The 144179-nt window shown below is 38.3% G+C and overlaps 6 protein-coding genes and 2 pseudogenes across 13 annotated transcripts in view; 5 read left to right on the forward strand and 3 right to left on the reverse strand.

Annotated features, from left to right (window-relative positions):
- Nucleotides 1–27184: 27184 nt before the first annotated feature.
- Nucleotides 27185–62871, reverse strand: LOC103696553 (QWRF motif-containing protein 2). The gene is made up of 7 exons (XM_039134041.3): nucleotides 62694–62871; nucleotides 45271–46799; nucleotides 42814–42933; nucleotides 31958–32074; nucleotides 31774–31863; nucleotides 27974–28081; nucleotides 27185–27602 (listed from the first exon to the last, which is right to left on the reverse strand). Exons 2-7 carry the CDS (start codon nucleotides 46633–46635, stop codon nucleotides 27546–27548), a joined length of 1857 nt encoding a protein of 618 aa, XP_038989969.3. The 5' UTR covers nucleotides 46636–46799; nucleotides 62694–62871; the 3' UTR covers nucleotides 27185–27545.
- Nucleotides 50919–54864, forward strand: LOC149751244 (uncharacterized; annotated as a pseudogene).
- A 13591-nt stretch (nucleotides 62872–76462) lies between the features above and the next one.
- LOC113461140 (5S ribosomal RNA) lies at nucleotides 76463–76581 on the forward strand (annotated as a pseudogene).
- A 6470-nt stretch (nucleotides 76582–83051) lies between these two features.
- On the forward strand, nucleotides 83052–88010 carry LOC120113228 (GRAS family transcription factor). Of its 3 annotated transcripts, XR_015973557.2 has the most exons (3): nucleotides 83052–84789; nucleotides 86654–86786; nucleotides 87393–88008. XR_015973557.2 is itself a non-coding variant. In XM_089927507.1 (2 exons), exon 1 carries the CDS (start codon nucleotides 83389–83391, stop codon nucleotides 84757–84759), a length of 1371 nt encoding a protein of 456 aa, XP_089783633.1. In that variant the 5' UTR covers nucleotides 83052–83388; the 3' UTR covers nucleotides 84760–84789; nucleotides 87393–88010. The 3 variants fall into 3 exon arrangements, 2 of the variants coding, with proteins under 2 accessions (XP_089783633.1, XP_038989954.2); XM_089927507.1 differs by lacking the exon at nucleotides 86654–86786 and having other exon boundaries at nucleotides 87393–88010; XM_039134026.3 differs by having other exon boundaries at nucleotides 86654–88009.
- A 3362-nt stretch (nucleotides 88011–91372) lies between these two features.
- LOC108511943 (small ribosomal subunit protein uS14) lies at nucleotides 91373–96089 on the reverse strand. Of its 3 annotated transcripts, none has more exons than XM_088711574.2 (3): nucleotides 95935–96089; nucleotides 95024–95123; nucleotides 91373–91647 (listed from the first exon to the last, which is right to left on the reverse strand). In XM_088711574.2, exons 1-3 carry the CDS (start codon nucleotides 95994–95996, stop codon nucleotides 91636–91638), a joined length of 174 nt encoding a protein of 57 aa, XP_088567700.1. In that variant the 5' UTR covers nucleotides 95997–96089; the 3' UTR covers nucleotides 91373–91635. The 3 variants fall into 3 exon arrangements, with proteins under 3 accessions (XP_088567700.1, XP_017702532.4, XP_017702531.1); XM_017847043.5 differs by having other exon boundaries at nucleotides 91373–91709; XM_017847042.5 differs by lacking the exon at nucleotides 91373–91647 and adding an exon at nucleotides 92056–92334.
- A 7940-nt stretch (nucleotides 96090–104029) lies between these two features.
- Nucleotides 104030–111063, forward strand: LOC120113229 (histone deacetylase-like protein). 4 transcript variants are annotated; one of them, XM_088711616.2, is made up of 5 exons: nucleotides 104030–104304; nucleotides 105100–105209; nucleotides 105303–105430; nucleotides 110333–110458; nucleotides 110538–111063. In XM_088711616.2, exons 2-5 carry the CDS (start codon nucleotides 105177–105179, stop codon nucleotides 110713–110715), a joined length of 465 nt encoding a protein of 154 aa, XP_088567742.2. In that variant the 5' UTR covers nucleotides 104030–104304; nucleotides 105100–105176; the 3' UTR covers nucleotides 110716–111063. The 4 variants fall into 4 exon arrangements, with proteins under 4 accessions (XP_088567742.2, XP_038989956.3, XP_088567743.2 ...); XM_039134028.3 differs by having other exon boundaries at nucleotides 104035–104134; XM_088711617.2 differs by having other exon boundaries at nucleotides 104036–104134; nucleotides 105127–105209.
- Nucleotides 111064–127727: 16664 nt separating this feature from the next.
- Nucleotides 127728–128807, reverse strand: LOC148699886 (uncharacterized). The gene has a single exon (XM_088711412.2). The coding sequence runs from the start codon at nucleotides 128805–128807 to the stop codon at nucleotides 127728–127730; it is 1080 nt and encodes a 359-aa protein (XP_088567538.2).
- Nucleotides 128808–138348: 9541 nt separating this feature from the next.
- The window catches only part of LOC103719785 (protein Dr1 homolog), an 8296-nt gene continuing 2465 nt past the window's right edge, over nucleotides 138349–144179 (forward strand). Inside the window, exons 1-3 of the mRNA XM_008809179.6 lie at nucleotides 138349–138638; nucleotides 140489–140578; nucleotides 144105–144179. The exon at nucleotides 144105–144179 is cut by the window's right edge and continues 20 nt beyond it. Coding sequence (XP_008807401.1) covers nucleotides 138584–138638; nucleotides 140489–140578; nucleotides 144105–144179 — 220 coding nt within the window. The 5' untranslated portion in view covers nucleotides 138349–138583. The remainder of the gene's footprint in view (nucleotides 138639–140488; nucleotides 140579–144104) is intronic.

Below are 144179 nucleotides of genomic sequence, written 5' to 3' on the forward strand. Positions count from 1 at the left end.
TGAACTCAATAAAGTATCAGCATATTTGTGCCACACCAATCAATACAGTTGTCACGCCTCGGTTCCGGATCCGTGACATGGCTGTGCTATTGCCGACTACCGCCCACAATAGCACGAAGCCTTATACAAGGGTAACAGGTAGCCAAAAAAAATAGTCAAACTTTCATATATTAGATATTTGTGGTACAACTTGCTGATTGTTACAAAATACAGAGTTCCTATACAGTTTATGTACACAAAAGTATATATGTTTCACCCCAAAGATAAAGAAGCCTTGTTGCAAAAGAAAAGTGCCTCTGACGGCTATCACTGGTGGTGATCTGAAAGAAAATATAAATGAATGGGTATGAGCTACACGGCTCAATAAGTAATCCTGCATAATCTTATTGGATCATTTATAATGATAAACATGTTTAAACAGGGTTTGAGAAGCTGACATGTACACTATCTAACAAATCATCATGATAAACATTTATACTGAATAAATAAATCAGTGTTTTATATCAACAAGAATTTTTCATAAAATATGTACACATATAACGTAAAAACCGTAACCTCGACATGCCGTGGTTCATACTCTCGGATGCTACTGCGAAGTCGTTATCGGCCACTGGCAGGGCCAGCTCAGTTTTTTATCAGCCACTGGCAAAGCCAGCTTAGTCATTCTCGGGCACTGGCAAGGCCGGCTCAGTTGCATTTAGCCCGTAGCATCAAGAGCCCATAGTACTTTTGCAAACAGTACACTTAACTAGATGCAATTGTTATATCAACTTGCATGCATGATACTTTAAAATCAGCATAAATGTGATGCATGTATAGCCATAAATTATGAGATCAAGCATGTTACTTATTTTTCAATGTATGCTATACATGAAGTATGTATATGAACAATACTTGGAAAACCTTAATAAACATGACGCTCATATGATCTTTATTAAGATTAAAGAACATTCTACTTGCATACAAATAACTTATCATAACATGATCCATAAAAGATTAGGATAGGTTACTTACAGTAGTTCGCAATCCAAATTTCTTAAGTCCAGATGACAGATCTTTAATCACCTAAAACCACATCATAAGAATCATGTTATTCTCTATTTATTTATTATAGAATTTGATGACCCAAAGATTGATTTAAAGATTGATTTTGATGATCACAAAATCTTGAAGTATAAATACTAATGTTTGTATTGCAAGAAGAAAGATAATTTGTTTTGCAAGGAACATAGCAAGTTGGAAAAATACAAGAAGGCCTCAAAAGCTCTCAAGAAAAGTTGGAAGAAAGCTACACTTTATTGGCCCAAGTTTCAAGTTCAAAGGATTCAAGTTGGAGGAGCAAATTCAAAGAAAGATTCAAAAGAATAGTCCTCGAGTCGACTCTGGCACTCTGGAGTTTCAAGGAACAGTACTCGAGTCGACTCCGAAACTTTACGAGTCGACTCCGACTGAGAACAGACAAAAAAACAAAGAATTGATTTTCAGTGCTACAGTGCTCAAGTCGACTCCGAGATCGACTCCGAGACTGCAGGTCGACTCCAGGACTGCAAATAGACAAAAAATAGAGAGTTGATTTTCAGTGCTACAGTGCTCGAGTCGACTCCGAGATCGACTCCGAGACTGCAGGTCGACTCCAGGACTGCAAACAGACAAAAAACAGAGAGTTGATTTTCAGTGCTACAGTGCTCGAGTCGACTCCTACTTCAGCCGAGTCGACTCCAGCACGCTGGGAGGCATAACGGCTAGTTTTTTTCTTAACTCCAACGGCTCTATTTTTGTCTCTAACGGCTAGATTTTTGTTCCCAAGCCATCCAAAGCTATAAAATTAAGAGGAGAGCTAGGGAAGAAGTTATGGAAGTGGGAGAGAACACTTAGGAAAGAGATCTCAAAGAAAAATCTTTCAAAAGCACAAAAGGGCCATTCAAAGCAAAATAGAGAGAAGAAGAGCATCCGAGTGAATCCCAAAGTTTTCTCTCCAACTGTGTGCTGCCTCAGTGATCCTCTACCTCGTGCCAAATCAGAAGAAGGTCAAGTAAAGAAGAAGCCGAGTTCCTTCATCTTCAAAACTTGTTTGAGGGCTTCTCTTTACTCTACTTGTTTACATTGCTATATTTGCTTGTTTAAGAAGCTTGTATTTGTTTTAAATTCTTTGTCTAATATCTTGTAACTTGATTCAATCAAGGGATTGAATCAAGGGGTTAAGGTTTGTTGGTGAGCCAAAGGAAAAACCAACGGTGTTAAGGTTTGTTGGTGAGCCAAAGGAAAAACCAACGGTGTTAAGGTTTGTTGGTGAGCCAAAGGAAAAACCAACGGTGTTAAGGTTTGTTGGTGAGCCAAAGGGAAAACCAACGGTGTAAGGTTATGGTTGGTGAACCGGAGAAAACCAACTGGGTTGGATTGTGAGCCCGTGAAAACAATCGGATTGGTTCTAGTCGGTGAGCCTGTGAAAACCGACCGAGTTCGTTGTGATCTCGCGAAAACAACAAGTTGGGTTGTGAGCTTGTAAAACAACCGGCTGTAATCTAAGGGATTATAGTAAAATTCCCAAGAGGTCTTGGGGAGTGGATGTAGGTGCTGGGGTGCACCGAACCACTATACATCTTTGTGTTTGTGATGCCTTATTTCTTGCGTTTCATGCCTTACATACATACTACACTGTGTAATATCTCTAGCATTATTTCCTAATTGATTATAAGAGATTGTTTAGAACTTGCTTAGCTTTCACTCTATTCTTACCATTCACATAGATTAAACTGATCATACAACTATAAGTTAATTTAGGATCAATTGCGCCCTAAAGCCATAGTATAATTGCTCTAGCTTAATTTATCACTACATAACTTGTAATTGCCTAGAGCTTAAGTAAGTAACATCTTATCATTCCGCTGCATTCAATTTAAAGTAAAATTTTAGGAAACATAATTTTTAGAAAACCCAATTCACCCCCCTCTTGAGTTGTCATCTTGGGCAACAAGTGGTATCAGAGCAGGTGCTCTTCTATTAATTATAGTCTTAACCGACTAGAGCTAAAGATTATGACAACCCCACAACATATTATTTGCCGAGGGACTTTCCATAAACAGACCTCCACTGTTTGATGGAACTTACTATATTCAATGGAAAGCTAGAATGAAAATTTTTGTTCAATCACAAAACTATAAAATATGGAATATCATTATAAATGGCCCTCACACACTCTCTCAAGTTGTCAATGAAAAAGACTTAGCACAATTGAATGCTAATGCTATGAACATTCTATATTGTGCTATCCATGAATCTATATTTCATAAGATTTCTGCATGCTTATCTGCTAAAGAAATCTGGAATACTTTAAGAAATATTTATGATAAATCTCAGATTAGCTCACATGTGCTTCAATTGCATACTAACAATGAGACTGCAGAATCTTCCACATTAGCCGAGTCGACTCCAAGTATTTCAGAGTCGACTCCCAAGTTAGCCGAGTCGACTCCAACAAGGCCCGAGTCGACTCCGAGGCAGAACAGTTCAAAAGACAGAGAATCATCTTTTAGGCCTCTGAGAACGAGACGTCTCTCGAAGATCTCGAGTCGACTCTCAAGTCAGTCGAGTCGACTCCAAGTAAACCCGAGTCGACTCGAGGAAGAAAGAACAACAAAAAAATTCAAAAGCTTCCTAAAGACAAAAAAGAAGAGGAAGCAAGAAGAAAGAAAGAAAGAGATAAAAAGGAAGAAAGCCTTGACCAAGGAAGAGTCAAGCAAAAAAATGAAAGCTAGGAGCAACAATGATGATATTAGCTCCAAAGAACTACAAGAGGTAACTAACTTTTGCTTTATGGCATAAGAAGATAAGGTAAAATCTGAATCTACTTTTACATCAAATGATTTTCAAGAGAAATTTTCTTATGATGAACTTTTAAATGCTTTTCATGATTTGTATGGTGAATGTAGAAAATTAGCTATGAAAAATAAAAATCTTAAAAAGCTAAATTTGGAAATTTCAAAAGAAAGAAATTCTATTGCTGAAATACAAGACAAACTAAATTCTGAAAATAAAAGCTTAAGGTTAAATTCAGAAGAATTGATTCAGAAAAATCATAGCTTAATCAAAACAAACCAAAACTTGGGTGAAGAAGTTGACCAACTGAAATCTCTTGTTAACAAGTTCACTGTAAGTTCAGGAAGATTAAAAATGATGTTTGAAAATCAACATGCTGTTTTTGATAAATCCAAACTTGCGTTAACTCCTTTGGTTAACAATAAATCTCTAGAGAAAAAGGTTATCAATGCATCAAGCAAACCATTAAATAAGATAACTTATTTCAAACATGAAAAGAATGGGCATAACAACTTTACCTATCATTCTAACACAATTAAATCAAACGGTAAAGTTATTACTATTAAACAGATTTGGGTTCCAAAAGAAACCATATGTCCTAACTCTCAAGGACCCAAGCAAACTTGGGTACCCAAAATGAAAATATGAGGATGTAGATGTTGGTGTGCCAAGATACCCATGGAACAAATAGAACTTTCATACAAATGGGTGTTCTAGACACACGTCAAAAAAAATGAAACTTAAAATATACTTATGAAAAGTAATTAAAAAATAATAATAATGAAATCAGTAACCCTTGCATCTCATCATTATTTTTGCTTTAGTATTTGATTAAAATATGAATTGCAAGTATTGATCAATTTTGTGATATAGAAAATACTTTTGGAAATATAATCAAATCACTTCATTTTATAGTATGCTTTACTCACTATTGGATAAGTTGCTAAATGATTAATCAATTTATTAAGAATAACTCTATGAATTCTCTATATGCTTGATTGAGAGTTTTTATCCATGGCATTATTGTTTATTGATCATAGATATGAAAATGTGTACTTGGTATGCCTTTGAATATATGCACTATGAATACCAAGATTAAAGAAACCATCTTTGGCATATAAAATCAACTCATGCTAGTAAGTACTTAATCTCAAAAGATCTTGCCATTGGCTTACTTAGATTATCTTCTGAAAAGTCAAAGTTTGCTATGCATGTTAACTAAGGAAATAAACAAAAATCAATTTCTAAATCTAAAGATGTTGTTTCCATCACTAAGTTTTCAAAAGCTTACATTAGTTTTGTTCTTGGCACTCAAATTGAAATATTTTGGCACAAACTCACAAAAAGGGTTCAAATGAAAAAGGTTTGCAAACTATGAAAACAAAGAAGTATCATGGCATAGTTTTGAAAACCAATTTTATATTAAGTTGTGCACAGAAAATAATATTGAATACAATTGTTTCTGTACCAAGAACACCATAAGTAAAATAAGATTAATAGAATCCTTGAAGAAATGAAAAAGGCAATGTTGTATGATAGTCATCTACTTAAATGATTTTTTGTTAAAAGCTATCATCATTGCTTATCATACATATGGTTTCTATTAAATCTATTTTTGATGAAAACTACTTTTGATCTTCTGAAAAATAGAAAATGAACTATTGCATATCTTTCATATTTTTCAGTCGTACATATTATGCTTGATATGTTCTTATGAAAATAATGCCAAATCTGATAAAGATATTTCTATCCTTGGATATCATTCATCAAGCAATGCATATAGAATATTCAATAAAAAGATTTTAGTTGTAGAAATATCAATTCATTTTATTCTTTATGAGATTAATGATTTTTCATCAAGACACTAAAATTAGATTATTTGATATGTATATGATGAATCTTTTTGCTTAAATATAACAATCTGAAACTAAAATACTTAAGAATGAACAAGATTATAATTGGTCAAGTTAAACTAAATCATTTTTTTTTAAAAAAAAGATAGAATTTGAAATCTTGCCGATGAAATCTGAAAATTTGTTAATAATTAGAACTAAATTGAGTTCTTCAGAAATGCACTTAATGAAGAAAAATTGGTGACTACTAAAAGATTCAATCAAAAAAAGATGAATTAGATCTTGATGAAATTCTAGCATGATTAAAAGTAAAGATCACCATTATCATTGTTTGCTTTATGAGCTTTATATTCTGTCAAATAAATGTGTAGAATGCACTCCTATGCGGTTATTTCATTAAAAAAGGAGATATATGTAAAATAACCACCTTATTTGAAAACACTCATTACAAATATGATAAAGCAATATGTGATTTGGAACAAGCACCAAAAGTATGATATAAAAGCTTGAGTAACTTTTTGATAGAAAATAATAGTGATAAATCTATGCATCAAAAAGAAGAATTTGTGATATCTTATTTGCTCAAAGTATACATTGATGATATCATTTTTTGGTTCTACTAATGAAGATTTATATGGAGATTTTACTAAGCTCATGCAAAGTGAGTTTGAAATATGTATAATGAATGAATTAACATTTTCTTTCGAACTCCAAATTAAGACAAACAAGAAAGGGGATCTTCATTGACCAAAGTTAGTCTACAAGAAAACTCTTATAGAGGTTTGGCATGAAGAAGGTATATCTATGACCCCATCTTGTTGAATTTGAAAAGGATGAGCAAAGTAGATCTATTGTTTTAAAGCTGTATTGAAGCATGATAGAATAATTATTTCATCATACAGCTAGTAGACCAGATTGTATGCTCATTATGTGTCCTTATGCAAGCCTTCAATCTAACTCTAATGAATCATATTCTATTGATAACAAATGAATCATAATCTGAATTTTGATAGAAACAACTGTTTAAGATAAATTGATTAAAACTTAGCTAGCATATCTTATTGATAATTATCTTAAGCAAATAGAATCTAAGCTAAATTGATTCTGAAAATAAGAAATTGATTTGACCTTGATGAATCTTCCTATTGCTTCACATGCTTGTCTTTGAACCATCTTGGCTAATAAAACTATCTCTTTAGTTCAAGTGACATGTGTTTGCTTATATTTAGGGAATCTCTTGAGTAAAGTGACTCAACATTCAATTATTGTCATCTCTTATGTTGAGTCATCTAGTTAAAAAAAATATGTTGTATGAATGTTTTGTATCTTGAAGAAACTAATGATTTTCCTTCACATAAGATACAATAAACATTCACATGCAAACAAGAAAGGGGACTTTCTTCAGCCAAAAATTTGCACATAAGAAATCTAGTAGGTATTTGACTTGAAGAATATAAAATAAATTGGTAATTCTAAATACCTCTCTTGTAAATTAGCTAAGCAAAGTCAATGACTTAGATCTTATTGTAGCATGATTAAAATCCTTGATTACTAACTTCTTGATATCATGTCTATATATGTATTAATTGACTTATGATTTTAGAAATTGTTTCATGGTTTGCTCAAACTAAAATATTTCTTTGCCTATATCATAACCATGAAATGCACAAGTATATGCTTAAAATTTTGATTTAAAATGACTTGTGAGAAGCTATAAATTCTTGAGCATAATGAAAATGTTGTTTGCATGATATACCTCTATATGATACATTTGATTATTTCTTTATTCTGCTCTTTAATGTAAATTACTTGAGAATAACAAAAAGAAAGAGAGATAAAGAAAAGAAAATGAACATTATTCAAGGGAAGTAAAAATCTAAGTAAAGGCAAATACTCCAATCTTAAGAAAAAGCAAAATAAGCATAATATATTCGGTACATTTGTGAGACTTGTGTGAGCATTTTTTTTAAAGAGATAAAATTCATAATCAATTACATTTAAATAGGAGGAGTTTGAAGTAAATCTTTTAACCTTTCTATATTGCTCATCATAGGGATGGTGCCAATGGGGAGGCTAGTGGTAGTACCCGGCACTATTTGACCCAACTATTCGGTGTAGGGTATATTAGGGACGACACAAGAGGGAGGCTAGTGGTAGTACCTCGTGCCCCTTCCAACTCCACCGGATAGGGAGCAAATAGAGTATAGAGCATAAGAAAGTAAAAATGAAAAACAATATCAAAATGTTCCTTAATTGGTTAAGAAAAGAAATTCAAAAAGGAGGAAATGAATGACAAAGTAAATGAAAGTATATAAGAAGAATCAAGTCAAGTTTTAATCACTTGGAAACACACCTTAAGGATGAAATCAGTGCAAGATTATATTTAAATAGGGGAAGTTTATTTGAGAAGAATTAATTTTGATCCTTGACATGCTTATTCTTAATATTTTTACATGACTCAACTCATAATATATTTTGCATTATGGATTCTCAATATTTTGTAATGCTCCATGCTTGGATAATTTGATTGAATATTTGAAATACTACATAAACTTCTTTTTGTATTATTAAAAAAAAATTCAGATTTATCGTTCACTATCATCTTTGAAATCTGAAAGTTGAATAAATTTGTAAAAAAAAAAAGGAAGAAGAGAAGGATATCTCTATTTAAGAAAAAAATAAATTGACTTTGTTTTATCCTTCGACTTGCCTAACTTTGATACACAATGTTCTAATTCGTACTAAAATTCAACATTAAATACAAAGATTCTGAAAATACTCTAATATGTTTGAAATATGTATTTTCAATCATAATGATTTAAGATGAGCTACAATGTAGAAGATACACATCTCAAATTACAACTTTGAAAGTCTTCTTGAAAATCTTTATGAAGTTCAGAACTGATTTTGTATAAAAGCTTAAACTCAATATGATTTCTCGATAAAAACTACAGTTTAAGAAAAATAGAATAATTTTGATGCCTTGTTTATTTGCCTCGATACGCATATGAAACATATCATTTCTTATCTTTAAAGTGTACTAATATTGGTCTAAATGATGTGTCTTTCGATGATCTTGATTGCAAACAAATATTTTTAAAAATATGATTTTATTTTAATATTGAAAAGATTTATTGTGCTTCATGTATACATTGCTGAAAAACTATGATTAAGAAATTGAGTTCTATAAATATACATACTTCAATGATCATCTATATGTTTTTTCTCTCCTACATTCTTAAAGACTTCCATCAAAATATATATATTTTTTAAAAAAAAGTGAATGATCTTAAGTCTCGAAACATTTCAGCTCACTCAAATGATTCCTAAAAGAAAGAAAATATAAATATTTTTTAAAAAAATTGAGCTTCAAATGAATCATTTTCTGATTAATATTTCTATATATTTTTCAAATATTTAGAGGAAGCATAACTTGTTCTTGAAGGATTAAAAAGAGTGATTGCTATAAATTTTGAATAAATCTAGATCACTCTACATTCTTGATATCATAGAATTTCTGTTTTTATTTACGCTTATCATTAAAATCTGAAATTCAACAAAAAGAAAAAAATGATTAAAGAAGAATGCATCTTTTGAGGGAAAGCTTAGACATATCAAGATTTTACATCTTATTCAAAAGCCACCATCATATGATGCATATCTTTTATATTTTATGGATTGATTTTGATGAACCTCCTTATATTGCATAACTTACTTTAGTTATATAACAAGCTTATACCTTGAGATGAGTTCTATAAAGGTTATCTTATCTCAAACCTTGAGTCTTATGAAAATATGCTGAAACTTATAGAACATATACTTTTCAGATTGACGACTTGAATGTTTTATTGAACATTATCTTCAAATTCTAAACTCTTAAGTGGAATGATCAATTAAGGGGAAGAAAGAAAATTTCAGAATGAGAGATCATATGGAACTTAATCGCATAAATCCATAACTAAAGAAGAGAGAAAGAATACTAAATGAGAAGTGATCCTAATATCCTCCAATAGGTATCATCTGAAATTTAAATATAAAAATCTTTATGATACACCTTGAGGCTTGTTATTTGGTTAATATATCTAATGCATAAATCATGAACCAAATTGCAATTCAAACAGTTGATCTTAAGAGCCTCTAGCTTAATGAAAAAGGGGAAGAATAATGTGTTGAATTTTCTTGAGTATCTCTCAGAAAATCTATTTTGGAATTCACTAATGAGTCCTAATTGGCTTGCTCTTTAGAACTTCAATTTTGTGTCAATTCATATTTTTATGTATCAAATTGTACTTATTTTTTAAGGAATAAAAGAAAGTCTTTAAAAGAACTCTAAAAGAACTTTCAAAGCTTTGCATTTTATGTATGCTCTAAGATATATCATAAATTTCATGAATTCATATTTTGATATGTATGCCACAATATTTTTTTTTAATGAAAGAACTTTGAAGCCATTAAAAATTAATGATCCAACATGATGTTATATATATATTTTTTAAAAAAGTTTTGTTCTTATACTCTGAAAATTAGTTCAATTGCTCTCATGTTGCGAAAATACTTAATATATTGGGCAAAAGATCTTAAATGAACAAACTTTCATACTTATTATTAAAGAAGGGTTAGATTTTCATTCGTGCTTTCTTTGAATATCATTCTTGGTACTTCTTGAATTAACTTGAGAAAGATTTCACCTACACTTGATTTGAAAACTATCTTTGGAACCACATTCGATGTGTTTGATCTATGCTCATTAATCTTTTTCTAACATTATTGCCTTGAGTTATATGATTCATATTCTTGCAATAATTTGACATGCAAATCAGAGTACAATAAGGAAAAGAAATATTTGAGTACCATTATCTTTGTGCTTAATGTTTCATTATCTTGCAACCTTTTTGATGTTGTCAAAAAGGGGGAGAAATATCTGAGTATATGTTCATGATGCTTTATGTGTTGATTATATTAAGATTAAATCTAAAGCATTATCATGAAGTATATTTTAAAGATATATATTTTTCTACTTCATGCAACTTAGCTATGCATTACTTCCAGGCAATATATTTTATATTGCATATACTCCAAGTTTTGTCATCATCAAAAAGGGGGAGACTGATGACCCAAAGATTGATTTAAAGATTGATTTTGATGATCACAAAATCTTGAAGTATAAATACTAATGTTTGTGTTGCAAGAAGAAAGATAATTTGTTTTGCAAGGAACATAGCAACTTGGAAAAATACAAGAAGGCCTCAAAAGCTCTCAAGAAAAGTTGGAAGAAAGCTACACTTTATTGGCCCAAGTTTCAAGTTCAAAGGATTCAAGTTGGAGGAGCAAATTCAAAGAAAGATTCAAAAGAATAGTCCTCGAGTCGACTCCTGGAAGTTCAGAGTCGACTCTGGCACTCTGGAGTTTCAAGGAACAGTGCTCGAGTCGACTCCGAAACTTTACGAGTCGACTCCGACTGAGAACAGACAAAAAAACAGAGAGTTGATTTTCAGTGCTACAGTGCTCGAGTCGACTCCGAGATCGACTCCGAGACTGCAGGTCGACTCCAGGACTGCAAACAGACAAAAAACAGAGAGTTGATTTTCAGTGCTACAGTGCTCGAGTCGACTCCGAGATCGACTCTGAGACTGCAGGTCGACTCCAGGACTACAAACAGACAAAAAACAGAGAGTTGATTTTCAGTGCTACAGTGCTCGAGTCGACTCCTACTTCAGCCGAGTCGACTCCAGCACGCTGGGAGGCGTAACAGCTAGTTTTTTTCTTGACTCCAACGGCTCTATTTTTGTCTCTAACGGCTAGATTTTTGTTCCCAAGCCATCCAAAGCTATAAAATCAAGAGGAGAGCTAGGGAAGAAGTTATGGAAGTGGTAGAGAACACTTAGGAAAGAGATCTCAAAGAAAAATCTCCCAAAAGCACAAAAGGACCATTCAAAGCAAAATAGAGAGAAGAAGAGCATCCGAGTGAATCCCAAAGCTTCCTCTCCAACTGTGTGCTGCCTCAGTGATCCTCTACCTCGTGCCAAATCAGAAGAAGGTCAAGTAAAGAAGAAGCCGAGTTCCTTCATCTTCAAAACTTGTTTGAGGGCTTCTCTTTACTCTACTTGTTTACAGTGCTATATTTGCTTGTTTAAGAAGCTTGTATTTGTTTTAAATTCTTTGTCTAATATCTTGTAACTTGATTCAATCAAGGGATTGAATCAAGGGGTTAAGGTTTGTTGGTGAGCCAAAGAAAAAACCAACGGTGTTAAGGTTTGTTGGTGAGCCAAAAGAAAAACCAACAGTGTTAAGGTTTGTTGGTGAGCCAAAGGGAAAACCAACGGTGTAAGGTTGTGGTTGGTGAACCGGAAAAAACCAACTGGGTTGGATTGTGAGCCTGTGAAAACAATCGGATTGGTTCTAGTCGGTGAGCCTGTGAAAACCGACCGAGTTCGTTGTGATCTCGCGAAAACAACAAGTTGGATTGTGAGCTTGTAAAACAACCGGCTGTAATCTAAGGAATTATAGTGAAATTCCCAAGAGGTCTTGGGGAGTGGATGTAGGTGCTGGGGTGCACCGAACCACTATACATCTTTGTGTTTGTGATGCCTTATTTCTTGCGTTTCATGCCTTACATACATACTAGACTGTGTAATATCTCTAGCGTTATTTCCTAATTGATTATAAGAGATTGTTTAGAACTTGCTTAGCTTTCACTCTATTCTTACCATTCACATAGATTAAATTGATCATACAACTATAAGTTAATTTAGGATCAATTGTGCCCTAAAGCCATAGTATAATTGCTCTAGCTTAATTTATCACTACATAACTTGTAATTGCCTAGAGCTTAAGTAAGTAACATCTTATCATTCCGCTGCATTCAATTTAAAGTAAAAATTTAGGGAACATAATTTTTAGAAAACCCAATTCACCCCCCTCTTGGGTTGTCATCTTGGGCAACAGAATTTAGTTCATCTTACTATGGACTTGCGTAGATCCCATCCAAGGATCTTAGCCCCATCTAATTTACCCAATTTGAAGCCTTAAGGTTCAATTAAAGCCAAATTGGGTCCACATGGATTAGTTGGGCTATTAATAAAAGGGTTGGGCCTGATTTATGATTAAGTCCAGCCTTTTCTAGCTAATTTGGCTTTTTGATTTGGTCAATAGACTTAGTCCCAAGCTTAATTGGGCTTAAATTTTGGTTTAGGGTCAATGTGGCTCATTTGGACCACGGCAAGATCAATTTGGCCTTCTGTCAGTTTAATTGGACTTAAACTGGACCTGATTTAAAATTAATTGGGTCCGCTGAGACCAACGTAACATGAAGAGGATTCAGACCTAGCTCAATTGGATTTAATTGGGTTCGGATTTAACCCAATTTGCTCAATTGGATTCGTTCATACTAAGTTAGGTTCAGACCCGACGTCATTTGGGCTTGAATTTAACCCATTTTATTCAATTGGGTTAGGCTCAATTCTTATTGGGTTTACTAAACCCATTTTCTATTATTTGGGCCTAACGGATTTCGGACCCGAACCCGGATCCAACCCGTTAGGCAGACCCGCTTAAGGGGTCTTTCTCGGGTCTTCCAGAGGCTTTGCCTCTTCATCTCCTACTCCCCTCTCTCTCTTTCGGTCTCTCCCACTCTCTTTGCCACTCTCTTTCTCTCCTTCGTCTCCACCGAAACCCTAGCCACTCCGGCCGAAACCCCCGACCTTCTCCTCCTCCAGCCTCTTTCCCCGTAGCCCTCCGGCTCCTCCCCTTCCTCTTGCTGGCAACCGGGGGAGGGGTGAGACTCCGTCGACCCAACGGCCGAGGCAGTGCTTCCACCCCGGAGCAGCAGCGGACGGAAAGCCGACCCTTCCTCTTCTCCAAAGTGATGCCGGAGAAGAGGAGGGTCGGGAGGTGGGGCCGAAGCCCAGTCTCCTCCGGGAGATCCTCACCTACTCCGACGACGGCGAGGTAAAGTCGCCATCCGAGGATGAAGCCTCAAGCATCCGGTAAGCCCCTTCTCTCTTTTTCTCTCTATTTTTTTATTTACCTTCTTCTGTTTTCTTTTCCCCTTTTTCTTCTCTTTTTTTTATAGCGGCGCCACCACCTCTTCATCGGAGAAGAGGTGGGGGCTCAGCTGGGGTTGGCGGCCCTATGGCCCTATCTGTTGCTGGCTCAGCCAGACTTGGCGGCCCGTGGCCGCCCCTGTGCCCTGTTCACCAGCCGGCCGAGTCCGGTTGGGCTCGGCCCGGATGAACACCGAGCCTGGGCCTAGGCCGGACCTGGGCCATTCTCAGGCCGGCCTGCGGCCTGTGAGTCCGGCCCGCGGCCTGTAAGTCTGGCCCGTGTTGAAGTCCAGCGGCCTTCCTCCCATCTCCTCCGTGCCGGTCTTCTTCTCTCTGATTCACTGTTGAAACAGAGAGGAGAACACTCCACAGAGGAGTTTTCACCTTTTTTTTTTGTTTAAACCCTATTTACTTAAGTACAGCAGCTCTTACCTTGCTTCGATTGGTTGCAGCCGAGCAGTATAACCCTCTCGAAATCCCTCCTTCCTCTCCTAGGGCTTCAGAGCTCCTTTATCCTCCAGCTCCAGGGGTTCAGCTTCTCTGGTGCAGTCCTCTAGAGGGCTAGGAATTAAGAGGATAGAGTAAATCGTGGGTTAGCAAACTAAAGATTTTTATAATATAGCCTAAGAAATGACCCCTTGGAGAGGTGGCATCCTCTCCTTCCCCCTTGCTCTGGGAGCCTCCAACTTCCCCCCTTCCTCAGGCCAGCTAAGTCCTCCATTAACCGAGGATGAGAGGTGGCGGGCTCCTAATTTGCATGGTTAAGTGCCAATAGCTGGCCTTCCCTTTACTGGCCAGCTGGGGTCCTGTCATTTCTACCCTCAAGCGTGAGGTGGCAACCCTCCTTAGGCTGCCATCCATGGGTCCAATACGACCCACAATACCTGGCCCAAATACCCTCAAACTGGGCCTCAAAAGTATTGGGCCCAGTTAGTATTGAGCCCGGACATTACATTCTTTCCTCCTTAAATAAATTTCGTTCTTGAAATTATACATACCTCAATTCTCGAAGAGCTGGGGGTAACTTTGACGCATCTCTTCTTCCAGTTCCCAGGTAGCTTCTCTTTCAGTGTGATTGGTCCACTGGACTTTAACGTAGGGAACCTCTTCATATGGCAAATCTTCATTTATTTGCAGAGGTTCATATGCACCACATGACTAGGATCCGGAATATACCTTCGTAGTAGAGAGACATGAAGGACATTGTGTATGCCTGATAGCTCTGGAGGCAAGGCCAACTTGTAGGCAACCTTGCCTACTCTAGCAAGAACCTCGAATGGACCGATGTAGCGAAGACTTAACTTGTCGTGTCTCCCAAATCGGGTAACACCCTTCGAAGAAACTTTTAGGAAGATAAAGTTCCTCTCCGAAAATTTCAATGCCCTTCTCCCTCTGTCAGCCCATCTTTTATGTCTGTCCTGGGTAGCCTGAAGCCTTCACTTAATTAGAAGCACTTTATCTCTGGTATGCTGAACTAGTTCAAGGCTCAGTAACTTCCGCTCCCCGACATCATCCCAATGTAGAGGAGATCGACATTTTCTTCCATAGAAAGCTTCATATGAGGTCATCTGAATGCTGGAATGGTAACTATTGTTGTAAGCAAACTCTACCAGAGGTATATGACTAGCCCAGTTCCACCTAGATCCATAGTACAAGCTCTCAACATGTCCTCCAGAGTTTGGATTGTCCGCTCTAACTGATCATTAGTCTGGGGGTGATATGCTGTACTGAGTCTCAATTCGGTACCCATAGTGATGTAGCACAACTGCAGAGAAAGAAGAGGAGGAGGAAATAGAAGGGAGGGAGAAGGAAGAAGAGATTATAGAGACACAGGAAGAAGAGATTATAGAGACACAGGAAGAAGAAGAAGAAGAACAAGAAGGAGGCTAGAATTTTTTCATTCAATCATCAATCGCCTCATACATGAGAGGGGTGGTCTTTATATAGACTTTACACATTGATCCAATTACATAAACCCAATTGACTAGTCTAATAATAAAATAATTGACCAAATTGACTTGACTAAGACAAAAGCAAATAATGCAATAAAAGAAAATAACTTGAACTCAAATGGACCCAATCCAGGTCTGACTCAATCCGGAGACTCAGGATCATCTAAATGAAGGGCTCTGATGTCCCCATCAATTCCTTCCGGATGGAAAAAACTCGATCCCGTCGAGTACAGGTCTGGCTGGCTGTCGTACTGCCTCAGGAGATCAGGGTCAAGGCGCTGCAACTGAGCTCTAGAAATCCACGTCATGTCAGACTTTGGTCAACCTTTCCACCGAACAAGGTAACGTTGGTAACCACCGTTCCTAGTTGAAATAGCCTGCTTATCTAATATATGTTCTATTTATTCTCTGCGTGCATGAAATTTGGGAGGTGGTGGCTCAACAGCAGGTAATAGTTCAGGGTGTTCAACATGGGCAGGTATATCAATAAAGAGATCAGAAGGCATGAATATTGTTTTTTTGTATGGGACTAAATCTTTAATATTAAATGTTGCACTAATCCCATAATCGTCAGAAAGATCCACAACATATGTATTCAAACTGATTTTCTTTAAGACTTTGAACGGTTCCGCACTACAAGCTTGCAATTTCTTGAACGTTTCTGAAAAAAGTCGTTCAAGCCTAATTCTTATCATAACGTAACCACTTTCACTTAACTCTTTATAACATCTGTGTAAATCAGCAAGAAATTTATATTTTAAGTTAATAAAATGACTACAATTGCTAATTTCTTGATGCAATGAATGTAGATGTGATACAAATAATTGTGCAGACTCAAAGACTCTATACTGATGAGACATGAAAAATAAATCTATGGGTTGCCTAGGTTTGTAATCATGCACCACTTCGAATGAACTCATGCCTATGGACTTATTAACCAAACTATTATATGCAAACTCAACTGTCGGTAACATTAAATTTTAGGTCCTAGCATATGCATTCGATCTAAGCCTATGATATGGAAGGTTGGACAGAGATGCTCCGAAAACTAGATCAATTGTGCGTTGGATATCACGCATTGGAAAAAGTGCATCCGGAAGATCATCAGGAACTACAACATGAAACTCCTCTATAAGAAAAACTATTATAGGGAAATGTTCAAGGTTGGACTCTGCATGGGTATCTTTAGCTACAAGTGCCAACTCAGATGGCTGGCTCTTAATATCTTTCACTACCTCTTCCACAGTAGTGATGTAAAGTGGCTTGGTTGTACTTAGATCAATAGTCTCCCTTTAGGAATCATTTTGGATAAAGTCTAATTTTCTGGGTTCGTCTTCATAGTCTTCTATATTTAGTTCATAGACTTCTTCGACATATTCGACCTCTTGGCTCCTAACTTCTAGTTTAGTAATCAGGTTGGTCTTAATGGAACATTGGGATGCCATGTGGCCGAATTGTTGACACCTAGAGCATTGGGTTTGGTGCCTAAGAAATGGGGAACGATTATAGGTGGTGCGACCAAACCGATTTTAGGTTGGGCTACAATAGGGGTTGGCGGTTTAGGTGTCCTAGAATTTCGCATGAGCTTACGGATCTCTTGTTTGAATTCCTTATGTACAGCCCGCATGGCATCGAGCTGTTCTATGAGAGATCTATAAACGTCGGAATTCATGGTAGCTACAGAGGTTTTAGATTGATTAAAATAGTACTTCCTATCACTATGGGTTGGCATGCAATGACGACACTAGGTGATGATGTGAAATGCAGTGTCACTATTGAGATCCTAATAAATATGATGTGAAATGCAGGACAACCTACTAATGCAATCCATTATGATTTCAGAGATCAACAAGTTTTCATAAGAATAACTTAAAGTTTAAATGTTGCTAATTTTTACTTCGGTTATTCAGAATTAAGAAATTAGATTGCAATCAAGTAGTACAGTTTTTCTAATCCTAAAGTAATCTGATCGAAGAATGTTAAAAAACGTCCAGTTGCTAGGGTGTGCTAATTTAATATCTAGATTTTAAAAGGCGAATAAGATGGGTTTGAAAGTAGGGGTTCTATATTCTGAATTTTGACAGCAAAAGTAAATTTCAAGAATATAGCTATTATGCAAGAGAACTAAAACATAATTAAATGAACAAGCCTAAGAAAATGGAAACCTATCACCTGTCGTGAAGCAGACGAGCAGAGTACGGCACAGCAAGTAGGCTCGGCAAATGACTTCAACCAGACCTGATTCAACAACTTGGCGGGGAGACAAGCAGCGGCACGAGACATGACTGATCTGTGGGCCTGCAGCTATGGGCCTGTAAAATAATGGGCTAATGGATCTTGAGAGAAGGGCTGGGGAAATTGGACCCGAAGGCCTTGGTGGACTGCGGCTTAGATAGGGGGCTGATGGGACTCGGGTGAGGTTTTTGGTGGGGTGTTGGGCTCGAGTGAGTTGCAGTGGCCGAAGAAAAAAGGGTTGAGGGAAAAGAGGGGAGGCGGAAGGTGATGGGGGTTCGGGATGGAGACGGCCGGCAGCGGAGCAGAGGCAGGGGGGTGGATCTCGGCGCCGAGAAGGAAGCACAGGGGTGGGGAGCTCTATAGTTCGGTGGCAGCGTGCTCAGAGGACACGAAGAAGCACTGCGGGCGGTCTGCTCAGGGAAGGCGGCGTTCGGAGGGAAAGCTCGGTGGAGGGCTCGGAGGAGGCGGTGCTAAAGCAGTGGAGCGGCGCTGCGGTCGGCCGCGGAGAAGGAGGCGCACGGCTTAGCAGCGCTGCAGCGACGGAGGGGTGGCAGGGATGGCTGACCGGTGCGGCGACGCTGCTCGTCGAGTGGGCAACGATTGGGCAGCTGCGGCGCGGTGATGACGTGGCTCGGCAACGGTGGCGGCGTGGTTCACGGCGCACGCGGAGGTTCAAGATGAATAGTTACAGAGGTAAGGCTTTTTTTTTCTTTTTTTTTTTGTCTTTTTTTTTCCACATGCAAAGCACGTGCTGCTCTTTTCTTTTCTTTTTTTTTTTTTTGGTTGGAGCCGGACTCGGGCTAGCGGGTAACAGGCTAATGGGTTTGGCTCTTACCCGTTAACGCCGGTCTTCTTCAACCTCCCGATGGATTCGGGAGGGCATGCCGCTCTCCGCAGCGGTGCTTGCAGGCAGAGCGAAGATCCCGGCCGCGACTCTGCGGCGACGGGGGCGGCCGACCACAGGTAGGCGGTCACGGGCACGAACGACATCCGGTCACAGGCACAGGCGGTGATCTCCTCTGAATATCAGCCATGTTGGAGTTTTCGGCGGTTGTGGCGACGGCTCGGGTGCAGTCAATGGCGGTGTGGCGTGCGGCGGAGGGAGTCGTCGTATGGGAGCCGATTAGCCGAACCTTTTTGGGTTCGTGACAGAGAGGGGAAGCGATAGTAGGATGCGGTGGAGGAGGACCTTGGAGGAGGTGCTCGGAGGTCGAGGGCGTACGGTGGCAGCATGAGGAGGAGGCAGGGGTGGGTGAGAGCACAGCGACAAGGAAAGGCAAACCACGAAGGGGCTATTCCTTTTTCTTTTTTTCTTTTTTTTTTTGTCTTGGCGTTCCTGTGAGGTCTGAAACCCCACAACACAGGGAGTAGGGGTGCAAATGGGTCGGATCGAGTCGGGTCCTGGGTGACCCCGATCCGATCCGGTTTTTTGTTTGGGTCCTAATTTTGGACCCACCCGACCCGATTCAACCGGATCGGGTCCGGGTCGGGTTCGGATCCGAATTGGGTTTAATTTTTTTTATGCTTTTGACTTGAAAGGTGCTGGGTGACCCATGACTTGAAAGACTTGCAATTGACCTCCAGTCAGAACAAATGACCCCTGACTTACTAAGTAAGTCGGTCTACAAGCCAAATTTCATATCACATTATTTTTTGTCCATATGACTGATTGGACGGAACTTGGTGTCTCCTAGCTCCCCTCTCAGAGGACAAAAAAAATCCCAGACCTTCTTCCAAAATCCAATTCCATTGCAGAAAACTGGCACATGACCCATATTCAGTTCAGCGTTCCCTCACTTAAAAAAAATAGAAACAAAAAAACAGAATGAAAAAAAAAGGCAGCTACCGAGACACCAGCGGTATCAACAGTGTAATAGATCGAGAGATGATCTTGATGGACCAATAGTGCCACGACCCACACAAAAAAAAAACTCTCTTTTGCTCTCTTTTTTTCCCTCTCTCTTTCTCTCTGCGGGTCCATTCGGATCGGATCGGGTCCGTTCGGTAAACCCAGACCCGACCCAAAAAATGATTCGGATCCAATTTTACGACCCGACCCGGACCCGCGGGTCCTAAAATTCAGGTTGGGTCGGATCTACGCGGGTCGGGTCTCGGGTCGACCCGACCCATTTGCAGCTTAATAGGGAGGGGAAGAAAAGGGTTTCTTTCCGTAGCCTGACTCATGGCAGCCTAGAAAAGAAAAAGATTTTGGCAACAGAGGCAAAACCAGAAGCTCTGATACCAAGCTGATGTAGCACAACTGCAGAGAAAGAAGAGAAGGAGGAAGAAGAAGGGAGGGAGAAGGAAGAAGAGGTTATAGAGACATAGGAAGAAGAAGAAGAACAAGAAGGAGGCTAGGGTTTTTCCATTCAATCATCAATCGCCTCATACATGAGAGGGGTGGTTTTTATATAAACCTTACACATTGACCCAATTACATAAACTCAATTGACTAGTCTAATAACAAAATAATTGACCAAATTGACTTGACTCAGACAAAAACAAATAATGCAATAAAAGTAAATGACTCGGACTCAAATAGACCCAATCCGGGTCTGACTCAATCCAGAGACTTAGGATCATCTGAATGAAGGGCTCTGATGACCCCATCACATAGCCCTCTGAAAACTTCCCCAGAATCTGGATACGAATCGGGGGTCGCGATCAGAAATAATGCTCACTGGCACTCCATGCAGGCAATATATATTTGAGCCAGTTTGTCCAATGGGGTACCAATCCTGAAAGGTAGGAAGTGAGCCGATTTTGTGAGGCGATCAACAATCCCCCATACTGCATCATTCTTTCTCACTGTTCTAGGGAGCCCAGTAACAATGTCCATAGTAATATGCTCCCATTTTCACTCTGGGATTTCTATTGGTTCCAGTAATCCAGCCGGCCTCTGATGTTCTACTTTTACCAGCTGACAGGTTAAACATCGGGCCACAAACTCAGCTATCTCTCTCTTCATACCCTTCCACCAGTAATGTTCTCGAAGATCCCTGTACATCTTGGTACTGCCAGGGTAGATAGAGAAACGAGACTGGTGGGCCTCTTCCAAGATTTCCTTCTTCAGGTCAGCATCAGCTGGAACATACAACCGGTGACCAAATCTTAGGGTGCCATCTAGGTGGATCTGGAGTTCGAGTCGCAACCCTTTCTCCACTTCGTCCTTGAGCTGACAGGTGTGCACATCAGACTGTTGAGCGACTTTTATTCTGTCGATCAGTGTTGGTTGTATTCTCAAAGTGGTCAGCAAACTTCTTGCAGTTTGTGTAACCACCTTAACTTGCAACTTGTCAAGATCCCTCTGAATCTGCGGTTGAGTGGTGAGTAATGTAGCGGAGCCTACTGCCAACTTTATGCTCAGAGCATCAGCCACCATATTGGCCTTTCCTGAATGGTACTTAATGCTCAAATCATAATCCTTCAAGAGCTCCAACCACCTTCTTTGCCTCATATTCAATTCTTTCTGGGAGAATATATATTTTAGACTCTTGTGGTCAGTATATACTTCACAGTGTTCGTCGTATAGATAGTGTCTCCAAAGTTTCAAGGTGAAAACCACTGCAGCTAACTCTAGGTCATGAGTCGGGTAATTCTGCTCATAAGGTTTTAGCTGTCTTAAGGCATAGGCTAATACCTTACCATTTTGCATTAGTATGCAGCCTAACCCATTCTTGGAGGCATCACTATAAATAGTAAATTCTCCAGTTGAGGACGGCAAAATTAAAATTGGAGCAGATACTAACCTCTGTTTAAGCTCCTGAAAGAATTTCTCACAATTGTCGTCCCAGATAAACTTGGCCCGTTTCTTAGTCAAACGGGTCAAGGGAGTGGCTATTTTGGAGAATCCTTCCACAAATTGTCGGTAATACCCGGCCAGTCCCAAGAAATTTTCTTTGACGTTGGTGGGACGAGGCCAATCCACCACCACTTCTATCTTCTTAGGGTCTACCGATATTCCATCCTTGGAGATCACATGACCGATAAATGCCACACTGTTCAACCAAAATTTACATTTGCTCAGCTTGGCATATAACCTTTTCTCTCGAAGAGTCTGTAGCATTGCTCTCAAATGATCTTCGTATTCTTCCCTGCTCCTTGAGTAGATTAGTATAGTCAATGAAGACTATCACGACATGATCCAAATGCTGCCTAAAGACTCTGTTCATTAAGTCCATAAACGTAGCCGGAGCATTGGTCAGTCCAAAAGGCATAACCAGAAATTCATAATGCCTGTACCTGGTTCGAAATGCAGTCTTTGGCACATCATTAGCTTTGATCTTTAACTGATGGTAACCGGATCGCAAATCTATCTTGGAGAAGATTTGGGCACCTTGCAGTTGATCAAACAGATCATCGATCCTGGGCAGAGGATATTTGTTCTTTATTGTTATCTTGTTCAATTTTCGGTAATCGATACATAGCCGCATACTCCCATCTTTCTTTTTCATAAACAAGACAGAAGCTCCTCATGGAGACACACTGGGCTGAATAAACATTTTATTTAAGAGTTCTTGTAATTGTATCTTCAATTCCCTTAGCTCAGCAGGAGCCATCCGATAAGGAGCCTTGGAGACGGTTCCCACTCCTGGTGCGAGATCGATAGTAAATTCGATCTCTCGATCAAGGGGTAATCTCGATAATTCATCCGAAAAAACATCCGGGTATTCCCCGACAACTGAAATATCTTCCAATTTGATCTCTTCTCGGGTATCCGTTACACAGGCCAGATAAGCCGTACACCCCTTTCTTAGCGCCTTTCCGGCTTTCAAAGCGAAAATAAAATGCAGTGTTGAATTACCTTGAAGGGGTGTGTCGCCCTAAAACAAGAACTCTTGTTCTCCAGGCATCCGGAATACTACTCTTTTATTGTAACAATTAATATGGGCGTGGTACTGAGACATCCAGTCCATTCCCAAAATGATGTCGAAATCCTGCATGTCAAGTCGTAGAAGATTTGTTTCTAATTCTTTTTTCCTTATCTGAATTATGCAGTTTTTGTATTTAATGTCAAGAACTACTGTTTTCTGAAGGGGTGTAGCAATATGCCATTGTTCTTCTAATTTCTCAAATGTGCAGTGTAATTGTCTGAAAAAACTAACTGATATGAAAGAATGCATAGAATCAGAATTGAATAGAATAGAGGCATGAACCGAGTTGACTGGTAAAGTACCTGTCACCACTCAATCGCAAGTACTAGCATCCTGACGAGTCAGTACAAAAACTTGAGAGTTACTCCTCGGCCTCTGGTCCTCTGGTGCAGAACGTCTGGGCTTATCCCTCTTCCAGCTCGGGCAGTCGCGCGTAATATGTCATGTCTGCCCGCAAGCAAAACAAGCCCCAATTTTCTTCAAGCAGGTCCCACTGTGGTATTTTCTGCAGCTAGGGTAACCTCGATTTTGTCTCTTTTTAGTCGTAGGCCCCTTGCTGCCTCCGGACCCACTGCTCTGCCCTCCAGTCGACCTGGTCCTCTACAGGTCATTTCTCTCTCTATCAGACCTTATCAAATCAGCCTCAACCTTTAAGGCTCGATCCAACACATCTCTGTAGCTTGTGAATAGGTGGGAGAATATTCGGGACCGAATCTCGTATCTCAATCCTTGCTCAAACCGGTTTACCTTGCTTCTTTCCTCCTCCATGAACTAGGGACAAAATCGTCCCAGCTCATTAAATCTATTGGCATACTGCAGAACATACATCTGATCCCACTGGGTCAGCGCCAAAAATTCATTTTGCTTCATCTTGCTGACTGAGTCCGAAAAATACTGAGTATGGAATAACCTCTTAAAGTCCTCCAGGTTATTCTATTGGCAGTATAAGCCGTCCCCATGACCGTTCACCAATATTCGGCATTCCCTTTTAGCATAGGGATTGCCAGTCTGACCATCACTTCATCGAGAAAATGGAGTGCTCCGAACATTTTCTCCATTTTCCTAATCCATGCTTCTGCTGCCATGGAATCGGGTTCACTATCAAATGTTGGTGGGTTCAGTCTGCGAAATCTCTCGTAGTAGGAATCTGCCAATTGTATAGCAACCAACTGCATCTGCTGCTGTTGTTGGAGCAGTTGTGCCATCAACTGATATACCCCGGCTAGATCTGCTTGACCTTCTACAGAACGTGGAGAATCCTGAAAAACCACTGATAGCTAGGCTCGGGGGAGGGTGCTCTCGTATCATCATCCATGTCTCTTAATGGTCACCTAGAAGTCAAAAATTTTAGAGTAAGATTACAATAAACTAACATATTATGACAATTTCTATAAGCTATAATATTCTTAACTACCCATTACTCCAGATTTTTACGGTTATTTTCTTGTTTAACCTAGAGCTCTGATACCACAAGATGTCACGCCCCAGACCTGGATCCGTGACACGGCCGTGCTATTGCCGACTACCGCCAACAATAGCACGAAGTCTCATACAAGGGTAACAGGTAGCCAAAAAAAAATCAAACTTTCATATATTAGAGTATTTACGGTACAACTTGCTAGTTGTTACAAAATACAGAGCTCCTATACAGTTCATGTACATAAAAGTATATATGTTTCACCCCAAAAATAAAGAGGCCCTGTTGCAAAAGAAAAGTGCCTCTGACGGCTATCACTGGTGGTGATCTGAAAGAAAATATAAATGAACGGGTATGAGCTACACGGCTCAGTAAGTAATCCTGCATAATCTTATTGGATTATTTATAATGCTAAACATATTTAAACAGGATTTGAAAAACTGACATGTACATTATCTAATAATTCATTATGATAAAACATTTATACTGAATAAATAAATCAGTATTTTATGTCAACAAGAATTTTTCATAAAATATATACACATATAATGTAAAAACCATACCTCCGATATGCCGTGGTTCATACTCTCGGATGCTACTGCAAAGTCGTTATCGGCCACTGGCAGGGCCAGCTCAGTTTTTTATCAGCCACTGGCGAGGCCGGCTCAGTCATTCTCGGCCACTGGCAAGGCCGATTAAGTTGCATTCAACTCGTAGCATCAAGAGCCTATAGTACCTCTTGCAAGCAATACACTTAGCTAGATGAAATTGCTATATCAACTTGCATGCATGATACTTTAAAATCAGCATAAACGTGATGCATGCATAGCCATAAATTATGAGATAAGGCATGTTACTTACCTTTCATAGTATGCTATACATAAAGTATGTATATGAACAATACTTAGAAAATCTTAATAAACATGATGCTCACATGATCTTTATTAAGATTAAAGAACAGGCTACTTGCATACAAATAACTTATACATTGATAATTCATGTAACATAACATGATCCATAAAAGATTAGGACATGTTACTTACAGTAGTTCGTTATCCAAATTTCTTAAGTCCAGATGACAGATCTTTAATCACCTAAAACCACATCATAAGAATCACGTTATTCTCTATTTATTTATTTTAGAATTTAGTTCATCTTACTATGGACTTGCTTAGATCCCATCCAAGGATCTTAGCCCAATCCAATTTACCCACTTTGAAGCCTTTAGGGTTCAATTAAAGCCTCTCTCTCTCTATCTCTCTCTTTCTCTCCTTCGTCTCCACCGAAACCCTAATCGCTCCGGCCGAAACCCCCGGCCTTCTCCTCCTCCAGCCACTTCTTCTTCCCCTGCAACCCTCCGGCTCCTCCCCTTCCTCTTGCTGGCAATCGGGGAAGGGGTGAGACTCCCTCGACCCACCGGCCGAGGTGGTGCTTCCACCCCGGAGCAGCAGCGGATGGGAGGCCGGCCCTTCCTCTTCTCTGAAGTGATGTCGGAGAAGAGATGGAGGGTCGGGAGGTGGGGCCGAAGCCCGGTCTCCTCTGCGAGGTCCTCACATACTTCGACCACAGCGAGGTAAAGCCGTCGTCCGAGGATGAAGCCTCAAGGGTCCGGTAAGCCCCTTCTCTCTTTTTCTCTTTTTTTTTATTTACCTTCTTTTGTTTCCTTTTCCCTGTTTTCTTCTCTCTTTTTTTTTATATATATAGCGGTGCCACCACCTCTTCACCAGAGAAAATGTGGGGGCTCAGCTGGAGATGGCGGCCCTGTGGCCGCGTCTGTTGCCGGTTCGGCTAGACCTGGCGGCTCGTGGCCGCCCCTGTGCCCTAAGGCAGCCACAGCTGAGGCTGCGGTGCCCTGTTCACCAGCAGGCCGAGTCCGGTTGGGCTCGGCCCGGATAAACACCGAGCTTGGGCCTGGGTCGGACCTTGGTCATTCTCAGGCCGGCCCGCGGCCTGCGAGTCCAGCCCACTGCCTGTAAGTCCGACCCGTGGTGAAGTCCGGCAGCCTTCCTCCCATCTCCTCAGTACCGGTCTTCTCCTCTCTCATGCATTGTTGAAACCGAAAGGAGAACACTGCACAGAGGAGTTTCCACCCATTTTTCTTTTTTTAAACCTTATTTACTTAAGTACAGCAACTCTTACCTTGCTTCGGTTGGTTGCAGCCGAGCAGTATAACCCTCTCGAAATCCCTCCTTCCTCTCCTAGGGCTTCAGAGCTCCTTTATCCTCCAGCTCCAGGGGTCCGGCTTCTCTGGTGCAGTCCTCCAGAGGGCTAGGAATTAAGAGGATAGAGTAAATCGTGGGTTAGCAAACTAAAGATTTTTATAATATAGCCTAAGAAATGACCCCTTGGAGAGGTGGCATCCTCTCCTTCCCCCTTGCTCCGGGAGCCTCCAGCTTCCCCCCTTCCTCAGGCCAGCTAAGTTCTTCATTAACCGAGGATGAGAGGTGGCGGGCTCCTAATTTGCATGGCCAAGGGCCAATAGCTGGCCTTCCCTTTACTGGCCAGCTAGGGCCCTGTCATTTCTACCCTCAGGCATGAGGTGGCAACCCTCCTTAGGCTGCCATCTATGGGTCCAATATGGCCCACAATACCTGGCCCAAATACCCTCAAACTGGGCCTCAAAAGTATTGACCCAGTTAGTATTGAGCCCAGAAATTACACAGTGATCACTGGAAGATAAAATAAGATACCTCAAAAAGGACATGCATCACATACAAGCTACACAAAAATGTTTACATACACTGCATCATTGAAATAGTGGTGGCCTAATAGGGGTACATATAGGAGAAACAAATACGAAAGTAGGTTCAACGAAAAATGAACTCCTTTGTGAATTTTGATTAATTTTGCCACTCATATCGTGACAGAAAGAGGTATCGTTCTTGACAAGTGCAATGCCCACAGTGGAATACCACCAAAGCAACACAAACAATGTTCGCATTTTTTCTGTCTAGGTCTTCGAACAACCATACTATATACCAACGGAGGGATAAGATACAAAAGACATTTTGATAAAGAAAATGTTGATATTTCTTCTTCCTAAACAAAAAAAGATACAAGAAAGCATTACATACATACAAAAGCTTTCCTTTGATCAGCATAAGAGAAAAGTATTCTGTATACAGCTAATGTATATCCTGCAAGGGAAAAGGCCATTCCTGTGGTAATATGCATACAAGAATACATGAATCAACCACCCTAAGTGAGATCAACAGCAGATTTACAGCACTCGCTTCGCACCCAACAAACCACCATGCCTTATTATTATTGGCACAATCTCCAGTTAGAAAAAGAAGAGGGAGCAGTGATGTTAGTGATCACAAAGGCAGAAACAGAATCGGGCTCTACAATTTCATCTAGTTGGGTTTCCGTTTTAGTTGCAATATGTGTCCTTGCAGGCTGCATTGTCTCACCTGTTTTCCAAGCATTTCATATTAACAAATAATATGTGACAGTTGTCAGTTGTTAAGGAAGTAAGGAACTGTTTTAGCTTGCTCTGATGAGACTGCATCAGGAGGCAGATGGGGTTGCATAGGAACTTGAGTTGGCATCCAACAGAACCCCTACCCACCCACTCACCAAGGGAAAAAACAAGAAAAGGAAAAGAAAACCAACCCGATGAATCGTGCCATTGCCCATAATCACATGCAGGGAGGGGCACAATTCATGGGAATGTTGGATTACACTTCCGTTCCTGTGGCTTCCATTTGCCTCCTAAAGTGATCACATCGAGGAACCAGTTAAACTGTTTCCAGAAAATAATAAATCCGGCAGTGTGACTTACGTGCGTAGCTGCAACCATGGACAAGAAATCTCTGGATTGATCCAGTAATGCTTGCTCTTGAGCTGCCATTTTAGCAAGTTCCGATACCAAGGAACTCATCCCTTCTACCTGTACACAATGCTTTAAATTTACATCATGAGAGAGAGAGAGAGGATCATTCACATACTGCAAGCCTGACCATACTCGAAGAAATATAATCAGATCAAATAAAGATTGAAAATAAAGGAGAGAAGCTTTTACCCTTATTTTTTAAAAAGATGCATTACCAATCAAAATTTTAACTTTTGCAGAATGCTACAATGACCATTAAACTTTCCATATCATATGGAAATCTCATTGGGTGTGGTGTCATTGAATTTTTGATGAAAAGTATGCTTTTGGAGAGTAGCTCCAAATTTTCAATTCAGAATGAATTGATCCACATATGTCAATAAATAGGTAACAATGCAATTCTCATATAGCTTCAAACTCTACAATTCCAAATATTGGTTATTAGTTGTTAGACATATTGAGTACCATAAAAAAATGGCTATATTGCAACTTTGGCTGTGATTGACCAAAAGAAACACAAAAAAGTGATATCAACGACATTTTAAGAGTTAGTGCAGGAATCTACAGAAAGAATCTCACCAACATTAGGTAGTCTAGGTTTGCATCTATATGCAGCCAAAATACCAAAGCATAATTTTCAACCATTTTGTGCTTCCTGAAACCATTATCTTTTATTGTATTTTTTTTAATGATAGTCTCATGTTTTCTAGAATTAACTAGATTATCAATTCATCATAAATCTTATTAGATCTGTTAGTAGTTTCTTTGATGACAAGTGTGCCCTGTATCACTATGTCACTTGTTACACAAGGTCACTGAATATATGTGACATTATTTTTATGATACTGCATCATTATATTAATTTAGCGAAGCATAACTTTCCATTGATTACCTATCAGCTCACCTGAACTGCAGGTATAGCCATCTAGAACTTCATGTAAAAGTCATTGTAGGCATCCCTAACTGATCTTTTTTAAGGATTGCATCTTAAAGTTACCCATAAATTACATATCAGCTCAAAGTCCTAGTTAGGCATGTCTGCAATTGCTTACGACAAGAAAGCCTTAGAATATTACAACTGTACTTACTATTTCGCTTATCACCATTCATTTGCTACTTAACATATTTGACTACCTTAACAAAGGGACTGACCCTCTCTCATTAGACCATTGAGGACTAATTCTGGACCCATTTCCTAGGTTAGTCCCTTGGATTAGAAATCTTGGTGGCTAACCCTAGTGATTCGGCAGCACTGAGTTGTCTACAGCTATTCATTTCCACATTCACTTACAAATAAATTTCTACTCAAAAAAAAAAAAATCATCACTAATGCCATTCCACAGGAAAATATGCTTGATATATGCATGCACCAAGTTGTCTATAAATATCAGTTTCGACATATTCTTCCAAATTAATTTCTACTTCTTTGAAAAATTTCCATCCGGGAAGCCATTTGACAAGAAAAATTTTTATCTATGTCTACATATTTGGCAATAAGGATGGATGTTTGTTTAAAAACTAGTTGAGATATTATAAAAACATTTGGCTACCACCAAAGTTTAGATGGAATTCTTAGAGTAAATCTATATTATACATGCAATCAGGCATATTCTGGTTGTGGAAGCATATCTAGGCCTTGGTTCCTTCCAATATCTAATAAGTTCGCAGAATATTACCCAAATACCATACCAATACCCAATTATAAGCATTGGATGTCGGCGTTATGGTTGAACAAGCATTTAGGACAAGGGCATACCACACTTACTGCTAGATGCCAAGCCTATTGAGCTTTACCATTTCCTAAGCATTTTAACTTTTGACTGAGCCATCCATAATCTACTAATGTATGAAACCAAATAAAGGTATAGAAAAGTCTAAAGCCCTGTTTGGGGAGCTGTTAGTAGTAGAGCTTTTGGAAGTAGAGCTGCCTGAAGCAGAACGTTTATAAAAAAGCTGTTTGCTGTTTGGTAACTATATTTCTAAAGTGCTGTGGCACTTTAACATGTGTTTGGTAAACAAACTGAGAAACTACTTTTGTGTGACAAAATGACCATAAAGGATATTACCAGTATTATACAACAAAGCATAATAAAATATAATATTAATACATAAATATATGATATAGTATAATATTATATAATATAATATAATATAGTACTATAACATTATGTATTATAGAATAATAATTTAATATAATATTAAATTATTTAACATAACATATTAATGTATTATGATATAATGTAATATAATACTATATTTGTAGTATAATATAATAATAAATATATAAAATATTATAATTATTAGTATAAATTAATTTTTCATCCTTTTAATGACCATTTATCTCTCTAACAAATTTTCTAGCTAGATGATAAAATTGGTTAACAATTACTAATATTTATTTTTATTTATTTATTTATTTAGATCAGATTATTTGCCACTCACTCATTATTTTTTTATTTATTTATTTATTTTATTTATTTATTTATTTATTATTTTATTTCATTGAAATATAGAGGGGTCGTCGGCCATGGGTGGTGGCCGGCATGGTGGTTGCCACCGTGGGCAGCCACGAGCTCCCAAAACAAAAAAGAAAAAAGAAAAAAGAAGAAGAAGAAGAAACAGAGGCAGCGGCGTTAAGAGGAAGAAGAAGATAGAGAGGGGAAGGGAGAGGATGGGGAGAGAGGAAGAGGCAGGATGAGGGTTTTGGAAAAAAAATATAATTTAAATGGAGATATTTTGGTCCAAAAAACAGCTTCCCGACAAAGCTGAAAACAACATTTTCAAAAAACTCCAAATTAGAGCTTCTCCCCAAAAGCTGTTTTCAGCTTCCCGCAAAAGCTGAAACAACTTTCCAAAAATTTTACCAAACACCATTTTTTATCTAAAAGTACTTTTGGAGGGCCAGAAAGTGCTTTTTGGCCCTCCAAAAGCTTCCCCAAACAGGGCCTAAATCATAATCTTACATCACTAAACTGCATGTTCATGCACTTCAAAACCTCAAGAAGTTCATTTTAATTTTGAAATAAAACAACCAACGGCTTCTCTAAAATGATAGAAATCACACAAGGTCACCTCATCTTATTTCTTGGGCACCATAAAAACCACAAGATGATAGAGTTAAGGTTGATGGTGAATCAAAACCTTTGATCCTTTCACATTTCCAACATAGATCAACACTGTTGAATTTGTGGTAGCTGGAACTAAATATATCAGGAAATTCAACTGAAAAAAAAGCCGTTTTATTTGCATTTGCCTCACATTAGAAACATGTTCTGCTATTATTTTTCTGCCCTGACACATCTGTTTATCATACGTAACACATTAAAAGCGGTGAACACAGATTTATATTGAAACAACATTTACGGCAAACAAAGTTAATGATGAACAACAATCATATGATTTCACATTGGAGTGTCAAAAAATTTATGGGACAACTGAAAGTTCAGAAGGCAATCTGTACATGTCATTACGTGGACATGCTATTTATCTACTAATAAAGAACATCGTTGAACAAAAATTTTCGCCAGTTACAAGTCAAAGATTAAGACGCCAATTGCGGTTATCTTGTCCTGCCATCAAACTGTGCAACTCTCTACAACACAAGTTTGACTAGAGAAAGACATTTTAAGGGAGGCACTAGCTCCAATATTACCTTAAAATGATATCTAAACACTCATCAAGCAGAAGCCTAAAAGACATATCTAATAGATAATATATATGTAAAAATGAATATTATGAAGGTAAATCACCTTTGACAATAGAGAACATATTGAGGATCCCATTGCCTGCATCATATCAACTGCTGAATCAACAGCATCTTTCACTTCTTGGATGTCTGCCTGTTAAAAAAATAGAAAATAACTACTTAATTTGCAAAGTTGGGATGAAATAGTTACATTGATTTATTACTACTGGATATCTAAAGGTACAAACCTTTGCTCCTCCAACAATAGGAAGACGGAGCGTGCTAGCCTTCAACGCTTCAATAGCTCCTAATAAAGCATTAGAATGATCTCTATCCAAAAGAGACCACTCCTCCAAATAGGTCATCTGCATCAATTAAATATTACATGTTTAGATCTGCACAAATCAAAACACTTCAAATATTGAGCAAGTCCCGTCATCCTGAGAATTTTTCTAGAAAAATTTTCAAGCTTATTGTATTCAGTATTCACTTTATTGGAAATGTATTTTTATCTCTTTGGTTTCTTTCACAAGTTATGAAGCACACGCAACAGCTTTTGAGATTAAGATTTCACAGGAAATTTTCCCATTACAGAAAATTATTCCTTAAGGATACAAGCTGCCTAGACATTTGCAGCCGATCGACGAAATGTTCCCCATTATACTACCATATATCATGTTTCCATTAAACCAATCCATATTTCTGTACATGATACCAAAAAAATCATTCATAAGAAGCAATTAACAGTTGGTTGAAAAAACAGAGCAAACTAAGGATCACATAAATCACCGGGTAAATAACAATAGAACAGCTGAATATCTCAGACATGCTTGACACCAATGTGGAACTTCTAAAAATGGGTGAACATGCTCCCATCTATAGTCAGAAGCTTCCCATAAAAAAGTGGGGAAACGGACTAAATATTGTGGTTAGCATCTTTTTTTTTCCTGAAAGAAAAGATGCCTTTACAATACAAGGCCAAAATAATACATAAATCCCTGTATTGTGTCAGAAAGTAGAAACACGGTTTGGGGATATCAATTGAAAGAAGATGACTCTTTGGGTATGGCCTCTGTGGGAGGATATCTAGGTTGGGTTGGTGTGGGGGGGGGGGGGGGGGGGGGGGGGGGTGGAAGGAAACCTCATACAATGGCTAGCATGAACAACATGAACAGAAAGAAGGGTGTGGTGTTACGAGTTTGAGCTCGTGAATAAGGCGTTATTAGAAAGAGGCTTTATAATTGGGCAATTAGAATGGATGAGAAAGATTATGATTTCAATAGAAATGAAAGTAAAAATTTGCAGGGCAATAATGGGGCTAGAAGAAGTAAGACATGAACTTTCTCATTAAATTTACCTTGTGGAATAGGGGTTTTTGCATGCTTCCTTCTTTTCTGAAGTATATTTCCAAGTGGTTAAGAAACCTAACTTTGACTACCTTCAGATGGCAAACTCCAATAAAAGACTTCAACATAGCACTAAAGGAAACAATGAAGTCAAGGATAAAATAAATATTCTTAAACATTACCATTCATAATAAAGCTGAAACAACTCATGCCTTAATAAGATTTTTGCCGAACAAGCTGGTTCGAGGTGTATCAAATCTGACTGCTCAAGGGCCGGCACGGTTTCCGACTACTAAATCGGTTTGACCCCTCCCCTCACTATTAAACCCTCCCGGGCTTGCTTACCACTCGACTCTGCACCCTCCCTCTTGTGACTCAATTCTCCCACCCCCCCAACCCTCATTACCTGAATCCACCCACCACCCATGTTCGGGTAAGTTCCTCCCTCTCCCTCCCTCCCTCCCCCATCTCTCTTTTGAGGTCGGGTGAGGGCTAAGGTTCCCCTCACCCACCCTCTTTCTCCCTCCCTCCCCCTCTCTCTTCCTCTCTCCATTTCTCCCTCTCCCCCTCCCTCTCCAACTCTCCTCGTGTCAGTATAACCCGGAATAGCATAGTATGGATCTATACCATGCCAAACTGGTCGCTTGCCAGTACCCCTCCATTACCAATTCAACAAACCTTGGGGCATACCATCATTTACTAGGCTTAAGCATAAACCAAACCCTAGTTTTCATAATTGTTGAGAAGGGTGTTTGTGTTGGAGATAGAGCTGGTTTGTACCAAAAAAAAAGAGATAGAGCTGGTTGTTTTGGGTTTCGAAGGCAAGGGTGAGGATTCCAACCTAGCAATCTTAAGTTGAATTTATAAGCATGGAAGTCAAATTCCTTAGACCGGGATTCAACCCCAGTTTTCAATGTTAGACTTGAAGGAGCTTAGAGCCTAAGATGACTCCAATGTAAGATGTCAAAATCAATTGCACGACCTAAAAAGGTGCATATCCAGATTTCTTATAGAATAAGAAAGCCACACAAATTTGGTTCCTGGGTCCAAATTTCATATTTACTATCTATCTGGACTAGACATACTTTGAATCTGCACTAATTGATGAAGCCTCTTGAATTTATTGCTTCACTTTTCAAATCTGCATCCAGGAGAGGGCCCTAGAGTTGGTATAGTCCAAATATCATGCGATTTATAAAGATATTTGATTTTATTATTTGAACATCCAAATTTTTGTGTGCATCAAATACATAAACTTCAAATATCTTAAAATTGATATGATGTAATTGTTGATGAATATTGATGAAATCAGGGCTGATATGTTCAGCACAGTTTTCTATCAAAAACAGGTCATTAGTTAAGCCCGAATCAAATCCAGGTTAACCTAGTCAGAGTTTTATGTAAACCGTCCATTTATTGGCACGTTTTGGTCCAACCATCCTAATTTTAAGTCGTTGGCTCATTTTTATGAATAAAGTATTGTTGCAGGGATCTAAGATTGATGCCGTGCGACACCCTTCTCTCCATCTGCTCCTCCACTTCCACCTTTGCTTTTCTTTTCTTCTTTCTCTTATTCCTTCTCTTCTTATCAATCTGTTACTACACTCTATCTCTCTTGCATATTGTTTCCCTTATGATAAATGGTTGATCCTGTTATATGGCATCAGAGCAAATCTAGGGCCTTTTTTGGGTCTTTTTATTGACTTTTTTCGGAAGTAATCGTCACAAATATACAAGGAGGAAGGGCTTGATCTCTGAGTTATTTTTCTTTTTCTGTTTTCACTCTCCTAATATGCAGGTTATTGAATCCTATGTGTTGTTGGTACTTGGAACCCTCATTTTAATAGAAGCACATGATACCTTGAAAAGAGGGTGGTTCAAGGCTTCGCAGTACTCTGTCCTATATCAAGTGTGATCGTACACTCAAGATAATAATCCAGGACAACAAGATGCTGATAAGGGCTCTGTTTTTAATCCCTTGAACTTATTCTACCATTTGCTGTCAAGAAAAGGTACAGTCACAGAGATCTGCATGTTTGATCTCCCATGCTGAATATTGAAATCTTTCATGCCATGCACTAGTCCCGAAAATCTTTATGGTTGTGTTAGATCTCATTAATCTGTTATTAATATTTCCTTTGCTGCAATCATTCCCTTTATCTGAGCTTTTCTTTTAGAATGGCTGGTTTACACAATGATACAGAGGCAGTGTCTCTATGTGTCATATGTTTGGTGTACAAATAACATCTGCTAAACTGTGTGTAGCCAAGAATTATCTTCAGTGGGCAAAGGCCGTGGACATTTCCTTGAATGCCAAAACAAGCATGAATACCTTGTTGAAAAATCCACCTTCCAGTGGTGAGAAGATGAAGGAATGGAGAAGGAAAATTTTCGAGTCATAACATTATTGTGAAATAGTATGGAACCTACTTCCAACAGCAACTTAATGTTTTATGATACTGCCAAACAGACTTGGGAAATTACTCCTGCTACTCTTCAGAGGAAAACATCTCTCAAATTTATGAAATATATGAGCAGATTTTTCAATTAGAGCAAGGGAACAAGCCACCAACTGAAGGGATTACAGGAGGAACTAAATGTTTATCAACATCTCATAAAGGATGTCTAGAAACAAAGGCAGCAAAGGGAGGAATTCAGAGTGGTTAAATTCCTATCAGGGCTTAGTTCTGGATATAAACATCTAAAAAGTCAAACTTATGACCAGTAATGACCATCCTTCTTTAAATAATGTCTATACTCGCCTTTAACGTGTAGCTATTTCCTCTACTACCTTTCGGAGAAAGATCAGCTTCTGTATCTTCCGGTAGAGATGTTGGAGGTCATGATGATAGTAGACGAGGTCATGGAGGTCGTAGTGGACAAGGCAGAGGATGTGAAAGCAACAATATAAAATGTACTAAACATGGTCGCAAAATTCATATAATAGATTGTTGCTGGGGTTGTTGGGAAACCAGTTTGGGCCAACATTACTAGTAGAAATCAAGCCTCTGATGCTTCCCTTAATAAGGTTGGTGTATCTCCCAATCTTGACCCTTCAGTTTTGTCTACCTCGAGTAACATGGTTTCCATTCCCAGAGAAGAATACAATCAGCTTCGCAAGCAAAAGAATGCTTCCAAGGCTACTATAGTCCAGTCAAGTACTTTATTAGCAAATCATGCATCCCATTCTTCTCCTTGTATCATTGATTCAGGAGCTTCGGATCACATGACTGGTACTCTTAGCTTCTTTTCCTCTCTTAGTGCCTCTTCTTCTTCCAAGGAGAAGAAAAGGTACATTATCTCCTGTTTCAGGCCAGGGAGAAGTCCAGGCTTCCCCTTAGCATTATCCTCTGTTTTATATGTGCCTAAATTTCCTTGTAACTTACTTTCCATGAGCCAGTTTACTAAAGCGTTGAACTGCAATGCAACATTTTATCCAACTCACTATGAGTTTCAGGATCTCTATACAAGAAAGATGATTGGTGGACGACACGAAGAAGGAGGCCTATATCTTCTTGATCATGGTGGCAGTTCTTAAGCTATGTTAGGTCATAAAGAATCATTAATTAGATGGCATTGTCACTTACGACATTCATCTGTCTCTATTTTACATCCTTTTTTTCCTAGTTGTCCTAATATGTCCGGAACTTTACGTGAGTTGTGTGAATTTGCTAAACATCATAAAACAGTGCTCCATCCCCGCGTTAGCAAACATAGTGGTTATCCTTTTGCACCTGTGCATGGTGATGTCTAGACTTCTCATTCACCGCTCTTAATGGTTTTCTATATTTTGTCACATTTATTGAAGATTTTCTCATATGACATGGCTTTATCTCATGAAAAGAAAAAATGAAGTTTTCTCCATATTTAAAATATTTTATAAAGAAGTGGTTAATCAGTTAAGCACTAATATTAAAGTCAGGGTCGGTGAAACCTTCCCGAAGCAGGCAATTCCGGCCGTTTCGAGCCATACTAGTGGCTTACAGGTTCGCTTCCGACAATGGAAACAAAACCCGTTGCCGAAGCCGAAGAAGGAGAAGAAAAGAGAGCGAGTGGGGGAGGAAGGGAGGGAGAGGGAGAGGGCGGAGGCTGGCAGAGGCCTCGGGAGCGAGGCCGCGGCCGGTTTTCCTACTTCGAGCGAAATAGGAGTCTAACTGCGGGTTAAAAATTTTGCGATTTTTAAGTGAAGTCGGCAAATTTTAAAAATCGTAAAATTTTTAAGCCGCGGCTGGACCCCTGTTTCGTTGGAAATAGGAGAACCAGCCGCGGCCTCCACTAGCCCTCTGTCGGCGTCCGCCACCCTCCACCGGCCTCTCTCCTTCTCTCCCCCTTCTCTCTTTCTTTTTCTCTCTCCTATGGAATGCATGCCGTCTTCTCCATCGGTACAGGCCTAGCACAACCCGTACCGACTCGTGCTGCCGGAGAACCGGTATGGTGCGCAGTACCGATTCCGCCGACCTTAATCAAAGTTCTTAGAATTGATAATCGAGAGATTATATGTCAAAAGAATTTGTTCCTATCTTCAGGATCAAGGAATCTTATCACAAACATCATATGTTGCCACCTCTCAGTAAAATTAAATTGTAGAATGGAAATACCAGCATTTACTTGAGATATCTGGTGCCCTTATTTTTGAAAGAAATGTTCCCAAACGAAATGTTCTAAAAATTTATCGGAGTGATGTGTTAATTGCTTGCTATTTAAAAAATAGAGTACCATCTATTTAGGAAATAAAAGTCGTAGACAAGGTCGGTCGTGTCCTCACGAATCTCTTTTTCCTGTCATTCCTTATATCTTTAGATGTGTTTGTTTTGTTCACAATCTCAATCCATCTTAAGAAAAGTTGCATCCTGTTTTTCCGATGTATTCTTCTAGGATATTCTCATTCTTAGAAGGGTTATAAATCTCAGGATCTTGTTAGACATAAGAGGTATATACGAATGTTACCTTCCATGAAGAAATTTCATATTCGCTGACCGGTCAATTTCTTGAAGACACTTATCTATCTCAAAGAGACAATGCGACTCCATCTCCTATTCTTCCTCTTCCAATTGATGAACCATATCATGTGCCACAAGTTAAAAGAGACATGTCAACTAATCACGTACACTAAACGGAAGAAGCATATGGCCTTTGAAGATATAACCTTCAATCAATCACTTGACTCAAGGAGAGATCCAAGTACAGTTATACACTCTTCCTCTATACCATTCCTAATAATGATTTACCCCTTGCTCTCAAAAAGCCTAAAAGAGCTTGTACTTCAAATCTTATTAGTCATTTTCTTACATTTGACTCACTTTTTCCTAAGTCCTTAGCTCTTGTTGTTTCCTGTGTCTCTACTCCTAAAAATTTTGAGGACGCCCTCTCAAATCCTGGCTGGAGAAAGGCAATGATAGATGAAATGGAAGCACTTCACGAAGATGGTACATGGGAACCGGTACTACTACCTGTTGGAAAATGCACTATTAGATGTCATCGGGTGTATAATATATAATTAAATTTTCAACCGATGGTTCAATTAAAAGATACAAGGTCAGGCTCGTAGCTAAATGCTACAATCAATCATTTGATGTTGACTATTTCTAGACCTTTTATCCAGTAGCCAAGCTTAACTCTATTAGAGTGATTATTTTGTTGCAACGAATCTTAAATGATCCTTATTTCAACTTGAGGTGATGTGCTCTTGCACGGAGGTTTATCTAGAGAGGTCTATGGCCCTGTTTGGGGGAGCTTTTGGAGGGCCAGAAAGCACTTTCTGGTCCTCCAAAAGTACTTTTAGATGAAAAACTGTGTTTGGTAAATTTTTCGAAAAGCTGTTTCAGCTTTTGTGGGAAGCTGAAAACAGCTTTTGAGAGGAAGCTCCAATTTGGAGCTTTTGGAAGAAAGCTGTTTCAGCTTTTTCGGAAAGCTGTATTTTTGACAAAAATGCCCATATTAAAATAACATAATTACATAGTTTGTCCCTTTATAAACCTAAAAATCTGCGGGATCCAAGAACCCTAGCCGTCAGACTCCCTTCCGTAAGAAAATGTATTTTTCTTTTCAATTTTTGTATGCATCTCTTGAACCACATTTTAGAAGAAAAAAAATTTAATCCTTTTACATACCTTCCAAAATCAATCTATTGTTTTTTTTTTTATCATCAACCTCGTGGCCCACGCTGAGGTCCTCCTCGAGCGTGGACCACGAAGAAGAGCCCCTGGACCGCGGAAAATTATTTTATGAAAAATTATGAAAAATTGTTATGAAAAATTATTTTATACTCATAATTATAATACTTTATATCTTTATTTTGTATTATACTATAAATATAATATCATATTATATTATATCATAATACATTAATATGTTATGTTAAATAATTTAATATTATGTTATATTATGAGAAATTAATTTATACTAATAATTATAATATTTTATACCTTTATTATTGTATTATACTATAAATGTTGTATTATATTATATTATATCATAATACATTAATATGTTATGTTAAATAATTTAATATTATGTTATATTATGAAAAATTAATTTATACTAATAATTATAATATTTTATACTTTTATTATTGTATTATACTATAAATATTATATTATACTACATTACATTATAATACATTAATATGTTATTTTAAATAATTTAATATTATGTTATATTATGAAAAATTAATTTATAATAATAATTATAATATTTTATACCTTTATTATTGTATTATACTATAAATGTTGTATTATATTACATTACATTATAATACATTAATATGTTATTTTAAATAATTTAATATTATGTTATATTATGAGAAATTAATTTATACTAATAATTATAATATTTTATACTTTTATTATTGTATTATACTATAAATATAATATATATTATATTATATCATAATACATTAATATGTTATGTTAAATAATTTAATATTATGTTATATTACCAAATATTAATTTACCATAATAATTATATTACTATTATGCTATATTAACATAATATTATTTTATATTACAATAATATTATACTATATCGTATATTTATGTATTAATTTATGTTATGTTTTATTATATTCTGTTGTATAATACTATGCAATATCCTTTATGGTAATTTTGTCATACAAAAGTACTTTCTCAGTTTGTTTACCAAACACAAAACAAAGTACTACAACACTTTACAAATGTAGTTACCAAATAGCAAACAGCTTTTTATAACAGCTCTACTTCAGACAGCTCTACTTCCAATAGCTCTACTGCCAACAGCTCCCCCAAACAGGGCCTATATGGATTCAACACTTGGATTTTCTCCAACCAAAGGTGCTGGTCTAGTTTGCCACTTTATATGGTTAGAAGCAGAAGTGAAGCTAGGGCCCAGATTTCATAAATACCATTAACCTCCATTAATTCAGTTATGCCCCCCATCCCCCGAACAAAAAAACCAAGCTAAATTTACAGCCTCCCATTCCTGCAGAAAAAAACAAGCTACAATTGTTACTTCTTGCCCATCTACAATCACCCCAACTTATATTTTCAATCAAGCTGAAATTTTAAATGGATTCCTCATCAAATATCGAATGCCTAAATTAACTAATTTAAATTTTAATCAACTTTAACCCTTTTTTTTTGATACGAAGGTAACTCCACCATACGCGCATGAGTACACTCATGAAAGTCAAAAAGAAGAAGTCATCTGAGGAGGGAGGGAGCAAACTCAGGACTCTCCCCGCTAGGGGTGCAAATGGATCGGGTCGGGTCGGGTCCTGAGTGATCCCGACCCAATCCGATTTTTTGTTTGGGTCCTAATTTTGGACCCAGACCCAACCCGGTTGAAGATCGGGTCGAGACCGAATTGGATCCGGGTCGGGTCTGGGTCCGAGTCAGGTCGGGTTCGGGTCTGAATCGGGTCCATTTTTTTGTGCTTTTGGAAAAGAATTTGGGCAAATCTAATTTGGTCATATCATAATTATGAGGTGCTGGGTGACCCATGACTTGAAAGACTTGCAATTGACCTCCAGTCAGAACAAATGACCAGTGACGTACTGACTAAGTCGGTCTACAAGCCAACATATCACACTATTTTTTATCTATATGACTGATTGGACGAAACTTGGTGTCTCCCAGCTCCCCTCTCACGAGGGCAAAAAAAATCCAAGACCTTCTTCCAAAATCCAATTCCATTGCAGAAAACTGGCACATGACCCATATTCAGTTCAGCGTTCCCTCACTTTCTCCCTTCAAAAGTTAAAAGAAACAAAAACCAAAAAACAGAAGGAAAAAAAAACCAGCTACCGAGACACCAAAGGTATCAACAGTGTAATAGATCGAGAGAGAATCCTGACGCCCCGAGGTTCCATTGGATTCTGTGAACCTATGCCTGTTGCTATCCTTCCTACTCCCCTTAGGGCTTTTCCACTTCTTTTTTTTCTCTCCCTCTTCAGGTCCATTCAGGTCGGGTCGGGTCCGTTCGGTAAACCCAGACTCGACCCAGAAAATGATTCGGATCCAATTTTCGGACCCGACCCGGACCCGCGGGTCCTAAAATTCAGGTCGGGTCGGGTCTACGCAAGTCGGGTCGGGTTGGGTCACGGGTCTACGCAGGTCCATTTGCAGCCTTACTCCCAGCGGAACTCTCCTGAATGATGCCTATGTTAATTGTATCAACACCCTATCCCGTTTCTTGCCCAACGTCAATCATTTACATGGATGTATCTAATCTCTTCTCCAACAGTGAGTGACCCCTTGTTGGAAGACTCAATGCCCCCTGCTATATTTCTTAGAGGTTTTTCGTATTTTTTATTTATTATCTCTGCTATTTATAAAACATAAGAGATAAAATCTATAACTCTCTCTCTCTCTCTCTCTCTCTCTCTGTGTGTTAGAATAATTCATTTGTTCCTACAATTTGCCTACAATGTATCATGCAAACATTGGTTTTACATTATCATTTTTTGCAGGCATGTGACAAATATATAAGTCAACAAATATATAATTAGATCAAATTATCATGTCATGACATAAGATTTTTTATTTAAACAAAATTATCAGTCAGATATAGTGTCTGCATTGTGAAATTCTAAAAGTGAATTGTAGGATTTTTGTTTCTTTTTTCAGATTTATAGTCCTAATTCAACATATTTTTAAGACCTTTTCTTTTGTAGAATCATCTTATAATGTCAACCATGTTTGTCTTCATCTATATATAATACTACTAATGTAAATATAAAATAAAAACATAAATCTGAAATCTCAAGTGCATTGGAGTAAAGAATCACACAATGCATTGGCTAAGTTTTCAATCATCAAGTAGGGCAGTAGCAATTCAATATTTGATGCAACCTAAGTTCCACTGAAGCATTCTGGATCAAACAGGCCCCCATTCACAATCCTAAATTTAAAAACATGCCTGGAATCATTAGAGGGAAATAGTGTTTGAAATGACATCTTTAAGACAATAGTTCTGTGAAAGCCAGGTTTCTTTCACGGCCCACAAAGGCACAATCCCCCCTCCATCCCTAGAAAGAAGAAGGCTGGTTGTCTAAGATTTTCAAGGAAATACTCAGTAACCATTATACATTAACTTCTAAAACATCCAAATACATAACAAAGAGTGCAGCAATTTTGAGAAATTATAGAAGTTGAGTATTTTACAGATAAGAAGCATGGAAATAATTCAGAATCAAAATTAAAATTGGAAAAGAAACCTTGCAGTGATATCAAAAAGGAAAAAAAAAAAGATAGAAGAGAGAGAGAAGGGGATAAAAGACTTACTTGCCCCTTAAGAATAGAAGTTAGTTTTAGATTTTGTTTCAGAAGCTGTAGCTTGATCCTTTTAATAGTGACAGAATCACGCAACTCTGATGTAGTTGTCCATGCATTATACAGATTTTTCTGATACAAAATAAATGAAAGAATTTGATGATAGAGCATCATCTATGTTTCTCTAATAAAGATCAGGGAAAGAATTAGGTTATTAATATTCAAGATCTTACATGCAAGCTAAACCAACACATATAGGATGAAGACAGCTAAAAGAGAAATTAAGATGTTTAACGAACTGGCCAGCAGTTGAAATTAGACTATAAACAGCAGAATTCATGCGTAAGTATTATCGAAGGCCATGTTTGCACTTATCAAATAGAAAAAAGGAAAAAGAAAGAAAGATAACTGCCATTGGATGACCTTTAATATGTGTGCAAGCTCTAATTCCATGAAATTGCATATAAAGCCACACCAAATTGCAATACAGCCTGCACGTTATTCACTTGACATTCTGATAAGCACACTTTTGATGAGCACCCTCGATGTGTAGAATGCTGTGCTTCAATGAAAGGGACAATTGCAAGGACCAGCGAAAATTTGATACACAATAATGAGAGGGAATCCTCCGATAGGCTATAGACGTGCATGCATGGGAGTACCAGTGCATATGCATGCCGACACGTACAGATCAAAGAGACAGGATTGAGCTAGGATTGTAGAGCTTCAATTCTATTAGTACAAAATTGATAATCGCATTATCTAAGCTGACGATCCACATTATTTATCAAGTTGTAACAGCACCTAAATTACCTAGAAACAAAATCATACATTTTGAAGGTCTCCTACGTATACATGAATTGGATATGAAAATTTAACAATTTTAATGGAACTACACAATATTTTGAGTATGTTCATCAATTCAGAAGCATTTAAACTCATCAAATTTTGGTTCATACGTGTATCGTGATGTGATCATGATCAACACTATAGATCGCAAATCCTTTGATTTTTTCATCCCATAGTTTGACTACGTTCTTGATTCCCCTGATATTAAAATTAGGAGTCACACCGCAAAATGTAAGTTGATCCAGGTAGTTTTAGACTGTTATTCTTTATTTTTTTCCCGTAATTATATTTAATTTTACCCAGCAAACACTAAGTTGTCTGCGAATAAAATGAACTAGCATTCCTCCTCTCCAATTTGCACAAAGAGTTCTTCTATAACATGTATAAAAAGATAAAGGTTTAAAGGTGATAATCGATAAACACCTATTGCCACTAGAAACCCACTATTTGCTTCAGAAGTAGTTTGCGCATGTGGTATTACTCCCATATACATAACCAAAAGTGGCAAGATACCACCAAAAATCTTTTGAGGAAAATAGACATGGTTGAGAACAAACGATTTGCAAAACAGCTGACACGACCCATATTGGTAAAAACACGTGCACTAACATAAATTCAAATGAATTATAAAAAATAAATCATAGATCCAAAAGAACCATATATAGAACAATAAATAGCTAGCTTCTAAAGTTTGATAGGCCAGCAAAGAGCAACTATAAAAATATACATCATGGTTGGCTGTACCTCTCCAAACTATCCGATTCGGAATGTACCGAACCAAACCGATAGGGAACCAAGACGGTTCGCCCTATCGGCTCGGTAAATAGGCCGAACCCCCACCGTTTGATTAAAAAGCCCCCCTCCCTCAGATTGAGAAAAAATTCCCCCCCCCCCCCCCCCCCCCCCACCTTGATTGTTCAATTAAATAGGCACCCTCCCCCCCACCCTGCTCAATCAACATTGCTCGCCCCCTTGGCTTCTGGTAAGCATCCCCCGCCCCCCTCTCTCTCTCTTTCTCGCTCCACTAGGGTTAGGGTAAAGGTTTAACCCTCACCCCCCCTCTTCCTCCCTCCCTTTGACTTTCCCTCTATCTCCCTCTCTTCCTCTATCCTTTTCTCCCTCCCCCCTCCCTCTCCCTATTTTTGTTATGCTTCCAAACGGCACAATACAGACCTGTACTGTACCAACCAAGTTCCATTTTTGAATAAAGCAAATGAGACCCATTTCTGGAGAACCTGCCACAAATATTTCTATTCTAACAGTATTCAGCCACAGAGGCATTATAACAAGGGTCGTGTGGCAAAGGCTCAAAGAAATTATTGTCAAGGAGCATTTGATGGTAGTTCTTATAATGATCGACAATCAGAAAAATTACTTCCAAAATGGCAGATAGCAGGCTTTTGTCAAATGAAGAATTTGATAATTTACTTTTAGGGTAAGAATTGTCCATATCTTGCCACATTAAAAGCAGACTCCCTCCAAATTGATAGGGCATACAACATTCAAGCTCACATATGTAGAAAACACACAGACCAAGAATTCATAACAAGAAGCAGATAATAATTTCAAATGTCGATATATTAAGAAAGCAGACCTCTAAGATTATAATACCGACATTACCTCCGCAGTCAGTCTCTGTACCAGGAGCGCACCATTGGCCCTTGCATTCACCCAACGCCATTGCAAGTGCTGATTATGGAACAGCCTCAGCATGTGTGCTTCCTCAATCCGGTTCTCCCCTTTCTTTGCCCTCCTCACTTCTGCTGCAAAGCTTATAATTGAAGGTGCATTGCCCGGCTGACCAATTGGAGAGGAGCGCACTGATGCATTGTTCCTCGCTTGCAAAGGGCTGGCCATTCCCCTTGATGGAGAAGCTGCAATCTTACTTGGAGAAGATGGCCTCATGGGTCCACGGAGTGGAGAAGAAACCGACCGAGGAGATGACAAAGGGCTGTCCACCAATGACTTCTTCACCAACCCGGGCTTAGGCAGCGACCTTCCAGTCCTCGAGCCTGATGATGATAGTGGTACGCCTGGCTCCGGCAGCCGGCGTAGCCTGCTGTTGGTCTCCTGCCAGAACCTTGCAGGCACACTAATTCCACGGGGAGTGACCTGTGCCCGTGGGGGCACGCTGAGCTCCTGCGCCCCTGAATTGCTCCCGGAGGACACACTATCAGTGTCCGATGATGCTGAGAAATCGCCCCCATCAAAGGATGCACGGCGCGTGCCATCGTCGAACACCATCGACTGCTGTAGCAGATGGACGGTTGCCAAGATAGAACCTTTTCTTTCCAAATTGCAGTCCAAGCTCCTCATCAAGGGATTCGACTGCCGGGTTCTGGCAGCCGGCCAGCGGTGGTGGTTCTCAAAGGTCCGGGAGTTCTCCGACTGGTTGCCAGCCCTGGCCGGTGTAGCGGCGGCTGGGCTGGCCCTCCGGCGCTCCGGGGTGGGCTTGCGGGCGGGGCTGGGGGAGGTGGCCTTGGCGCGGCTGGTCTGGTAGAAGAAGGACTCCCCCTGGAAGGAGACGGAGAGGCTTCGGGTGGTGGTGCAGAGGGCCCGGGCAGCGGCGGAGGGCTCGGCGGAGGCGGGGCGGGGGGTGGAGGGGCGGCTCCGATCGACGGACTGGGATCTCTTCTGGGCGGGCCCCGACACCAATGCCGGAGGCGTGGAGGGCCGGGAGGCCAGCAGCGGCGATGGGAAGCGCCGGGAGCTGGAAGAAGAGCTCGAAGAAGAATAGGAATTGGAAGAAGAATAGGAGGTAGAGGTAGTAGTAAACGAAGAAGAAGAAGAAGAAGAACAATGGGAGGAGAGGTAGCGAGAAGAGATCCCTTTGGTGCGGGGCCGGCGGGCGGCATTGTCCTTCTCGGAGGGGTTGAGAGGGGGGCGGACGGGGTTGTGGGGATCGTCGGGGTGGGAGGGGCTTTTAGGGATATGGGCAGCGGTGGTCGTCGGAGAGGCGGCGGCGGCGCGGATGGCTGCGACCATGATCCCCGGGGAGAGATCTGGGTCTCCGCCTCGGCCCTATCTCGATCTCCGCCTATCTTCTCGAATTCCGCCTCCAGCTAGCCATTTGGTGGAGAGAAAGTGAGGGTCACATTACCTGGCGCAGCAACGGACTCCAGCTTCTGTAAACCTTCTCTTTTGCCCCCCTGGAGAAGAAGAGAGAAGGGAAGAGTGAAGCATAGAAGAGGAGAGAGAGAGAGAGAGAGAGAGAGAGAGAGAAGGATTCGGAGTCACTGTAGTCTTTCTCCGTTTCTATGATTTCGTTAGTTATTATTTTAGTCTGTTGTTGCTGTTAAGCTGAGAAAAGCTTGCCGTTTTGCCAAGGAAGCAGTGTCCGTGTGAGGGGGGGGGGGGGGGGGGGTGGGGAGGGAGAGATGGGTTTGGGAATTGGGACTTGGATATTAAATTAAGTAGCTTAGATTAGATTAGACCAAGGAAGCACAAGAGGCAAAGAGTGTGTTTTTCTTTGGGTACCTAATAACTTCGTTTTCAGACAAAGAGACAGGTCTCTTTTTTTGTTATTGTTTTTGGTGCTATATGGTCCATGTTCTATGCATACTACTCCATATAACATTAAGCAATTCTATCACAGAGAGAGAGAGAGAGAGAGAGAGAGAGAGAGAGAGAGAGCAGGAGGGGAGTGAAGGGAGGGGAATTAATTACCATCCTTTTAGGTTCTTAAAGAGTATTTAAGAGAATTTAGGAGAACTAATAAAGAATTAGATCTTTAATGAATGATAAAAGATGTTTAGACTTGAGAGTGGCCAGTGAAGAGTTTTTTTATTTCAGATGGGCTGTGGGTCGGTGGTCACCACCAAGTGGGGAAATCCAGGTTATTTAAAAGGCAGACTTTTTGGTTGGAGTACAATGGACCCATGTTTCCACCGAATTGGCTCCTGATCATATATTTGAGTCGAGTTTAATTTTAGATAGATTAGATATAAAATACTTATTTTAAAAAACGAATTTCTACTTAGAAAAAAAATATTAAGCTGACTTCTAATAATTAGAATAAATATTAACAATTATAACTATAATTAATTATAATTATAATTATGAGAGTCACGATACAAGTAAAAAAATGCAGGAAAGTAAGAAGATGATGAATAAAAGATTGAAGACGAATGTGGACAAAATGTCAAAATTTGCTTTTAATAGTAAATTAGATAAAAAAATTATTTTATTTTTTTTTTCAGAAACAATTGTTTGGTCTAAGATCAAGCTTGCACAAAAAAAAATTAAGATCGAGTTTTGCTAAGGTCACCTTACTAGCATGGGTGTTGAACTTAGGCTTGGAAGCCATGTCAAACCAATGCTTCTAAATCGGTATGCTTACCGCGAGATAATGAAGAGGTAACTATAAACTTAATTTTCTGTGCTTAAATATAACTAGAGGATGATGTTAGGAGAGTGCAACATTTTATTGTATAATGTAGTTATTAAGTAATCAATATGCTATTGGTAAACTAATTAAGGTATTGCTCTAAGTGAGTTGGGATCCAACTGAAAGCATGCAGGTGGGTCATATCTAACGCCTGGTAGGAGACAAGGAAGCAGTCTCAATGGGTCCATTCGTGTGGTGAACCTTAGCAATCTCTTCCTCAGCCCAATTGGTTTGATACCTCTATTAAAGGTGAAAGAAAAACAAAAAGCCATGAAATTTATTTGGCTTTCCCAAAACCTTGACCCTTAGTCACGAGATGTTAGCGGCGTGAAAGGTGATGGAGCTAAGCAGCTGCCAAATATTAGGCAATGCCTATTCCATCAGTTGAGAATTGTGAGGATGCACCAAAAAATTAGAAATTGGTGAGGAGCAAGATACACTGCATCGGCTGGAACCGGACGACACCATACCGACACTATACTAGTGTGGTACCGGTACGGAGTCCAGTACTTTTGGTGAGGAGATTTATGCAGTTGTATTGCTGCTAACTCCACCCACCTTTCCATCTTGATGATCTTATGCTTGAAGGTCAATGAAGAAAATCTTAGTTATTGTATTCATTTGGGAATGATCCGCCGGATCCCACAAGATCGGGAGGGAAGGAAAGCACTCAAGAGGGAGAGAAGGAGATTGGCAAGTCGCAGGTCCTATCCGATCAAGATTTCTTTATTTTTTTTAAAAAAAAAAATCTCTCTAAGTCTATCTTTTAATCTAATAGGGATCGAGATATTTGACCCTTTGCCTTCTCCCTCTACACTCCTACTGCCTCATGTCCCCTTCGACTCTCTTTTCCCCTCCCAATCTAGCAAGATCTAGTGGATCATTCATAAACAAGCCTTAATATGTTCCTTCTCTCACACCGCTCCCTACTCTATAGTCCGCATGACTAGTTAGTAATTAGGAATTTAATGCTGATATATGTAGTTAACATCAATCTTGTTTGCTCACTAGTTTTTTAGGTAATGCACATGATTAGTTGCACTTTAATGGTTGTTTCAATAGCACTGACAAAACTATTTTTTCGCCTTGCAAAAGCAAACAACCATAATAGTCTTGGTTCCTAATAGTGAGAGACCTTCTTTAAGAAGCAAAATCAGAACCAGCTTTTCTCAAATTCAAAACTTATAAAATTGTTGAAGAAATTTCGTGTTGTTAAAAAAGAAAAGGGAATAGGAATCTAGTTTTTCAGTAGTTAATTAAAATGTATCTTCATAGGCCTCCTACTTGTCTTTTGCAACCTTTTAAATGTAAAACAAAGGGTATCATTCTAAATGTTTCTACTTCTATATTATTCATTTCTGGTCTTCCTTTTTAATGTTTAACAATCAGCAAAGATGGCGAGATTTTTTTTTTCTAGAAATATGGTGGGCGCATGACCTCTCTATAGGGGTGCCAATCATTTAACACAAATCCTATTAGTAAAAATTTTCAGCAGTTAGACTAGAAACAAGTATAAACAAAGGGTAAAGGTGGGAAAAGTTCATGAGGAAAAATATCGTTTCTATGTTAACTAACAACTTAAACCTTCAAATTGTGATAAAAGATGGATGGATCAGTAGCGCATCTCACGTACAGCAAAACAAGCAAGTAATGAATGATCTCGGCAATGTATAAATTGAATTTAATCATGTTAATATTTAAACTACTGCATTCTTTTCCCTTCCTAAGGTTTTAAAAGTCCATATCATGTTCCAAAAAAATCCCCACCAGTTAGCATTTTTTGTGCACTTCGATCCACTTGAGATCAAATGACAGAGTGCCACTTCCAAAATTTGAGCTAGCTCGTACATGCATCAAGCCAAGAATGATGTGGAATTGACGCAATTTTTTATAGTTCTATCCAATACATACATATTTTTTGTTTAAAGAAACAATATTTTGTACTGCATGCTAAGCTACTAGGCCACTACATGCAACCGAAGATCCTACGAGGCCGTCAAGCTGGTTCCGGCCAACTTTCTAATCCTATCACGGGATGGTAGCGGATACAGGAAGACCTATGCAAGCAGTATAGCGAGAGCTGACAACATCCAACTTGAGGAGGACCAGCGATGATAGTTGGCTGGATTTAGAATCTGGCATGAGCAAGTGACGAGCAGCATCCACTATCGCAGGACATCCACAGGCAGATGATATGTTGTAAGAGGTTTTCAAATTTGATACGTTGCTCCTCATTTTGAACGGTTATGAAACCATCCCTCCAATTAAAGTAATATTTGAAGAGCTGTCCGTTGCAGAACTCAACGGACAACTCAATTAAGGTGGCCCTAAAAAGGGAGACGTTGGGATCCAACGTTCCTCTAGGGGAAGGGAGAGGACAGCCTCTTATTCTCAATTTTTTGGCTTTTCTTGGCCATCCTTTAAAAGAAAAACAGAGAGCTTCTGGGTTTCTTCATGGTTTGAAGATATATATATATATATATATATCCTTTAAGTCCTCCTTTCTTTTGTTTTCTCGATCTTCTCTTGATCACCCACCAAACTATTGAGTACGAGCATACAAAAAAGGTCCTGCCGAGTTCAAAAAAATTTGTAGTATTATGCACGTCTACAAATTCAACGGTCCGTTGTATCTTGGGGAGGGATCGCCAGAATCCAGTGCATGTAAGGAGGCGAATCTCTTTCAAAGACAGTGATTACACGCCTCGGACCGATCTACAGGTATTATCTATTTTATTTTGGATCTAAAGAAAACGACATCAAAGATGTACGCATCGGAATCAGTTGTTTCAGTGATATTAAATTATTAGTGTTTTATTTGAGTTCTTGAGTTGATTACTCCAACAATTTTGAAAGAGAATTTCACCTCTGAAATACAAAGATGGACAAAGTTAAGAACTCATTAAACGATATCCTGAAACCTGAGTCGTTTGATGGAAAGAATTTTGTTAGATGGCAAACAAAAATGGAGTCTTTGTTAGACACATTAGATTTATTTTATGTGGTTTCAAACAATCCTTCAACTAAGGACCCAATGGATCATGAACCCGGCAGATCAGCTGCTAAATACAAATTTGATAAAGATGATCGTTTATACAAAAGTTTGATACTTAGTGCACTAAATGATAACTTATACGACATCTACTCTAGAGCTGAAGGTACAGCTAAGACATTGTGGGATGAACTTGAGTCGAAATATGGTAAAGAAACCGAATCAGAAGAAAAGTTCATCATAGGAGAATATTTTTCTTACAAAATGGTAGATCAAAAATCAGTAATTGATCAAGCACATGAAGTCCAGAATATAGTGCGAAGATCGTTGCAATGGGAATTTCTATAGATGAGAGAATTCAGGCGGCAGCCCTTATAGAAAAGCTCCCATCTTTCTGGACGAATTTTAAAGTCTCTTTGAAGCATAAGAGACACACCCTCTCTTTGGATCAAGTACTAGTGTCCCTTCAAATAGAAGAAAAACATAGGAATAACCATAAACAGGACTTGGGTATTGACTCAGAAGTTAGTGCAAAGGCAAACTTAGTAGAAACGAAGAAAACTAACTTCTCGAGAAATAAGCCCAAGAAACACTTTGAGAAGCCAAAACCAAAGATTCAAAAGGAACAGAGCAAGAGAACATGTTATGTCTGTGGAAAATCAGGACACTTTGCCAAACAGTGTAGACATAGAAAGGACAAAGTCAAGGGGCAAGGTGACAAAGTGACTCCTCAGGCAAATATGATAACCAGTTCTGGCTCTACTGGAACCGAGGGCAGGTTAGTAATCTCAAAACTTGAGTTAAATCTGGCCTACAATCCAACCGAATGGTGGATTGATACAGGAGCTATTGTCCATATATGTTCTGATATTTCCTCTTTTTCTTTCTACCAGGAGGTTAAAGGGAGAACTGTGACCACGGGCAACTCCAGTGTTGCACAAGTGATTGAAGAAGGAGAAGTAAAATTGAAGTTTACATCTGGAAAAATTATTACTCTCCACAACGTGCAACATGTGCCAGATGTTCGCAAGAATCTTGTTAGTGGTTTTCTTTTGAGTCAATTAGGCTTTAAATTAGTGTTTGAATCAAATAAGGTTGTAATTACCAAAGGTGGGACATTTGTAGGGAGGGGTTATGTTGCTGATGGGTTAGTTAAATTGAGTGTATTACCATGCAACAATATGAATAAAAATGTTTCTTCTCCACTTGTTATGCATATTGACTCTTTAGAGATGTGGCATAGTAGACTTGGACACGTGAATAACAATACTCTCAAAAGAATAATGAGTTTAGATTTAATTCCTAAATATAATTTAGAGAAGAACAAAAAATGTGAAATTTGTGTTCAAGCTAAACAACCTAGGAAACCATTTAAATCAACAAGTAGAAGTTCTAACCTGCTTGATTTAATACATAGTGATATTTGCGAGATGAGCGGTATTTTGACGAGAGGAGGAAAAAGATATTTTATTACCTTTATAGATGATATGTCAAAATATTGTTATGTATATTTAATAAAAACTAAGGATGAAGCCTTAGAAAAATTTAAAATTTATAAATCAGAGGTTGAAAATCAAACCCAGAAAACAATAAAAAGACTTAGGTCAGATAGAGGAGGAGAATATAGTTCAACAGAATTTGGAAAATTTTGTGAGGAACATGGGATTATACATGAGACTACTGCCCCTTATTCTCCTCAGTCAAATGGAGTTGCTGAAAGAAAAAATAGAACTTTTTTTGGCATGATTAACTCAATGCTTACTAGTTCTGGTCTTTCCAACAATTTGTGGGGTGAAGCTCTAATTTCAGCATGTAAAATACTTAATCGTATACCATTTAAAGATAACCAAAAAACACCATATGAGTTATGGTGGGGTAGAAAACCTAGTCTAAAATATTTTAAAGTTTGGGGTTGCCTTGCAAAAGTTAAAATTAACTCTAGCAAGATGACTAAACTGTCTCTTAAGACTTTTGATGCAGCTTTCATAGGATACGCGGAAAATAATAACGCATACCGATTCTTAGTAGTACGATCAAATGTACCTGACATTACACCGAACACTATTAAAGAATCGAATGATGCAGTATTTTTTGAGAATATGTTTCCTATGAAAGAAAAGAGAAAGTTAGAAATAGGAGAATCCTCTAAATCACAAAATGATAACACTGAAATAGAACCCCAGGTTGAACTTAGAAGGAGCAAGAGGCCTAGAATAGAGAAAAACCTAAGAGATGACTTCTACACATTCCTTGTTGAAGATGAACCCTTGACTTATGCTGAAGCAATGAAATTTAGTGATGCACCTCTATGGGATGAAGCCATTAAAAGTGAGATGGAATCAATCCTTTCACACAATACATGGGTGTTAACTGACTTACCTCCAGGGTCTAGACCACTAGGATGCAAATTGGTCTTCAAAAGGAAACAAAATCCTGATGGATCCACTGAAAAATACAAAGCTAAATTAGTTGCTAAAGGTTTTAGTCAAAGAGAAGGAATGGACTATTTTGACACTTATTCTCCAGTCACTAGGATAAATACAATTCGAGTGCTTATAGCATTGGCGGCATCTTATAAACTTGAAATCCATCAGATGGATGTGAAAACAGCCTTTCTTAATGGCGAGTTAGATGAAGAAATTTATATGGAGCAGCCAGAAGGTTTTGTAGTTTCTAGTCAAGAGAATAAAGTGTGTAAGCTAGTCAAATCCTTATATGGATTAAAACAAGCTCCTAGACAGTGGCATGAAAAGTTTGACCAAGTCATTTTATCATATGTCTTTAATATTTGTGACTTCGATAAATGTGTATATTGGAAAATATTTGATGGGTCTATTATTATCCTATGTTTATACATAGATGACATTTTAATTTTTGGTAGTGAACATGTCACAATTTTTGAAGTGAAGAAATACTTAAGTGATAATTTTGACATGAAAGATCTAGGATTAGCTAAAGTAATCTTAGGAATCAAAATTAGAAGGACACAAAATGAGATTGTTCTAAGTCAATCTCACTATGTTGAAAAGGTGTTAAAGAAATTTGGGACGAAAATTACAAGCCAGTTAGCACCCCATATGATCCTAGCATAAAATTAAAGAAAAATGGTGGGGATAGTGTTTCCCAATTAAAGTATTCTCAATTAATTGGAAGTCTTATGTATTTATCTACATGTACAAGGCCAGATATCTCTTATGCTGTAGGAAGACTAAGTAGATACACTAGTAATCCCGATAAAACACATTGGAATGCAATAGAAAGGCTTCTTAAATATTTGAAGGGTACTATTAACTATGGGATATACTATTCTGGTTTTCCTACTGTACTAGAAGGGTATAGTGATGCTAACTGGATTTCTGATTCCGTAGACACAAAGGCCACTAGTGGATTTGTCTTTACACTAGGTGGTGGTGCAGTCGCTTGGAAATCTTCCAAGCAGACCTTGATTACTAGATCCACCATGAAAGCTGAGATGGTAGCCTTAGAGTTAGCTGGTGGAGAAGCAGATTGGCTTAGGGGTCTGTTATTAGATATCCCCATGATGGATAAGCCTATTCCTGCTATTTTAATTAACTGTGATAATCAAGCGACTATAGCAAAAGTAAAAAGTAAAAATCACAACTCGAAGTCGTCTAGGCATATTGAGCTTCGATATAAAATTTTAAGGAAGCTCACCTCTACTGGAGTTATAACTTTAAGTTATATTAAATCAGTGGAGAACTTAGCAGATCATCTGACCAAGGGCTTGTCGAGAGGACAAGTTCAATATGCTTCGAGGGGGATGGGTTTAAAGCCTATTTTTGAGTCACCGTCAGCGGCAACCCAACCTATCTGACTGGAGATCCCAAGATGTAGGTTCAATGGGACAAACAAGCTGATTGAGTGGCTGGTAGGAGCACCAAATTTAAAGTGAACTCAGTTCACTACCCATCTCTATGGAGCAGGTGCTCAATTGCACTAAACAGGAGGATGGCGTAATGCCTTAATGATATCAAGGCTATTATAGCAGGGTATAGAGTTGCAGTATACCCTTGGAGATATCACCGATGTGAGTGAGACTGTGGGGTCGCAATCAAATAGAGAATTAGGGCTTGTTCTCTAAGAGACACTCACAAAACAAGATACCTGCGCATGGCCGTAATGCGCTACCCCGATGGAATTCACATGCAGGGTTAACTCTTAGTTGTTTGGTATTTTCAAAATCTATACATAAAGTCCAAGTTCAAGACTTTGTTCACTTCGGACCGGTGTGGATGGCGAAATACCAACTAGATGAAGGTTCAAGTCCGAAAGACACCTTTCATCGAAAACTAAGTGTACTGAATGCTCGTACTTTAAATTTTTCAAAATTTTTGACATTTTTCAAATTATCTCAAAAAAAAATCAAAATTTCAAAATGGTGGGGAATGTAAGAGGTTTTCAAATTTGATATGTTGCTCCTCATTTTGAACGGTCATGAAATCATCCCTCCAATTAAAGTAATATTTGAAGAGCTGTCCGTTGAAGAACTCAACGGACAACTCAATTAAGGTGGCCTTAAAGAGGGAGACGTTGGGATCCAACGTTCCTCTAGGGGAAGGGAGAGGAGAGCCTCTTATTCTCAATTTTTTTGGCTTTTCTTGGCCATCCTTTAAAAGAAAAACAGAGAGCTTCTCGGTTTCTTCACGGTTTGAAGAAATATATATATATATATATATATATATATATATATATATATATATATATATATATATATATATATATATATCCATTAAGTCCTCCTTTCTTTTGTTTTCTCGATCTTCTCTTGATCACCCACCAAACTATTGGGTACGAGCATACAAAAAAGGTTCTGCCGAGTTCAAGAAAATTTGTAGTATTGTGCACGTCTACAAATTCAACGGTCTGTTGTATCTTGGGGAGGGATCGCCAGAATCCAGTGCATATAAGGAGGCAAATCTCTTTCAAAGACAGTGATTACACGCCTCGGACCAATCTACAAGTATTATCTATTTTATTTTGGATCTAAAGAAAACGACATCAAGGATGTACGTATCGGAATCAGTTATTTCAGTGATATTAAATTATTAGTGTTTTATTTGAGTTCTTGAGTTGATTACTCCAACATTTGTTGTGCTGCCCTCCAGATCAACTATGTGTATTACAAGGCGAACAGGACAGCCGATTGGGTCGCTTCTTATGTGGCTCAATATTCTGGTGATTGTTTATGAGATAGACTTAAGACTACCCTTTTTTCTTTCCATCTTTTGTATCCTCTGACTTACGTGGATGTACTCATACTGGAGTTATATGATCTATTTGTATTATCAAAAAAAGACAGTCGATTAAGTCATCTCTTATGTAGCTCAGTATTCTGATGATTGTTTATGAGATCGACTTAAGACTACCCTTTTTTCTTTCCGTCTTATTGTATCCTCTGACTTACGTGGATGTACTCATACTAGAGTTATATGATCTATTTGCATTATCAAAAAAATTAAAAATAAAAAAAAAATAAGAGCATGATACGTCAAGCGACCCCAGCTACATGCACATGTATATAATACTACAACAGTATTGGTCAAGTTGGACATTTTCATGGAGTTGAAATCAGGCTCAACTCAATCAGAATTGCAGCTCAACTCAATGAGAGAGAAAGAGTCAAGTTTGAGCTCAACTCAAGCAAATTGGAGCCGTTCATGACTCATTTAAGGAATTAATTAGAGCTCGGGGTCCCCCAATGTCCTGAACCATGGATGATATTTCATTGGGTTGGGTCTCTCTCAATGGGACTTGGACAAGGGAATTAGGCTTAAATTTGACCAAAATCCAATGTATCCAAGAACCTAGATCAACTCTAGGTAGCTACTTATGGCATACAAGGGTCAGATACAGATTCATGAAGACCCATGTCACTCATTAGGTTCGGGCAGGTGTGTTGGATTGTGGAGTCCAGATTCTTATTGGTATTTGCTATATTTCTTTTCAAGCTTTTCAATATTTGATACGATTTCTTAGGTGAGGTTGTCAAATGCTCTCGTAACAAACGATAGAACCCTATCCATAACAAAATATGAAAAAAAAAACTAAATTTACATTAAAATATAATAAAACACAAAAGAAAGAGCAAGAAATGGGCTGATTGGTGATGCAGAGGTCGATGATATGGTGGGGAGAATGAGGGATAGGGTTTGGCTTCTTACATTCGGAACAAGGAAGAGCTAAGAGAATTAGAAATTGTCTAAGTTTATTCTTTTATTTTTCTAAAAATAAATCACTAGTGATATAAAAAGGGTAGTATGATCTCTTGCTACTTAAGGTGATTGAGCACAAGATGCAACCAGCAGGTACTATGATCATACCAAACTTTACATAATCAGCTAGGCCATACCAAACTTTACATAAGCTAGTAGATTTTCAATATCGAAATTTAGTAAATATTTATAGTAGAATAATTCTAACATATTTTTTTATTATCAAATCCTATATTGAGTAAGATTTTATACCAAGATTAATACCTGAAATAGGTCATATCCTATATATACATCTAATACATTATATAAAGCAGCCTTTTGACATATTAATAAAATTTCTTAGAGAGAACATTTCTTACCAATTTGATTCTATTTGTGTATTGATCTTCCAAGCATAAATCTGATAATCAAATCTCTCACACACACATACACACACAAAACTCGTGCGTACACGCATGCGAAAACAGGACAAAAGGGTAGTTTTGAAAATATAGAAAATAAAGAAGCCACTTGAAGAAAGCTTGCAATCAAAGGTGTTCACAATATAAATAGAAGTATCTAAAAGTCATATTAGATATCCTAGTGATTTGCCATGAGTATGCTTTCGCTAGATCTAGATCACAACTAGCTTTTGACTCATGCTAAACCCAATGGGATCTATGGGTTATGATGAGGTTCAAGTAGGTCCAATCATGTACTTCTTGGTGATAACCCTACTTTTGTATATATCTTTTGAGGTATTGTTCATTGCCATATCAGTGGTTGAGATGTTTACTAATTAGTAAACATTGCAAATTCGTTTCAACTAGTCATGATATGCTATCATTTTTATAAAAATATTTTAATATTTAAAATGTAAACATAAAATAGAGCTCAATTAACTCCACAACAAAATTGAATTAGATTAAATTCAAGCTAGGGTCAAATTATATGCTCTATTATGAGGTAAACTTAAAGCTTTGCTCTATTATGCTACGCTCAGATTATATGCTCAGATCAAGCTTGTTTACAGATTGAATGAGCCTCTATCAAGTTGAGAAACGGAAAGAATTCACATGCAGGTAACCTAACCACTTATTTGACAAATATTTGTACCATTTGTATGCGCATCAAGATTCTAACATGCAAATCTCATCTTGCTGATGGATGGTAGTGGGCAGTTGTATTAGAGATTTGACTTACAACCCCTTTCCCTGCCACAAGAGAGAGAAGAAGATGAATAGGAGATATCTCTTGCACTCTCAAGTTAAGCCCATGCATTTGACATCAGAATGATATTACTGGATGATAGAAGTGAGATGGTTTTAATGGCCAGCAAAATTACAATACTTTGCATATTGTGGATGTAAATTTGCCTTCGATTACATTCTAAGGGAGACATGAGACCAACATTTACCGTTCTTTCCTTGTAGCTAGCAAGCATTTTAAGATATTTTTGTCTGCATCACAGGACAATTTAGATGTGCAATCAATAAAAACTCATTATATTCTTGCAGACCAACAAGAGTAGCATGTTCTTGAACCATGTCTATGCAGTGTGCTAACACCGTTTAGGTGCTCTAATGCATGACAAACATGGCAATCCATTTTCAATGTATGATTAATTGTGTGGGCTCACTACAACTAACATCATCTACTGAACACACATCTCAAAATCTACCATGCATTGCATCACAGATTCACACTTCAATGAGAATTCTTTGTTTTGTAGTCCAAGAGACCTAGAGAGCATTTGTGTGGTAATGATATAGTTTGTTTGTTAGGTTTTTTTACCAAAGAAGAGCTATACACAAACTAAGATATATATGAGATTTGTCAAAATACTCATTCGGTTGCGTTTTTATACAAAATTTATCTATAAAGATGTATGATATTGAAAAATATATATTTGTTTTTAAGTAAAAAAATCTGTGAAAAAAATTACATTATGAGGAGAAGAGAATCAAGAGTCCAATTATGTTTGTTAGCCGGTCGATAGTCGCTAAGCCACCTGAAACCTATTTTATGCCCCACGAAACCAACGTTTTTGACATATGTAATAGAAAGAAAACCTTGCTAACTAAAATGCTCTTTCCATGGAGTATGAAACAAGGGACCAATTGGACCACTGCACGCGCTTCCATGACCCCGATTAGAGGAAGGGGCATCTGTAGTAAGGACCACTTCACCAAGCTCCTCTTTTCTCATGAAGTTTAATTAAAATATCTCTCTCTCTCTCTCTCTCTCTCTCTCTCTCTCTCTCTCTCTCGCGGTTAAAATATATAAATAAAGATACTAATATATGAAAATTAATAACTTGTGGGTAATAGCAAAATCAAATCTAATGCAATATTATTGTAACAACTCAAGATCCTACACAAGTATCCAAGATCTACCCAGCGAATGACCGATGTAGGACTAAACACACGCCCGAACGATTCCTCACATACTCCCCCGTTCAAGCTCTGACGTTCTTGTCAGGCTAAGGGTTCAAATCCATTCAAATCTATTCACAAACACTACGATTAGCCCGTTGTCAGCCCTAATGAATCTGTGTTGCAGTGTCCTCTAGTCCACATAAATTATGGGTCAAGTCCGCTTTAATACCATTTGTAATAACCCAGGACCTCACCTAAAATGGTTAGCAGGAAGGTATTATTTGGGTTCCTTAATGTTGTATAAGTACCTAAGATCTATCCAATGAATAATCGATATGGGACTAAACATACGTCCACATAAGTCCTCACAATTATATTACAAGATTTAAGCAATGCTAATTCCTCCTGATAATAAACTTCATTTAGAACAATTATTTTTTATTGCAATGTAAATAATGATCATATCATCTTCCTAATCAAACATTTGACGGAAATCTTAGGGAAAATCTAATGGTTATTAGAAAACAATGAGCAATAATCATGTATAATATCAATATTATCTGATAATGTCACAATGCATAGAATAAGCTCTTAGTTTTAAACAAGTATGGTGATTAAATTGAAAAATATTCTAATTTAGTTATGAATATCAATAAATATCATTGTTTCCATGATATGATACCTGTTATAACAAGATAATATAAATCACGACCATCATTAGTTTAATTATTCGATCATTATGTTGACAATACAAGGCTCGCTCCAAATAGTGGTACAACGGCTGTTGCAAAGCTACAATGATCTTCCCTAAATTATATCATTTATGTCATAATAAGGTTGCCACTATACATTATAACACCGAAAACACGACCAAAAATTATAAACATGCTTAGATCATTGAGGACTAATGCTTCATTTTTCAATTGGTAACAATACATGAAGTAGGACAAAGGAGACATAGCCTTTGTTGCTATGTACTCGGATGACACTGACTGGTTTAGAGGATCTGAATTATTTGATGTATTTGGAGAGCGAAATCACAACTAGAAGTGTGGAAATAATTAGGAACAAATTCGTCGTCTCTGCTGCATTTATAACACACCTACCTACCAATTAAGCTCCCCAAAGACAATGACCCAAAACAATGGTTCAAGAGCTAAAGTTTTCCATACTATGTATTAAATTGAGAGTTTATTGAAAAGAACTTTTGCAGGAAAAAAATGACGCGAGTGTGAATCTAGAAAAAGCTTTGCATGAAATAATGATCATTCTATCGACTGCTCCTAGATGCAGATGGACATGAGATGCTCATCGTCAAGATTAAAATGACAAGATTTAATATAATTGGATTTGTCTAGCAAAAAATATATTTGGATTTAAAGTTCTCGATAGAACTGTTGCTGCACAAGTATTGGATAACTCAATCATTTCTTAACTGATGGGTTTTGAAGGGTTTCTTAGGCAACCAAGAAACACAGAAACATCTTTTTCATTTCAAAAAGCACCTTTTTAGTTACTGTTATGAATGCTCCTAACAGTATGGATTGATCTAGTGATTTTAGTCTGTTGGATCCTCACCATGTAGACCGAAAGGACAGAGCAACCAAGGTCTGATCGACACATTACCATGTTACAAGCACATAATGAATTATTTATTTATTTATATTTTTTTCCAGTCAATATGCTAAGCTATATGTGTGTTACTTTTGTTAGAATGAGATATTTGACATCAAATTAGATATCTAAGGATTATGTTTTCTAGAAATTTTAGTCGATTGCTTGAAGTGTTTTTAAGGATGAGTTAGGATGACTCATCACTGCTTATGGTGATTGTAAGATGATCAGAACCCTTTTCTATTTGTTGGAAAAGTAATTTCACATAAATATAGTGTGTGGCAATCCTTTGGTTGTACATGATTGTTGCTAAGAATGTTTGAGATAAATATTTTTGAGATGTCCAAGTAATTCACTTCTTGATAGAAAGAAAATTATTGCTTAAAATATTATGGATTGCAGATCATTGCCATTAGTTTTTCAAAATAATTTTGATAAATCTACTTTATCTAAAATAATCCTATCATAGAAATATATTTCATTAAATTTTTCTTTTTTGGAGAAAGAACTTTTTAATATTTGAGGTGTACTCTTCTCAGTGGGATTTTTGAACAATGAGACTATGAGAGCACAGTTCCTGCGGGAACCTACTGTAGCTGCTGTAGAGTAATTGGACTTCACCCTGTGGCCTATTCAATGGACAATTGGAAGGTGTCTCCCTCCCAAGATTGCAAATTTCATAGAGAAGTGATAGCAGTGTTCCTATAAATCTTGTGGGAGATAGATGACTCTAGGGAGGGTCCTTCATGGAGAAGGAGAGGAGCTTTTTATGGTTTCTAATAAAAGAACAAACAAGGCCTTAAAAAAACCAGCATTCTTAGGAAGAGGAAACAGAGCATGAACCAACTATACTGCCATTAAGTTTTCAATGGATCTTATATAGCATTTAGCTAAGATGGTAGACGACGGTGCGAAAGCTCAATGGATCACAAGGAACACAAGAATTTATGTTCATTCACATTAGCTGTGGAAGTTTTCCACAAAGAGTAGAAAAGAAATTACTACGAGGCTTTGCATTTTAGAAGATGATCACAATACCTGTCAGATGTAGCTACCATTTTATTCATTCCTATGTATCCATCTTCTTCTACTTCTGCATCGATGACTCATTTGAGTCCTTTAAATTTTTTCTTGCAGGCATTACTTACCAAGCATTATGGGAGCTTGAAATCCATCCACAATGCAGTCCAGCTAGCTCCTCTTTTATTTGTGTCTTGGTATTTCATGCCTCTCTTGCATTTTTCCACAAGAATCCAAAGGCTTGCTAGAATTGATAACAATGCACCCAGATTATCCTACTTAAGTTTCCTTTGATTCATAGCAATTCACCACTTAGAAAGCATTTGGTGCATTTTCCAACAAAAACCACTCGAGATACACTTCCTATTTTAAAGAGAAATAAAGCGAAGGAAGAAGAGGAAAATTAACTCTAATATACTAGTATAGCAATGAGAAAATACCTCAGTGGAGAAACCAGCCACCCAAGAAGAACTTCTTCTAGCTCTGCCTTAGCTTTACTTGTTCTTGTTGTGGCCTTGATTGCTGGAGAGCCAAAAGTCTCCAAGCCCAACAACATAGCTATTATCTGCACTCTAAGTTTTGCGAATTGCCCCTTGTATTTAATTTCCCCCCCTCCTTGCTTTCAAGGAGCTTTTGCTCTCCTTTCCAAACATTCGACCTTTTGCCTTTGGGGTCCCGCACCTACCCTTTTACAGATGGTCACAGGCCATCTACTTTCCGACCACCCCCTCTTTTCACAAACAGATACCAAATGTGGCATTAAAACCCCATGGTGGGCTCTTGTAATACTTTTGTTGAAGCCAGTGGAGTTCTTCCTCCGTGTCTCCATTGATCTTTGTTCTAAGTTCCCACAAAGGCCTCAGGTATCAGGCTTATTGTTTTTAAAATTGGATTGGTTTAATTGACTAGCTTGTTGGACGTGGTTGTCATGATGGTTGCCCTGCTTTCAGGGAAATATTTGGATGATCCATCTGTGACACTCAAATTATTCCATTATGTATCAAATAATATTTTTATTTGCTTCATATGATCAAAATGATTGTGCTACATTAGACGTTACGTCTGCGAGCAGCGTAAACTGATTTCTTGATACTGCCCACACTTTGAATGCATGGCAAAAGGGGAGAACAAGGGAAGCAAAAGGAAAAGAAAGTATTTTGCAATTGGATCCTAATTGCGTTCCAAATCTAAATAATTTTATAGAGTAGTTGTAATGGCTTATTTAATAACTCATAAAGGATGCTGTGAGTACTTAATAAGCAATGTCCACAGTGTCTTCTTACATATATTAGCCCAACTTGACATATCTAACAAAAAAAAGAAAGGAGAACCTTCTGACAACATCAATATGAACTATGAAATCAGATTTGAAGCATGTTTGCTGAATAATTAATGAGATAGAGCAGCATCATGAAGGATGCTATCAAGGTTGCTCTCACTGACTACACTTGAGATCTTCAAAACTCATTTACCCCGTGGGCCTCATCCAGAACAAAACATGTAAAAATTTTGAAGTTAAGAAACTTGAAGAACTAGAGAGCGAGAATGTAATAACCCAGAATCTCATCCAAAATGGCTAGTCGAAAAGTATTATTTAAATTTTTTGATCCTATATAAGTACCTAAGATCTACCCAGCCAATAACTGATATGGGACTAAACATAAGCCTGCACGGGGCCTCGCATACTCCTCTCGTTTAAGCTCTGACATCCTCGTCAAGCTAAGAGTTCAAATCCATATAAATCTAATGACAACCACCACAATCGACCCGTAGTCAGTCCTAATAAATCCGTGTTATAGTGTCCTCTAGTTCATATAGGTTATGAGCCGGGTCCACTCTGATACCATTTGTAACAACCCAGGACTTCACCCAAAATAACTAGCTGGAAAATATTATTTAGGTTCTTTGATCCTGTATAAGTACACAAGATTTATCCAGCGAAGAGCTGATGTGAGACTAAACATACGCCCGCACAAAGAGAAAGAGAAAGAGAGGATTTATTTGAGTAAGAAAAAGTTTCATGGCTTCTGTTGGTATGTTGGATGCATCAAAACCCACAACATGATCCACTTGGCCACACCAAGAACCACTAAGAAACGAATGCCATGCCTTGGAAAAGTAAAAGCCCAGGGGTTGGTTGATTGAACGCACCAAATGGGAGGGACCCTCGAAACTTTAGGACTTCAATAATTGGAGGAAAATAACTAGCAAAAGCAAGAATAAAAGGAGTAAGAAGTCCAGTCTAGCAGTGGAAGGGTAATCACGAGGTTCACCACCTTTTCCACATTACAATCGATCATGTTTCCTAGTACAGCACATCAAATTAAAAATTATGATCCGAAATGATGTGTATAACTTATTAAGTGATGCAAAATACGGTCAGTGGTCGGGATACTCTCATGTTCATATTTGAATAGGAATAGGATTAAGAAAGAAATCCCATCCGTATTATAAATACCTGGGTTGAAATTACCCCTCAAGATCTTTTAAAACAGAGTGCTGTGATAACCTTCACTGCAGCTTTTTTGTTTATTATGAAACCGCTGGTGATTGGATGGGAGCATGATATACATGTCCTAAGCTCACTCATATTAACACCTATTTATTTGCACTAGACCACTTCAGTTCTAATGCAAATTGGAGAGGATTGCAACTCATTGATCATATTCATATCACAATTCCAGATATATTTTTGTGAAAGTTACATGCTATAAGGGAAAAAAATGCATGAAGGTTTCATGGCAATCTCAATCCTATTCACATTACAAACACCTATTTACATTACACTACATTACATTACATTATGTTATATTATATTTGTTGTTGATAAGAAAACCTACATTTGTAAATATCACATAGAAAGGCGTATATAGATGGATGTCCTAATTAGTTTGTTTAATTTTTTGCATACTTGTTTTTCACCTTAGAAATATGTTTAAGAAGCATGTTTATACCTTCTCTTATTCAATTTAATGGTCATTCTAGACTTGTTTTCTTTACTAAATGACAAAGCAAACAGAAAACACTGCATGATGACGGAGTTTGGCTATGGCAACAAACTCAATGTTATGGCTAACTGTTATTTCTAATACTGTGAAACAGATAATTTTTAAGAAATTCTTCATGCAAAAGCAACTTAATATAAAAGCTTTGAAAATTTGTTAAAGCCTGGCTTCTAGACCAATTTCTTTACCCTCAATTAAGGTTTGATTCTTTGGCTACACTACTTAACCAAAACATATTCATTATGGAGCATATCAAGGACTTATACTTAGTACTCACTCATCATGTAGTCATGGTCCACAGCCCTCATTGAAAGCAATTGGAAGCTTGCAAGAATGATTATGTCTATGCTTCTCCTTATGAGAGACCTTTGTTGCAAATTTTACTATTTTTGAAAGGAATCGCATGGCCGGAGAGGGATGATGAGCTAAGGAACCCACTCTTCCATTGACAGAAAAATGGAGTAACCTAAAAGGTTTCCTCAAATTGAGGTATCTTTACGTGCTTGTGAATTCTTAAAATGGATTTTGATGTAGAAGTAAGCAAAGAGTTTACCATGCTAGGAAAGAAATTATGATGGTGATGAAGCAATAAAGGTTGTCTACGATAGTCATCGATTAGGGTCCAAGTCTCTCTCTCTCTCTCTCTCTCTCTCTCTCTCTCTCTCTCTCTAGTTATTGGACTTTACATCCGCACTATGGCATAATTAAAACTACATATGCACCCATTATTAAGTGATTGGCTTGCTTCACTTTCTTCCTATCTATTAATGTTGCATTAATTTTCTAGAGTTCAGATCTTCTGCACTGCACGGTTTGCACTGTAGAGTACTGTGCTGATTGCTATCAAATAAGTAGACTTTGTGTATCAGGCATGACACCTGTTTGATAGCTATCCATCTTTAGAATCGGACAGCGTGGTGGCCATCCAAAGTTGTACAGTTCTCTATGGTGCAAAACGTGCACTGTGGAGAATTCTAGATCTATTTTAGATTTATTTTCTGTTGTAGCATGCATGTCCAGCCCAGAAAATGATAGGCTACCTATGCATGCTAAAGAGAAGGTTAGTTAACTCAACAAATCAAGGACAAAAATGTTGATGATGCAGATGCAATTAATATCCATGGGAATGTTATCTTCGGTAATTTCATGAATTATATTACTTTGATATCTATCTTAGGATTTTTTGAAAATTATTTTCTAGCATAGAATTTTTAGCACATAATTGGCACTTGATATGGCTAAACCACGTGATAACACAATAAAAAGTAATAATTGCCACCACACTAAGATATTTATAAAACGTAACATAGTTTAGGCCTAATTGGTAATGCCCTGGAGTACAATCCTTCTTATAGTCAGGTCCAAACCTTCGGTCCCAACTTCAGTAGCTGAATATGGGATTCACAATGCCAGCTCTAGACTGTAATGTTAAAGCCAAAACCAAAAACCAAAAAATAGAAAAAAAAGGTACGAATTCCAGACTTTTTATCTTTCTTTTGTCCATGATAACCTTAGCTGCTGTAAAAAACTGGCTTAATCATGGTATACCATACCATACCAAATCATAAAGTATAGAACATACCTACCATACTGGTTCAGTACCAGTATAGAGTATAAGAGACGTACAAATACTTGGCACACCGAACCAGCCTATAACCGGGCATATCGTTGGCACACCGAACCAGCCTATATATCGGACATATCGACATAATGACAGGTTGGCATCAGTATAGGATCCGGTATCAAGACAGTATATCTTAACTCCAGCAGTCCCTCGTCACAAAATCAGACAAGAATGCAAGGGTACTCAGAAAAGATAAGAAATAAAGTGGGCTGTGAACCAAAGGGAGAGTTCTCCAATGCAGAGACAAAGGTTAGAAACTCCTTAGCCAAGTGCACGCGGAGACCACACCACCTGACTGGGGCGGAAGATGGCATTCTGAAATAAGTCTAGGTCATAGTCACCATTTCAGCGCTCCAAGGCTGGAGATAAAAGGTTCACAATTTGAAACATTTTCAACCTTTTCTTTGAGCAAATGCTGTTAAAAAAATTCTGACAAATTCATTGAATTTCGGAAGGGAATCGGATAATCAAAAAACTTAGAAATAGAATTGTAAAGCTAAAACGCATAATTTTTTGAAATATTTTGCATACTTATTGATTCAAAGACAAGTATAGGAGAGACAAGAAATACAGAAAATAACAAAAAATATCACCTCATTAATTTCTAACAATAAAGATTTATTAATTTGGTCATAAATAATTTATGATAAATTATAAAAACTATGTATAAGTTGAGCATAATTACACATAACTTTAGGAGAATAATTTAAGAATCATTAACCCAGGAGGATAATCAAGAATAATTTATGATTTTTTTTCAATAATCCCGTGAATGTTGTCACTATGCTCTAGGTTGCAAGCTTTCTAAACTTGCCAAGCCAAGCATACAACCTAGGTTTTCGGCTGGAGGTTCGATCATAAATACGATGAGAAAAGTCTTGTAGGATATCTCACCCTACTATTAGTGGACAAACTGCTATGCGGTGACGAAGGCTGCCACATTGGCTGAGCCGGAGCTAGGTTGATGTCTTTATCGTCAAGACCACCCGTTGGACAAAGAAGTTGGCCTAAACCTCTGGCTAGAACTGATCATGGGCTGGGCCTTAGGCCTAAATTATATTTATATTTAATTGGATTTTAGATTGTGCTTATTTAAATAGGAGACATTCTGTGCCCAAGCCTTGGACACAGAGGAGCTAGCCTATGTTGGGCTGCGTTGCAGAAGAAAGACTAGAGACTAGGATGGGCCTCCACCTTTCAAACCCACCTCAATTGGGTAATCAGTGGTTTAGGTGTTAGCTTTGTAGACAACTAGCAATATCAACTTGAGCATCTTAGGGCCATTTGGTATTACTTTTGTTGTCTGTTTTTATTTTCAAAATTCAATAAAAAATAACTGGACGAAACAAATAAGTAACATGAGCCCTTTTGCTTTTTTTTTTTGAATTATTTGAAAAGACCTTGAGAGCTTGTTGCAGCAAAGATTTACTGTTTTGAGATCATCGATGCCTCCATGTTCTCTTATCGGTGATTTACTGCTTTCAAAACCAAGTGAAAATAGAAGCAAAAAATGGCGGAAGTTCAAGGCAAATGTTGTCTCCTCTTCAACCCAGCACCATCTCGAAAAAGAGAAAAAAGATTTCAGATTTTATTGGGTATATCCGTACTAGTATAGTATGATGCGCCCGCTCTAGCAAAAAAAAAAAAAAAAAAAAAAGATGTTGAGTTCCATGCTTGGGGTGGCTAGGGGGTGTTGGCGGTGGAACATATGGCATGAGAGGAGTTCCATGCTCAATTGGCCCAGCTTTCATGGCAGCCTTTGAGCTTGGAGTCCATTGTGCTCTTGGTGGTGTTCATGCCGCAGCTTCTTTCCTGAAAAAAGAAGCAATCTTGCTTTCTTGTTGGTATGTTGAAGTTATATTGAGACGGGAGCTTTTAAAATACCATGCAACTCTCGTGCAGTATCAGAAAACAAGCATGTTTATGGAATCCCCCCAAAAAGAAATGACTCAAATCAGGACAGACTCTTCCAATATCATCTAGGAGAAGCACACAATGACAATGCCAAAAGAGTTCAAAGGATATATTTGACCTGGAAATAATATTTCCAATGATAACCCAGCTGATTCCTATGAACAACGGCAACAAAACTACAAGTATTATCAGAAGGCTCGGTTTTAGAAACGAAGGGCGACCCTAACACTATGTAAACAAGAAGTCATATGCCAAGGCGTAGCTTCGGTGGCTTGGACTGAAAGAAGTACCTTCAGTTTTCTGTTCATAATTATTATGGTTATTACACCTTCAGCAGGCACAGAATTTTCAACTCCATGGCTTGTATAGGATGAATCTGCATTTCATTATAAATACACATTGAGTATATTGATCTCCGATAATCAGGTACCGAATATATACTAAATTAAAGCAAATTTATGACACATCTGATATTTTCCTTGCTCGATGTACATGCAATGACCAAGTAACAAAGTATCTGCAACGAGTAATGTCTTAGATTATTTAGTTTAAAGGCTTTCAAAAAATTAAAGAGTTAGATGGAAGATTGCTGTTATAATCTGTGACAACTGGGGTACTATATTTACCATATATTGAAGCAAATTGATGACACATCTGAGATTTGTTGGAATATAGGAAGAGAGATTTCTCTAGAAAAGAAAGGATGAAGAGGCGAAATACTTCAAATTTTTTCTATTCACTTTGGTTCTTGCCTCTTACCAAAACCACAAACTTACATAGTATTTATAGGACTCCTAGGTACATGTATAAACCCAAATACATGAACTACTTAAATGCATATAGAAAATCCAAATACATGAACTACTTAAATGCACATAGAAAATTCAATTACATGAACTATTTAAATACATGTAGAAAATCCAAATACATGAATCACCACTCTTAAGGTGATCCTTCGCATATTCATGAACTTCCCAAAAGGCATTCATTGAATTAAGTTTATTTTTCCAACAAGATTTTTCCTATTCCATATACATGCAATGACCGAATGGAAGTATCTAGCCATAACAAGCCTCACATTTTATTACCCAGGTTTTGCTGCCCTTAGGTTAAATTCGTTAAATTCAACCACAAAAACAATATTGAAAAACTTTTAACTCAAAGAACATAGAATATAAATCTACGATCTGTTGCATGTCTGAGGGTCGATTTAAATATTTTGGGTTATCTCATCATCTCGATTTGAGAAAAATAGGTCTTGTCTTCATTCTTTTGCATCCGAATCGAAAAATTCTGAGCTTACCTTCTAAAATCTTATGCTCCAAAATCCATCTTGCCTTTTTTCATCCTCTCAGCACCAAGTTCACACTACCTATTAGCTAGTCAAGCACTGTTCTTAATTCTTAGATCCAAAGCTCACATAGTGCGAAAAGACCAATTCCCCAAAAAAGTAAACTGTAACAGATAAAAGGAATTCTGCAAATGAACCCTGAGAAGAGAACCTCGAGTTTAAGTTCCCTATCAAGCAAAACTTGGAATATGTTACAGTAAAACAACAAGTTTTGTCTAAACATCATTATAAACCATCCTTCATTGATAAAAATTTTAATCAGAGCTAACCAACCAATTTATCTAATATCAATTGTCCAAAGCAACTTTAACAAAAATATTTATGAAGATCTCATAAATCAAACAATTATCATAAATTCAGCCAATCTTCAAGAAATCATCTAAACATATGTACTCAGAATAGGAAGAATATAATACAATGGTTAGAGTTTCATAGATGAGTATATTTGTATCATAGCTCCCCACCTAACTTTCTACTTCTTGTTTTTTCTTCATTTTCCTTTTTCCCTTTTGTTTTGGGCGGATCCTCAACTGGATCATGATGACTGAGAGATAAAGTAAACAAAAACCTGCAGCTACCAGGTGTTGGTGAATTGAAATATAGTGAGCCATGTACCAAGATCCAAATTAAAAAGAAACATAATTAAAATTTCTTTTAACAACTACTTGTTTACGTTACGCTTGTCAAAAGGAAACATGTTTTTTGATATTTGACCTAAATAATATGTTAAAGAAAGATTAGAAAACTGACACACGAAACAGGATAGAGACAGCCCTTCATTGGCTATGCATTAGGTAAATATTGGATACATCAAAAAATCTAAAGTAATAATATCGGTTAATCTTTTAAGGTAAGGTCTTAGGTTATTATAAATAATATTAGAACAAATCCGACGCATGGCCTATGTGGATTATGGTACACTGCAGCACGAGCCTATTAAGACTGACCACAGATCTATCATGGTGCTTGTGTTTAGATTTGAATGGATTTGAACCTTAAACTTGGCAAAGACCGAGGTTAATTAAAATAGGGAGAGTATATGAAGACCTATGTGGACATATATTTTGTCTCACATTGGCTATACACTAGGTAGATCTTGAATACTTATACATGACCAAAAATTTTAAATAACACCTCTCAGCTAGTCTTTTTAAGTAAAGTCATGAGGTGTAACAATAATGCACATGAAAGAAATCACTGATCACAATAATTTTCACTATAGGCAAGAAGACTCCAAGCCTTTGCATGGAAGGGATCACATAAAGTTTTATTACTAAAGTTAGGAGTTGTTCTAAATGTGTTTGGAAGCATGGATGATTGTGATCACACAATCATGTGGGCCTCTTCCTACTATAAATATTGGAACTCTGATAATGGATAATAGTATTATTAGGCATGGGATGCACGGAGTCACCAGAGCACCTTTCTTTTTATTTTTTTATTATTTTGAGGGAACAAGATGGTGTTACCTAACCTTTTAAATTAAATTTCTTTTAAATTCCGATAATCCTCCAATCTCTCTTCTTGTTGCCAGAAAGAGTTCAACTATAGAAGATTTGGCCATTTAAATAAAAGATATCAATAAAAGGGACATGATCCTACCAAAAGAAAAAAGAAAGATAGAAGCATGATAGAAAAATGATCAGCCTCTTAAAATGATCATGATGAATTGAAATTATTAAACTATTATGCAAAACTGATGTTGATGTTGCAATCGTTATCTTCAGCTTTTTGACCTTTACATTGCTTAAGAGAATGGTATTCAATTTAAATGTAAAGTAAGTTAGCAATGACCTTAAAAACCGAAAGGAGGTGTCTAAATGACCATTTGTGCTAAAACATGGACGACATGCTATGGCCAGCTAATCTGGCACGCTCTAAAGCTATTGGAGGAAAAGGACAAGACAGAAAAAAAAACTAGTCAGGAAGGCCAAGGTGCACAAACTTAAAAAATTCAAGGCATGTCATAAAAATTAAACCCTAAAATTGCCTATAGTCATGAGGTTAGAGACTCCTACCTAAAACTATTTTTTTTTCCACTTTCTGAAAGAAATAACCTAAACTAAAGAGAGGTATCCGATACAGTGCTAGCAAATTTTGGCCTTTTTTGTCTCGTCGGATAACGTCGGAGGCAATTTCGATGTATTGGTCAGAATCACTAGCCATTTTGACCGATCCTCTGACTCCCCATTTTTGGTTAGGAATAAGTTTTCATTGTCTCACTTCTGATTGCGAGTTTATTAGTTCCGAGTAAGTGAGATATGTACTTGCATTTCCGAGATAGGGCTCTCTCATGGCATTCTTCCTCTAGCATATCAAAGTCGAATTGGAAAAAGGTAAAGAAACTTCCAATTCTTGCCCGCCAGATAACAATAACAACAAGGCGGAGCCTCTCGTTACACATACCTATCGGTCAAATTTGATGTTCTACTCATGCTATTATTGTCACGTCCCAAATCTGGGACATAACACGGCCATGCTACCGAGAGATACAACCTACGATAAACACCAAGCCAACCATTACATCTAGCTTCCAAATCTATGTCCAACAAAACATAATAAATAAAAATCCAATTTGCATCACCCATTGAATAACAAAGTAAATATAGTTCAGAGCATCTAAATTCAAACATCAATACCAAACTTCATAATCTTCAATATTTAGAAATTACTAAACTACAAACTCATAATCAACTAAGAAACTAAAATTCAGCTACAAGTCGCCATGCTTGCTAGCGTGATCCCCAAGCCTGGATCATTCTTCGTCCCTACTGATCATATTCATCTAGAGAAAAAAAAATAAAAATAGAGATATGTGAGCGACATATCTCTATAAATTAAATGAACACTATCTTACCGGATCAAGTATAAATTTTTTCATGCTAGTGCATCATTTATAGAAAATAATAGTTATTGCAAAAATAAAGCATTTTATAGTACAATATATCAAAACTAGTCATAAAGCCAATCATACATGCATAAATCTTCAAAATTTTATTAACATGAGTACAAATAAATTTATATATCATTCTTCAATTATTTAATACATCATAGTTCAAAATATTTGCTCACAGATATTTGTGCTACGGTCACTTTATACCTATTGCAAAGTCTGTGTTCGTAATCGACATAGATTTATATTTCATATGCTAACTTTATAGTCGCTATCAGAGCTTGTATTTGTATGGATGCTAAATCTGGGTGTCAATCCTTCCAATTCTAGGAATCATATATATAACTATCTGAGAGTTTTTCAAATACTTATATCTTTTTCTTAAAATATATATATAAATAGATAAAAAATACTAAATTGCATGATCAGATTCATATTTTATAACGTAGCTATTTTCATTAAAACATTCATAAAATTATTTTTCATAATAAAGCATGATTTTCATGACACACATGTTAATCTATAATTTTCAGAAAAAGATGATATTTTTACAAGCAAATCTTATGCAGAAAAAACATGATAATTTAAAAAATAATGAGTGTAAGACCTGCTTACATCTTTTGTCTTAGACTGTCAGACTTCGCTAGACGACTCTGCTAGACCTATTTAAAATATTAATAGTAAAATTAATTTCTATTTGATGACTATAATAAAATTTAAAAAAAAAAGACTTGATCGAGCATATAGTGGTTTCAGATGGATCGGGTCTAAACAATTTGCTCAATAAATCATAGGGAACGAACTCAATTAGAGCCAAGATCATTCAACAAGGTTCATCATCAATAGGTTTTAGAAAATAAAGCTAGGATGGTCAATCTGACAGATTGCCCGGGCACCGAGGCAATTCAAGGCCCCTTTATAGAAGTCAACCTAGGTCCATCAGATACGAGGGTGGGACCCTTCCCTAGGATCCAAAGGTCATTTAGAGAGAAAACAGAGAGAAAACAAAGGAGAGGAAGAGAGGGATGGGTTCTTTCTCTCCTCTTCTTCTTCCTCCTCTTTTCTTTTTCTTCTTCTTCTTTTTCTTTCTTGGACTAGTGCTCGACTATGGTGGTTTAGCCTACAGCTCGTGCCAATGGCAACAGCAGAGAGCAGCCAGTAGGAATGGCCGTGCTCGGCTAAAACAGAGAATGGGAAGAGAGGAGGGTTAACGCCTCTAGCTGCTGCAATGGCAACTATCTCGACCCAAGGGAGCGGCGGGGGATGGGGACTCAACAGTGATGAGTGGAGTCGGGGGAGTTCGGCCGGCAATAGCAATTTCCGGCATATCTTGGATAGAAGAGAGGATATAGCTCTCGGAACAGGGTACTCATAAAAGGGATGATTTGGACGGTGGCACTCAGTCGGGGTAGCACACCAGCCACCAGAGAAGGAGGAGGAAGAAGGAAGAAGCTGGGGAGGTGGGTGGTGAGGGATCAATCGAAGGGGAAGAGGGTTTAAATAGATGTTGAGGGAGAGGAGGATAAGTTTGGTCGAATGGCGGCACTGGCCTCCTGTTCGCTAGTTGTAACCACCCTAACAATTGCTAACCGTTAGCACCGGCCTTGGGGAGATTGTGTCGGTCGCGCCTCCCCCAGTTGTGCCTCCTCCAGTTGTGCCTCAACGGCTACCATTTGAACCATTTGGACAGGGAATCGCCATTCCTTGTTCCAATTTGCTTTTTTTTTTTTTGAATTTGAGTTTGAAGCTGGCTGGGTCTGCCGACTTTAGTCCAGGACAGGCTCAGTTTGTCTAGCTTTCACAATTATAACATGTCACGGCATCTATTTATCTATTAGAGTGACTTTATAGCACCTTCGAAGATTCCTCTAATTCTCTATTATGCAACTATGCAAACTGAATTAGATTATCTCCTACACTATTAGATGAATGTTGTGTAGTTTTTCTCTCTCTCCAAATGGTGAGCAATCCCAACCTAAGGCAAATAGAATGAAAGCAAACACAATAAAAAATATGGCTGTTAGTAGTATTCCCTAGCAAGCAACAAAAGTATTTAACAGTTTCACACATTTCTTTCCCACTTCCAATTAAATTTCCTATTCAAAATTCTGCCAAACAATATGTTTCCTGCTTCCATTACCCCGCCATCTCAATACTCTGTGGCATATAGGAGAGAATGTAACACCTTTAGCAATGATTGGGCAGCCATATTAGACCGTCATGCATGAACCAAAGAACAGCTAAAATACAGCCTCAAAAGGACCTCCCCTTTTAGCACAGCTCGACATCCAAAGCTATTGTCTTTAACCCTTTGGCTTACTAATCTTTTGGGTATACTGCACTCACATTAAGGTATAGCGCAGTTAAGTAATGGTATATGGACTCCCTAATTAAAGAGGTGTATGGGTATCTTGAGCACATGCTCGCATTTCTTGCTTTCATTCTCATGTTCATGTTTGTTGTGATGTCTTTTTGGAAGAGAAGACAGTGCAAGGAAGCCAGAGAATTCCCCCTCGAGAAAGCTGAAGTCTTTTAGGTTAGCACGATGTCCTCTAGCCTTTGTACCTCAAGCTTAGGAATCCGCCTCAGTACTCTCGCTAGGGAATTAATATAATTCTCGTGTTGAACTTATGCTGTTCTCCTCATCTGCTTTCCAACAGATTCTTCTAATCTTCTTCTTGGTCTCCGTGTCCTTCAAGTCCCTGCAAATCATGCACCATATCATGGAATTATAATAACAAAGTAGCCAGCTTTCCATGCAAAGGCTGCTTTATTGTACCCTTAGTGGGGCGGGGGGCTTCCCCTTTTTTAGACTCTCATCACTTCAAACCAACGCAGAAACCAACGGGCTTCAACTTTTTCTGCCTTGTGAAAGTTTGACTAGGAGATTTTGATTCACAAGGTATGTTCACAAGCCATTGTTCTCATGCGAGAAGGTTTGGTGGGAGCAATGTGGCATAAGCCATGATCTCTTAATTTCTTCCACTGTGGCACATGAAGCAAACAATAAGATGGATGATGGTTTCGGGACCATCATGCGACAAGGGGATGTGTCTCCCAATATGGCACAGGCCATGATCTCTTCCTCTTATTCGTTGAGAAATATAGAGGACAGATAATTGGAGGTGACCACTGTGGCACATGAAGCAAACAATAAGATGGGTGATGGTTTGGGGACCATCATGCAACGAGGGGATGTGTCGCATAACTATGGCCATTGAACTTGGGTATATTGTGTGAGTAAAATGTGAGGTAACTTGTTCATGCAAGAAGGTTTGGAGGTGGATGATGCGAGTACAAGAGCCAGAAGCATCCTTTTGAAACTGCTTCGCTCCTGGAGGCTCATCTGAGTAGGTCCAGGGTTTGCCTTCCTACTAGGGCCGCTCACAGGCTCTCTGGCTAAATTGAGAGGTATAGGTTAATGGTGCAATCATACCAGCACTAATGCATCGGATCCTATTAGAACTCCGCAGTTAAGCGTACTTGGACGAGAGTAATACTAGGACAGGTAACCCCCTGGGAAGGCCTCGTGTTGCACCCTTTTTATTTTTATGTAAGGATCCGTGCGGGCGTGTGTTTAGTCCTACATCGGTTATCCGCTGGGTAGATCTTGGGTACTTATACAGAATCAAGGAACCCAAATAATACCTTTCGACTAGCTATTTGGATGAGGCCCTGAGTTGTTATATATGCACACACAATTTTCAGGCTTAATGCCTCTTTCTTAAAAATATAAAGTTGCATCATATAACCATTTGAGAATCAAAGGACCATAAACTTTTTTTTGATTTGAAGGATGAGAAAAGCACAAGTTGGGATCTCCCACTCTCTCTAGCAACATCGTGACCAATAAGAGAAAGTAAGGAAGAGAAGAAGATGATGAAATCTTTCGATTTGAGTATGAATTTCTCGTATACAATAGTATGCATAGGATGTATATATAAGTTTGACTATAACAGACTTACGTAAAACGATACGAGGTTTTGTTTCTTTTATCCTTGGTCATTAATTTTCCAGCGCACTTGATAGCAAATCATAACTAGCTACTTAGCCTTTTTCCAACTATTTAAGATCCCCTATTAAATTTTGTAGAAAATACAGGAACATTAGGCTAATCGGTGTATCACAAAAGTTTCATCAAGCGGTGAATAAAATCCATATCCGATAAATCTTATGATATTATGAGAAGTCACAAATTTCTTATACAGCCTCGTCTTTTTCCCTAGGTCTAAACTTTTGCTCGAGCACTTGTGTCAGGAAAAATTGTTGAACAACTGCTGTGGGTACCACAAAAGAACAAGAACAGCTATCGTAGTGACATAATTTTTACAGCCGCATGGACCACAAGAACTGGCACACCAGAATCGTCCCACTTGGAGACCATGCTTTGAGCAAGATGTCCTCTCCCGCACGAACAAAAAGATCCAGTGTATCTCCCCACATGCTGGAAGTTGGGGCAGTGGAGGACGTAGACAATATTGGCATTTCCAAGTGGCAGTAGATTTTGGAGAAATTCAAATAATACCTTCCGGCTAGCCATTTTGAATGATGCCTTGGGTTGTTGCAAATGGTATCAAAGCGGTTCTGGCTCTGATACCATTTGTAACAACCTAGGACCTTACTCAAAATGGCTAGCTGGAAGGTATTATTTGAGTTTCTTAATCCTGTATAAGTATCCAAAATCTACCAAGCGAATAACTGATGTGGGACTAAACACATGCCCACACGAGTCCTCACAGTGGCACAATCAAATTAGAAGACAGAATTTTTTCTATGATATCCTGAACCTCAGCCTAGATGAGATATGAGAGAGAGAGAGAGAGTGGATGGGATCCAAGGATCCTCTGTTATGAGGACATATGTGGGTGTTTGTTTAGTTCTGCATCGATTATTCGTCGAGAAGATCTTGGGTACTTATATAGGATCAAGGAACCCAAATAATATCTTGCGGCTAGTCTTTTTGGATGAGGTCTTTGGTTATTACAAATGGTATCAGAGCGGATCCGGCCTATAACCTATGTAAACTAGGGGACACTGCAGCACGGATTCATGAAGGCTGACTGCGGGCCAATCATGGTACTTGGGATTAGATTTGAATCCTTAGCCTGACGAGGATGTTAGGACTTGAACCGGAGAAGTATGTGATCCATGTAGGTATACGTTTAGTCCTACATCGGTTATTCGCCGAAGATATCTTAGATACTTATACAGGATCAAGAAACCCAAATAATATTTTTTTGGCTAGCTTTTTTTGGACGAGATCCTGAGTTATTACATATGTAGAGTGCTGTGCAGTGCTCGATGACCACCTTGTTATTTGTTTTTTCTCAAAAACATGAGTAATGGAAAAAGAGCAAGATTGAACGCAAGATCTGATTACTAGGAGCTGAATAATTTAGAAAGCCTCGTATCCAGGAGCAGGTGTTGTCCGCATGGTTATGTCCATTCCAAATGAATGACAATATTAGCTGGGGAGCACTCTGGGTGATGTCGACATAAATTCCATGTCTTGTCCACCGACTTCTCGTTGGTTCCGTAGATCATGTTAGACACAACAAAAAATTATATATGCATACAATTAGAAAAGAGAGAGTTGAAGAGTGGATCCCTTCCCAGAAAGTTTGTAAGAAAAATTAAGTGCTGGATGTATGTTTAGAAAGATGAACCTTTTTGGGATTTGGTTATGAAAAAGGACTGATATGTGAAAATTGAAACTTATAATTTGGAAATTAAGGAGAGTGGAGATTTATCGTGATAAAATAATACATTATAAAAAAAAAAGATGATGGTTGGTATGGTTAACTTGCCTTTGGGTTTTGGATTATTTGCATGTAAGCCTCTATATCAAGGCCATTTTACAAGCTCATGCTTGTAGATAGGAATTTGTAAGCTCAAAGAACCCACCGGCCCTCGGCCACGAAAAGAGCAAAGGGTAGAAAAGAAACTGAGACAGAAGAGCAAGACAAGGCCTAAAATTCCCTGCTCAAATTCCTTATGATGGAAGGAAAATAGAGAGAGAGAGAGAGAGGGGGGGGGGGGAGGGAGATCAGTTAGGAGACGATATAGGTTGTGGTGAAAAAGCATGCAAGGCTGGTTGTAGAGAGGGAAAGAGAGAAATAGAGGAGGTACGATTAGTAGGAGAGAGAATGCCGTAGTTGGGAGTCGTGTGGTGCTGTTGGTGTTTTATAGCATGCAAGAAGGCTTCATGAATGGGTATGGACTTGAAATGGTTTGAGAGCAGGAAATGTCAAATGAGTATGGGAAGAACTTGTCATGGGGGCAGCGCACCAAATAGATAGATAGAGAGAGGCAGGCAAGGAATCTAAGGAGTCTTTGGGAACGCAAAATTGCTTGGTATAAAGCATATAACCAAACCATTTCATGGTTCGTCAACAGATGAAATGTATGCTGTGCGCAAAAGCCTAGAAGAACACAAACTATACAACTCAAAATACCATGAGATGGTCATAAGAATAATTGCATGCCCTCCTGTCTAGGCACAAAGGTCATAGTCGTGATACAATGGCATGACTGAGAATCTTTAAGATATGTCAATTCATGCAATCTACTGAAGGGGCTTAGTTGATTAAGCTGTATTTGTATCCATATTGGTCGACTAAAAATTGAAATTGATATAGATATTACTGATATCGGACTCATTTTCTACCTAAATCTGATAATAGAAATGGATATCAAAGTTAAGACTGGCGGCTTGAAAAATGGCCAGCCTAAATAGGCAGTTTAGATCTAGTAGCTTGATATCTTAATACGAGTGGATCATCTTTTAAATATGGTTAGACATTTAGAGCTGATATAATATGGTTGCATCCTTTTTATCAGTTTCATATCTCAACTGATGTGGCTAGAAATGCCTATTAGTCACACATTCAAATAAAAAAAAAATCAAACCTATTGTGCTATTTTGTTGTTGGTTATATTTCTAGCACTTTAGTAATATTATAAGTCCAAGTTCTCAACCAACAATAATAATACTATTTTTTTTCTTTATTTCTTTGAGAGTATATTTGGTGTCATTATAATTATTGATAGAGAAAGATGATTTAACAAATAATGGTGCCAAGCCAAAAAAAAAAAAAAAATCTCAACCAAAACTAATTAAATGCATATAATCTTTTATAAACTAGTGCCAAGCTAAAAAAAATTCTCAACCAAAACTAATTAAATGTAATTATATGACATTAAGTAGCACTCATGCCCTTATGGATGTGCTGATTAGTTGGACCAGATCCACCGCTCAGCCAGTGGATCAGTCCATCCGTAAAACCGCACATACAAATTAAAACTATTAATGAAAAAATAGGCAGTATATGCACGTTTATGCATGTTGCTTCATGATTGAACTAGTTTACCAGCTCAACAATGGATCTGATTCAACTAATCATTTATGCCACCCTCTGTAATTTTTCAAATCTTTTAACTCCTATTCAGGACCATCTCTCCACAGAGCTGCAATTCACATAAATGGTGTAGCCTGATGATGCGGGGCATTGGCACATCCAACTTGGTATCCTAGGCTGTATGGCAGGAAGAAATGCATTGGCGTCAGGTACATGAGATAGAGTGATTGCTATTTAGTGGAAGGAGAGCGAAGTGTGGGGATAAAGGATAGATAGATATTGGAAGTTGCGTAGATAATAACAAAAAGTCGTTGTCGACACCAACAAAGAAAAATGGGTGACTCACTAATGGTACCAACTCCGATCTAGCTATGGACCCAACTGAACTGACCAAATGATTTCATTATGATGTGGCTCGTGAGTCTCTCTCCCTACCGGACAATCCGCAACCTCATATGCAAGTAAGACTAAAAATTATATTCTACACTGCATGCACCAATATAGCCATATACTATTATGAGGATCCATACGGGCGTGCGTTTAATTCCACATCAGCTATTCGCTGGGTAGATCTTCGATACTTATACAGGATCAAAGAACTCAAATAATAACTTCCGACTAGCTATTTTGAGTAAGGTTCTGGGTTGTTATAAATAGTATCAGAGCAGATCCGGTCCAAAACCTATGTGGACTAAGGGATACTACAACATGGATCCATTGGGGCTGACCACGAACCGATCGTGGTGTTTGTGATTAGATTTAAATGGATTTGAACCCTTAGCCTGACGATGACGTCAGAGTTTGAACGGGGAGAGTATGTGAAGACTCGTGCGGGCGTGTATTTAGTTTCAAATCGGTTATTCGCTGGGTAGATGTTAGGTACTTATGCAGAATCAAGGAACCCAAATAATAACTTTTGGCTAGCCATTTTAGATGAGGTATTGGATTGTTACAAGTATACCGATCAGCTCATCCCCTTGCTATGGACTAATTATTTAGCTCATGATAAATAAAGTTCATAAAGATATAATGCACGGTCATGTGATGCATGCAGTATAAAATATCATTTGCCTTTAAAGACCGAAAATAAATATGTTCAAGTCCCAAAAATTGTTAAATAAAATAACAAATTATAATAGAAAATAAGATTAGCACGATATATCAAGACTTAATATGGTTCATCGGAAATCTGAGATATGTCGAGCAGAGATAAGAGATCGACTATACCTTCTTACAAACTGAATCATTGGCCAACTGAACAGTACCTTCCTTTGCCTTAAAAGGAATAAAACCAATCTCTCGGAGCAAACATAGTGAGACCCACCAGAGTCCAAAAAAGAAAAGCATCACCACAAGTGCCCATACTTTCGAAGGTGTTGAAGTCATTAAGTCTACGAGGAAAGCCAGAGTTTCACTATCATAAAGGTCATTTAAAAATGTTTACCGAGAGAAAATAATCCAGAAAAAGAATATATATATATATATATATATAATTATCGATTAATGTAGCAAAGAAAAACACGTCGTTGAGAAACTGCCAAGATGTCGGGATCTAAGAATATTTTGCTTTTCTTCATTATGTCTTCTCCTCTCTCTCTCTCTCTCTTCTTTTCTTCTTCTTCTTCTTTTCCTTGTTCTCTCTCTTTTTCTCCTCTCTCCACCAATGCCTGGAGCCGAGCCTCGTTTAATTACCACACGCCCCACCGTCCTTTCTCAACTAGAGAAGGCATCTCACCTCATAGTATTAACGTGGGGCCCAAGTGCCAAGTCCACACCGGACTAGTCTCCTGCTATTTTTGTGCCAATATAGGAGCCATTTTCCCAACAAAAGACGCCTCCCCCAACAACCAATCCCAATCTCCCCCCCCCCCCCCCCCCCAGCTCTCGCTCAGCCTCAACTTTCTCTGCCGCATTCTCTTATCTTCTATTCTATCAGCAGAGATCATCGGCACTATTGAGACTTCACCTACTAGATTGATCAGTAATATCTGAGGCCCCCATTCTGCTCTTGCAGCATCTAGGACGATACTGGTATCCTGGGTGCCCCCACTCCTTAGCTTTCTCAAGATGAACTTCAATGATAGTATAGCAGCAGAAGGGAGCTACGGAGATGTGGGATTTATTATCAGAAATCATGACACCAGACTTGTGGCAACAGGTGGGCGGAAAATTTTTGATTCGTCAGTGGTGACCGCGGAGCTTCGGGCAGCCTGAGAGGGTGTCTTCTATGCAAGGCGGGTACTATGTGCGAGTCGCATCCTTCTCGAAGGAGACTCGACCACGGTGATCGAGTGGATCCGAAAATAGGAGTACTCAGTTAAGAACCGACCGCTGCTCCACGATATCCGCAGGGCTTTGAGGGAGGCTGACTCCTACCAGGCCATGCACGTATATCGAAAGGCGAACGGTGATGCAGATCGATTGGGTTACTTCCTTCACGGCTCATTACTCGGGAGGCTTTTTCTACATAGACTACACAGGACTATGCCTATGCTTTTGCGCAACATTTTGTTTTCTGATTTTGTTGGTCATCTTCACACTTTTCTAGTGTAAACCGCCGATGTACAAAAAAAAAAAAAAAAAAGGGGCCTTTACTGTTCCCGAGCCAACTTTAACTAGGTTTATGTTGTGGCTTTTCTTCCATTCAGTCCTCCTCTAAATCAAGGGTCATCTGTTGAACACTCTCTCATTCACACACACATGAACAGCTAAGCACCAAGCCCCCTTGTGCTATGTTATTTCTCCAATAAGCTAATCTTGTACCGAGGGTCATTTATTGGGTTCCTTCACTCAAAGACAACACTACCCACTTGGGGGCTTTGGGATGTACCATTCCCTTCCGCTTCTCTCCTCCATTGGAACAAGAACAAGAGATCCCAACATGCACACGCCTCCATATATTCTCGGTACAAATACCAAATCCACACATCTGGAGCTAGTCTTGTAGTTGTACTTGTGCCCCCTCTATCTCTCTCTCTCTCTTATCTCCCATGATGCAGTTCACTGAGAGTGCACCACCCCCACCCCCACTCAACCTCAGTGGTCTAGGCCTGTGCCTCGACCTGACCGCACCCAGAGCCCCCCTCCACCGGCCCCGGCCGTGGCCCGGCTTCCCGACCTCCGCCAAGTCACTCGGCAGCTTCAACGCCGCCGGCTGCATGGAGCAGCTGCTGGTCCACTGCGCCAACGCCGTGGAGGCCAACGACGCCACCCTCGCCCAGCAGCTGCTGTGGGTCCTCCACAACATCGCACCACCCGACGGCGACTCCAGCCAGCGCCTCAGCGCCGCCTGCCTCCACGCCCTCATCACCCGCGCCTCCAGGACGGGCTCCTGCAAGATGCTCACCGTCGCCGCTGCTCGTGCCGATGCCGACCTTTCCCTCCACACCCACCGCTTCTCCGCCGTCGACCTTGCGAGCTTCATCGACCTCACTCCGTGGCACCGATTCGGCTACTCCGCGGCCAACGCAGCCATCGCCGAAGCTGTTGAGGGTTTCCCCGCCGTCCACATCGTCGACCTCGGCACGACATACTGCATGCAGATCCCCACCCTCATCGATCTACTGGCCAGCCGCCCCGAAGGCCCGCCGATCCTCAGGATCACCATCCCGAGCCCTACAGCTACCACCGCCCTGCCGCCGCCTATTCTAGGCCTCTCTTATGATGAACTCGGTGCAAGGCTGCTCAATTTCGCAAGGTCCAAGAACGTAGCAATGGAATTCCAAGTCATCCCTTCGAATCCGGCCGACGCCTTCGACACCCTAATAGAGCAATTGAGAGTTCAACAGCTAGTCTCTGAAGGCGAGGCCCTCATCGTCAACTGTCAGATGATGCTGCATTACATCCCGGACGAGACCGCCTGCGCAATCTCTTCCACCATGAGCATGCCCTCGTCGATATCCCTTCGAACAGTGTTCCTCAAGGCGCTACGCAGTCTCGAGCCGACCTTGGTTACACTTGTGGATGAGGACGCTGACTTCACGGCGAGCGACGTGGTTGGGAGGCTAAGAGCAGCATTCAACTATCTGTGGATACCATATGATGCTGTGGATACGTTTCTTCCCAAGGGGAGTGAGCAGCGGCGGTGGTACGAGGCCGGGGTGCGCTGGAAGATAGAGAACGTGATCGCCCATGAGGGCTTGGAGAGGGTGGAGCGGCAGGAGCCCAAGGGGAGGTGGGCGCAGAGGGTGAGGGCGGCGGGGTTTCGTGGGGTGGGTTTCGGCGAGGAGGCGGTGGGGGAGGTGAAGGCGATGCTTGACGAGCACTCGGCGGGGTGGGGGCTGAAGAGGGAAGAGGAAGACTTGGTTCTCACTTGGAAGGGCCACAACGTGGTGTTTGCTACTGCTTGGGTTCCTTCATGAGGATATATTGGCTACATGGATCAAGCTTTTGTAAGTGCTTTTCAGCGTTGTTGATTCTTTTGTTACGTTTTAAGTTTAGTATCTGTTATAGAATGGATCTCTCTCTCTCTCTCTCTCTCTCTCTCTCTCTCTCTCCACTTTTGGATACATAGTTTCCATTCTAAGCACTGGCAGTGGGTGGGGAAGGCATGCATGAAAGAGGATCCCGTTTCTTCCAAATTTCTACTTAGGTTTTTCATTTAAGGACAATTCTTCTGGGCAAGGGTCCATTTGAGCACTTCAGGATTACATGAGCATAACCTAGTTATTATTGGAGTCTGGTAAAACGAAAGTGAAAACCAAACTATGCTAATCCACTTTTTTAAGAAATGTATCATGGAGTCTTATCTACTATGATTATGAAATCTAGAACTTCTACGTCCTTCAAAAAAAGAAAAAAAGAGAAAAAGATTTGTTTGTCTTCATCATTTTGTGGATATGGTTCAAGATTATAAAGAGAATATATAAATTGTTTGTTTCTTCTTTTTGTTTCTTCGCGCGTGCTTGTTTGATCTTGAGTGCCCCATCTTTCTTATTTTCTTTATTGGTAACTATTTGTTTCCCACCTCGTATATATAACAAAAAACCTTAATAACGATGCTTGCTTTATAGCATATATTATACTTGCTGCTGGAGCGAAAGAGCATAGAATCAGGAATTCCGAGACCAAGGATATGGTTGAAATGATGAGCATAAAGTTGATATCTAATACTGGACAATCTTGTTCAGCCAAATAGTTTACTTCAGAGGCCCTTCTCCAGGTGGAGCTCGTCTCCTCTTCTCAAAATCTTTGCAAAGCTCCATCTCAACTACTTTCAATAGCTGAATATTAGCAAAAGATGTACTGAGACTTGAAGTCCTTGCAAGAAAAAAGAAGGCTCAGGTAAAATTGTTTAGATGGATGAAATCCATATAAATTTTCATTCTCATTCCTTAAGGATATAGGAGATTTGGCTCTGTGGAGACGTGGAGACAAAAATTAAATCGCCCATTTATATCTTTTTCTTTAATTAGGAAGAGATCTTTGAATGCTAGTAGGATCAAAAGCACTCAATTTTTATTTAAGAGAAATTGACATAAGCAAAGAATTCAAAAGATCAGTAGCAACATGAGAATAAAATGCCTCTCGTAGAAGTGAAATACTAGAAAAGACATAATAAAATATACTCAGATGAAGCACTAGAATAAGTGGAACCTTCACCTGAAATCTATGCAACACGCTTATCAAGGGAAGAATTAAAGGATGCATCTCTTTAATGAAGATGGTTGTGGGGATACTTGAGGGTAATCTTCAACACAATAACTATAAAGGCAAAATACAAGCAAAATAGTCACGGTAAAGAATCAATACCTTTTCTACTTCATGAAAAGAATGCAATGATCATGATGTTCGATTTATTCCCAACGCAACCACGAATGTTGTATAATAGATTATGCACTCAACAAGGATTTAAATCAACACATTGAAACTATGTCTTACTGCCTACAACTCTTAGAACTAGTTTTTTTTTTTCTTCTTCTTCTTCTTCTTCTTTTTTGTTTTTTTTTTTTTTTGAAGAAGAAGAAGAACGAGACTATTTGAAGGCTTCTAATGCGCATATCTTGCCTGAACAAATGAATTCTTGACCATATTATGGATAGCTAAAAGTGGGATGTAAAGTTCATGGAGCTACAATATATACTATTTATTTTTATCAAGGAGGTACAGCAAAACTAAAGATCCATAAGACTACAACTTAAATATGTTGCAGTTCACAATGCCCTAGCGATCTTCTAAGATGGGATATTTTGTCTTCTGATATCCAATTTTGATGATATTCTACTCATTTAAAAGATTTTTTTTCGACATTTGCAGGCATCATTTTAGGAACCTTGATCGACGTCAAAACTTATGGAGGATATGTTGAGCAATCAAATTGTCGAGATATAATTCAATGGATTGTTATTTTTACTTTCGTTTTGTTGGAAAACAACATGAACTTTCAAAGGTGGGTGGTAGGCGATTTTCTAAAGACTTTGACATATCTTTATGGTTATGCTTGTTATGATACTAATGATAGATTCAACAAATCCCACTCTTCAATTCAATGTATCTATCTCATTCCTTAATTTCTTCTGCTGTGTTAGTTTATTTTTGTTCGAAGTATCCATGAGGCAACACCCTGTACTATTTTTTGCCATCTGGACTGAGTTGATACAAATAAGAAAAGCTCACAAATGGATTTATCTTGGAACTATACGTAATAGAGGAGGGAAGCTTTACAAAATTGCAATAATAGAACTTCATCCAACTACGATTTTGCTTAAACAGCTTATTAAATCAATGTTGGCATTGCATTGAGATAATAGCTGATGAACCAAAGAAAGTTAAAGTTGTAGGAGATCTTTGATAAAAACCAATTGAAGACGGTTTAATATGACCTTCAATCTAATTTGGAAAAGAGTGGTCATTCTGTTTGTAGATGGTATGGGTTCAACAAACAATGTCTGTCAAGTTTTTTAGATCAATTACACTAATAATAGCCATCAAAATTGGCTGACTCCCATGTTTAGCTACCAACAACTTTGCTAAAAATTTGTATGTTTGTCTACAGCTCTACATTCCTCAAAAGTCTTCAGCAAGATCAGAAACTTCAAGCGCTTGTGAAAGCCAAATTGGTTCCTCATGATGAACCTAGGAGATGGAAGAAAAAGGCATCTTACAAGTCATATCTCCCATAATAGTGTCAGAGAGAGGAACAACATGAAACTAACATGATCGTGTAAAAGCATGTTACATGTAGTAAAAGATTTTCAAAATCAAATTGGACAAATGATGTTTCCATAATGGTGCACAGGTTGACCACCATTTACTCTTAGTAATCATACCCAAAGAAATTAAGGGTAAACTCATCCATTAGGAACAGCAGATGAGTGTAAGATTTTGTCTTAACTGGGCCAATCTCACTAGTATAAATACAAACTTTATAACTTAATTTTTTATTTATTAATTAAAAAAATCAAAACCCTACTTTCATTATTTTTTATTTTCTAAATTTTTTAAGAAAATCAAGTTGAGAAAGTTAACGGAATTATTTTCTTCTTCTTGATCGGATTATCTAATATCCAGGAAAGAAACCAAGTTGCAGAGAAGTTTGCAAACTTTGTCATAGTTCTAGTATTTAACATTTGAAGGATAATTCACAAGAGAGTCAAGAGGAAAAGCTTTTAATAATCTTTGCAAGATCATAAAAAGGATGGCGTAAGAGCCCCTTGGCGCATGTTATTACCTAAATAAGCAAAGTGGATAGGAATAGCTATTCCTACTTCTATTTGGCTAAATTTCAGGAATAATTCTATGCTGAGGATGCTTTTATCCATAAGAAAAAGGAGTCAGGAATATGTGAAGGGCTTATGCTAGGAATAATTTATGCCATTTATTCGGATAGTTATTCCTGGTATGAGCAGGTTTGACTAGAATAATTGTTTTTTAGTTGTTCTTATTTTCTGAAAGCTGCCTCAAAAGTAAAAAGCTCATTCCAAGTCTTATGCTTACTTTATCCCGAATTATCACCAAGTATAGATCTAAAACTAGCCGTGCCTTATAAAAAGTTTCCTAGAAAGTGAAAAGCTTATTCCAAGTCTTATGCCTACTTTATTCCCAGGCCTATTACCAGGTACATATCTAAAACTAGCCGAGCCTTGTAATGTATGTAAGCAATTATCATTTCCAGTTATTTTGTGAAATCATTGCAGTTATTGTGAGGACTAGACATATAGCTAGATTTTTACGTAGAACAAAATCAAGCAATGGTTCTAAGACAACACTAGATTTGAGGCAGATAAAATATACGGGAAGAAGAATTTGTCAGGAACTATATATGTTGTTTAGTATCATCAAGTTGGATGTATGAAATTGTATTATTTGTTATCATACATGTAAAAAATTTCGTTGCTGAAGTATGTCAAAAAAACAAGAGTTAAAAGATATCTTTTGGAGATTAAAAGAATATATCGAAGTACACATTATTGGCTCGGGTGACTTAATTAACCATGGTGATGCATGCTTTATGCTGTTTCAATGGCTAAGATTAGTTCATTCCTCCTTGATATTCACTAGTTTATCTTGTGCAATGCACATGATTTATTCAATAAGAAGGTGCCTCAGATAGAAGACTGCTATGACTATATCTATCAAAAGAGATTACAACAGATCAGATACGTGTATTTCCTATCTTAGTTTGCATGCTGATTGATATTCATACTATTTGAGTGTATATGATAGGTTATATTAATTTAAACAAAGTATATATTTATTTAAACAAAGTATATATTCCTATCTTAGTTCTAGGGTGCCACCTTCTCATAAAAGGAGGGTAACTATGACACTACACTAACAATTATGAGCTGAAGGATAACTAAAGATAAAGAAAAATAATTGAAAGATAAAATAAAGTAATGGCCATTTGATTGGTGAAAGGCTTCTTCTTAAAATTTGTAATTTGATATTTATAAGTGGCTTCTATTAACTACTAGGATAGATATCACTATTCTGTTTTGACGCTTGTCCTGCCCGTTTGTGCTAGGCAGGCTATAGGTAGTGGTAAGATAAGTGTCACTGCTTAGTTTTGATACTTAACCTTGCCGGTTTGCATCATGTAAACCACTATTGCCATGCATGTTAATTACCTTCCATTACTCCTATATTCTAGATAGTGAAAGCTGCTAACTAGCCACCCCCTCGGCTCTGCTCTTCTAAAGGCCACGTCCTAAGCCAATAGCCCTCGTTCCGCTCGGTCTGCGTACTCAATCTACATCTTGATGCATCAACCTACACACTTCATATTTTAGCCTTCACCTCTAGTATTTCAGCCTACACCCCTACTATCTATTTCTCTGGTGCTCGGTCCGAAATTAGCATGCTTCTAGTAGTATTTGGCCTGCTAGTTGTATATTTTAGCCTATTGGCTACTATGGCCTACTAACCAAGTACTTTAGCCTGCTGATCAATTTTTTGATTTGCATCTCAATACTTGATCAAAGACTGACATTCTTTTAGAACCTCAGTTGGCCTATGCAAGATGTCCTCTTTGAAGACCTACCACTCATAATCTATTTTATATGACCAGAGATATATTATTAATCGATCTACGATTACAATCATAGGTGTGGATGTGATGTTAAAAAAAACCACCACCCCTCTATTTCCATCTCTTTTTAACAAGGCTCTAATTTACCTTCCTGATGGTATCCTAGGGATATATCATTTGATTGTCTTGACAAAAGGACACCCATGCCTGAGAATTTTGCTTTATATATTAAATAGATATATACAAATGAGCTCATCGACTTTTAAATGCAAATGAAAACTGAAGAATGGGCATGATAGAGAGGCCACTGATCCATGATGCTGCAATTCTTTCCAAACCATGCATCAGTTTCCAATGCCTTGTTCCATATGTGGGCGTCACCGGAGATTCTAATCCTAAATAATCCCATCCATAATGCAGTGCCCCTAAATAATCATTGGGCCATCTCCTTCTAGTTCAGATGCCCAAGTATAGAAGACAGAGAGGGGCTTCCACGGAATCGGAAACCTTCAATTCTCTCATCCCAATGTTTAGGTATGTTACAACACGTTTCAAACTGTTTACATGATTTCGTAAAATCAGGATTAATAGTTCCAGTGGATCACCCAATCCCTCCCACTTCTATCCCGTTTTAACTACAAACTCCGAACATTCCATCCGGTTGAAGTTCTAATTAGGGATGGTAACTGGATGAGGTCGGGTTAGATATCAAAAATTCATCAATCCAAATCCGACTTGTTTATTAAACAAATCAAAATTTTAAATCTGAATCCAAATAGTTTATTAAATAGGTAATCCGACCTAACGTACGCAACCCATTTATTAAACAAGTCAAAACATATTAAACAAGTTAAATAGATTTTTAATAGGTTAAATGAACATATTTTTAATAGGTTAAATGAATTTAAATAGGTTAAGTGAATGATGTTAAATAGGTCGAAAATAAGTTCAGCAGATTTTAAACACATAAAACAAGTTTTAAATAAATTAAACGAGTTGGATCATAATCTAACCCAATTATTAAATGGATTAAATAGGTCAAACTTGCCCACCCTATTTAATAAACAATTTTAAACGAATTGACCTATGTACAACACAAACTCATTTATATCAAATTCAAACCTGCTTAAAGGTCAGATTAACGAATCGGGTCATAAATTACCGTTCCTAAATTTTAAACAAATTAAACGAGTCCAATCATAATCCAGCCCAATTACTAAATGAGTTAAATTTGTCAAAAGTTTACACCTACCTACCCTATTTAATAAACAATTTCAAACAAGTTGATCTATTTACAATCCAAAATCATTTATGTCAAATTCAAACCTGCTTAGAGTAGATCGTTGCATGTCAGATTAACAGGTCGGATCATAAATTACCGCCCCTAATTTTAATTGAGCAGGACACAAAATCTGTTTTCAAAAAAATCCAAAACAACAATGGAAATTTTAAATTCCATATCGCTAATTAACAAAATGGCCTATGTTTCTCGGGGAATACCAAGATAAAATAATGTAAAATTAGCCTGAATCTTTATAGAATCCTTCTCACATCTCTCGTTGGACTGAACAATATCACAAACTAATCCAATCCACGCCTATTTTTATGATTCATTAAACAAAGTTAATATAGTTTTGTCCATGGCTTCTTCCAATCCTGAAAGCCTGCAGTGTAGTTCTGTTGTCAACTGCCCACCGTACAAGCAGAAGCTTAGCTCCCTTGGCATTTGCTTCATGTCTTAAAGCACGCTATGGCATCCATAGTCTGACTACAGAAAGTCCTAAGGATGGCAGCATAGCACACGACAGCATCAATTAAAACATCAGCATCTATCCATAATCCCTGATCAAGTAAACAAACGATACCATTTAAACAATAATAACCTTACTGGAATCTTTTGCTTTCACACAGCATAAACCATGACATCTAGTTATCTGGATCAGAGCCTGTAATGTTCAGCATGTCTACTGAACTATCACATTGCATGTTTTCCGAGGTGAAGAGCTGAATAATTATGACGCAAAACAAGAAACCAGTACTCGCGGGATCACATTCATAAGAGTGGTGATGCTGATTCAAATTCTACGGCACAACATGCATTCAAAATGGGAAGCCAGTTAATCTATCACTACCATCATTCACATCCATGCCACTTAGAAACCAGTCCTTTCCATGGTTACTAAAAGGCTATCTGAAGTGACTGAGGTGTTTGATTTTAGCATATATAATGTGCACAATTATTGCAGTAATTTAAAGAAAGGACCACATAAAAAAGCAAATTGAGAATAAGACCAATCACCAATCTTTCAAAACTCAGTTCACTACCTAATTTGCTAAACCATGAAGTTTACCAGGTGAACAGATGAAGCATATCACATTGATACATTATAGCAAAAAAGACTTTCTTCAGAAACGTGGCAGCTTCATAAGTCCAGTCCCCATTGGGGATATAACATCTTTAGCGATACTGTTAACAAAAACAAAAAAGCAAAGAGAGAGAGATAAAGAAAAGATGGAGATTAATTGTCTAAAGAAATAAGAAAAAGCATCATAGCTCAGTACTATATTAGTTAGACATTTGTAGGGAAAAAGGGACAGGAGAACAGCACCAATGGAGAAGCTAAATGTGATTATTACTTGGAATAACCATGCTATTTTGAGGACCCCTGAATCCAGGCCGAATGAACAATGTTTCAGTTTAGGCACCCAGCAGAATGCAATTATTCAAACCAGCCTGTAGCTTGCCCAGCTGAATAAATAATTCAAATCATCTCAATATATAACAAAGGAGCATATTTTCTTGGCCAGACCACTAAAAGGTATAGATCAAAGGTCCTGAATTTTGAAGTTACTTTGCTTCAACAGATAGTACCATACAGGTTAAGAATCAGATAACACTGTGGTACTTTCTCAATACGATAGAATTACTGGAGAATGTCCTAGGACACATGCCCCACAGTAAGAAGAATGACTAGAAGAAGACAAATCTCACATTTTTCACCGGATCACATAAATTCCATGGTCAGTAATGAATATTTGTATTTGAGTGAACGCCATAATCTACTTTTCAGAAAGTTCTAATACTAAAGAATAATTTTAAAATTAAGAACCAGACATATATTTCAAAAATTAAAGCACAAGCAGTAGTCTCTTATGTCCAACCAGTCGAGTCAGAATAGTATTTAAAGGGTTCACAATTTTTTTGAGTGAAATTAAGTTATGAAGATGTGACAAAATGAATATAGGTTTAAGTCAGACTGAAAATGCTTGTGCTAAGATTCTGATTAATGACTCCAGAATATTTATAGTCCATATGGCTTGGATACTAGTACCAACACTAGGTCAGAAATTTTGAAGTCTCTCCAAACTATGAACATACAACTTGATCAGCAATTTTCTATATATCAATTTGATGTGTACAGGTACATGTACATGCATTAGGACTAATACTGGATAGGGATGGCAAGGTATCAGTTCCAGTCAGGTAGACCACCACTATTAAGCCAAATAAACCAGTGCAAAATCAGCCTGATCCGCCCAGAACAATTTTAGGCAGGCCTAACGAAGGATTTATGGCCGACCAGATTGGGCAGAATCCATATTTCAAGGTCGAATCAGAGTTCTGGTTGGGCTCAAGCTCACTTAAAATTATACTAGCCTGGCCTCATCAACAAAAACCGAAAATTATTAAAAAATGTATGTACTATATAAGTTAATTTTCCGACCCTACCCACTCAGAGCTGCAAAGCATTGGACCTATCTGCTCCCGGCTTCCCACCTCTCTCACTATCTAATCCATCCTTGAGAGGAAGAACCTCAGATCTAATCAGGACCTTTCCCTCCACCTTCCTCCTCTCTCCCTCTCACTAGCCCCAGTCCATGCCTAGAGAGGCGGAGCCCTTAATCCCCTCTCTCCCTTGCTGAGCCACATAGTGGGGTGGACCACCACCACATACTGCCAATTCAATGGTTCCAACCTGCTACGCCACACCCAGCTCCTACGTCTAAGTCTCCATCCCAATTCATCACACTGCTACAACCTCCCAGCAACAAGTATTACCCCTCACCAACCCCAAAAGGCTCATTTTTCCTTCCTCAAATCCTCCCTCTTAATGTGACAAATTGATGGGATATAGCGCTTTGTTAGGTCAAATCTGGGAAGATTTGGACCCACATTTTAATGATAGTTGGCTTCAAGCTACAGAAGCTAGGCCTAAGATTGGACCAAGATGGACTAGAACTAGCATGTTTATTCTTGACATCTATTCACCGGTTGGCCAAACATGGCCTAGCCTAAAGATATGCTTGAGCGTAAACCCAATTTGATATCAACCTAGAACCAGCTCGACCCACAAGTGAGTCAATCAATGCCACACCCAAACCCATTGGCAAGTCAAATATATTGACCATTAACCCAACCCATTCATTCGGATCACTAGAATATAGTGCAAAATGAAAAATTGAAAGTGAAGAAGGAAGAAAATGGGCGAAAGGAAGGCAAAGCACTTAGGCCTGCTGGGCAAGATAGCTAGGCGAAGGTAGGGCTCGAGGATAGTAGTACGTGGTGGTCAATGCTGGGGACACTCAACGATTGTAGGGAGGTAGCGTCAAGGCTAGGTGGCCATGCATCTCAAGAGAGTGGTCAAGCACATCTTGAAAGGATGGTTCCTTAGCAACTATCACATGGATGAGGTGAGCTAATGACGACGATGACAATTGGGCATGTGTCAGTACCCATACTGATACCCAAACAATACACCCATACCAAGTGTTGGTATGACACATTTATTGGTATTGACACTTAAAACAGGGGATGGTACTAGGCACTATTATCTTCCCTACCAATACAGTATGGAACACCCAGTATCGACAGGTATGATTGTTACCGATAACCTTGGTTGGGCAAAGCCATGATTATGAGAAGAGGATGGTAGAGGAGAGAGGAGGCAAAAGGTGCAGAGAGCTTAAGGCCCCTGATACTTTGTCTATTCGTAGTAATCTAGATTAAATTGGTACTCCGACAAAGAAAAACAAATTATAGAGAGAGAGAGAGAAGTGAGAACGTATAAAGACTCCATGTCACTTAATATCGTAAGATATCATAGCTATCCTAAAACCTCCACAGAACAAGGGATGAACATGAGATAAGCCCTTACCTTGATAAAGCCAATATCTTTGGCATTGCTGCGGAAGCACTGCCTGCAGCACATCAATCCATATTTTCGGATCAGTCCATGAGGGTTCCCACAAACTCGGCTGCAACAAACAGTACAAGACTAAAAGTTATAATAAAATTTAGCATGATGACCATCATTTAGAACCTCCAATATTTGAAAAATGAAAAATATAAGATCGGTCACATCCAGATAACAATTTCGTTTCTTAAAACTATCAACTTTCTTCTTATTCCTGTTTCTTATTAGGGGTTTTCGGCATAGTCGTAATGATGAATGTCAAAAAGATGCATCATATTAATGAATTAATTGTTATGATGTTCATATATGAATGGCAGCCTCAGAGAGAGAAAAGCCAACTTTTATAGCGGCCTATGGCATTCAAATATGTTTCTCGTAAGGATTACTGAAAGTCCAAACCTCTCACCTCTGCAAAACTCAATCCTGAAGACGGCTACAAATTGACGATAGAATTCAGAAATTCAGTAACTACAGTAATTTCCAACTAATATTCATATATTTAGAGTTCAAACATCTCCATCGAAATCAATGAGCATAATATAACTCGTAGCATTGGCCTGAATAATTGAAGAACGCAATTTAAGAAGGACAACATTGTAAAAAAAAAAAGAGTATGCCTCACCACCCAGTCCCCCGTTTAGAAGATCCAATGAGCATACCACTCGAAAGATCTCAACTTTGGATTCTAAACAATCTCCGATACAATAATCAAACATCAAATATTAGGGGGAAAAAAGGCTGTAAAATAGCCAAAATCCTTGTTAAGGGTTTCATCTTCTCTAAAACTTAACATTTTCGCGGTTTTCACTGGATTTGGGGGGAGGAAGAACTAATTTTGGAAAGAATAAAAACGGAGAAGAGGAATCGCTCACCAAGCCCGAGATCCAGGACCATAGTTCTTGGGATGGGAATTCCAGACATTAGAATGCCCCATCTCTCCCGCGCCGCTAGCTCTCAGATCGCACGCGAGGAACGGAAGTGCCGTCAATTATGTAGAAAGGTAGGGTTTTTATAGCATTCTTAGAACCCTAATTGTAGCCGGCTTAAGATAGACCTGACCACGGTTCGGTTCTAACCGGAAAACCGAACCGAAAAGAACCGGACCAGAACCGGAACCATGTCTCATGATTCTTAACCGAACCGGAACCTTGAGGAATACGGTTCGGTTAAGGTTCTAGGTTTGATGGAACCGAACCGGAACCGAAGCCTATTTTTTTCTTTTTTTTCATTTATAATAAAATAAATTAGTTCCAAATTTATTTAATGTAACTTATTATTTTTTTATAATTTTATCTAGCTGTATTATTAAAATTTACTTTGATAGTTAATAATAAAATGAGGTACAAATTATCATTTTGTATTAATTATATAATCTATTTGTATTTATAATTTTTTTCCAAATTAATTACACAATCTATTTTTTTTCAAAATTTTATAATTTATGTTGAAAAATCGAAATCGAAACCGTTTAGAACCGGAACCGGCGGTTCTAGAACCGGAACCGAACTGACTATTTTCGGTTATGGTTAAGGTTCTAGGTTTTTGTGGAACTGGCGGTTCCATAACCATGATCAGGTCTAGCTTAAGACTCAGAGATACCCAAACCTAAGCACAATAAGTTTCCGTCGTGACCTAGGTTTTTTTAATCAACAACATTCAATCGACGGCCCGCGGTAGACCTGTGCTTTCTTTTTGTTTACGGTGAATTATACTAATTTAATATAAGTACAACCCAAAAAGTCGGGAAAAAAAGTTATTATAAAAAAATAGGGGCAGCCTCATGGGTCTGCCAGAGGATCCCACCTAGTGCTGAGCAACCAAGGAGACAGCCCAGTCAGTAACCTTGTTTGCATTCCGGTAGACATGAGCGGCCTAAAATACACCACAAACCCTCGTCAGCTTACAGATGTCTTGCAGTAGCAAGTGCTCATCGTCGGACCTGTGATGGCTCTAAATCCACTCGATCATCATGGCGGAGTCCCTTTCAAGATGCATGCTATCCACCCCCAAGACGACCCTCGCATAGTTAAGGTCTTCCCAAGCGGCTCTCAGCTCCACTCTAAGGATAGACGTATCATAAATGTATCGACTCCCAGCTGCGACGAGTCTAGAATTATGACACCTAATCACAAAACCCAACTTCTCCTCTGTTGCCGCCATCAGTCACACTGCCGTTGAAATTCACCTTGAGAAAGCTCGAAGGTAGAGAGTCCTAGGAGATAAAAACCACTTGGGTCACTGTAAAAATTAAATAGGAGTCCCAGATATCTTTTGCCATCCCAAGTGTAGCAGAAGAAGGAGGCTAAGTGATTTCAGCAAGTGCCCTATCTACCACGATCTTTGATGCAGCCTTCTGTTTTCAAAGACGAAGGAGTTCTGTCCAGCCAGATGTGGTAAGCCACATAAACACACTTGACACCTGAGATACAGCAGTGTGGCTCCTCAGAGATTCCTTCAGGTAGCCAAAGAAGGCTTCAACTAGGGACGTGGACTGCAAAAAGCTCGAGATAACCCGAACCCCCCTCCAAACCTGAACCCCGTAGGTAGCCAAACAGGACATAGACGATGGACTCCTCGACCTCTAGGCATCCATCATAGGTAAGACTGAACCTCAACCTCCGTCTGGCCAATATGTTCTTTATCGGTAAGCAGCCCCATATCACCTTCCAAATAAATAGAGCAACACAGGGTAAATGCAAAGCCTCCAGATCTAGCCTCCATCTATCCGCCGAGCCTCCTCAACACTGACCAAGTTATAAAGGTCTCAAGCAGTCACCTTTAACCTGACGGTCGATCTCCAGACCCTCCAGTCCGCAACCCCCCCAATGGGAATCGATAAAATCAGGGCACTCTCGGCCAACTGCACCTCAAAGACTCGTCGGATGATAGCCTCATTCCATCTCCTCTCCCCTAGGATGAACAAGTCACAAACTCTGAGGCTAGCCATGCTCTCTAGATTGATCATGGTAGACCATAGACTAAGCAGTTACTATGTCATCCTTCTATCATCCATCATATCAATTGACTAGCCATCTCCCATAAACCATCTAATGCTAGAGAGCACCACCGAGGCATGAGCATAGATCTCCCTAATGAGCTATGTTGCCCAGTTTGGAAATCGAGTGCAGAGGTCCACATGCCATATTTGGCCCACATCGAGGTACTCTAAAGACTCTCAGGCTCGAGAAGATACCTAGCAACATGTCTAGCAGCAAAGAGCTCTCGCCTTAGAAGCAAGAAGTGAATTCCCAACCCTCCGCTATTAAGAAGCTGACAAACCACCTCCCAATCCCCCAGGTGAACTCCACTTCTACTCTCCCGTTTGCCTCAGATGAAGCTCCTAAGCATCTACTCCAAGATCTTCAACGGTGCCTTTGGCGCAATAGTATTGGACAACAAGTATACTGGAATCGAGGTAAGGGCAAACCGCACCAAGGTGACTCTACCCATCATAGAGAGAGCATCTAACTGCCACCCCTCGAGCCTTTACCTGATGCTTTGTTCAATGGTAGTGCAATCTGACTTGCGGAGGCGTCGACTGGTGATGGGCACCCCCAGATATCTCAAGGTACCTTTTTACTCTCCCACACCCAACAATTTCTTAATGGTAGTCTTGAGACACAGTTGGATCTTTGGACTAAAGCAAATGGCTAACTTAGCCAGATTGACCTATTGCTCAAAAGCTGTACAATACTCCCTCAAGATCCTCCGGATCACCCATGTAGTCTACCTCATAGCCCGGGCTAGAAGCATACAATCATCAGCAAAAAGAAGGTGTTAAATCGGGATGGAAGTTGGCACAGGCCTATAGGCCTCCAAGACTTGAGACAGTGAAGCTTCCCAGAGGGCTCCGTATAAGGCGCTAGCACAGATGATGAAGAGAAATGGAGATAGTGGACAACCTTATCGAAACCCGACCGTAGATTTGAAGAAAAGCGTGAGCGTGACGTTCGCCAATATGGTGAAGGATAAAGCCTAAACACAACCCATAATCCATCTAATCCATAACTTATGAAAACCGAAGCTCTACAAGGAGTCAATCAAGAAGCACCAACTTAGACAATCGTAGGCCCTCTCTATATCAAGCTTGACTCCCATCAAACTCCTTCAGTACGGAACTCTCTGGAGATCATACATGAACTTTTAGGTAAAAGGACATTGTCGGAGATACTACAACCCCTAATAAAGGCACCACGCTCAAAGTTGATGAGCCGGGGTAGGAGTCCCCTCAATCTGGACACCAGGATCTTCGCAGTGGCCTTATATCGTGTGGTGCATAGACTGATCGGTCCATAATGGCCCAGCTCTGTAGCGTCCTACCTCTTCGGGATTAAAGTGATGAAGATCCACTTTCTGGCCCTAGGCATCGAGGTCGTCCCAAAAAACTGCTGGATGGCTGCAGTCACCTCTTGTCGAATAATAAACCAATATCCCCTGAAAAAAACTAGAGGAAATCCATCTAGTCCTGAGGCCTTGTCCTCAGCCAAGGACTAAATAGCTTTCTAGACTTCCCTAGCCATAATTGGATTACAAGAATGGTGTTTTCTCCCCTGGCACTCTCTCCGTTGGTGCTAGCCCGAAAAACGACCCACTACTACCAAGCTCAAAAAACTGTAGAAACTCTTAGCTGATAGTACCAGAGTTGTCTGCCATCTGACCTCTACTATTTGTGAGGCTTCTGATTCTATTTCTCTGTCTCCTCGTAATCATCGATTGGTAAAAAAATTTGGTGTTTTGGTCCCCCTTCGCAATCCACTGCACCCTTGATTCCTTCAGCTATAAGACCTGCTACTGACGAAGAAGCGAGTGATGCATGGCTAACTGTCTTAATCTCCACCAATTCCTCCTCAGACGGGCCACCACTCTAGTCCTCTATATATTGGAGGTTAACGATAGAAGCTTTTGTCTCCTCCATCCTCCGAAAATGTTGCCCACCGCCGCTTGATTCCACTTCCACAGTCAGCGCTTGGGCCACCGCTATACGCCAGGCCTCCTGCACAATATCCCAAGACTGCGGATAGGAGAGCCAAATCTTCTCAATCTGAAAAGGACTCCGATATGGGGTAGAGGACGAAGTACTAACCAAAATGGGGCAATGGCCGAAGCGATGCATGAAAAGTAGCACATATGATTGTCCTAAAAGAGATGAACCCACCCAATTGTGGCGAAAACCATATCTATCCTCTCCAAGACTCTTGCTCAGCCCATTTGATTATTACACCAAATGAATCTCGGCCTTATGAAACCAATATCAACTAGGCTATTAGCTATGATGAAGTCCTAAAAATCTTTAACCTCAATCTTGCTAGTAAAAGGCTTGCCTCCCCCTCGCATTTCTCTTGGGGACTATCTATGTAGTTGAAGTTACCTGCCACTACAGCAAGAAAGCCCAGATGAACCAGGTTGGCCACCTCACCCCATAGCATCTGGCGCTCTCTATAGTCAGTGCTAGCATAAATAGCAGACAAAATCCCAGGAGGCCCATTTTCTTCAGAAATCACCATGATAACTTGTTGGTTATAATTTTGGAAGATGTTAAAGTTACAACTACCTAATCTCCAAACCACAACAATACCATCCGACAAATCTTGAGACTCCACTGCATAGAAGCCCCAAGAGGAAGGATGAACACCTGATGCGTTGAAGACTCAAGCCCGAGAGGCAAGTCTCCAATAATACACACACTTCAGGCTCATGCAGATGTAGTTCTGAAGACACATGAGGGTTTCTCAACCCCCCTACAGTTCCACAATAAGATCTTCGTTCTACAGAACGAAGCTTGCCACAGGCCTCTCCATCGACCTTCATCTGTGGCTTACCCACCACCACATCCTCCCATAACTCATCTCTCAAATTCGAGCCCAGCATCGCCATTTTCAACCGGCGGACCCCTGGTCAGGTCCAATTCATCCCTCATGGCACGAGAGCTTGTCCGCATCACCACACCCTTCATGTCATCCGCACCCGTTGCCGGCCCACCAATGACTGCAATATTTGGGGTAAGATGGCCTTGCACCTTCCTGACTTAGCTGCCCATATCATGCTCCGAAGCATCTTTGCTGGTAACCAGAGCTCCATGGAAAGGCTTTGGTGTCCTTGAATCAGCCGCTGACAATGGAGCAGGTATCAGAAGCAAAGATGGAGCTTCGCTAGCCACGACCTCCTGGCCAGGGGCGACACCTCCTTCCAAGGCCCCTGAACCCCTGCGATCAGCTGTCTGAGATAGTGGGGTGGACTTGCATCGATGAGAATCGCTACCCCCTTCACTGGTGAGAATCCAGAACCTGGGAGGGGAGCCGAGACGAGATTATGAGAGCCCAGACTTCACTGGCCTAGCGCAACCTTGCCCGGATAATAGGCTCCTGGCCTACTTAATTGGGATAGAACTAGACTCGGCCTCCACCATGACGGCATAGGCTTGCTGCCCTTTAGCTTAGCTTGCCAGTTTTACTACTTGGGACCGGCCCATGTCGCTACGCGGCTCAGGGCTTGACTTAGGGCTGATGCTCGGTTGACTCGCCCCTTCAATGATTTGCACCGAGTCTCCCACCTAAATCCCCTTCTCTGGTGATCTTTGTCACGACACCTTAGTTGGCTTTTGCTAGCTGTCTGAATCTGGCGGTGATCCAGGCGAGCTTAGCGTGTTCCATAGGGAACTCAGGCCCGACTAGGAGGAAGTTGACCGAGATGTCGTCTTAGGGGTGGACTCAGCCATCTTCTATGGATGCACCTCAGCCTTGGAAACCCTAGGCTGTCGGATTTTAGGTATGGCTAGCCAGAAGCCAAAAATCGGGCATCGCTCCCCGTCGACCATCTCCTCCTCTGCCTGATCTGAGGCATCCTGAATAGCCTTCACCACTATCGGGGTCAGTGCCTCCCTCCTTGACGCCCTCTCCATCGATGTCGTCACGGGATGAGGAAACCAACACTCTTTTTCTTTATGGTTGATTCTATCACATAAGTAGTAGAAGGCCGACAGATTCTCGAACACAAATGCTTGCCAGAACATCCGTGATCTCCCCCTGATTAGGACCCTCGGCTTAAGTGGATCATGAGCGTTTATCTCCACCTTAACCCTAGCAATCCGAGCTTCTGTTGCTGATCCATGAAGCCATCTAGGGGTAATGGCCAAATAGTCGCTGCCACAGTATCTAAGATTGGCTCCTTCTCCCAATACTCCTGGGGAAGACAAGAAGGCAAAGCTAGACCACGACTCTGTTCACCACATTCGTGCTCGGAACAAAATCTGACACCCATTGCTCCATTGCTAGTAACTGGCCTGCCACAAGCCAAGGGCCGCTGACCAAGGTCATATTTCAATCCTCCTCGCTCTTAAATCAGAACGCATGATGATCCTTCGCCATCGGAAAAGATTCAACATCATAGTCGAGTTTTTCCTTCAACTTCAACTCTCAGGCAACACACTCTGCTGAAACTCTTCGGCCAAGGCTGCAAACGATGATCATCGTCGATTCCCGTGCCTTCTTGGATGCTTTCCACTTGCTCCGCCGGCAACTCGAGAACCTCTGAGAAGTGTCGTTGGAGGTTGTCAAGCTTCTCCTTTGAGATCTTGTGACTGGTCCACACTGGCTGCCGGGAGGGACCGATCCCCGCTGCCAGACAGGCCTTTGGCAGGTCTCAATCGTCGATCCTCACTGCTGAAGAATTCCACCAATATCACATCTTCAATTGCCCATCTTTCTTCCCTCAGCACCCGTTCGAAAGAAAGCCCCAATCACCACATGAAAATTAAAGTAGAACCCCAGTTGGTCACACTAGGTTTCCCTTCTTGGTGTCTACTAGACTTGTGCCTCTGTTAACCAAGATCTATCTATTTCTAACATCTACTATTTGTGTTTTCTTTAGGAGGGCTTTATGCCAACCCAGATTTTTAATATTGTAGTACTATTAAGAATGACCGCTAATAATTCATGTGCAAATGCATGTGGCTAATAAAATTTTAAGCATATGATAAATGTTAAATGAAGTTTAAATATTGATATATTTTCTTTATAAAATTATTTAAAATTTGTTTATGATTTTATAATCTTTTAGTTCTGGAATTTTGCAGCACAGTCTCCATAATCCAAGAATGGCAATTTATAATCGGACCTATTTGTATCTAATCCATTTTAAGCATGATCAGATTTAACATAAATGAGTTTAGATCATAAATAGTCCAACCTATTAACTATTTAGATCTGTTTATTAAACGATTCAAATTAAGATCTAGATCTTTGACCTATTTAACATATTTTTACCAATTTAATAATTAATTAGGTTATGACTTGACCTATTTAACCTTTTTCAAGATCTTTTAAACCATTTATATCCCTTAAACTGACCAACGCGGTTTGTTTAAGTAATATAAATCCATTTAACCCATTAAAAATTATTTGCATATTAGTATATTTAATCTACTTCGACTCATTTAGTAAATAGATTATGCGTATCAGACCAAGCTACTTATTTAATAGAGAAGTAGGGTTCGACGCTTCGACTTAATAAAATTTTGACCCAGCCTACATCCGATCCAACTTGTGTTCAACCCAAACCAACCCAGCCTAAGGGGAACGGAGTGGGAGGAAATCCTAATGGGATGGAAGAGACCAGCTCCTCTCTTTTCAGCCTAAGATTACAACTTAATTATGGTTATTCCAAGCAAATTTATCATTATGTGGTTGTGCATACCACCAATCACGGCCGCTCATTTGGGTAGGTTTTATTCATCAAATATATTTTTGATGCACCGCTACGGAAATAATCTCCCCGTCAGCTGCTAAACTCCCGGTTTATCAGAAAACCCGCTACTTCGGGCCACTTAAACCATTTTCGCTAAAACCGGCTTTATTTGTCAAAGGCTCAATGCCGCTCGAACCGTCGATTAAACCGGTAATACATTCGAACCCTTATTGTGGTTCATATAAACCGGCCGCTATTAAAATGCGAAGTTTTCCCAATCTGATCGATTCGGAAGAGTCAGCGTTCTGGTTCTTCGTTTCCATTTTCTTTTCCTCCACCGCTCCACGATATCCGGCAGCTTTGATCTAGACGGCTTACGGCGGCTTCCAGGTATGCCCCCTCCTCTCCCTCCCTTCTCTCTGGCCTCTTGCCCTCGGCCACTGGGATATTCTCTCTCTAGGCCGACCTCGAGCTCGAGCTTTGGCTGCCGGAGCTTGGCAATCAGACCCTCTCCCTTCCTCCGTGCCTCCCTCACGGTCTCCTGATCCCTAACTTCTCAGGTTTGCTCCTGTTTCTTCCCCTTTTCTTGTTGGATGAGCAGATATTGTTTACTTGGATGTCGGGATTCCCCAACCCCCTCCCCCTTGCAAGGCTGTGCTCCCTTTCCCCTTCACGGCTTCTTGATACCCTCGTCCATTACTTATTGTCTCTTTTTTATTTTTTTGCTTTTTTTTTTTGCTGAGTAGATGTGCTCTATCTTCTTTGATGTTAGGGATTTTTTTCCCTTGCAAGCCTTTATTACGTGATGGACATGTCAATAGAAAATCCGATGTATATATTTTTCTTGTTTTTAACTTTTTAGCAGCAGCAAAGAGGATGATTTCAGATAACGGTGTGTTATGACTATTATTAATGGTTGTTATAATGATTTCGGCCATCCCTGTTATTATATTGAGATAAATAGCGCGAAAAAAAAATATGAAGGTCATTATTTTTTCTTGCAATGAATCGTTATAATATAAACAATGATCATTGACTTTACTTATTCTTTCAAATAAAATAAATTTTCAAAAAATTCAAATTTTTATCATAAAATTCTCACCAAAAATGATTATAGCTTTGAAAATATTATTATTTTGTTTTTGAGAAGTGAAGGTTAAAATAATGCTGTTATTTTGTTTTATTATTGTCAATTTTTTTCATTATAACACCGTTATCATGACTATTATTTCAGTAATTATTTAATATTAAGAAGGATTGCAAGGGAGTCTAGAAGAATATTAATAAATATTTTTATATAATATATTTAGTATGCGATTATGATGATATCTCTTATTTTCTTTTGATTTAACCAGTAATTCGTGGCTCGGTCACTTTTCCAGTTCGATCAGCTATCCGTTTTTCAAAGCGTTATCTACAGCTTCCACCATTGATGGCAGAGAAGGGCTGCTCGGCATCGGGGTGGGTAAGAAACGGGTCCATCTCTACTTCCTTCACCTTCTTCGTGTTCTTCTCTCTCTAAAGATTCTAAAACCACCACCTTCCTGTTGCTTCTCAGGATGCAGAGGCAGAGGAGCTCTATGGGGCCGAGTCCGGATGGGTGGAAGCTCGAACATCGTGTGATCATTTGCCTTCGTTGTCTTCTGACCTCTCTCACATCCCTGTCCCCGATTCTCCTTGCACCAGGTTAGCGTTCGTCTCCAAACCCTGGTCGGTGTTTTTTATTTGGTTCCTCTTTTTGGCTAACCTAACTCGAAGTAGATCGAAGAGAATTACTAAGAACCTGTGATAGATCATGAATTAGGCATGGGAGGTCACTGTATGTGGAAACTTTGTGGGAAAAAATGAATTTTTGTTACTAATAATGATGACAGAGATCTGCCTTAACGGTTAGTATTTGGTTTGTCCTCTGTCCAGTAATTTGGAGACTTGATTCTTATGGTTAAAGGTGTCTTCTACTTTATACTTTTTGTTGTTTGCATAGATCTTACTCATGAGCACTGGATTATGTATGTTTAGAAATGATTTGAGTGCTGGATGGACTGGTAACAAATCCTTGTAAGTTATGGTTGCTTGTGGCCTTTTAGTAGAAAAGGCTGGTAATTGAATTGTGAAGATACAAAAAGAGTTTTGTATACTATGGATTAAAAAGAGGATTACTCAACCACTAATATAATGCAAAGTTTTCTTTTCTTTTTCTTCTCGTTTTTAAAAATATCAGACATGGAATGGTCAGAAAGATGGACCGATAAGTTTTCATCATATCATCTAAAACACAATGCAGAGTTACAAGCATGCCTGTTAATTCCAAATTCTAGTGTTAGTTATCCTATATTATGAAAATAAAGGGTGATTTTTTCCATTTTTCTTTCTCTTTTTCTAAAAAAATATATCAGTGATAATAAAGTAAAGGGAGAGGTTATGGGCCAAAATCATGTACTGACCACCAGCTTAAGGATCTTTAATGAATGCTAGCAAAATATCTTTAAATGGGTAAGTCTGCCGACTATGGTGACAACTTTATTTTATGGATATTCATGCATTTATTGTTACTCATCCAACACCCAAACTCTTAATGCTCCTAAATGACACAAAAGAGGTGGACTTCCATTTCTTTGCTTTTTAGTTGGACATCATAGACACATGTTGTTCCCTGCTACGTGTCTCTTCTAAGAATATTTTGCTGCAAGACAAAAGGTTAAAACTCCAAGTCCATTTGTTAATGATGGAAGTCTGCTTCATTTCAATAACTTCTGTCTGAAGTTCATCCTAGCGTACCAAATGCCACATAATTCATATATCCCCAATGGATAACACTGGAACCATGCTTCATTGATTGCAATTCTTGTGCCTTTTATCGTCACGTGCAACCAAATCCATTTTCCTTTCTATTATTTGTTTTAATCATCTCTACTTTGATGTTGCACCTTTGCCTCACGAACATGTGATGCTATGCTTTCATTCAACATGGTGTATGACAGTATAAGCCCTCTTCCCTTGGCTCCATGCATTTTAATATCTCTAGCCAGATCCATATTAAAGATAATTTGGAGTTCGGTGACTAGAATTCTGTACTTTGGGCATTCATGCTGACAAAAAAACATAGTGCCATCAGAAGGCATGCTGAAAAATAACTTTTTCATAATAGGAAGATACCTTTGTTTCATGCTTGAATCTTGTCAACTAGACTAGCCCAACATGATACACTAGTTCATGCAATAATCTCATAACCATAATCATCCAATCTTGTTCCATCTATTTTGGATCAGCTTTATGGATCCTCATTTGCCCAGCATTGTTAGCTTACTATTTCAAGCTTTTTTTTTTTAATATCCCTTTTTACAATCTCCATCCGTGTTACCTTAGGCACTCTCCTTCTTTTTTTCAATCCTTTAACAAAAATTAACCCCTTTTATTGGATTCCTCTAAGATCTTCATTATACATGCCCATAGTATCTTGATTGTTTCTCTGTCATTTTATCTTTGATTTTGGAACTGATATGGCTCTCTATCTACTCTTATCTCGCTGTTTCCTTTCTAGTTTACCACACAATTTTCCCAATATTCTCATTTTTACTACATTCAACTTATGTTTATAAACTTTCTTTATTGTTCAGTATTTAAAGCCATATAACATTGCCACCCTTATTTCTATTTGATCAATTTTCCTTTAAGTCACCATGATATGCGACTATGAGTTGATCATATAGCTCCTGAGAGGCACTTCCTCACCTCACCCAACCAGTTATAATTCTCTTATATTTTCTCTCTCTCATATGATGTGACTATAGTTTTATGCTGCTCGTCAATCTCAACTAATTTGGAATTAAGGCTTGGTTGAGTTGAGTTGAGTTGCAGGACAAGGGTAAATCCAACCAAAATTGAATGAGGGCAGGACTTGAGTCCTGGTCATTGGTTCTAACCCCCAATGACTTCACAAACTGCACTGACCCCTCGATATGTTTTATTTATCTTTTCTCTATTTTGCATACCATAGCTATAACCAACATTATTTTGTATAAGTAACCTCTCCATTATTTTGTATCGTAGATCCTATATAATAAGAAAATTCACTTCGCGATATCTCTTGTCCATCAATCTTAATTGCTGCCTCGTCTTCATTTCTATTTTAAATAAACTTGTGTCCAATATGCTCTATTTTCATTCTGCTGATTTTGAGCTCTCATGTTTAAATCTTTCTTCCATAAATAGAATTTAACATTTAGTCATGTGCTTTAATCATCAATTAATACCCTGCATATAACAGATACCACGGCACAGTTTCTCAGTAATAACAGCAGCTGTTGAAACCTTGTATATATTAGCCTGACATCTGTTGTTACATATCGTACTAGCCATGAACCAATAAGGTTGGGGACATACACACTTACAATGGGAAAACTGGGTTTGTCTTGCACTGACTCAAGGCATATTGGCATCTCGCGGACCTAATACTGATCGGTTTGCTTTCTTTTCCTGTTGAAAAAATGTCTGCTCATTTGGAGCAAGGTGTATCAAGGCATATTGCTCTTGTATCAAAGATCATACCATATTGGCTGGCCATCTATACAATACCATTTCTTGAGATTGGAGTGTTTAATTAACCATAAATTCATTATGATTAGTTTAAAAATCTGTGATGCTAGTGTAATTGTTGGTGCAAGCCTCTTGTGAGTGACAATACAAACAACTCCAGCCCTTGTCAATGCAAACCGACATACATATCCTCCATAGTCTTCTACTTAATTACCTTTCTTGGTAGCCTATCATAAGCTTTGTGTAAGTCAATGAGAACCATGGGTAAACATTTTTCTTTTTATTTATATTGTTTATCAATTTCCTAAGTAAGAAAACAGCCTTCATTGTTAACCTTTGTAATTGCTCAATTATCAAGTTAATTGTAGATCGTTACATACTTTCCCTCTCGGTCTCCAAGCTCCTTATTATTGTTGTATTGCATTCATTTCCTCATCTTTCTTCGTCCAACGGGTAAGTTGGAACTAGTAAATTTGTTTCATCAAACTTAACCCTCATCTATGGTTAAACAAGTTTCATTGGGAAATGTCCAACATTAAATTTCGTAAATATGGTTTCCATAGTGCTATGCAGAAACAAGTGAGAGAGTATGGGCATAGGCAATGCAGAAGAAAGTAGATCGCATAGGCATAAATTTATGTCATCTCTAAGAAAATTAGTTGTATTTGACCAAATTAATTACACAAAACTGATATTAGCTCTAAAAGGAAAGCTATAATTATCTTTGTTTGATAGAATTTATCTAGATGATTAAACAAATTTTAAATTTTACAAATTAATCCCATGAAAAAGTTCCAGAAAATTATAGTCAAGTAAAACCGAGGCATGCACTTTAATAATACTAATTTACAAAAATAAATAAAAATAGAGGGAAAATTTTAGTTTGAAGAATATAGTTATTTTGACTATTCTAATGCTTTCCAAAACTTTCAAAATAAATCCAAAACTATATGTGAAATATTTACATGGTCTGCAATTCTAGCCTTATATATGTAAAATTCAAGCCTTATATGTCTATAAGAATCAGGTTAAACATAAAATTGATTTTCATTTTGATCTACAAATTGTTTGAGTCGTTGAAAAAATTAATCTTGTGTGTGTATATGTGCATGTGTATATAAGAAATTTGGTTAGAAATAAAATTGATTTTCTGTTTGATCTCTGTATTTGTTTTAGTCATCGATGTTAGTCTTGTGCGTGTCTCTATAAATCTTAAGAATTAGGTTGAAAATAAAATCGATTTTCTGTTTGATCTACGTATTTGTTTTAGCCATTGAAAATCTTACTTACTTAAATGCTATATTATGAGAATGTTTTTTCCTATTTGGGTTAAATAACCAGTTCAAGTTTTAAATCATAAAATGTCTCATTCCAGAAATATGCTTATCCTCCATAATGACTTGAATACAGGTAAGCTTTACCCATATTACTTGTGAAAAAATAATGTGTCCATCTCCTTCAAATGCACTGATGCCATTAGCTCATCAATCCAGAGTTTGGTTACTGCTATGTCATTTTGTCAAACAATAATGTAGTTCATGGGTTGCATGCTGGCTAGAATTTCAAATGCCTCCAAGTCCCTTATGGATCATTGATCACTCGCTGTTTTAGGTGTAAGTTTTGGCAGGGGACATTGTTCATCATGCAGCGTAAAGATTTGATTGCAGTAGCTAAGTTCCAATTCTCACTGTTCTTTTATCAACCATCATATTTGTCCGGTTTGTTGTCCTTCGACAGTGAACCCGTTCATATGCCTGGTTAATGATCGTCAATTAGCCTTCTGGCGGTGAATTTCTGACTGTTCAAATCAGTAGCCATTTTAAGGTCTATGCAGAAACTAACTGACAAAGCAAACTGTAGATGTATGCACCATTTATTTCTCAGATGTTTGGTAATCTCAATTTGCTTGCACATGTGCATGTGTCAGTGGTTTGACGGGTGGGAGAGTGCATGCATGCGTGTGAGTCTATAAACCCATACACCTGAACTAAAAAACTCGAACTGCATCAAGCTTAGGTTAAATTTCTAACTGAAGCATCTTATGCATTTCAGATGCCACCACCCTGCTGAAAACTGGCTGTGTTTAAGCTGTAAGGATGTTCTATGTTGCCGCTTTATCAACAAACACATGCTCAGTCATCATCAAGAAACAGGGCACTGCCTAGCTCTCAGCTTCAGGTATATTATATCAGCATTTCTTTTCTATGCTAAATTGATTTCAGTAAACATTCATATTGTTTCTCTGAACTTGTGACAGTGATCTGTCAGTATGGTGTTTTGCTTGTGAAGCATATCTTGATGTTCAGATGATTTGGCAGTTGCGACCTGTTTATGAAGTTGCCCATCTGTTAAAATTTGGACAGAGCCCACCTTTTCGTGCCCTTGAAAGCCTGCAGTTAAGCACTCAAAGTGAAAGTTCCTCCTCAAGATCTTAATTTTCCGGTATGTAGCTGCCACGGCTCCTGTTGAGGTGAAGAGAAAAGTGGGTTCCATCCATGTCTTCATCCGTCTTCCGTTAAAACAGGGATTTATGGTGTTTTTATTCCAGAACTATACCAGACTGTGGGGTGACAGAAAGATGTTAGAAATAGCAGACAATTTGAGTTCTGTTCGAACGGAGATGCCAGCAACTGAACTCTAGATTTGTTTCTTCTTTTCTTGTGTTTTTGCTTTGTCGGTGACGGTAAATTGATAGTGCAACCCTTAAACGAGTGAAGCCACTAGTTTCATTCCCCATGTTTGAATTGAAATTTCTTCCTGAGACGATTGCCCTGCGGAAGGACTACTGGAGCTCATATTTCTCTAGTATATGCTTATCAGCCTTTCAGCTAATTGGTTACAAGTTGGCCAATTGTTTGTCTTTTGTCCTCTCAGTTTGCAATCAATCTTTTGAGGTGCCTATATTTGATGGCTAAAACGGTGGTTCCATCGTACCCTGATACTTTTTCTTGCTGGTTGCCCTTTTTCCCCTTGGCTTGGTTTATACTGCTTCATCTAACTCCTGGCTAATTGTAATACAAGATTCTTGAGAGGTTGCATGTTTGCCTGGCCACCATATCGTTCCGATTCTGTGCTTTATTCTGCCTCCCCTCCCCAATCAACCCAGAAATTGTGATATATTTGACACCATTGAATGTGATTAGAATATGATAAAAAGCATCATTCAGCCTGTGGGGTTTGTTTGGGTGCATTCCGGTTCATAATTAAATTAATGGTTTAACATTTTAAGATCCGGTAGTGTACTTGGTTTCATAACTTCAAATGAATCGATTCGATTAAATCTCATAATCACTGAGTCAAAATATTCTGTTACCCAATCAAATCAATCCAGAGCAGAGCCAAACTCTGTAATAAATTACCAGTTTATTCGTTCATAGCATGGTCATACAACTACTATTCGTCTTTTTTCTGGTAATCATCCAACCATAAGAGTTCAGGACACAAACATCAGTACAATAATAAGAAAGCCAAACAAGGGAAGACACACACATGTATAAGGAAAAGAAATACAAAGTATCATCTCGATATAACTCGAGTGCATGTGGGATGTCCAACTTCCTAGTTGCTGCCACTAATTCTTGGCTCCTGGCTTGCCACTCTTGGCCTGCTTGAGATTAAAATCAAAATGATTAGAACTACATCATAGAAACAAACTCCTATTTCTAGCCATCTACCTAAATATTAAGTGAAACAATATTCCCTTTAAAACTTTGCCGTTAAACATATCATGAGGTTGCCTTCTGAGTCCTATAAGACTGTTAAAAACCTTGGTTTTGGAAGGAGAGATGCAAGCAATGAAATCCGGGTTACCTTCTTCTTGGGCTCCCGGGGCTTACGCTCGGCCTTTTTGGGGGCCTGCTTTGAGGCCGGAGCCTTGGGTGCACTCTCTCCTGCCTTGGGCTGCGACGTGAGCCCAGCAGGCTTCTCGGCCTTCAAGGATGCCATTCCGCTCGCAGTTCTTCTCTCACACAACAGAAGGTAAGAAAAGCTCTTAGAAGTGGTGCTTGGCTTGGGTTTGTCACTGCCAGGGGAGTGGTATTTATAGCAAAGCCCCATGCCAAGCATGGAATTAGATTCAAAACCCAGAGAACAAAGCTGGCTTGAATAATTGTAGCATGAGGTAAGGGAATAATGGCCGGCTATTGGAAGCTTTTCCATGGAATTAGATGCATTTTAACGCTTTTTAGCATTGGTTAGATGCGTGTTTCGGTATAATGTTGAGTATGGTCTGGAGATGATTTGATGAAATGTGGACATTCATGGATGCTTTTCACATTGAATCCATTATTAGGAAGCCAGCTAGGAATGCTAAAAAAGATTCATTGATGCAGATTCTAAAAGCCAAATTATACGAGGACAAACGTCTAGACAATGACTGATAAAGCCAGAAGCAAGTGTCATGTAAATCTAGTTGATAGAATCAGAACATATGAGTCGCGTGACTCTTGCTAAAACTAAATAAAGTTCAACTAAAGGTATGAACTAGGTTGAACAGATATAATTCAGCCACAAAAAAGAAAACTAGGTTTAATAATTAAGTTTCGAGTCAGTCTAATAGAAAATTGAGAAAAAAATACCAATCTTAGATTCTCAAGAACAAAAGACTATATTGTAGGCCGAATAAATGAAGACGACTAACACAAACTACGTTAAGGCTAATAAGGTATGACTACCAGTCTGATAGTTAGTTGCAGAATGATCGTGCTTAAGTGTAGTTAGAAGACAGTTGACAACAATTACCAGAACTACCAGAGATGGAGATCAAACGTGGGAAGCAACCGTTAAAGTAAAGAATTATCATATTTGTGGGTAGTTAACTTATAGTAGTATAAGTACTAGAATTGTGCTCTATATTGAGACTCTTCGACCCTTCGACAATCAATTAATCCATTTCATTCATTTTATGTTTACTTTTATCTTTTATCATAAGAGTAACCGTAACTTAGTCTTTCTACCGCAGCTCCACACTACATCCTTACCATAGCCCCATACTACAACTTTTTTGAGAATAGATATGAAGTGGATATATGAGGAAAAGGGATCAATCTTCTTCAATCTTATTCATTGGGGATCGTCCCATTATAAAGAATACAAGCAGCTCTACCAAAAGCCAATTTGGAAAATGTTGCAATTAGCTATTACTATACATATACACTTGCCATGTTTAGGACAACAAATAAGAAAGTGTGAGCTATACAATATTAGCATAATGGAAAAACAATTACAGAAGGTATATTAAGGATATTCTATTTACACTCCCCCTCAAACCAATGGTGGCTCATCATTAGTTGCTAAGCAAGTAGTTATGATGATTCTCTGGTTGCATCTTCATAAGGATATCGGCAATTTGTTCATTTGAAAAAACATGTGGTAGTGAAACAATGCCTTGTTCAAATTTTTTACGAACAAAATGACAATCCACCTCTATATGTTTTGTCCTTTCATGAAAAACGGGATTGTTGGCAATTTTTATGGCACTTTCATTGTTGCAAAATAGTGGAGTGGGAGAAGTAGAAGCATCTCCAAAATCACCAAGGAGTCGTCGAAGCCAGAAGATTTCACTACACGTAGAAGACATTGCTCGATACTCTGATTCTATGGAGGACTTCAAAACTGTGGCCTGCCTTTTTGATTTCCAAGAAAGTAATGAGCAACCAAGAAAAGTACAATAGTCAATAGTTGATCGTCTCATATCTGGGCAACCGGCATAATCTGCATCCGAGAATACTCGCAACTCAAAAAAGGATGATTTTAAATAGGATAAACCTAAGGTTGGTGTAGAACGAAGATACTGAATAATTTGATGGATTGTTGTTAAGTGCAACTGGCGAGGATCTGAAACAAATTAACTTACAATATGCACGACATGAGCAATATTAGGACGTGTCACTGTAAAATACACAAGACTACCAACTACCTTCCTATAGAGTGTAGGATCAGCAATGGCATCTCCATCAGTCCTCTCATATCTGACATTTAGCTCCAGAGAAGTGTCTGCAATTTTATCATCTGTGAGCCGAACTAGATTGATAATATCTCTTGTGTATTTGCCTTGGCTAAGAAAATATCCATGGGGACATTAAGAAATTTCTAGCCCAAGAAAATAGGTAGCTAACCCAAAATCTTTCATTTGAAAAGATTAGTGAAGAATGTCTTTTATATTCTTAATAGCTTGATGATTATCTCATGTTATCGATATATCATCTGCATAGACCAAAATGAAAACTTTTCCGTGAGTGGTTTTGGAATAGAATAAAGAATAATCATTGCAGCTTTGCTTATATCCAGCACTATGAAGAACTGCTTTTAATTTAGAAAACCATGCCTATGGTGCTTGTTTTAAGCCATACAATGCCTTCTTCAACTTGCATATAAATAGTTTCGGAGAGCTCACCATTAAGAAATGCATTCCTGATATCCATTTGATAGATGTCCCAATTAGAGGTTGCTACAATAGCAATTAAAGTATGAATGGTGGTCATTTTAGCAATCGGAGCAAAGACCTCATCATAGTCAATTCCATGTTCTTGATTGAAACCTTGGACGACAAGCCGTGCTTTGTAACGATTGAGAGAGCCATCAGATATAAGCTTGATTGAATAGACCCACTTGCTGCCTATGATAGGGTGATTTAGAGGAGCAGGAACCATGTCCCATGTGTGATTGGCTTCTAATGCTTCTATCTCTTGCTTCATAGCTTGATTCCACTCCATACTTTCTGATGCATGATTGTAGGATCTAGGAATGGAAATTGGATCTAGAATAGAAAATAGTGAAAGATAATCTGGTGGTTTAACATTCCGACATGAATGCTGAAGTGGTAAAGCAGTGACGGAAAATGTATTTATGGTGGAGGATCAATTGAAAAAGTAGTACCTACATCGTGAGTTGATGTTGGGGGAGGCATATCAAGGAAAACTGCATTGCTTCTTTCAGATGTTTCAAAATTTTGCATGGTGTTAGAAAATGATGACAGGGAGCAATTAAAGTAGAAGTAGAAGTAGAGCAATTAAAGAATCAGATGAAGTAGAAGTAGAAAACTGAGAAAGGTATGAGGTACTTTTGAAGAAGACTACATTTATGAAAATTCTCCATTTTTTGTTCACCCAATCAAAGCAACGATATCCCTTTTATGTTTCCTAATATCCAAGAAATATGCACTTAATTGATTTGGCATCCAATTTCGAATATTCAGAGGATAGGAAGCAGCACATAACAGGTGCACCCAAAAATTTTGAGCAATTTGTAATTTGGAGAATGCCCAAATAATTTTTCTAATGGAGAAATATTATCCAACATAGTAGTAGCTAATCAATTGATCAAGTAAACAATAATCGAAATACTTTCCATCCAATATATCATTAGTAGAGAAGCATGGAGATGCAATGCACATGCAGTTTTCACGATGTGCCGGTGCTTTCGCTCTACAACTCCATTTTGTTGGGGTTTATGAGGACAACTCTCCTGATGAGTAATTCCTTTAGTAGCTAGATATTCAATAAAATCTTTTGACATGTACTCACCCCCTGAGTCGAAGCATAGAATTTTGATTCTCTTATTAAATTATGTATGTACCATGGCGTGAAAATACTTGAACACCTGCATAACTTTAGATTTTTGCCACAAAAAATATACCTATGAAAATCGACCAATCGTCAACAAATAATACATAATAGTATTTTTCAGATAATGAGCCAACACGAGTAGGTCTCCAAACATCGGAATGAATAAGATCAAATGCAGAAGCAATTTGGTTCTCTAGTAAAAGGCAATGTATGAGCTTTTGCAAGGGCACAATCATCATAAGTTTTATTAATTTCAGATTTGTGAGTAAGTGTATCAGGTAAAACACCAGATGAAAATAAGAAATTCAAACTTAAAGCATGAGGATGGCCAAGATGATAATGCCAGAGTGTGGAGTGATTGATTATACCCCTATTTGATTTTGATGAGCTCAAAACATTTGAGTATATTTCATGTTGTACTAATGAATTTAATCTAGTGTTTCAGGCAAATATATGTGAATTTATCTTTAAGAGCATCGAGCTTTGGTTCAAAAAATTTTGGCTAAGTGTTGAACTCAATTAAGCCAAAGTCTGAATCTCGAGTCGACTCCGGAAGATTGCGAGTCAACTCTAAGTGTTTCAGAGGTTCTGGCACAAGCTCGAGTCGACTCCGGTACACTACGAGTCGACTCCGACTGAGAACAGATAGAAGGACAGAAAGATGAACTTCAAATCCTGTCACCGAGTCAACTCCAGAAGGCTTCGAGTCGACTCCGATGCTTGCCGAGTCGACTCCCGACGGTTCCGAGTCGACTCCAAGAAGTAACAAACAGAAAGACAAAGAAGTGTTTTCTAGACCCTGTTACCGAGTCGACTCCAGAAGGATGCGAGTCGACTCCAACGTTTGGCGAGTCGACTCCTAAACATGCCAGAGTCGACTCTCAGAGGAAAGCGGACTGAAAGGCAGAAAACCAAACTCAGTGACCCTGTGAACGAGTCGACTTTGATAATTCGGGAGTCGACCCCAAGTCAGCCGAGTCGACTCCAAAAAAGTGCAAGTCGACTCCGAGGCAGCTTAGATCAACAGATAGAGGATCGGTTTTTCGGGCTCTGAGAGCCGAGTCGACTCCAAGAGGATCCAAGTCGACTCGAGAAAGAAATGCAGAAAAATAGATCTCTAGAATTCTGAGAACGAGCTGTCTCCAAAATGCCGAGTCATCTCCAGATCTTAGCGAGTCGACTCCAGGGTTGAACCGAGTCGACTCCAGGTTGGGACGTCACTTTAATTCAAATTCTGAATAGTGGGCGAGTCCTCTCCAGTAAAGCATGAGTCGACTCCAGCAACAGCCGAGTCGACTCCGACCCCTACGGATACATTGTCAGAAGATACAGACTGTGCAAAACGGCCACAAATCAATGTCTAACGGCTATTTTTCAAAAGAGACTGTTTAAATAGCCAGAGTAAACAGTAGTAGATAAGTAGAGAGCTATTCCATTCAAGTAAAAAGGTATTTCCACCAACCAAGAGTTCTCAAGAGTAAATATAAGCAAAAGAAGGAAGAGGTGCATTCAACTCCATCCGACAAGCACTTCCTTCACTTTCAAGGCTCTCCTACTGTTCTCAAATCTTCAGTACTTTCCAAAGGAGACCCAGAAATCGAAAAGTCCCTACTTCTCATTCCAAAATCTGTTTGAGGGCTTCTAACCTTTACTTTGCATTTATTGTTTTCACATCTGCTTGTTTAGAAGCTTTCTCTGTGAAATCCCAAACACTACTTTTCTTATTTGATTCAATCAGGGGATTGAATCAAGGGTTGTAAGGTTTGTTAGTGAGCCTAAGTTAAAACCAACGGTGTAAGGGTTTGATTGTCATCCCGGAAAAACAATCGGATGGTTCTAGTCAGTGAGCCTGTGAAAACCGACCGAGTTCGTTGTGATCTCGCGAAAACAACAAGTTGGATTGTGAACTTATAAAACAATCGGCTGTAATTCAAGAAATTATAGTGAACTCCCAAGTGAAGCTTGGGGAGTGGATGTAGGAGCAAGGGTTGGCTCCGAACCACTATAAAATCTCCTTGTGTTTGCATTAGCTATTTGTCTCTTCCAATCTCCTCATTAAGAAGCTTAATTAACTTGCTTGCATTAGATTTAATTATTTACTAATCAAGTTTTTAATTGTTCGAGAATTAATCCAAACCCAATTCACCCCCCCTCTTGGGTTGTCTCTTTGGGCAACAAGTGGTATCAGAGCCGGAGCTCTTATATTAAAAAAGTAAAAGATCAAAATAACAACCCCTTTTGGATCTTCTCTTAGTGAGGGACAATCCACCAATAGGCCTCCGTTCTTCAATGGAACTAACTATACCTATTGAAAGGCTAGAATGAGGATATTTATCCAAGTCCAAGACTATGATATTTGGAGCATCATAGTTAATGGACCATGTATTTCTTCTATCTATGTAGATAACATTACTATACCCAAACTTGAAAAAGATTGGGATGATAGTGATAGAAGGAAGACACAACTAAATGTCAAAGCAATGAATGTACTTTTTGTGCCTTAGATCATAATGAATTCAATAGAATCTCTACTTGCAATTCTGCAAAAGAGATATGGGATAGACTTGAAGTGACCCACGAGGGCACGAATCAAGTCAAGGAATCTAAAATAAACATGCTAGTTCATAAGTATGAATTGTTTAAAATGGAATCTAATGAAACCATCACTTGCATGTTCACTAGATTTACTGATATTGTCAACGATTTAAAAAGTCTTGGCAAAAGTTATACTAACAGTGATCTTGTCAGGAAAATTCTTCGATCTTTACCAAGGTCATGGAAAGCAAAGTAACGGCGATCCAAGAAGCTAAAGACTTGAACAAGCTGCCACTCGAGGAGCTCCTTGGATCGTTGATGACACATGAGCTCACAATGAAGCAACACAGTGAAGAAGAGTCCTCCCACAAGAAAAAAGTAATTGCCCTTAAGTCCACTTCTTCTAACAAAGATCCCTCTTGCAGTAGCAGCAGTAAAGAAGAAGACAATGAGGGAGATGAAGATGAGGCTCTTCTCGTGCGAAAGTTCAGAAGATTCATCAACCAGAAGAAGTCCTTTCATCAGAAGAGAGGTTCCTCAAGTTCCTACAATAAGGATAAAGGTAAGGAAAGAAAAAGTGAGGAAATCGGATGCTATGAATGCAAGAAGCCGGGACATTTCAGAATCGACTGTCCCTTGCTGAAGAAGGGCAGCAAATACAAGAAGAAGAAAGTTCTTGTCTCTACTTTGACCGACTCCGATCAATCATCATCATCATCGGATGAGGAACAAGAGGAAAAAGTAAATTTTTGTTTTATGGCGAACGAAAATGAGGTAATATCTGAAACATATTTAGATTTTACCTTTGATGAATTGTATGATGCTTTTAATGAACTAATGGATGAATATAAGACAATAAACCTTAAAAATAAAGAATTGAAACTAACTAATCAATCTTACACTCATAAGTACGCTAAATTAAGTAAAGATAAGGACTCTATCATCAAAGAAAACTTAGAACTTAAAATAAGCAACCAATTGCTAACTCAAAAAACTAATACTTTAATTAAAGATAACGAAAGACTGACTAAGGAAGTTTCAGAAATTAAAAATAGTAACCAAACTCTAAAAGATAACTTTACAGAAGATCTAAATTTACTAAAAATAGAAAAACTGAATTTAACAAAAGAACTTGAAAAATATAAACCTATAGTTGAGAAGTTTACCTTTAGTTCTGAAAAACTAGAAATGATTCTTAATAATCAAAGAGCTGTATTTAATAAAGCCGGTTTAGGATATAAGCCTAACAACAAGCAAAAATTTTTTTAAAACTTTTTTGTAAAAGCCGGAGAAAGTAAAACCAAAAATGTAATTTGTTTTTGCTGTGGTAAAGTAGGACATATAGCAAATGTATGTAACCACAAAAAAACTGAAGTTAAAAGAATGATTAAAAAGATTTGGATTTCAAAAGAAACCAACATTACTAACCTTGAAGGACCCAAGAAAACTTGGGTACCTAAAACTGTATGATTTCCTTGTGTAGGAGTGTCTTGCAGCCAAGGTCAACAAACACTGTTGGTACTTGGATAGTGGCTGCTCAAGACACATGACGGGTGACAAGGAGCAATTCTTCACCCTAGAGCCTAAAGAGGAAGGTGCGGTGACTTTTGGAGACAACAACCAAGGTCACATCATTGGTATAGGTAAAATACAAATCACCCCTTCAACCTTCATTGATAATGTGCGGTTTGTAGATGATCTTAAGCATAACTTACTTAGCGTTAGTCAATTATGTGATAGAGGTTTTGATATTCTGTTTAAGCCATCTTTATGCATTGTAACCAACTCAATTGACAATAGCTTAGTATTCAAAGGAATAAGACGTGGCAATGTTTATCTAGTAAATCTTGAAGATCTCGCCAAAAATAGTCGTTGCTTAGTAGCTAGTGATTCTAAAGTCAATAATGCAAGTTGGTTATGGCACCGTAAATTAGGTCATGCAAATATGGATATAATATCAAAATTAGTTAAAAGAGATTCTGTGATTGGTTTGCCAAAGCTAAAATTTGATAAAAATAAAATTTGTGAAGCATATCAATATGGCAAACAATGTAGAAGTTCCTTTAAATCCATAAATTGTGTCTCTACTACTAGACCCCTTGAACTACTTCACATGGATCTGTTTGGACCAACTAGAACCACAAGCCTTGGTGGAAATAAGTATGGTCTTGTCATTGTAGATGATTTTTCTAAATACACATGGGTCATATTTTTAGCTCATAAAGATGAAGCATTTTCAGTATTTAAGAAATTTCATAAGGAAGGAACTAACTCGAGAAATGCTTCAGTTATCGCTATTAGGAGTGATCATGAAACGGAATTTGAAAATCATCTATTTGATGAATTATGTAGTAAAAATGGAATAACTCATAATTTCTCTGCACCTAGAACACCACAACAAAATGGAGTTGTGGAAAGAAAGAATAGAACCCTAAAGAAAATGGCTAGGACCATGTTGTGTGAAAGTGACCTTCCAAAGTATTTTTGGAGAAAAGCCATTAACACATCATGTCATATATTAAATAGAGTTCTATTAAGACCAATTATAAAGAAAACACCTTACGAACTTTGGAGAGATAGAAAGCCCAAAGTAAACTACTTTCATGTGTTTGGATGTAGGTGTTTTATTCATAATAATAGCAAAGATAACTTAGGTAAATTTGATTCCAAATCTGATGAAGGTATCTTTTTGGAATATTCTACATCAAGTAAGGCTTATAGGGTCTTCAACAAAAGAACCCTTGTTATTGAAGAATCCATCCATGTTGTTTTTGATGAGTCTAATGATGCTTTCTCCAGCAACAGAGTAGTATTTGATGATGATGCAGGAATAATTGAAGAAAAGATGGATCACATTACTCTACTAGAGGATGAACCCAAGCGAGTTGAAGAAACTACAACAAGCCAAGATGTAATTGCCGAACATGGGCTTACAAAGGCTTGGAGGTATGCTCACGGTCATCCTAAAAAATTAATCTTAGATGATCCATCTCAACCTGTTAGAACTAGAGTCTTTCTTAGAAACTTAAATAATCATCTTGCATTTGTTTCACATTTAGAACCTAAAAACATTGAAGAAGATGAAAGTGATGTAAATTGGATAAATACTATGCAAGAGGAACTTAACTAATTTACAAGAAATAAAGTATGGAACTTAGTTGAAAGACCCACTGAATACTCAATAATAGGAACTAAATAGATATACAAAAATAAACTTGATGAAAATGGAGTTGTGGTTAGGAACAAGGCTAGACTAGTAGCAAAGGGCTATAATCAAGAAGAAGGTATAGACTTTGATGAGACTTTTGCTCCTGTAGCTAGACTTGAGGCAATTAGATTGTTACTAGCATTTGCATATAAAAAAGATTTCAAATTATTCCAAATGGATGTAAAAAGTGCCTTCTTGAATGGGTATATTAATGAGAAGATTTATGTAGAACAACCTCCTGGTTTTGAGAATCATCAATACCCCAATCATGTTTATAAACTAAATAAAGCACTTTATGGTCTAAAACAAGCTCCTAGAGCATGGTATGAAAGACTTAGCAAATTTCTATTAGACCATGAATTTTCTAGAGGAAATGTTGATACAACCCTATTTTTGAAAAAGAAAAACAGAAATATGTTAGTAGTGCAGATTAATGTAGATATTATTTTCGGTGCTACTAACAATCGTCTTTACGAAGAGTTTGCTGAATTAATGCAGAGTGAATTTGAGATGAGCATGATGGAAAAATTGAACTACTTCCTCGGACTTCAAATCAAACAATCCAAGAAAGGAATTTTCATCAATCAAGCTAAATACATCAAGAAAATGCTAAAGAAGTTTGATATAGATGGAAACAATGAGCTCATCATGCAAACTAGACAAAGATGAATCAGATAAATCAGTAGATCAAAAGCTGTATAGAGGTATGATAGGATCTTTACTATATCTTACAGCAAGTAGACCTGATATCATATTTAGTGTATGCATGTGTGCTAGATATCAATCTAGATATCAATCTAATCATAAGGAATCACACCTAATTGCAGTTAAGAGAATTTTTAAATATCTCATAGGAACAAAAAATATAGGTCTATGGTACTCTAAAAAATCAAACTTAAACTTAATAGGGTACACTGATTCAGACTTCGCTGGTTGTAAACTTGATAGAAAAAGCACCAGCGGGTCTTGTCAATTTTTAGGAGAAAACTTAATTTCATGGTTTAGCAAGAAACAAAACTCGGTTGCACTATCTATGGCTGAAGCCGAATATGTTGCTGCCGGGAGTTGTTGTGCTCAAATTTTATGGATCAAGCAACAACTTGAAGATTATGACATTAAACAAGATAAGATTCCCATAAATTGTGATAATACAAGTGTCATAAATCTAACTAAAAATTCAATTCAACACTCAATAACTAAACATATTGAGATAAGACATCACTTCATAAGAGATCATGTGTTAAATGATGATGTGATGCTTGAATTTATTTGTACTGATGATCAACTTGGTGATATCTTCACAAAACCCTTGAGTAAAGATCGATTTTGTATTCTTAGAAGAGGGTTAGGAGTGATTGATCCATTCTTGTGATACTCCCCTATAATTCATTGATTTTGATGATTAGCTTATATTGGATATAGGATTTCTCGTATATGGTCATCAAATCATTCCTTAAGTTCTAAAGATTTCTATATCTCTCTCCGTTGGCACGGAATTAACTGAGTTTTTTGGTCATGTGCCAGAGTTCGAGTTGACTCGAATAGATTTTAGAGTCGACTCGCGCATATTTAGGAGTCGACTCGTGGGCGAGTCGACTCGCGCATATTTAGGAGTCGACTCGAGGTCGAGTCGACTCGCGACTTACCGGAGTCGACTTGAGGTCGGAAATCCGACTTTTAACCCTAAGCGGAATGTTTTTCTCTTCACTTCTATTTTCAGCCGCCACTGTTCAAAAGCCCTAGAGTCGTCTCCTACCTCGTCTCCGACCTAGTTTTGGCCTTCTCTCTCGTGTTTTCTCTTATTTTTCTTGTCCTTCCCTCGGTTTTTAGGTCAAAATGCCTAGGAAAGCCGTTGTCCCGAGCCGGAAGAGACCTCTCACCGCAAGCGGCGCCGAGCGACGGTCCAAGGCACGGAACGAACCCGTGAGGCCACCACCTCCGGTTCCTTCCCCGCCTAGGCCGGTTCCCTCACGTCCGTGCGCCGGGAGGGTTGTCTCTATCGGGAGGAAAGTCAACTTTGACTTCCTCTTCCGGGAAGGGTTCACCCTAGGGCATCGTCTTAGGGCCCAGGGCTTAGAGTTCTTTTGTTCCCTTGACCTCCCTACATACCCAGGGTTAGTTAGAGAATTTTATGGGACCGTCACACGGGGTGGCGGTGGTATCTAAAGGACTGTAGCAGGAGTCCCTATTTTCATTTCGGAGGACTTCATTGCTCGAGTCCTCCATCTCTTCCGAGAGGGGATTGCTCCCACATATCCATCCGATAGGACTGAGGCCCTTACGGCCATTTTAGGGAGCCCACCTCAATCCCCCATAGAGGAGGTGTCTGCATATCAGCTTTCAGCTGAAATGCGACTCCTCCTAAGTATCATCTCTAGGACTCTCTTTCCTAAGACCGGGAGGTTTGACTTCATTTCTGAGAGAGACCTAGGATTGATGTTCCACATTCTACAGGACATCCCCCTGAATTTCTCCAAACTCATTTATAGATATATCTGTGAACCCCTAGATAAATCTAGGTTGAGTCTCCCGTATGGCATGCTTTTCACACTCATCTTTAGGGAGTTAGAAGTCCCTATCCCTAAGGGAGAACCCTCTCGCTCCCTCAGACACACTGACCACATGGGTGGGGGGACTCTCCACTGAATGGGTTTCCACAAGGTGGAGGGAGTTTGGGTTAGGAGAACATCTTCATCCACACCATCTGACCCTACTACTCACCATTCACCTAGTCCTGACCATGACCAAGACCACTACACAGCTCCTCCCACTTTTTCTTCAACTTCTGGTCCTTCATTCCCATCTACTTCAGCGGGACCATCTACAGCTCCACCACCTCAGCTACCTCTAGAAGTCCGGATCAGCACTGAGCAGCTCCGGAAGATAAGACAGGAGATAGTGAGGGAGCTGAGAGATGATATATTGAGAGAGCTGCGAGGTCCACTGAGTGCTCCCTCCACTGACGTCGTTCCCTCCTTAGCAGCGGTGTCCAAGATGATAGCAGACCTTAAGGAGGAAATGTACAACATAAGGAGCCTAGTCCAAGGTCAATACTGGAGCCTTAGCGACATAAAGGATGACACAAGGAAGATGCGAGACAGCGTCAGAGAAGAGCTGGCAAGCCAGAGTCAAGGTGCGGAACGGCTTGCAAATGCCTTAATCTTCAAGCTGGACACTATTCAGGAGAGTGTGACCCAGCTAACTGAGATACAATCTAGGGCCACCTCTGAGATCATCGCACAACTAGGGAATGTATCTGAGGGGATAAGCTTGGTCATGAAACATGCTAGACTGAGTACGAGAGCCACATCCTCCACTACTAAAAGATCGTAGTGTATTTTTGATTTTATGATGTACGGTCCCTTGAGGACTTTTCTGATATGTACTCATATTTGTACTCAATTTGACTTTAATACAATGAATAGAAATTTTCTTTCAAAACTGTGCAAATTGACTTCTTATCTTTTTCTGTGTTTTGTGCCTTTTTGCTATGATGACAAAAAGGGGGAGAAAATATGATGAATTGAAATATAAAGGAAATCACTAAAAAGAAAATTCTTAAAGCAAAATGTAATTTGTTCTTAGTGTGTAAAGAAAATCACTAAAAAGAAAATTCTTAAAGCAAAATATAATTTGTTCTTAGTGGATTCAATACCTTGAGGCTCATTATCTCTCTGTTGGGGCTCCTCAAGGAGTAATCTCCAGAATCTATTCAAGGAATATTCGGAGAATAGTTGAATCATACTCAAGAACAAATTGTCAGATTTTTCCTCTGAAAGTAAGAATTTAAGCTCAAAAGTTTCAAAACATTTAAAGTAAATCACTACCAGAAAACACGCGTATAGTGACGGAGATTCCCGTCACTATACCGTGTTTCTGGTTACTAATACGGAATTTGTGACCGGAGCTCCCGTCACCGAATTGGTTACAAAAACATGCGTTACTAAATTCTCAGTGACGGCGGCGATTTCCGTCACTACCCTTTGTGACAGAACCGCCGTCACTAAGCCGTTACAAATTCAAGAATTAAATATTTAAAAAATTACGTATTTTCCGTCACTATCCAGTTGCGGCGTTAGTGATGAAGGTAACTTGGCCACTGATTTTGTTACAGAATATGGTCACAAGTTTGGTCACTAATCTGTCACAACCTTCAGTGACAGATTTAATCGTCACAAACATGGTCACACATTTTGTCACTACATTTGTCATTAATCCCATCACTGACTCTCAAGACAAGGTTACCGTCACTAATTTGTTACAAACGCTCTGAGCAAAATCAATTTTTATTAACCAAAATCCTGTCACTAAGTTTACGACTGCTGTCACAATAATTGGTAAACAATTTAGTAACCAAAATTTGGTCACTGATCACAATCTAATAACCTGGTATATTTGGTACATTGATTGGCTCATAATAATAATAATAATAATAATAATAATAATAATAATATCATTAACAGCAAAGGCATTCAACATAACGCAAAAAGCATTTAAATTATCAATCAAAATAGGCATCAACATGTTCTAAATCCATCTAAATCAAAGTCTAAAAATATGTCATAGAGATCAACAGAGATTTCATTCCTCCTAGGAATGCAAAGACCTATCATCTAAGGCAAAAACAATCATAATGAAGCATGATCAGCAGAACCAGAATCACCATTACTCCCCCGATCTGCATGCCTTGGTCCAAAGCCAATCTCTTCTCTCATCTTTTGAAGAACCTCCTCTTGCCATTTTTTCTTTTCCTACTCAAGAATACGTAGAAGGTCTTCATGAGTGTATAGCTCTGGAGCTTGACTTGTAGAGGTGGAAGAGGATGATGATTGCCCAATAATTCCAGTGAGATCCTCTAGGAGACTAAAGCCATAGATATGGCCATGAGTTGGGACACCAGTTGCCTCAAACCACAAGTCATAATCACGTGGAGGAGCATCTGAGGTGGAGGCATCACCATATTTTTTGGAGTATTCAGCTGAATACTTTGCCTGCCAGTTGATTTAAAAGAAGAGAAAAACATTATGGTGGATCAAACAAGAGATAAACATGAGCAAGCTCAATAATATTTATGAATCATAAAAAAATTATACTTACCATGACAGCTTCACTTCTCTTATCTACATATCCTCCCATGCCTTGCTTTGTCTTATGCATCCGATTAAAAGATTCAACTATTGTTGGCTCCCTACCTAACTTTAATTTCTACAAAAGAGAAAAGAAAAAATTCATTAACATATAATGGGATGATTTGAGATGATTGAACAATAATATAAAAATTATTATAGAAATCTAATTGAATAAAGATGTGTACCAGTCGTTCGTCATGATTGACAAATGCAATTAATCCTCCACAGTGTTTAGAGATGCTACCATTCTTCATGGTGTTTCTATTGTTTTTGTTGGCTTCTAATTTCTTCTTCCATTTTGGGGAGATCCAAATGTCAATTAGCTTATTCCAATTTTCTCTAGAGATCCAATTAGGGGGTTTATCACGGGCTCTATTTAAATCTCCTTTTGCTTCCAGAAGCTTTTGGCTTCTGACCCTCCCTAATGAGGTTGTCAACCGTCGCTGGCAATGCTTGTTCCAAACTTGATGCACATGATGCAATTGTCCTGGAAGAATTGTGTGTATCTCCTAACAATATATAGGTCGCAAGTAATCAGACTTACTAATTGGCATGTGTAACAAGGGCAAAAGTTAATGATAAGAAATATAAATTAATTACATCACCTCAAATTTGTTCCACATTCCAACTTTAGCATGTGTAGGGACCTCCCTCCATGACAACCACGGACCATTGAAAAATTGGCGCATTATAGCAATAGCTTTATGACTGACCTCATAATCAAGAAACCTGCAATTTAAAAAATATTCACTAGAAAATAAATTAAATACTATAAATGCAACAAACATATAAATTCAAATTAGTGATAGAAGAAAGTGATATTTTCATACATTCCTCTTGTGCACCTAACAATCACTTTTCCATTTGCATCAACAGGGGCTTTAAGGGTTGGCTCTCGGCCATTGCTCTGTCTTCGATTCTTTTGCCGGGGCTCTTAGGTCCAGAAATGACTAAACTTAGAAAAATGTAGGGTCGTTTTATACATATTGATGGTGGAAGATTGTAAACTGTTACGAAAACTGGCCAACAAGAATAAGGACGAGCTGCTTGGCTAAAAGGGTTAAAACCATCCGACATAACCCAAGTCTCACATTACGAGGCTCGGTAGAAAAAGATGGATGAATGCGGTCAAAGTGCTTCCAAGCCTCCCCACAAGCAGGATGCACCATCTCATCTGAATCACCTTCCTTCACATGCCATGACATGTTTTCAGCTGTTCTGCTTGACATAAAAAGCCTCTGAAGTCTTGGTGTTATTAGAAGATATCGCAACCTTCTATAAGGAATATCTTTTCTCCTACCACCACCATTATTTCTTCTAAGTTTATATCGAGGATGACCACAAATAGTACACTCAATCAAATTCTCTGTTTTCTTATAGAATAGCATACAATTATTCTCACAAACATCAATACTTGTATACTCCAATCCCAACTTCCGAAGCATCTTCTTTGATTGATAGAAATCAGAGGGCAGCTTCTCACTTTCCGGCAACATATTCTTCACTATTTTCATGATTCGATCATAGCAAGATATACTCATATTAAATTCAGACTTGCAATTTAATAATTGACTAATAGCAGATAACTTAGAGTGTTTTTTACACCCTTCCCACAAAGGTACTTCTGCATCTTTCAACAAAGAATAAAAATCTGCAGCATCCTTGTTTGGCTCTTCCTCATGATTAACTTCAAGTGCACTCCTCAAATGAAGTTCCTCTTCTGGACCCATAGCTTCCATCACCATGGTTCTATATTGCTGACCATGTTCATAACCAACATCCATTGATGTCGATGCTTCTACTGCACTTGTACTTATAGGAGCAACTGCACTAAGTAACTCCCCATGTGCAAACCATGTTGAATACCCCGGTGTAAACCCCTTTCTCAACAGATGAATATTGACCGTATCACAGTTAAGAAATTTCTGGTTGTCACATCTTATACAAGGGCATCTAATCTTATCACCACTACAATACTCTAACTGAGTAAATGCAAACTCAAGGAACCCTTTAACTCCATCACAGAACTCAGCTCTTATATAACCATTTTCACTAAGTCGGTGGTACATCCAATTACGATCAACTGACATAGTTCCTCTAAAAATCAAAAAAATAAAACAACATAAGAAAGCCTAGAAAATATTAGAGAGATGATTAAAAAAGAAAACAACATAAGAAAAACTGGATCATTAAAAACATGAAAGGCAAGATCATAAAAAATGTAAAAGAAACAAAAACTGGTATGATATTTATGAAAATGAGAAGTTATCATAAGCATGACAAAAATAAGTCATTTAATCTTGTCCCAGCATCATTGACATTGAAAAAGCATTCAATCTTTACAAAAAGCTGAACATAAGAAATTAATCTTTACACGTTATCTGTTCATTCATCTAATACCAGCAATATTCAAAAAGCATTTAATCTTTACAAAGACAAGAAATACAAGTCAAATCATCCAAATTTACATATGGAATACTATCTGCTTCACATAGAACAAATGTCAATATACATGATCGCCTCTGATGCTAGGAAAGCATGGTACTTCTTAGCAAGCCTTTTGACCAGCTTCTTGATTGCACACTGGAAATAAGTCACAACCATGAAGCAACACCACTTTCCACCACTTTCCATTTTTCCTTGTAGATGAACAATGATTGTAGTAATGAATAACATGATGAAGAAATTAAAATCCACGAACTTTACAGAGTCCCAACCCATCAACCCTCAAAATTACAACAGCTTATTTTTCAACAGAGCTTATTTTAAGATTACAACAGAGCTAGCAAATGGGTTTATTTTAGACATCAAAGGTCTAAAATCCATGAGCTTATTTTAAGATTACAACAGAGCTGACAGAAGAAACCATCAAATCACTAAAATCCATGAGCTTATTTTCATATGAAATTACAACAGAGCTGGCAAATGGGTTTAAGATTTTTTAAACAGAGCTTATTTTAGACAAGTCTCTCCACTCGAGTTGCAAGCAAGTTGGGCTGCAAATGGGTCTATAATAATCTACTGATTCAAGCGAGTTGCAAACAAAGCTTACACAGACCATGATTGAACAATAACAGAGCTTAAACAGAGCTTAACAATAATAACAGAGCTTAACAAATGGGTTTAAGATTGAACAATAACGCTTGCAATACAACTCGAGTTGCATCAAGAATAATCCCAGCATATTAAAATGGGAGGGGGGCGCCGACGGATCCACAGGCGGAGATGAACACCTTTGCATTCTTAAGATGAACTATGTCAGTTGCTATGCCAGATAATGACTAGATGAAGATGAACACAAAGAGATGCAAACACAGGCGGAGATGAACACCTTCGTTTCTTTTACTTTGTTATCATGGGGTAAAAGAAAATGGGGTTAGGGTTTACCTCCGGGAAGAACCAGTTTAGGGTTCTGAAAACCCTAGCCGACGAGCAAGAAAGAGGGGGGCGCCGACGGGGTGATGTAGCCACAAGTTTGGTCCCGGGTGAGAAGGAGATGAACACAGGCGCCGAGCAAAGAGATAATGAAACCCTCGGTAGGTTAGGGTTTACCTCCGGGAAGCCCAGTTGTGGGTTCTGAAAACCCTAGCCGACGAGCAAGAAGGAGGGGGGCGTCGACGAGGTGATGTAGCCGCGATCGGGAGGCATGATGTAGCCGAAGAGGAGAGGGAGAGGCCGGAGGTGGAGGAGAGGAGAGGCCGGAGGTGGAGGAGAGGAGAGGAGATGGGAAGCCGGAGGGGAGGCAAAAATGGTCGGCAAGGGGGAGCCGGAGAGGAGAGGCCGGAGGCGGAGGAGAGGAGAGGAGATGGGAAGCCGCGATGCCAAATCCCTAACTCGGGACTCCACTAAGTCGGTCTGCAAGCCAAATTTCATATTAAAGTATTTTTTATCTATAAGGCTGATTGGGCTAAGTCGGTTTGCAAGCCAAATTTCATATCAAACTATTTTTTATCTATAAGGCTAATTGGACGAAGGAAAAAATATTTTTGAACTATAAAGCATGGTAAAAAAATTCCAGACCTTCTTCCAAAATCCAATCCGATTGCAGGAAAGTTGCAATAGGGGTGCAAATGAGTCATGGCCGACACCATGAGATATGAAAATGAGAAGAAGAAATTTGAGTTTTCTGGAGAGCGATTGGAATTTGGGTTATCGAAGAAATTTGGGCGGGACGGCGGGCACACTTAGTTTCATTTTGGATTTTCCTCCTTTTATCTTTTTTTTAATTTAGATTTACTCAAAAATAATATTTTTAATATTTTTGGAATTAAAAATTAAATTTGGTGATGGAAATTTTTGTTAATAACCTGTCACCGCCAAAAATAATTTTTAAAAATTTATAAATACTTGGGTTATGATATTTGTGACGGCTGAATTTGTCACTGTCTGGTTGCAATTTTGGTTATCATATTGCTGACAGATACCCCGTCACTATGATGGTCATTAAGTTTTGGCGCCCATCCTATCCGCGCATTCTGTGACCGGTCTGTTACTAATCGGTCACTAATTTTATACCACGGTGACCAAATTTCTGTCAGTCACTAATCAGTTACAAATAGTGACTGATAACGGTCCGCCACGAATTTTCCGTCACTATACGCGTATTTTCTGGTAGTGAATTCAGAAAACTTAAACAAAATTGAATGCACATGTTGAGGGAGAGAATCTGAAATCTTAAGAAAGCAAATTCATTAATCACATATAAGCCAAACAATTGATTGCATGATTTGAAGGCTTATATAATTCCAAATGAAAGAGGGAGCTTTAATTTCAGGATTTACTGTTTCATACCTTTCAATTTTAAATGACTAGACATTTGAATTCATTTCAAAACTTTACTATAAATCACCTCTTAGTTGGGCAATTCACTTTACAATTACTCAATATTTTGTCATCATCAAAAAGGGGAAGATTGTGGAGTGATTGATTATACCCCTTTTGATTTTGATGAGCTCAAAACATTTGAGTATATTTCATGTTGTACTAATGAATTCAATCTAGTGTTTCAGGCAAATATCTGTGAATTTATCTTTAAGAGCATCGAGCTTTGGTTCAAAGAATTTTGGCTAAGTGTTGAACTCAATTAAGCCAAAGTCTGAATCTCGAGTCGACTCCGGAAGATTGCGAGTCGACTCTAAGTATTTCAGAGGTTCTGGCACAAGTTCGAGTCGACTTCGGTACACTACGAGTCGACTCCGACTGAGAACAGACAGAAGGACAGAAAGATGAACTTCAGACCCTATCACCGAGTCGACTCCAGAAGGCTTCGAGTCGACTCCGATGCTTGCCGAGTCGACTCCCGACGGTTCCGAGTCGACTCTAAGAAGTAACAGACAGAAAGACAGAGAAGTGTTTTCTAGACCCTGTTACCGAGTCGCCTCCAGAAGGATGCGAGTCGACTCCAACGTTTGGCGAGTCGACTCCTAAACATGCCAGAGTCGACTCTTATAGGAAAGCGGACTGAAAGGCAGAAAACCAAACTCAGTGACCCTGTGAACGAGTCGACCCCGAGAATTGGAAGTCGACCCCAAGTCAGCCGAGTCGACTCTAGGAAAGTGCGAGTCGACTCCGAGGCAGCTCAGATCAATAGACAGAGGATCGGTTTTTCGGGCTCTGAGAGCCGAGTCGACTCCAAGAGGATCCGAGTCGACTCGAGAGAGAAATGCAGAAAAATAGATCTCTGGAATCCTGAGAATGAGCCGTCTCCAAAATGCCGAGTCATCTTCAGATCTTGGCGAGTCGACTCCAGGGTTGAACCGAGTCGACTCCAGGTTGGGACGTCACTTTAATTCAAATCCTGAAAGTGGGCGAGTCATCTTCAGTAAAGCATGAGTCGACTCCAGCAACAGCCGAGTCGACTACGACCCCAATGGATACATTGTCAGGAGAAGCAGACTGTGCAGAACGGCCATAAATCAATGTCTAACGGCTATTTTTCAAAAGAGACTGTTTAAATAGCCAGAGTAAATAGTAGTAGATAAGTAGAGAGCTATTCCATTCAAGTAAAAAGGTATTTCCACCTACCAAGAGTTCTCAAGAGTAAATACAAACAAAAGAAGAAAGAGGTGCATTCAACTCCATCCGACAAGCACTTCCTTCACTTTCGAGGCTCTCCTACTGTCCTCAAATCTCCAGTACTTTCCAGAGGAGATCCAGAAATCGAGAAGTCCCTACTTTCCATTCCAAAATCTATTTGAGGGCTTCTAACCTTTACTTTGCATTTATTGTTTCCACATCTGCTTGTTTAGAAGCTTTCTATGTGAAATCCCAAACACTACTTTTCTTACTTGATTCAATCAAGGATTGAATCAAGGGTTGTAAAGTTTGTTGGTGAGCCAAAGTTAAAACCAACGGTGTAAGGGTTTGATTGTGATCCCGGAAAAACAATCGGATGGTTCTAGTTGGTGAGCCTATGAAAACCGACCGAGTTCGTTGAGATCTCGCGAAAACAACAAGTTGGGTTGTGAACTTGTAAAACAACCGGCTGTAATCCAAGGGATTATAGTGAACTCCCAAGTGAAGCTTGGGGAGTGGACATAGGAACAAGGGTTGGCTCCGAACCACTATAAAATCTTTTTGTGTTTGCATTGGCTATTTGTCTCTTCCAATCTCCTCATCAAGAAGCTTAATTAACTTGCTTGCATTAGATTTAATTATTTACTAATCAAGTTTTTAATTGGTCGAGAATTAATCCAAACCCAATTCAACCCCCCCCCCCCTTGGGTTGTCTCTTTGGGCAACACAGAGCCTCCAAAGTTTATTTGCAGAATTTATTTCAGAACTAGAAGGAGCAAGAAAGCATTTAAGAGGAGTTGATGATGTTTCGAAGTCCAACACAAAAAGTTTTCCATTTTTACAGCCTCTCCCAATCACCTTTCCGGTCTGCGGGTCCTGTATTACACAACCAATGAAAGAAAATGAGACATGGTAATTTTGTTTCACAAGTTAACTAATTGAAATCAAATTAGCAGATAACTTGGGCACATATAATACATGGAAAAGAAATAATGGAGATGAGTCGGAAAGAGGAATTGATAATGAACCAATTTTTTTAACATCAAGGGATTGTCTATTGGCAACAAGGATTCTCTCATCTTTATCATTTGGCACTGTTTTCTTGAATAGATCTAAATTTTTAGTTATGTGATGTGTACCACCGGAGTCTAAGATCCAAAAAGTTTTAGTATTAAGCTTACCAAAACCAGAAGAATGAACAACTTGTATGACTTATTGGAGAAAATCTGGTGTGAGTGGAGACTGATTGGAAGGGTAAGATGAGACCTCGAATGAAGTAGTTTGAGCATATGGATCAATACTTGAAGTTGAAAAGGCAGCATATACTTTGGATGGTTCTTTGCATAGAGGCCGTTTCTTGCATTGTTCAATCAAATATCCTTTCTCTTTGCAATACTTATAGAAGAGATTAGTGTTGATATTTGTAACTCTCTTCTTGCAATGACTTGCTAAGTGCCCCAATTCATGACAAGAGTAGTATTCAACCTTGCTCATGTCACGCTCCTTCCCTTTGTGTGTACTGGCGATAAGAGCAGCATCAAGAGATGCATCTTAGGCAAAACAGAGGAAAAAGATTTCAAACAAGTCTCTTCTGCAAGTAATTCAACAACTATTTTATAAAAGTCAGCACTTCCTCCACGATTGAGTATGGATGCCCAGACATGCTCAAACTATGGTCTCATTTTCATCAGAAACTGATGAGAACGAGAACGATGTCGTAATATGCAAATAGTTTCGACAACAGCTTCAGGAATATCAGCATTAATCATATCTATCTCATTCCAGATCAGCATCATTGCAGAATAGAATTTCTGCACACTTTTAGAACTTTGAGTAATAGAACTCAATTCTTGATCGAGTTGATATAATTAAGCCCATTACTTTGCTGAAAAATTAATTTAAGATACTCCCACATATCTTTTGCAATAGCTAAAGGACTCAAGTTTACAACAATAGAACTTTCTATAGATTTCATAATCCATGTCTTTATTCTAGCATTATTCATCACCCATTTTGAAATAGATCCATCTTTTGGTTTTGTGATACTTCCATCAACATAGCCCCATAGTTCTTGTCCTTCCAAGAAGTTTTGAAAATAGGAAGACCATAAGAAGTAATTTTCACCATCTAGCTTAACAGCATAACGATGATTCTTCATTGAAAAAGAGAAAAAAAAAGATGAAAGGAGGAAATTCACCGCAAACGAAAGCAACGTCGAGTACAAATCAACAAAAGGAGAGACCATAAGATGAGAAAACCATGCTCAAGACAGCCACAAATTACCAAAATATGATGCCGAATAAGAACCAGCTGATTTGACGAGAGAGATTAGAACCTGACTCTGATACCATGAGAATAGATATGAAGTGGATATATGAGGAAAAAAGATCAATCTTCTTCAATCTTATTTATTGGGGATCGTTCCATTATAAAGAATACAAGCAGCTCTACCAAGAGCTAGTTTGGAAAATGTTACAATTAGCTATTACTATACATATACACTTGCCATATTTAGGACAGCTGTGGGCTGAACAATATTAGTATAATGGAAAAGCAATTAGAGAAGGTATATCAAGGATATTCTATTTACATTTTTACCATAGTCTCCTGCTACATTTCTATCCAGATCTATCTTCTTCGAATGGTAGTGTGACGGTAACGAAAGCCTTTAAAGATTAAGGCATCTGGACCAGTACTAATATATATCCTCCCTTCAGATCATCATTCGTCCAATGGATCCAACACCAATGGCATGCCCGTGCATGCATCATCCAATGCTTCCCTAGGATTGCAAGTTTTCTGGTTCATCCGGAATGGGGCAGAAAAGGAGGGCCAACAAAGTTCGGGATAACAGTTTCAATGAAATAAAGTAGCTGATATATATGCTAATATTGATGGCTAATTGGACAAAAGTCTAGCCAAAACAATAATACGTGGCAATGACATTATTTACAATGTTTTGATCTCTGAAAAAATGTGGTTGGATTTTAATATGCCAAATTTTATTTAGTCACGCTTGATATAATTAACAGGGTATGATGGAAACTAAGCTTCTGCCTTAGTCATCTGTAGACATGACATATATAATGATTTATTACCTATATGATCTATTTTTTAAGGCATGTTCTTTGTTAGCCATAATAAAGTGTCTATGCTAGTTTAGGTGGCTTGGGACATTTCAATTTTCTCTCCTTTTCTTTTCCAATTCTATTCTTCAAGTATGCTTTATCTTTGTTATGAAAATTTAGTAAAAGAAAAAATTGTTTGTCATTCACCTAAATTAAAAATAATAGAGAATAGCTGTTTCTTTTCCTCAATATGCAAAACCAAGTTTGCTGGGTATCAATCCATATTTGTCCATTGCTTGAAAAAATAGTTGTTGTTTTATCATTGGTTTGCCCTAATGCTTTACTAATTGACTTCACAATTACAAGGAGCATCCTATAACCAATGACATGTTTTATACGAGGACAAGCAACATTTGCCTCTCACTGGTTTGTGATATCAATTAGACAGCAGAATATCCAATAGCAAAGCCTCATCAAAACATAAGTTTTTTCGAGCATAGTTGACTTAATTTTAGTATCAGTAGACTGGAGTGTATCCCTTAATATGTGCTCTGATACAAAAAGAAATTTATTTTTGTTAGGTAGCAGATAATGAGAAATGAAGATTTTTCTCTAGCTTCTTGGATTGCTTACAATAGCTTTGCTTTTAATTCATTCTAATGATCTTTTTAGTGAATCCCAATGCAATTCGATATTCTCAATGACTCGATGAATTTGAACTTGAGAATGATAGAAAAAAACATAATCCTCAATAGCACCTTTCCAATCCTCAAGCCAGACTAGATTTTATGTCATCTCAAACTATTTTTACTTATAGCTTAGCAAACTTTAACAAGTTGGTGAAAAGGAAAATAGCTAGCTCTAATGAAAAAAATATTGAGAACATATCTATGAAGGGGCCTCCCTCAATTGGGCTTTAGTCGATCTGCAATTATACCCAAAATGTATCTTGATTTGGATATAGATCTGATAGAAAGATCTCTTGTATAGTCTGAAGCTTACCCGATGAACCTGCGCAATTTCTGAGTATGCCATTAGTTTAGATATGAACTGGAGGTCAATTTCTTATTAGTATTTAGATCTTTTAGCCTTTTCAAATCCTTTAGTCATATGCTCACTAATAATGAGCACCGATCCCTTTGCACAGGAAGAGTCACTGCACTTTTATGTGCTCTATTTTGGCTAAACAAGATCATCTACTTCTGCATAATGCTCTTTAAGTCCATTTTCTTCACACAAGGTTGGTTTTTCTCTTAATTTCAGATGTTTCATTTTTGTAGGTAAGTTACTTGCCTACCAATGAGTGTATCAGTAATTGCTTTTGCTAACATCTGAATGCTAGACAATAGAAATTTAATTTCCTTCTTTATGGTTTATAGAGTCCCCACTAGATTTGTGATTTTAGTGGGCAACTTTTGAACAAGTCGGCATATGGAGGGTGGGTGATGACATATCAAGTATTCATAATGTTAGTCGATGAATTTGACAATGATATAATGCATTTATGGAAATTACTAATCAGTTTGCCACCCCAATTATGATCAGAAGGAATATAATTGACTAAAGTAATTGTTAACAAGAACAAGTTGAAATACAAAGAAGTAAAACGAAAACTAGTATTCTACATAGCATGTTGATATATGTGTCGTACATCTCTGAAGTTAGTTTTCGTGCAAATAACAAAACATAAATGCAATGTCTCTTAAGAAGCAAGAAAACCAATTGAAAGCAAAGGAAGCCTCTTTCATGCAAGACTAGGTTCCACTTTTCTTTTGCGTCTTCTAACAACATGGTACTTGCTAAAGATTACAAGTTGCTTCATTAATCACTTACAAAGTTATTCTCTTAATTTGTATAATAGTATTCTGTTACTTATTGTTTTTGTGCATGGCTATTTCACATCTTTGAATGATCCAATTTGAAATTACTAGCTAGAAACAACTACGGCAGAAATTACTTGTTTTACTACTCTAATCATGTAATTAGCTTGTCCGCATCTTTCGATCATGTCGTCAATAGTATCTCCACTAAGTTCACACCATTATTAAAAAAAAAAAGAAGGAAAGAAAGAATGTAACAAAATACAAGAAACCTCTTATTCTACAAAAATATTCATTTATTATCCTTAATAAGTAAATATAAAATATGTTTTATAGATTAAACATCTACATGAGAAGACCAACAAATGTTAGTTCAACTTCATTAACACCCCTTTCTTAAGAGCTGTTTTTGAAGAGGTCCAAAGGTTTCAAACTCACAAGGAGGTACTTCTTACCTTTTCCAACTAAAATGAGGAGAAAAGAATAACTGAATTAGTAGAAGCAGAGAACTTGGTAATATTTTACTGGTGTTCGTTTACAGAAAGCTCCTTAGGAATGTTAATAATTTTTTTAACAAATTCTAAAAAGTGACAGGCTAATCTAAAATAGTATTTTGCTAGGGTTTATCTGCAAAGAGGACTCCGAAAGGAACCGCAATTGTCCAAGGTGTTTTTTGTAATTTTGCCTCATCTTCGCGTCTTTCTCCGTCTCTCTCCTTTCCTTCTCTTGCCCTAATCCGACATCTCTTCGTCTTTCTGGATATTGTCTCATTATCTCTTCACTTCGTTCGAATCCGCCGTTTTTCCGATCGATTTCGAACCTTTGGAACCCCCAAAGTTTCCGAATTGCCTTCTCGATCGGCGCTTCCTATTGTTTCCTTGAGTAGTTTCGCATCTGCCGTCTTGACTTGATCGAGATCCGTAAACTGTTTAGGATTCAATCTCTATTGGATCGATCTCGGAGATGGATCCGATGGACATCGTCGGGAAGTCAAAAGACGACGTCTCGCTTCCTAAAGGTGTAATTTTTTTTCTTTATTTCCTGGCGAACCTCAAATGAACATATCAGTTGGTTGATTTATTCCAAGAGTTTGATAGTTTTGTTGTTCTTAATTTCTATGGTTGATTTTACTTACTGTGCTGTTATACATTGAACATCTTGGTCTTTTATGAAGGAAAAAGCTTGGATTCTTTTTCTTTGATATGATTGGTATTTTCTAACTTGCAGTGTTTGAATCCTGTTGTAGTTGTCAGACTTAGGTCTATGTGAAAATTTCAACTTTGGCACGAAAAAACATATCTTGTCATCCTACACTTCAATTGGAAACTCATTTTGATTGAATGATACATGCTTAGATTTTGATACTGGAAGTCTGAAGGGCTAATTTAACACTTCTGTTGCAACTTTTTTACGAAGTATATTGGCATTATCACTATATTGAGTGAGTGCTTAAGCTCATCTATACGAAAGTTCGTGATGACATTCTTGTATTGCCATGTTTTGGTGGTATATATCTATTGCTTTAGGGTTATCACTATCTTGTATGCTTTGCTATTGCATATCAATCTCATAGCAGAAAGGTGTATTCTACACATGATTTCTTGGTTTGGTCATGTTGATGGCTGAATATCAAAAGTGGATCAAATTTTTGGTGAGTGGTGAACTTCATTTGGGTTGAAATTAACCAAACTGGGGTTAATGGACATGTTCCGAAAATGAGCAGATAACTAGGTATTTTAGGCAGGGTTTACATGATTTCTGTATAACATCATTAAGACAATTTAGAGATGAAGAATGGTGATGTTCACATTTCAAAGGATATTTATATGTTTATCTTGTAATTTTGATTCCTTTAGTTTGAAGCATTTGGTTGCTAACAAGTAACAAATGATCATTCGTTTATAAATGATTAAATTTCTGGAAGAAGAAATAAAGATTGAGAGACCTAAAATCTGTGCATTTGGTTGAATAAAAGCAATATAAATAGGTGAATTGTTTGTTATATTAAAAAATTTTGATCTTATCAATTCATTAGTATAAAGCTGCTATTTTTACTGGTATAATTTCTATTTTCTACTAGATTGTGTGACATCAGTAGGTTCCATCCATGCGATAAAATATGGATATTTGATGTTCTATACTTAATGCATGTTAATTTCTTTAACAAATTAACCTGTTAGAAATCATCGCAGTAAAATTTGCTCTTTGCAGCTTAAACTTTGATGGGAAAACCGAATTAACAAGTAGTAGTAAAACTTCCTGGGTAACACTGAGAGTAGTCCAGCCCAAGTTGTTTTTTCTTGATTATGTTGATGTCAACATGTATCCAAATGTTTTAAAACTGTGGATTCAAATTTAGATATAATTCCACTGACACCTTAATTTCAAGTTCAAGCTTGAAGCTAAGAGATATGAAGGACAATTGAAATGTACCATCCATTGCTACCCTCTAGCAATACCCCAGCTGTCCACCACCCTCTGAGACATTATCCTCTTATGCAGATTGCATTTTTAGTGCATGAATTAGATTCTCTCTTTTTTTTCAGTAAAAATTCTTGTTATAGAGATTCTTTTTTCAGAATCTTATAATTTACGAAGTTGCATGTATTTATGCATGAGACCTATGCTAACAAAAACCAGGGTATTATACTAATTGGATTCTATTGGCAATTTTGAAGTAAATCTCTTAGCATACATTCAAAATAAATATCTTAGTATACATTCAAGACCACAACCTTAGCTATATGCTTGCAAGTTGCAACTCAAGAACACCCTTTGTTAGATAGGGTGAAGAAATTTTCTAGTTCTTTTTTTAAAGTGATTTTACTATGGTATCCTACTCACATATATTTCTTGATACTTTTACAGCAACCATGTTTAAGATTATTAAAGAAATGCTGCCACCTGATGTTCGTGTAGCAAGAGATGCTCAGGACCTTCTTGTTGAGTGTTGCGTAGGTAATAATCCATAATGAACATACATATACCTTTGTTGTTAAGTTGCATTTGATTTCATCCATGTTATTCAAGTGGACCTTGTCCTTCTTGTATAGCTTCTTTATCTGTAAATGTTAGACAAGGTTTTCTGTGTTCTCATTGTTAAGAAATCATGTTTTGTATAATAAAAATGCCTTACTAATATTAGCATAATCTCTTGGATAATTTATCCTCAATTTTGTATGGAAAATGACCATTTGTGTGCAGTTTCTTAATATACATGCATATTTTATCTAACAAAGTTTTTTTTTTTTCCTGTCCTTTCCGGGTAAACTTGTAAGGAATTGACAAACAATCAAACCCATTCTGACCCAGTCAGAATCTTTTAGCAACCTTTCTAGAAGAAAATCTAAAATGTAATCAGTGAATGGGCTTTCAGAGGAAGAAGTCTCTTATAATTTAAATAAAACGATCTTGAAGATTTTTCTTCGTTGTAAAGATCCATAGGATCTTCTCCAGAAGCTTGTTGTTATTTTTATTGATTCCGTGATCATTAAATGCCATTATCTCTCTTACGTTGATAATTTTCCTGCCATATTTTAGGTAGAGGAGAGTGCCAATTATTGACACAGTATCAGGTTATTTATTGGCATGTTCTTAACTACTAAAAATTCTAGCTTTTCATATTCAAAGATCCTTTTCCCTGATTTCCCTTCTTTTTATTTAGAAAAAGAAAAATATTAGAATAAAAACCAGCAGCGGTATCCAACAAGCCTACTGATAGGGCTACAACTAACGAAATCAAGTTCAAACTGTCACTTCCAACTCCAGTATTCCTGTTAGTTCTCACCTCAGTAATAAATTATCATGCATTTTTCTACAGCTTCTCAAAAGAGACATCTACTAGGAAGTAACCACCTTTTTTTAACCATTTTCTTGCAAAGGAACTTCCCTGTATTTTTAAGTCACATCCTTGCTGTGAATTTAGAAGGTCGAGCCACTTGCCTTCCTTGAAGCTCGTTGAGTGGCAACGTGCTTTGCAGGACTTGGGAATTTTTGCCTGCAAGTGCATCATCTATGTGGCTTTCAGAATTTTTATTATATTAGCACATCCAATGATTTTAAACAGTCAGGCGCCCTTCAGAAATAGATTCTTCAGGTCTGAAAGTCAATGTTAATATTCTTTTGAGTTGAATTAACATGTCAAATTTCTAGCTACTGAGATTGAGGGCCAGCTGAACTAGTATATTTTACTTTCTTGTGATGCGACTATTCAACCTGCACAGTCAAGGTGCAACAACAAGGTGGAGAAGCCGTGACTAGCCAGTGGGTTCAGTTTGGTTGGGGATGTGGAAAATGTAGATGGAGTAGCCTAGTAAATTGGTCATAGCCCTTTGAATAGATTCTGTTTCTTGTAATGGAAATTGGAATAAATTTGGGGACTTCTATATGTTTTACACATAGCAATGATAACTTTAACATCATTTGCTATTTAGGTTTCTCGTGCTGAAAATCAGGGAACCATTTATCTAATTTCAAAGAACATGATATCACTCAGGATAATCTTCTTCTTCCTCTTTTTGAGAAGAATATCTAAGGAAATTGATTCTTTTTGAGAGAATTAGGAAATTGATGTGAACCAAGATGATCCTTTTTTGTGGACAAAATGGCTTCTCATATGATGATGAGAGTTTAATAAATAGTAATCAAGAAACTTCATGCATAACTTTGTTCATGGAAACTATTATTCAGATTGTTTGGCTAATAGGAAACTTTGCATTTGTATTAATTGATGACGGATCAAATCAGAACATCATCTAAGGAGTATAGTAGTGCTGCAAACAACATCACAATAATCTCTTTGAAAAAAAAGGCATGGCTTAAATAAGCTGGAGAGGTATGTGTTGTTAAGTAAATCTTGTATATGGATATTTTTCACTTTCTTTGTCATATAGATTCATTGAGGAAAGGAAAATCATTTAGTTCTTATCAAAGACAGTTCAATGACCTTGCACTTGTGCAGTAAATAAAATGAAGGTTAAAAAGAAAGGACATCTGACTTTTACTCATTGATATAACCAAGAATACTCTGAGTTCTGATGAAATTTGTTAACCATAAAAGTGTAGCAACTCCTATTATTGGAAATTCAATTTCTAGGACTTCGATCACAACAGAAAAAAACAGCAATTCATGAAAGTTTTTAGTAGGTTTTTTCTTCTACAGTTAATTTAAGCAATAAGTAGTTCCTGCAAACATGTTCTACTTAGGAACATAAAAGATAGACTGCTAGTGGTGGTATATCTTTAGTTTGAATACTTCTACAAGCTTCATTATCTGATCCTTGGGGACCTAGATATCAGCATCAATTCTGTGCAGATACTTAGTCTTATAAGCTTCTTGGTAGTATTTGCTCATTCAATCACAAATGTACAATCACCAAACTTGTATGACCTTTGTAGGCTGCCTAGATATGCTTTTACTTCAACTCATGTTAGTTCAACTTGTTTTATCATATTTTGGTCTGTCATTAGGTGTGTGCTATTCTGCATATTAAAAAATTGCTTCACTTTGCACACATCATATTAACATTCCTGTCTCTCCAGATATCTTAAGTTTTCTACCAGGGCTAAAACACTCCACATCTACACATCAGAAATCCAGGATGAGTTTTCTTCAATAAGATTTAACTAATGAAGGCTTGTACTGGCATAATGTGTTATGTCAGGGAAATAATTGCAGATGATTCAGGGTTTTAAGTACAAACCCTAGCTCATTTGATGTGCACCAATTAGCATAGACATGGAAAATTGGGGTTGGTGTCAACTTTGGAGAGAAATTGTTCAGTTGATTTTATGACCTGATCTTAAACCTTAGCCCATTTCTCATCTGGCCCAATAACAAAACGTGAAAAATTGGGGTTAGTTGCAACTTTCGAGAGAAGTTTTGTTGATAATTTTTCTAGGTAGATTTTACATTCCATTTTTATTATTAGATGTGATCGAGTTCTATAAGTGTGGTACTTTGTGGTTATCAGTCTCTAAACAAAACAATGTTCTAAAATAACTGAAGGGAGAAAGAGTGTTCTGATTGGCTTATTTAAGGGCATTTTTTGGCTGAGTTATAAAGTTCAAATCCGTAGATTTAAGGAGATCGATCAATTCCAGCGAGTGTCTTAAGGTATTAGTTAAGAGCATCTGGATGGAGTACAGCATTGCTGTTTCCATTGTCTGTTGAATTTCTGCATTGCTAGATTTGTTGGGAGGATTTTCACAAATTTTACTTCTATTCTTTTTTTTTTCTGAGTATGCTCTTTATAATATTCCAGCTCCTAACAATTTTCTAGTTGTTGTATTTTACGTTTCTACTGTAATAAGAAAGAATTCTAATGTCCATTTTTATTTTTTCTTGTTTATTCCTTCCATTAAGGTTGCAGTTGTTCTTTTCTTTTTTTTAAAAAAAAAAGAGTAAAGACTGGATCCTTCATTTCATTACTGCCTTGTCAATTGAATTGCTGCTGACTTTCTTTTGTTTACCATATATTGGCAGAATTCATCAACCTTCTTTCTTCCGAGTCTAATGAAGTCTGCAGTCGAGAGGAAAAAAGAACAATTGCCCCTGAGC

This window comes from Phoenix dactylifera, chromosome 15 (assembly GCF_051530095.1).
Source record: "Phoenix dactylifera cultivar Ajwa chromosome 15, Ajwa_hap1_PhDact_Kaust_v1.1, whole genome shotgun sequence".
Taxonomy (NCBI): domain Eukaryota; kingdom Viridiplantae; phylum Streptophyta; class Magnoliopsida; order Arecales; family Arecaceae; genus Phoenix; species Phoenix dactylifera.

Bases quoted from the DNA above. Each gene is read 5' to 3' on its own strand.
- LOC148699886 (XM_088711412.2), bottom strand. From the start codon at position 128,807: ATGTCAGTTGATCGTAATTGGATGTACCACCGACTTAGTGAAAATGGT.
- LOC108511943 (XM_017847043.5), bottom strand. From the start codon at position 95,996: ATGGGGCATTCTAATGTCTGGAATTCCCATCCCAAGAACTATGGTCCT. The intron at 95,124-95,934 runs GTGAGCGATTCC...TGTTTGTTGCAG, and splicing joins GGTCCTGGATCTCGGGCTTG to CCGAGTTTGTGGGAACCCTC. The intron at 91,710-95,023 runs GTAAGGGCTTAT...TTACTTGATCAG, and splicing joins AAGATATTGGCTTTATCAAG to GGATTATGGATAGATGCTGA.
- LOC120113228 (XM_089927507.1), top strand. From the start codon at position 83,389: ATGATGCAGTTCACTGAGAGTGCACCACCCCCACCCCCACTCAACCTC.
- LOC103696553 (XM_039134041.3), bottom strand. From the start codon at position 46,635: ATGGTCGCAGCCATCCGCGCCGCCGCCGCCTCTCCGACGACCACCGCT. The intron at 42,934-45,270 runs GTAATGTCGGTA...ATTTTGTATCAG, and splicing joins TACAGAGACTGACTGCGGAG to AAAAATCTGTATAATGCATG. The intron at 31,864-31,957 runs GTTTGTACCTTT...TTTTTTTAACAG, and splicing joins CTATTGTTGGAGGAGCAAAG to GCAGACATCCAAGAAGTGAA.
- LOC120113229 (XM_088711616.2), top strand. From the start codon at position 105,177: ATGGCAGAGAAGGGCTGCTCGGCATCGGGGTGG. The intron at 105,210-105,302 runs GTAAGAAACGGG...GTTGCTTCTCAG, and splicing joins GCTGCTCGGCATCGGGGTGG to GATGCAGAGGCAGAGGAGCT. The intron at 105,431-110,332 runs GTTAGCGTTCGT...TATGCATTTCAG, and splicing joins CCCGATTCTCCTTGCACCAG to ATGCCACCACCCTGCTGAAA.